Consider the following 143,693-nt stretch of genomic DNA (forward strand, 5'->3'; position numbering starts at 1 on the left):
TATTTTCATTTACTTGCTATTACTTATGGGAGGAGGATGAAGAAAAAAAGAATGAAAAAGGGGGGCAACGGGGGATAAGAGAGGACGTTCTTTTTCTTGACTGGGTCCCAAGGAGGAGCTCCAAAAATGAAGCTGAGCACAGGGCTGAGGGGCCCCACTAACTCTAAATCCACCACTAGCTGTCACGTCACCTGGGCTGGGGATACTGTCAGGGCCGGTGTAACCACTAGGCAAACTAGACAACCGCCTAGGGCGCCAAGATTTGGGGGTGCCAAAAAGCGGTGCCCCCAAATTTTTTTTTTATACTACAGTGGAGTCACATCTTACATGGGGGTCAGATTCTAAAGTCACCACGTAAGAGGAAAATCACGTATAGTGAAAATTACCATAAAGTACAGTATACACTAGAGGGGTCCTCAACCTACGCAAGTTGATCGGCACGCAAGCCGATTTTTTTTTTTTTAGTGGTAGGCTGCGGGTCCCGGCTGCCGCTGAGCCTGCTGCCGACCTGGGGTTCTGTTCACTCAGCTGGCAGCGGGCTGAGCAGGGCCAGCAGTGGGCCGGCTCCTGCCAGCTGGGTTCCCAGCCGCCAGCCCCACTCAGCCTGCTGGGGTCCCAGCCAGCTCCGCTCAGCCTCCTGCCGGCCTGGGTGAATGGTCTGGGGTTCCGTTCACCCAGGGTTCCGTCCGCCAGCCTGAGGTTCCGTTCACCCAGGCCAGCAGGAGGCTGCGCGGAGCCGGTGGCTGGGACCCCAGCTGGCAGCAGGCTGAGGTCCCAGCCGCCGGCCACACTCAGCCCGCTGCCCGTCTGGGGTTCTGACTGCCAGCCCGTTGCCAGTCGGGGTCCCGGCCACCGGCCCTGCTCAGCCTACTGCTGGCCTGGGGTTCCGTTCACCCAGGCCGGCAGGAGGCTGAATGGATCCGGCGGCCGGGACCCCGGCTGGCAGCAGGCTGAGCAGGCTGAGCGGGGCCGGCGGCTGGGACCCCAGCTGGCAGGAGCCAGTGGATGGAACCCCAGACTGGCAGGGGGCTGAGCTGCTCAGCCCGCTGCCGGTCTGGGGTCCCGGCCGCCGGCCCTGCTCAGCCCACTGACAATCTGGGGTTCCGGCTGCCGGCCCCTTGCCAGTCAGGGTCTCGGCCACCGGCCCTGCTCAGCTTCCTGCCAGCCTGGGTGAACGGCAGGAGGCTGAGCGGAGTCGCTGGCTGGGACCCCGGCTGGCAGCTGGGTGAACGGAACCCCAGGCCAGCAGCAGGCTCAGTGGTGGCCGGGACCTGCAGCCTGCCATTAAAAAAAAAAATCAGCTCGCGTGCCACCTTTGGCACGCATGCCATAGATTGAGGACCCCTGTTCTAGTGTAGACAGTGTATACTATATATACTGTAGTTTATGGTAATTTTCACTATACGCGCTGACCTTAGAACCTAACCCCCGTGTAAGATGTGACTCCACTGTATTCATTTTTGAAAATTTATAATAAGCGATGCTCTGGAGAGGAGGGGGGGGGGGGGCACAAGGTGGAAGTTTCGCCTAGGGTGCAAAATATCCTTGCACCGGCCCTGGATACTGTGTCAGCTGATCCCCATAGTCTCCAGCCTACCTGGGCAGTACAGCAGACATGGCCCTGCCCACTAGCTCCTCTCCACTCCCTAGCCCCCCCACGGTCCGTCCCCCCCCCCCCCTAAGGCTTAGCCCTCTTACTTTTAAAAATGATTGCTTGCCCCTTCCCCCCCTCAGGCTTTTCTGGCAGCTCTGTTGCCAGGTATCCAGTTTTAGACTGGAAACTCCAGTAGAAAACGGGACCTGAGCGTCCGGTTAGCAGTGCTGACTGGAAACTAAATGTCCGGTTATAGGAGTAACCACATTAGCCTCCGCTCCTCCCACTCTCAACACCTGCCTAAGAGGGCTGGAAGAGAACCTGTCCTGCTGCTGTGGGAGAAGGGGCAGCTCAGTGCAGAGAGAGACAAAGAGAATGGGTTAGAACCAGGTAGGTACCCGCTCCATGTGGGCAGGGGTGTGGGGGGGATCCTGTTTTCCCCCTCCCCAGCCCTGCTGTGCTTGCAGTTTACCCCTGACCCCTCCCCTTGCTCCTGCCCCACTGTCCTTTTACCCCCGGCCCCTTTTACAATTATTCCCCAGGGGGGCCCACAAATATGTTTGACGCCGGACCCACAAAAAGTTAATCCGGCCCTGCCTGGAGGGGGTGTATCTCCACGCACTGCCCCCGCCCCGAGCACCGACTCCACAGCTCCCATTGGCCAGGAACTGCAGCCAATGGGAGTTGCGGGGGCGTGCCTGCGGGCAGCAGCACACAGAGACCCCCCAGGCCCTCGCCTAGGTGCCATTGCCAGAGGGATGCATGGGTCGCTTTCAGGAGCTGCCCAATATTAAGTGCCTCACCCTCTCCCGCACCCCAACCCCAGGAAAGAGCAAGCTCCCCGCACCCAAACTCCCTCCCAGAGCCTGTACCCTCTATCCCCTCGCACACCCAAACTCCCTCCAAAAGCCTGCATCCTCCACCCCCTCGCACATCCAAACTCCCTCCCAGAGCTGGAACCCCTCACCGCCTCCCATACCCCAACCCCCTGCTCTCGCACAGAGCCCGCACCCCAAACCACCTCCCTCACCCAAACTCCCTCCCAGAGCCTGCACCCTACACTCACTCCTGCACCCCAATCCTCTTCCCCAGCCCAGAGCCCGCACCCAGTACCCAAACTCCCTCCAAAAGTCTTAGGCAACTGTGATCATTGTTGTAACCAAGGTCTGTAGTGACAACAAATCTTGTATAAAGGGGGTCAAATAAGGTGTCTAAGGTTATGGTTTGCTGGTTATGATTATGCTATCTGAATGCATGTATCATTTTTGTATATAAAGTTATAAGCATTGGCTCTATACTGTCTGTATTTCAAACTTATGCTGTGCTTCTGGGTGACACCCCAGACAATTTGGTGTCAGCAATGCCTAGCCTGCTTGATGGCCCATTAAGGACCATCAGCTATACAACTGACCTTGTGAGAGAAGGCAAATACACCTTGTGACTCAGCAAGGCATGCAGGGACATGCCTATGGCCAGAACTCTGAGGTTTTTTCATGTCATGTGCTGGATAGCTTGTCTTTGGAACAAAGAAAGAAAGGCCACATGGCAAGAGACTATAAAAGGCTGCTGCAGCTCCTCCATCTGGTCTTCAATCCTGCTTCTTGCCTCTGGAGGGACTTTGCTACAAGCTGAAGCTCTGAACAAAGACTGAATGACCCATCCCAGCTGTGGATGTACTCCAGAGACTTGATTTGAGCCTGCAGTTTATTCCATCACTGTTACAAGCCTGAACCAAGAACTTTGCCATTACTGTATGTAATTGATTCCATTTAACCAATTCTAGCTCTCATCTATATCTTTTTCCTTTTATGAATAACCCTTTAGTTTTTAGATTCTAAAGGATTGGCAACAGCATGATTTGTGAGTAAGATCTGATCTGTATATTGACCTGGGTCTGGGGCTTGGTCCTTTGGGTTCGGGAGAACCTTTTTCCTTTTACTGGGGTACTTTTTCATAACCATTCATCCCCATAATGAATGTCACTGGTGGTGATACTGGGAAACTGCAGTGTCTAAGGGAATTGCTTGTGTGACTTGTGGTTAGCCAGTGGGGTAGAACTGAAGTCTTCTCTGTTTGGCTGGTTTGGTTTGCCTTGGTGTGCAAAGGAACCCCAGCCTTGGGCTGTAACTGCCCTGCTCTGAGCAATTTGTCCTGAATTGACACTCTCAGAAGTGTCCCACCAAAGGCAGCATTGTTACAGGCACCACCAAAAATTATACAGTACAGAGAGGGGCAGGAATCAGGCACTGGAGGGGTTGTGTGGGGAGCAGCGAGGGGCAGGAAGTAGGCGCTGGAGGGATTGTGTGGGGAACAGGCAGGGGCAGGAAGGAGGTGCTATAGGGGTTGCGTGGGGAGGGGCAGGAAGCAGGCACTGGAGGGGTTGTGTGGGGAGCAGAGAAGGGCAGGAAGTAGGCGCTGGAGGGGTTGTGTGGGGAGGGGCAGGAAGCAGGCACTGGAGGGGTTGTGTGGGGAGCAGAGAAGGGCAGAAAGTAGGCGCTGGAGGGGTTGCGCGGGGAGCTGGGTGGGGGTGGGAAGCCGGCACTGGAGGGGTTGTGCAGGGAGCCGCGTGGGGGTGGGAAGCCGGCGCTGGAGGGGTTGTGCGGGGAGCCGGGTCAGGGTGGGAGACCAACGCTGGAGATTCTCTGTGGGGCTGCAGTGTGAGCTGAGAGCAAGGCAGGGATGGGAGCAGCTGCGTGCAGAGCAGAGACAGAGCCGAGAGGGCCTGTAGCCAGACAGCTGAGTGAGAGGGGCTTGCAGGGGACTCTCCACAACACAGAGCCAGCAGCTGGCCTTGGAACCCCAGGATCCAGAAGGAAGCTAAAGCTCTAGGGGTCAGCCTAGCAAGGGGGCAGTCTCCTTTGCCTGGGGCTGAATCAATGGAATGTAGCCAGGGATGACTGCAGACCTTTTGGGACAATTGGTCTATAACTTTTGCCTGCTTAGGAATTTACTATGGAAAGTAGGTCAAGTTATTTTCAATAAAGAATGTTCTAAATAGCGTGATACAGCATGGCCAGAGGACAGTAGGAGAGTGATAGAAAGGAGAGATATGTAAGCCCCAGGATGATAAGAGCCTTATTCCCTGTAGAGGGAAGAGAGGCTGCTACAGTTTAATTAAAGCACCTGAAGCCAATTAAGGCAAATAGAGCACCTGAAGCCAGTCACCTGATAAAAAAACCCCTGCTTCAATCAGACAGTTGGAGAAGTTGAAGCAGAGTGGTTTGGTGCTGGAGCAGAGAGCAGTTTGAAGGGAAGCAGAGGAGAGTTTGGAAAAGTGCTGTGGCAGGCCAGAAGACCAAGACCTTAGGTAAAGGGAAACCTGGCTTGTACAGAGTGTAAGGGGACTGTTGCCCCCTTACTAACACTCAGTGGGGGTGTTCTGGTTGGCTACCTCCCAGCACTAAAAGGGGAAGGGTCGATGGCAAATCAGGGGCCTGAGACTGACAGTCCCCAGGTACAATGGGGAGAGGCCAATGCTCCAGATCAGCCTGATTGACAGGGCAGGCAGGCTAATCAGGGAGCCAGGAGGCCAGAGGGGGTCCTGTCCTCCATGTGAACTGGAATGGCCTGAGTCAGACAGAGTGGGGCCGAGCTAAGGAGAGAGCAGGGGCCCGAGCTAAGCTGCTGGAAGCAGAGCTGCAGCCCCAAAGCCAGAGCACAGCCCAGAGAGAGCAGACCTGCCCTGGGAGCAGAGCTGTAGCAACCAGAGTCAGAGGGGCCAGACAAGCAGCCAGGAAGCAGGTCAGAGCTGGGAGCAGAGTCACAGAAGCAGCCTGCAGAGCCAACCTGTCCTGGGGGCAGAGCTGCAGTAACCAGAGCCAGAGGGCCCAGACAAGCAGCCAGGAAGCAGGTCAGAGCTGGGAGCAGAGTCACAGAAGCAGCCTGCAGAGCAGAGCTGTCCTGGGGGCAGAGCTGCAGCAACCAGAGCCAGAGAGGCCAGAGAAGCAGCCCAGGGAGCTGAAGGCAGAGCAGCAGCAGCAGCCGTGCTGAGGCAGAGTGGAGCTGGAGCCAGGGCTGGAGCAGTCCGGAGCTGGGGCTGCGGCAGTCCGGAGCCGTGTGCAGTCCGAGTGCGGTGAGCAGCTGGGGAGAGTGAGGGGGACCCTGGGCAGTGGGCCCAGCACAGGGAGATGCCTCAGCCAAGAGGCCTTGCAGGCCAGACTTGCAGGGGGATCATAACCCCGACCGGGCGGGGGCGACACTGGGAAGAAGGGTCCTGCCACCTAGTGCCTGAGAGCGTGTGGCCACCACCAGAGCAAGTGTCCAACCCACAGCGTCCCTGCAGCACAGACAGGGCCTGAGAAGCAGGCCTGGGACCTACAAGGAACAGACTGAACTGCCCTGACGTTCCAGAGACACTGTTTGTAATGTTCCCTGCCACAGAGCAGGGTGATGTGTTTTCCTCTAACCTTTCCCATTTTTCCTTATTCTTTTTTAAAATTAATTGTTAATTAAACAACTTGTATTTGCTTTAAATTGTATGAAATGATCAGTGGGTCAGGGAGGTGCCCAGTGCAGAGAGAGTACCCCGGAGTGGGGACACCCTAGCCCCTGTCCTGGGTGACCACAGCAGGGTTGGGGGTCGAGCCCCCCAGGAATCCTGGGCCCAGCCTTGTCGGGGTTTACGAGGACACTGCCAGACAGGAGAGTGGAAGGGGAGTCCTCAAGGGCAGGGAGGCCTCTGGGTAAAGGAAGTGGGAGCGAGGACTCGGATCCTTTCGCTAGCCCACTTCACTGGGGTAGTGCAGAAGCCAGGCAAGTTCCCCACAATAGCGGGATCATTCCCCCGTTTACAAGAGCAGAGGGACTACACAGACACAAAGGATTGGGAGAAACCTTGCCCAAGCAGAGAGAGGGCAGGAAGTCCCACAAGCTGAAGGGCTGGAGAGGGAAGTAGCCCAGGGGAAGGAGTTGCTAGTTCAAGTGGTTAGCCATTATCCCTAGGGCCCCTGGGCTAGGACCTGGAGTAGAGGGTGGGCCTGGGTCCTCCCTCTCCACTCCCCTTCTCTGGGATACTAGTGGGACAGTTAATACCCCAGATCAGGGGTGAGAAATGGTGCCCTGAACACCCCCACAAGCAGAGAAAGCATGGGACCCATCATAGTAGTGCCGACAATTTGCCACAACAAGTGCAAGAGAACCAGACAGAGACTGCATTAGTCTGATGCAAAAGGCCATGTTGATATAAGCCAAGGACAGAAAAAGTTATGCTTGTTAAAAACACCAAAATTGGTGTGTCTGATATTAGGCCTAATTGGTGGACAAAATAACGAGGGGATGGGCTGTTCCACCTGCCACTCCCTTCGGGGCAAAAACCAGAGAGAGGTTACTGGAGCGAGCTTCCCCATTGTGGCAGCCACCCCCTCCATCTCCTGGGCCTGGCCCTTCTTTGTGCTAATCCTGAGAGGTGTCCTGACCAGGCCAGAGAGGGACCCAGATGACATCACCACCTCCACCAGCTGTGGCTGAATCCCAGCTGCCACCTGGATTAAGTGGGATCAGACTGTAATAGCAGTGCCAGCCACTCTCAGCTAACTGCTTCTCTCTTCCCCAAAAGGACAGTTCCTACCATCTTGGATCCCATCTAAGAGGCACTCCAACAAGGAGCTTTTCCTTCTAAAGCTCTCTCCAGCTAAAGGGAAAGGGACAAGGCCAATTGTTACAATGAAAGCCTGACTTAATACTCTACATTGCAAATGCTTTGCCTGGTTCTACTTCTGTCCTTTCTCTGTAAGAAGAGGTTTAAAGGCTGTGCAGTGGAGTGTTTGCCATGGCACTGAGCAGGCTGAGGGCTCTGTATCCCAACTCAGACCTGGTTTAACGCTGGAGAGGGACTGATGTGCAGTAACACCTTTGGCCCATATATTCCATCTCAATTATACACCAGGCCTAGTAGTCTAATGGTTGCTCTGGCTGGAGCAGCCGCTAGCACCAACTGTGCAGGAAGTGCTGTTGTAACTAGAGGAGCCCCGACGAGAAATGCCATGGGCTGATCCTGGGGGAGGCATCTGCAAGTTCCCTGATTGCCTATCCTAAAGGATGAGACTGGAGAGGGCACCCCAGGCACAAGAGGGCCTGAACCCTCAGCTGGGTGTCCCCAGGGCCAAGCCACGAATTCTACTGTTTTATCTTGAATTGTAACAGCTGAAGCCATGGCACCCAGGGTGTTTTCAACCCTTCCCTTTCCTGCCAGCCCTAGTAAAATACCCACTCCCCTCAGTCATGGCTCTGGGTGTTTACTGGGCCTAGCAGCTGAAGCACCTTCAGTGCATGCCTCCGAGTCATGGTGCCCATGGCACTGCCAAGTGCCTTACGGGTCTGATCCCAGAGCTCTGAGCAGCTGTGCCAGTTACAGTCCTGACAAGGGTGAGTGGGAGAACAGCTCTGCAGGGAAGAGAAGGGAGGGATGGAGCCAGCCCCTGCCAGCCTGTCCATGCTAACCCATTTCAGACCGGCAGGAACCAGCTGGAGGCTGTTTGGTGCTCATGATAAAATCAGATATGTATGCCAATGAGGCCTCATCAGCTCCTCTCCAGTGGACCCACTCTGAGCAGAGGTTGAGCATGCAATGAGTCATGGAAGTGGAACCCTGCTGTCCTCAGGTCAGAGCTCAGGCTCACAGGCAGGGGAAGCCTGCAGTGCTACCTGTCTTGCTCTATGACAGTAAGTCTCCAGAGCCACCAAGCCTGCTCCTCTCCCTAGGGCCTAAAGCCACAGTGCAATGTGTAGCTGCTGGTGACTCCTTCCCTGCCTGTAAGGGGGACACTGCATGGCCGAGTGGGGACTGACCCACACGGAGAGGCCTGAGCTTGAGATGCAAAGGTCAAGGAACCCGAGCCTGGACAAGATGTGCCCCATTCAAGGCCATGCCTGGTGTGTGGAGGCAGAGGAGGGGGGCTCTGTGGGGAAGCAGCTGTTCTGCCCTGCCACCTACAGGCACCAGAATAACGAGGGGATGCAACTCCCATCACATATTGCCATGTGAGGAGGCCTAAGTCCACCAACTTGCAACCCTGATGTTCAGAGTTAACCCTGCAGCTCTAGTACATTTCTCTCTCAACACCTTTTGCCAGTCCTACTGCTGAGCATTGCCTGCACCAGTGACACTGAGTGCTCTTGAACTGGAATGGGGCTCCTGGGACTTCCATGTGTAGCCAGGAGAAGGCAGCTGGCCTTACCTCAATGTGGGTGTACACAGCTGCAGCATCCCTCTGCAGGGAGCTCCGGATGTCAGGGAGGCTGTTGGGGATACTGCTGGAACAGTTTTCCTTGTCCCTTGTGTTTGGCTCACTCCAAATTGCATCCACGTTCCCTGTTGCATCCATGTTCTTTCTGGTGAGGTTTCTGGATACTTCCTAGGAAATTGAGAGAGAGAAAGAGAGAGCTGTGATTTTACTGCCACCGGCACTTTCCAAATTCAGGCCCTTGGTCACAACATGCTTGGAGCTTGCATTATTGCTAGCCTGAATGGCACACCTTGACAGTTAGAAATGCCTTCACTAGACAGAGATCTGCTGCCTAATTATTCTTCCGGACCCCTTTCTGGGGTGAGAAGAGGGGACTTCCTATTGTTCTTAATTAGCGGCCACATAGAGAGAACAAGAAGCCCTAGACAAAACAAGCCACTTTCATCTCTAGTCTCTCTGAGAGACCACTCCCTTGGGCAGCGGGTACCATAGGCTGGGGAGGCTATGCCTCCCCAAACAGCCAGGCGTGGTCCCACCCATTCTCCGCCCCCAGGGCTCCTGCTTTCGCTCTGCGGCCTGGCTCCAGGGGCTGGTAGGGCCACCCTGCCTAGGTTCCCTCCCAGTGCTCCAGGACTGGGGGTGCTAGCCTGGGGCAAGGTCCAGTGACCACAGTGGGAGAAGCGGGTGGAAGGGGCGGGGCTAGGGGCTAGCCTCCCCCAGCCAGTGGTTCACGCACCACCCATGACCACTCCCCTTTCTGGAACTTTTAATACAGCACAGACACATCTAGTGCTAAAGCATATCATTATAGGCAGGCCCCTGACCCATCCTGCAGCACCACCGGGCCGGGTGATGCTCTACAGAGAGAGACTGAGACTTGCCCTCAAAGTGCCCTTTGACTTAGTGCAGTGGTTTTCAACCTTTTTTCATTTCCGGACCCCTAAGAAATTTTGAATGGAGGTGCTTTGGAAATCTTAGACATAGTCTGTGGACCTGCAGGGGTCTGTGGACCTCAGGTGGAAAACCATTGTTTTAGGGGAAAAGGCCCTGGGCTGGGAGCCAGGAGGCCATAAGTTCTAAAGTCTGTTCTTCCAGTGTGCACATCGCTACCCACTTCAAGCCCTTACTACCAAGCATGGCCATAGACCAGGGGTAGGCAACCTTTCAGAAGTGGTGTGCCTAGTCTTCATTTATTCACTTTAATTTAAGGTTTCGCGTGCCGGTAATACATTTTAACGTTTTTTAGAAGGTCTCGCTCTATAAGTCTATATTATATAACTAAACTATTATATGTAAAGTAAACAAGGTTTTCAAAATGTTTAAGAAGCTTAATTTAAAATTATATTAAAATGCTGATCTTACACCGCCAGCCTGCTCAGCCCACTGCCAGCCTGGGGTTCTGTTCACCTAGGCCAGCAGCGGGCTGAGCGGGGCCTGCGGCCGGGACGCCAGCTGGCAAGGGGCTGGCAGCTGGGCCCCCAGACCTGGGGGGGAGGTTCAGGGGTCAGGGCAGAGGGCTGGGTATGTGTGGGGGGGTGCAGAGCAGAAGGCTGGGTGTGGGGGGGAGTTCCGAGGTCAGGGCAGAGGGCTGGGGTGCTTGGCTCATGGGGATGCTCCCAGCCCCCTGCCCTGAGCGGCTTATGGCAGGGGGCTGGAAGGGATATGCCCTGTTCCACCTGCTTCCCCATGGTCCCATCCCTACCTCTTCTCTGCCTCCTCTACAGAGGGCAGGGGGGCTGAGTGGGGCTGGGGGTCGGGACCACGGCAGGCAGCACATGCCACTCAAAATCGGCTTGTGTGCCGTAGGTTGCCAACCCCTGCCATAGACTCCAGGTCAGTGGCAAGTATTATTTCCCCTATTGACTGAGCACAAGGTTGCTGCAGGGAGCAGAATCCCATTCTCTAATATGGCAGACCAAGTCTCATTCGCTTAGGTACAATGTCTTGCAGAATGAACATGCCAGATCTAAGATAGCTATCCTGACTGTAACCACAGCTCTAACCACTGGACAACACTCCCTCTCCCCAAGTCAGAACACAACCCAGAACTCCTGATCTCTAACATCCCACTGCTATCTAGCAGACAGCTGTGTCACGATTGTGTCACGTCCTCCGCTAGTGGCTAGGCCACACACAGGATAACACACTCCTTTGGCTCAAATGGCACAGGTCTGTGTTGAGGAGCTGAAGGTCCCTGGCCTGAGCCCTGTTGCCCCATGGTGGGGTCCCTGTGGTTACATGTGATAGAAGTTCTGGTTTCTGGATTCAATGCCACTTTCATCTCCCTGCATTGTACAGTCTATGGGTAAAATCCTGCATTCATACCGTAAGTCCCTACTCAGGCAAAACGCTCACTGAAATCAATGGAGGTTCTGTAAACCCTGCCTGGCATTTTGCCCTGTGCACACTGACAACAGTGGCTTCCTGCTGACACTTTGCACACACTGATGTGCATGTGTACAACCAATGTTTCCTTAGGTTAACTTTGGAGTTTGACACAGCACTGCCTCTCAGGTCCGGTGCCAGGCAGACATGGAGCTCCCAGCTCTGACGATGCTGGATACACAGCAGTCCTTCCACTGCTCTGAAGCCCCTTATGAGTACTGCTATTTTTGATCTCTGTGTGAGTTCCTTCAAATTGCCAAGTTTGTTGACTAAAACTCCAAGATTGTACTAGATTGCCTTGATGCTATGACTGTCATGCACCTGCTCTGCCTCTTCCATGCCTCTGTCACCATACATGCTCCCATACTCAGAAGGACCTGGGGCACAGATCCTGCCAAAGAACTGAACTGCTTCATTGTCTAATTACATTTTATCAGCTATGAAACTGGCAGAAAACAGGACACATCATCCTCCACTGCCCAGAACACAGACTGGTGGATCTTGGGCCCTAGTTCCTGGATCACTGGTAACTCGCTCCCAGGGCGGGTCATTCAGCAGGAATTTTTGATGTGCACAGAACACAGACAGGATTGGTTCCCATATGGCTACAGAACTGCAGTAAAGTGGAACAATTTTCAGCTTGTGTGATTGAAGGATATCTGGATGCATGTTATAATACTGTCCTCCATAAATGAGGAAAAGTTGAGGTGCCTTTATTATTCTTTTGTTCCATTCTTTGTTTCTATGGGGAATTTGCCAATGCACTATCACTGTCTTCCTTTTAAACAAATAAAACTTAAAAAAATAAAAAGCAATAGCTGTTGAAAATAGCAATTCCAGTCCTAATAACCACTGGGAAGCATTTCTTGCTCAATTTATTCTACTTTTTCTACAGCAAGTTACAGTGGATCTGTATATTTGATTTGGGAGAAATGAAGTAACAGCTGCCCAAATTGAGCTTGAGCACTCCTGAATTTTGAGGGTGTTCAAATCTGGAAGGCAGGTGCTAGATTCCCTCTCTGAATATTAGCTAAATCTGGAAAAGAAAGGTCAATTTCTGCTTCCATGGCTCAGAAATGGAAATCCTCCTACGTGCCTGGTACTGTATCTAAAGCTGTCCAGGTCCAGAGCCTCCCCTCCCTTACTTTTTATTTTAAATTCTAGTGGTATCCACGTACCTCCCTTGCTAGGCTTCAGATAGAGAGGTGCACTGTCCATTTAGTCCACCCAATTTTTTCTTTGTGGGAGAGCCCAGGGCTGGGGTAGCAGGAGGTGCGGGTGGGGGCCAGAGCTGGGGCAGCAGGGGGTGTGGGCGGGGTAGAGTCCAGGGCTGGGGCAACACAAGGGTGTGGGGGGAGCCCAGGGCTGGGGTGGGGGGCAGCAAAAAAACCTAGAGCTGGCTCTGTCCCTACCACTCACAGCAAGCTGCAGGTTTCAGTTCCATACTCCTTCTCCCTCCCTTTCCTGTTACTAGCGGCCAAGGGAATGCTGGGAAATGCAGTTCTTTCCCTGCTCCAGGACTGGCTCTATAGGCAGGGAGCTAACCAAGGAACTACAGCTCCCAGGGCCCCCTGTTGATTCTCAGCTCCCATGCTGGATTCTTGCGCCCCTGCAAATGTGCCGCCCCAAGCAACTGCTTGCTTTGCTGGTGCCTAGAGCCGTCCCTGGGCAGAAGGATCTATAATGACCACCCAGTCTCACCTCCCGCTGTGACAAAGTGGGAATTTTCTGTAATATGTTTAATGAATGATGTGTATGGTGTGACCTACTTGATATGCACGTGCGACTTGACTAGGGATTGCTAGTGGGTGCAAAAGGGTTACATGCTCCCTGGGCAGAGCAGGAGACATGAAGTGTGCATGTCTCAGATCTGTCAGGGATGGTATAAATGGGTCAAGAAAGGTTTGGCTGAAACAGACCAAAATCAATGGAGGATCCAGAAAGACAACGGGACTGTACAACTGACCCCTGCCAATTGGAAACTGGCAGCTGAATCATGTGAACTCATGTGAACATTAGTAGGAGCACTGCCAGCTGATCGAGGGAAGTGATTATTCCCCTCTGTTCAGCACTGGTGAGGCCACATCTGGAGTATTGTGTCCAGTTTTGGTCCCCCCACTACAGAAGGGATGTGGACAAATTGGAGAGAGCCCACCAGAGGGCAACGAAAATGATCATGACTTACAAGGAGAGGCTGAGGGAACTGGGCTTGTTTAGTCCTCACAAGAGAAGAGTGAGGGGGGGATTTGATAGCAGCTTTCAACTATCTGAAGAGGGATTCCAAAGAGGAGGAAGCTTGGCTGTTCTCAGTGGTGGAAGATGACAGAACAAGAAGCAATGGTCTCAAGTTGCAATGGGGGAGGTCTAGGTTGGATATTAGGAAACACTATTTCACTAGGAGGGTGGTGAAGCACTGGAATGAGTCACCTAGGCAGGTGGAAGAATCTCCATCTTTAAAGGTTTTTAAGGCCTGGCTTGACAAAGCCCTGGCTGGGATGAGTTAGTTGGTGTTGGTCCTGCTTTGAGCAGGCGGTTGGACTAGATGACCTCCTGAGGTCTTTTCCAACCCTAATATTCTATGATTCTATGAACTCAGCATGAGTCTGCAGGAGGATGAGACTGGACCAAAGGGTGTCAGATATCTGGGATAAACATTGGCTTTTGGAGAGACTCAGCAGCTCTCACTTAGGACTGACAAAGAAACAGACGGAGAGGGACAGACATGGATTCCACAGCAGCCTAGCTGAGTAGAGCACTAGCTTGAGCAGGATGGACTGTGTCTTAATGGTTGCGTCTCTCTGCTAACACGAGGACTTTCTGAGGTTATATCCAGTTGACTAATAAAAATGACTCTGTGTTTGAAAAGGCTTCCGGGTGTCACCGCAAATACTTGCTGAGGTGCATGGGTCCCTGAACAGTTTACACATCTCTGACCAGGAGTGTAGCTCAGTGGGACTCGCTGGGCAGCACTCCTAGTGTGAAACGAGTGCTTGAGCCCAGAGGCTCAGTCCTGCCATGGTTGAGGCTGCGTGGCCTGTGTCTAAGGAAGAGTTGGACCCCTTGTGGGGGTCTGGTACACTGAACGGGTTCCTCCAGGGACTGTTAAGGTGAGGCATAGCACAGATCCTGTGGATCCAGGACACCCACACATAACCCATGCCAGAGTATCTCATCCAATGATTCATGCACCGAGCCCAAAAGCTAGTGATTAAACTAGTCTGGGTCAGAGTTGTAGAAAGAGCCATCCAAACTTGATTTAAATCACCATCAAGTGATGAACAAGCCCCAGACTGGTAATCCATTGCCATGGTTAATTATCCCCCCTGTTAAAAAGTTTACACCTTATTTCCTTTTTGAAATTGGCTGGCTTCAGTGTCCAGCCATTGGAATTTATTATGCCTTTGGCTGCTAGAATAAAAAGCCTTCTGATATCAGGTATCTCCTCTGTGTGTTGATACTTACAGATCATAAACAAGTCACCTCTTGACCTTCTCTTTGTTACTTCTTTAGTAAGAGCTCCTCACAGCAGGACTGAAAGGCCGGTTCCAGTCCTGGATTCATTTTTGGAGCCCTTCTTTGAACTTTCAATTTTTCAAAATCCTTTTTGAAGTGTGGACCCCAGAAATGGACACAGGATCCAGAAATGGTCTCACACCTCCACATTTATTTAATGTAACCTTCTTGCTCTTACTTGCTAGCTGTTTGCTTATATGTCTAAGTACCATGTTAGCCTTTCTTGCTGCAACATCACCCTGGGAGCCTGCATTCAGTTGGTTATTTAATTATTAGATTTATCAAACTGCTGAAGGGAGCCTGTCCATGCTACGTCCTAGCTGTCAAATCCCACTCCCCCCTGCAATTTCTCACCTTTGCAATCCCTGCTCCTCATAAGTTTTCACATTCCTGGGATAGATGGTGGGCCTTGCAAAGCATCTTGTAGATCCAAACTGCGGCTACTTCAGATCGGGGAGGTGTGGGCCTTCCCAGAGAACACACTGCCAGAATCCCACTTGTCCCTACCAACAGGACTCCAGCTCAAGCACTTCTGCTGGTCCCAGCTGTGGCCATACAGCTCAGAGTGAGGTGGTTCTCAACTAGGCAACCTTTTTAGGCACTGTGAGTTCATGTTCAGCTGATTTCCATCATGCCCCCTATGTCCTTCCCAGGACACAGTCCCTCGTTCTGTAGGTATGGCCTGAATTCTTTGTCTCTGGATGTATGTATGACCTTGCATTTGGCTGTATTAAAACACGTTTGACTGCACACACCCAACAAAGCAATCCAGTTCACTGTGTATCTGTGACTTGGACTCATCATTATTCACCAACTCCAACAAGCTTTCTGTCAGCAGCAAATCTTACCAGCAGCAATTTAATGCTTTCTTGTTTATATAGTGAGTTTTTCAGCAGAATGTTGTGTGGTACTAAGTCAAATGCCCAATAGAAGCCAAACTATATTATGTCAGCAGAGTTTCCATTTTTAAACAAGACCTGTGATCTTGTCAAAGCATGATATCAAGTTTATTTGACAAGACCCATTTGATTGGTATTAATGGTAAAGAGCTAAAAGGTGGAAATGTAAAGACCTGTATCAGCTGTTCCATTATTTTGCCCAGGATAAATGTCATACTGGTTGGTATGAGTGACATTAACAGACTGGGGTGTGCGTGCCCTTGGAGAAGGCATTCAGCTGGAAAGTACTGCAATGACAGGGATGCATTTTGGATGGTGTGGGCAGCTGGCTTGTGGTGTGTGCACAATGGTATCATGCAGCTATTAGGGGGACCTGGAGGGGGCAAGGGATGTACATTGGCATGGAGGGGCAGTGTACACCAGGGGATCAGCAGCACAGTAAGCAGACATGATAACAATTACAGAGGCAACTCTCTACAGGACCAGCCTTTGGTCAGTGACATACAGCAGGTACCAAGGTATACCTAACTCTCAGTACACGGAACAGTAATAACTATAAATACTTTTCAAATTGCTATATAAATGCTAACACTGCAGTGGCTTCTAGGGCTTCTGGGGCAGGAAAGTCCTTAGATGCCTTTTCAAAACTTATGAGCAAAGCTCTCAGTTCCTTATCTGGGGTTTTCCTTTAAAAGGATATTCCCCTCTGCAAGCATAGCTGTTCGAGGTCTTTTGTCTGAAACCCATCATATGACATATAAATTCTCAATATCAAGTTTAAACTTTTAACAGCACTGGGTTATGATTGATAAAGCCAACTGACCCATGGCATGTAAATCCCGCCACGACTACTCCAGTGTTAGGCTGTCTGCAGTGGCTCATGAACGTGGGTGCCAACGTCAGGGCAGACTGTCACAAACCAGGGCACAAACCCCAAAGTGGTTGTGTGTTCTATACTTATATTTCACCAACCGAGTATCAAGTGTGAACTCAAGTACTGTAATAGCCTTAACATAGAGTCACAGACAGGACCCTCTTCTTTGTTACTTGTCTGTCCAAAATGGAACAAGTATCAGAGGGGTAGCCGTGTTAGTCTGAATCTGTAAAAAGCAACAGAGGGTCCTGTGGCACCTTTGAGACTAACAGAAGTATTGGGAGCATAAGCTTTCGTGGGTAAGAACCTCACTTCTTCAGATGCAAGTAATGGAAATCTCTAGAGGCAGGTATATATCAGTGTGGAGATAACGAGGTTAGTTCAATCAGGGAGGGTGAGGTGCTCTGCTAGCAGTTGAGGTGTGAACACCAAGGGAGGAGAAACTGTTTCTGTAGTTGGATAGCCATTCACAGTCTTTGTTTAATCCTGATCTGATGGTGTCAAATTTGCAAATGAACTGGATCTCAGCAGTTTCTCTTTGGAGTCTGGTCCTGAAGTTTTTTTGCTGTAAGATGGCAACCTTTACATCTGCTATTGTGTGGCCAGGGAGGTTGAAGTGTTCTCCTACAGGTTTTTGTATATTGCCATTCCTGATATCTGACTTGTGTCCATTTATCCTCTTGCGTAGTGACTGTCCAGTTTGGCCAATGTACATAGCAGAGGGGCATTGCTGGCATATGATGGCATATATAACATTAGTGGACGTGCAGGTGAATGAGCCGGTGATGTTGTAGCTGATCTGGTTAGGTCCAGTGATGGTGTTGCTGGTGTAGATATGTGGGCAGAGTAGGCATCGAGGTTTGTTGCATGGGTTGGTTCCTGAGTTAGAGTTGTTATGGTGCGGTGCGTGGTTGCTGGTGAGAATATGCTTAAGGTTGGCAGGTTGTCTGTGGGCGAGGACTGGCCTGCCTCCCAAGGTCTGTGAAAGTGAGGGATCATTGTCCAGGATGGGTTGTAGATCACTGATGATGCGTTGGAGAGGTTTAAGCTGAGGACTGTAGGTGATGGCCAGTGGAGTTCTGTTGGTTTCTCTTCTGGGCCTGTCTTGTAGCAGGAGGCTTCTGGGTACACGTCTGGCTCTGTTGATTTGTTTCTTTATTTCCTTGTGTGGGTATCGTAGTTTTGAGAATGCTTGGTGAAGATCTTGTAGGTGTTGGTCTCTGTCTGAGGGGTTGGAGCAGATGCGATTGTACCTCAGTGCTTGGCTGTAGACGATGGATCGTGTGGTGTGACCGGGGTGGAAGCTGGAGGCATGAAGGTAGGCGTAGCGGTCGGTTGGTTTTCGGTATAGGGTGGTGTTAATGTGGCCATCGCTTATTTGTACGGTGGTGTCCAGGAAGTGGACCTCCTGTGTAGATTGGTCCAGGCTGAGGTTGATGGTGGGGTGGAAGCTGTTGAAAGCATGGTGGAATTCTTCCAGGGCCTCCTTCCCATGGGTCCAGATGATGAAGATGTCATCAATATAGCGTAGGTAGAGAAGGGGCATGACTGGACAGGAGCTGAGGAAGCGTTGTTCCAGGTCAGCCATAAAAATGTTGGCATATTGTGGGGCCATGCGGGTGCCCATAGCGGTGCCACTGGTCTGGAGGTATATATTGTCACCAAATTTGAAATAATTGTGCGTGAGGATAAAGTCACAGAGCTCAGCAATAAGTTGTGCTGTGTCATCATCAGGGATACTGTTCCTGACAGCTTGTATTCCATCTGTATGTGGGATGTTAGTGTAGAGAGCCTCTACATCCATGGTGGCTAGGATGGTGTTTTCTGGGAGGTCACCAATGCATTGTAGTTTCCTCAGGAAATCTGTGGTGTCACGGAGATAGCTGGGAGTGCTGGTGGCGTAGGGTCTGAGTAGGGAGTCCATGTATCCAGACAGTCCTTCAGTGAGAGTGCCAATGCCCGAGATGATGGGGCGTCCAGGATTTCCAGGTTTGTGGATCTTAGGTAGTAGATAGAATAACCCCGGTCGGGGCTCTAAGGGTATGTTGATTTGTTCCTGTGTTAGTGTAGGGAGTGTCCTGAGTAGATGGTGTAGTTTCTTAGTGTATTCCTCAGTGGGATCTGAGGAAAGCGGCCTGTAGAACTGGGTATTGGAGAGTTGTCTGGCAGCCTCCTTCTGGTAGTCAGACCTGTTCATGACGACAACAGCACCTCCTTTATCAGCCTCTTTGATGATAATGTCAGGGTGGTTTCTGAGGCTGTGGATGGCATTGCGTTCTGCACGACTTAGGTTATGAGGCAAGCGATGTTGTTTTTCCACAATTTCTGCCTGTGCACGTCGGCGGAAGCATTCTATGTATAGGTCCAGACTGTCATTTCGACCCTCAGGAGGAGTCCATGTGGAGTTCTTCTTCCTGTGTTGTTGGTGGGAGGGTATCTGTGTATCAGTGCGCTGTTCAGTGTTATCATGAAAGTATTCTTTGAGTCGGAGGCGGTGAAAGTAGGCTTCCAGATCACCACAGAACTGTATCATGTTCGTGGGGGTGCTGGGGCAAAAGGAGAGTCCCCGAGATAGGACAGACTCTTCTGCTGGGTTGAGTGTGTAGCTGGATAAATTGACGATATTGCTGGGTGAGTTAGGGGTACCCCTGTTGTGGCCCCATGTGGCAGGTAGGATTTTAGAGATTTCCATTACTTGCATCTGAAGAAGTGAGGTTCTTACCCACGAAAGCTTATGCTCCCAATACTTCTGTTAGTCTCAAAGGTGCCACAGGACCCTCTGTTGCTTTTTACAAAATGGAACACTCATCCTTGACTGGAGTTCCTAACTGCTATCGAAACACAATCAATAAACCCAGATAATACCTTGCTGTTCTATAGTGCTTTTCATCCAGAAAGATCCTACAGCATTTTACAACCTATGGGCTCAATTCTGCCACCTTTGTTCACCTTGGGTACAACCTTATTACACACACAGGCCCAGTTAAAGCAATGGGAAAGCCAGTAGAATAAGGTATTATTCAGGATGGGTAAGAGTGGCAGTGTCAAGGCTGCTTCCCCACTCTGAACTTTAGGGTACAAAGGTGGGGGCCTGCATGAAACTTCTAAGCTTAACTACCAGCTTAGATCTGGTCCGCTGCCACCACTCCCAAAGTGCTAATTCCCTTCCTGGGTAGCCTTGAGAGACTCTTCACCGATTCCCTGGTGAATACAGATCCAAACCCGTTGGATCTTAAAACAAGGAGAAATTAACCATCCCCCTCCTTTCTCCCACCAACTGCTGGTGGATCAAGATCCAAACCCCTTGGATCTAAAAACAAGGAAAAATCAATCAGGTTCTTAAAAAGAAGGCTTTTAATTAAAGAAAAAGGTAAAAATCATCTCTGTAAAATCAGGATGGAAAATAACTTTACAGGGTAATCAAACTTAAAGAGCCCAGAGGAATCCCCTCTAGCCTTCGGTTCAAAGTTACAGCAAACAGATAAACACTCTAGCAAAAAGGTACATTTACAAGTTGAGAAAACAAAGATAAAAACTAACATGCCTTGCCTGGCTGTTTACTTACAAGTTTGAAATATGAGAGACTTGTTCAGAAAGATTTGGAGAGCCTGGATTGATGTCTGGTCCCTCTCAATCCCAAGAGCGAATAACCACCAAAACAAAGAGCACAAACAAAAGCCTTCCCCCCACCAAGATTTGAAAGTATCTTGTCCCCTTATTGGTCCTTTGGGTCAGGTGTCAGCCAGGTTACCTGAGCTTCTTAACCCTTTACAGGTAAAAGGATTTTGGAGTCTCTGGCCAGGGGGGATTCCCTGTATAGTTATGACAGGCAGAATACCCTTAGTGCCTTTTTTTACATGCCAGTTGCAGAATCAGACAGAATGTGGGCCTAACTACACACACACACACACTCCTAGAATGAAGGTTGCTAGTGTGTATTTTCTATTATCAATGTAATCATAAAACTCCAGGAACTTGCCAAGAAATCTCAAGGCTGGAAGGGACCTCGGGTCACATGTCCTCCACCAAAATTTAACACCCACAGACTCTTCACCACCAAAACAAATTTCCTTCCCCTTCCCACTTACAGCCATCTACAATTAACATATCTAACTCCTCTAAGACCACACCCAACTGCACAGGACTAACTCTGACTTCATGGAAGCTGAGACATTTTGCAGTCAGACACACTCTCACTGTTGCAACCTAAAGAGTCAGCCATTGCTAAGTCCATGACACCATAACTGAGTGGGCTGGATCAGGAAGTTCAGGCTCTGTGTGTGTAGGTTCTGCAAAGATTTTTTTGGGGTTCCTCCCTCCAGAGAAGATCATCCTGTAAACTACCATCCAGGGTAAGCAATGTCCAAGTTAAGTCCAAAGTAGACTGTGAAGCACTACAAAGGGATCTCATAAAACTGGGTGACTGGGCAACAAAATGGCAGATGAAATTCAATGTTGCTAAACACAAAGTAATGCACATTGGAAAACATAATCCCAACTATATATACAAAATGATGGGGTGTAAATTAGCTGTAACCACTCAAGAACAAGATCTTGGAGTCATTGTGGATAGTTCTCTGAAAACATTCACTCAATGTGCAGCGGCAGTCAAAAAAGTGAACAGAATATTGGGAATCATTAAGAAAGGGATAAATAATAAGACAGAAAATATTATATTGCTGCTATATAAATCCAAGCTATGCTCACCTCTTGAATACTGCATGCAGATGTGGTTGACCCATCTCAAAATAGATATATTGGAATTCAAAAAGGTATAGAAAAGGGCAACAAAAATGATTAGGAGCATGGAACGGCTGCCATATGAGGAGAGATTAATAAGACTGGGACTTTTCAGCTTGGAAAAGAGACGACTAAGGGGGGATATGATAGAGGTCTATAAAATCATGACTGGTGTGGAGAAAGTAAACAAGGAAGTGTTATTTACTTCTTCTCATAACACAAGAACTAGGAGTCACCAAATGAAATTAATAGGCAGCAGATTTAAAACAAAGAAAAGGCAGTATTTCTTCACACAACGCACAGTCAACCTGTGGAACTCTTTGCCAGAGGCTAGGACTATAACAGGGTTCAAAAAAGAACTAGATAAATTCATGGAGGATAGATCCATCAATGGCTATTAGCCAGGATGGGCAGGGATGGTGTCCCTAGCTTCTGGTTGCCAGAAGCTGGGAATGGGCAACAGGGGATGGATCACTTGATGATTACCTGTTCTGTTCATTCCCTCTGGGGCACCTGGCATAGGGCCTCTGTCGGAAGACAGGATACTGGGCTAGATGGACCTTTGGTCTGACCCAGTATGGCCGTTCTTATGTTCTTCGAAGAGACCCGAGATTCAAATTCTGTTAAATTCTTCTGAATTTCAGTTAGTGACATGGCCAGTACAATTTCTTCTCCTGCAAAAGAGCAGCCTGAAACCACTGCCACTACTTGCTTATTTTGAGAAATTGTGTTAAATGATATACCACAGGTCACTGCAACACACAGAGTGATCAAACAAGCCACCAGCTGGAACCGCCTCTTTCTATACCAACAATAGGGCAGCCAGTCAAGACAAATAAGGTACTTAATTAAAAGTGTGGTGCCACCTATTGTTGGAAAAGAAGTTTGCAAGTAATTAATAGTTAACTTTATCATTACAAAAAAAGCTTTAACCTCTCATTTATTTACATTTTCCTGCACAGCCTCTGCTGTACTTCCCTCTGAAGCCATCAGTTCATGAGACCAGTACCTTGGTACACACATTCATTAGTATATGAGAGCTTCAAAAGGAAATATTTGTGTTTTCCTTGTTAAAAGATTACCTCACTCTCTGACCTGGACTTCTGTATAGTTCTGCTGTAACCTGTTTAAAAGCTACTGCATCCGACCAAGAAGTGGATGTGCTTCAGTGATGAGTTGTCTTCCCTGTATGTGCTGTGCAAATTTCTCCACTCTGATTCACAGTGCAGATATCTATTGTGTATGTTGCACTGGTTGTATTGACGTCAGTGAAAATTCCAGGTACAGAATGAGTGCAGAGCAGAAAATAGGCATATGCATTGTGGTCAGAGAAGAGAATTTTTCCCATAGTGTGCACAGCAGTTTGTACATTTGCCAAGTACTTTGGGGTCTTTGGATGAAAGGTGCTATGTACATTTCTGTTAGTATTATATGGGGAGATGATACTTTTTTTTTCAGTTGATTAACTATCCTGGTGTTTCTAACTGTATGATCTGGGGGGTGAGAAGGTGTAGGGAGTTGGGAATTCTGAGACAAATTCAGCAGGGTTGCATGGATGTAACAGAGAGGAATTTGGTCATATAATTTCCCCCAAACTAAATTAACTCCATACACCTCTTGGGCCAAATTCTGAATTCAGATTTACTCCAGGGGAAACTGACAGCAGAATCTGGCCTTTTGTATCTACTCATAGACTTAAAGGCAGAAAGGACCAATATGATGGTCTAGTCTGACCTCCTGTACAACGCAGGCTGCAGAATTTCAACCACCCACTCCCGCAACCAACCCCTAACCTACGTCTGAGCCACTGAAGTCCTCAAATCATGGTTTAAAGACTTCGAGGTGCAGAGAATCCTCCAGCAAGAGATCCGTGCCCCACGCTGCAGAGGAAGGTGAAAACCCCCCATGGCCTCTGCCAATCTGCCCTGGAGTAAAATTCCTTCCTGACCCCAAATATGGCGATCAGCTAAATCCTGAGCATGTGGGCAACACTCACCAGCCAGACACCCAGGAAAGAATTCTCTGTAGATCCCACCCTAAGGGAGTGATGGATTCCTCTCCTAGGGCAAAGTTCTGCTCCATCTATCCACATGTAGATCATGTTCCAATATTCTGTTCTCCCAGCAACAGATTCATAGATATCGGGAAAGCAGAACGTGGAGTGGTGATGTGAGAGCACAATTCTGCCCTTTCAGTCAAGCCATTTCTGCCTTTTTAAATACTGACTATTCAGCAGGAAACTCATATGACCCATCTAGAGAATAAGTCAAACCAGATTAAGAGGAAGGGATCTCAAATAGAAATAGAAACATCCATATCCCTTACCCTCCTTTGTAGATCACCATATGTGGTCAGTTCAGTAACCCAAGATATCATATTCACATGCACCATTTTCAAATGCCTCTTTTTTGACCTCTTGGTTGAGTTGTGCAGTGTTCTCCCAAAATGCTTTGCATGTGGAATTTTGGCTTTGTGAATCCACTGCATCTGGCTCATATTTGAAGTCTATTGGGATGGGTCTGCATTTAAAAGAATGTGGAATTAATCTCCCAGACACAGAGGGAGGGGAAAAGCTCCAGTATTTGAGCTGACAACCTGATGCTACAAAGCTAAATGCAGTTTAGCAAATTGCAAGGCACAATTTATTGGCCAAAACAATATTACACTGCATGAAAGAGAAAATGATTTACTGGGAAATCTACTTTAAAAAAAATTTAAATTAAAGATTTTAGCTTATCTTTTAAGATAAGAGTGAAAATCCTAGGTGGTGTACTCTGAATTCAAGACATAATGTACCTCCATTGCCATTATTTGACCCTCTCAGGCACTACTAATAGAGACTAGCATGCCCTACCAGATACCCCTTCCTTACCCCCAGCACATCTCAGCCACTTCCTGGATTTTGTGGGAAGCAAGAGTTCCTAATAAAAGGCAATTAGAAATAATAAAAATAAACCATTTTGGCAAAACACCATCCCAAGGAAACTACAAAACCAGAGAGGGCATGCCAGCTCAGTGACATCCTCCCAGAGCAGGATGATTCTCACGCTCTCAGATGGCCTGGATCAACAGTGTTAGAGCCACAGCACAGACCTTAATCCTTTGAGGTAAGAGTTGTAACCCAAAGGGTGACACACACTTTCCCAGTGGGTTACACAACCAGTTGTTAACCAGCAGAAGACTGTTGTGAATCAGGATTCTATTCCTGGGTTTGGAGGGGTGTGGGGGCTAGTGGTTACTGACAACACTGCCAAGTGGATGGATTAGGTACATTGATTCTAAGAGGCCATGTGGCTGGTGGGATGAGCTTTAGACCTGTCACATTAAAGACTTGGGTTCTACTGCCAGCTCTGCTGGGAGTAACCTTGTGTAGCCCCATCTGTCAACTCGAGAGAATGATGCTTGCTTCTTAGGGTAGCACAGAATTACAAACACCAGATAGCAGAAGCACTTAGAGCAGAGCCTCTCTTGGCTCCTCCGATCCCAGCACATCTTTCCTTAGGCCCAGGGCTGCTGTTTAGCCTGTGTACCATCCACTGCCAAGGAGGCGGCCCTATGGGGAAGGAAATGAGAGCATGCTCACTGAAGATGGCATGTTCCAAGATTTCAGCAGCAAGTTTCTAACAAGCTCTACTGAGCATATACAAATGTTGATTTTTCAGAGGCTTTTAACTCTGCCAAGTGTGAGTGGATTTTCCTGAGGACAGCAAAAGGCATCTCTCTGATCCAGGGTTATGTCCCTGTCAAATTTCCTGTGACAAAGTGTAAAGACATTAGAGCTCTTCAAAGAAACAGTTGTAAGAATTTATGTTGGGCAAAATTACCAATTTTTCTCTTTCTTGGAAACAGCTGAACCATTTTTGCTGAACCTTACTAAGAGAATTGAGGCTGAAGCAAAGAGTAAGTATCGAAAATTTTACCCCCAATAGTTGAAATCTGCAAAAGTAACAAGCTACTGAAAAGAGGGGCTTACAATGGAAAATGTTAAGCAGTCTTAACTATAGGTTAAGCTGTCCAGAAGTAAGGTGAAGATTTAATCACAGGTATTTTTAGTAAAAATCATGGACAGTGTGAAGGGTTTGGTCACAGAGACCCCCTTGGGACTGTCACCTGACGTGCTGGAATTACCTCTGAGCCCACTTTCCCTGCCAGCTTGGGACTTCCAGAACCCCGCCTTGTTGAGCCAGACATGCTAGCCTGCTGCAACACAGACCCAGGGTCTGGGCCATGCCCCCAAAGCTGCAGACTTAACTGAAAACGGTTTAGCAGGTTACCTGCCTCCAGCACCCAGACACCCAGTTCCCAATGGGATCCAAACCCAAAATAAATCTGTTTTACTCTGTATAAAGCTTATACAGGGTAAACTCATAAATTGTCCGCCCTCTATAACATTGATAGAGAGATATGCACAACTGTTTGCTCCCCCAGGTATTAATCACTTATTCTGGGTTTACTAATATATAAAAGTGATTTTATTAAGTATAAAAAGTAGGATTTAAGTGGTTTCCAGTAATAACAGAAAATAACATAGTCACCAAGCAAAATAAAGCAAAAACACGCAAGTCTAAGCCTAATACATAAAGAAACTGATTAATCAGTTAAAGAAACAGGTAATATCTCACCCTCAGAGATGTTCCAATAAGCTTCTTTCACAGACTAAACTCCTTCCTAGTCTAGGCCCAATCCTTTCCCCTAGTACAGTTCTTGTTAGTTCCAGCAGTTATCTTAGGTGGAAAACAGGGGCTTTCTCATGACTGGCAGCCCCCTCTGTCCTGCTCCTTTTATAGTTTTGGCACAAGGCGGGAATCTTTTGTCTCTCTGGGTCCCCACTCCTCTTTCTAAATGGAAAAGTACCAGATTTAAGATGGATTTCATTATCAGGTGACATGGTCACGTGTCCCTGTGAGACCTCATTCTTCATTACCCACGGAATGGCCCACACTACACAGGAAGGCTTGCAGGTAAATAAACCATTTACAACCAATTGTCCTAGTCAATGGGAGCCATCAAGATTCTAAACCACCATTAATGGCCCACACTTTGCATAATTACAATAGGACCTCAGAGTTATACTTCATATTTCTAACTTCAGATACAAGAATGATATATGCACGCAAATAGGATGAACGCACTCAGTAGATTATAAGCTTTGTAATGATACCTTACAAGAGACCTTTTGCATAAAGCATATTCCAGTTACATTATATTCACATTCATAAGCATATTTTCATAAAGCATATGGAGTGCAACGTCACGTCCTCCTCCTGAACTTACAGCCAGAGACTTGGACACCGTCCATGGTGGAGGCAGTACATTTAAAATTCCAGTTCAGCTCTGGTCAGACCCCCATCCAGCACTATTAAACACTATAATGCTATTCATAGGGGTTCTTGCAAAGTTCTGGGTTCCTGGTCCCCAGGTACCCAAAAACTTGTTGGGGTGTAGCATTGCTAACAGAATGCAGATAGCAATATCTGTTAAAGTGTAGGTTTCTTGGCATTTAGCCACCAATGCCATGAGGCGGTGTGCCTCAGTTTCCCCTTCCACACAGCAGTGTATGCCTGTTATGCTTTTGCTGCTGTGCCAAGCTTCCAGCCTGTTTACAAGTATAAGATGAAAAACAACCCGCTTGTGGGACTGTCTTGTTACCATCCCTAGCATGAACAAAAGTTTTTTCCAGAGATCTGGTATGTTACACATCTTCAAAGGGTTTACCATTAGTATTAACTCCTTTGTCTTGACCCATAGGTGAAGTAGCCAAAGAGACAAAATAACCAGCAAATCTATGGCGGACACGCTCTGTTCACACAGTTTAGCTCGTTCAGTGTCCATTGCATTTTCCAATCCCTTTGTGTACCATAGTAGGGGTTTTGACACAGAGTCTCCTGTCTCTTTGGTGAAGGCTCTCAATTCAGGTATGTGTTTGGGGTTTTGGGAAGGAAAGGGTGCACTGAAACCATGCCTGCCCTTGGCCCTTCCATCTGGAATCTCTTTCTGTTGGGCCCCACCAGCTTGTGAAGCTTCCCAAATGCAAAGTTTTTCCTTCTCCTGCCTTGAAGAGAAAATGTTAGTTTCTACAAGCATAGCAGGAACATCTTTTAATGCAGTGCTTTGGATTGGTAAGATCCCCTCAGTCACCCCATTCTCTGTTCCCAAAAGGTCAGCTGGGTGGACTCTTTCCTCCAGGAGATTTGACCATCATTCTTCCCTTAATACCTGATCCACAGGTGAGGAGTCTGGCATTTCAGATGCCTCCCTACAAAAGGTGGACAGACCCTCCTGTCCACCCTCACCTTCCATATGGACTTCCCTCTCTGGGTTCCCCGCAAGGCAGACACCCCTGTGTCCTCCAAAAGAGAAGGTGACCCTGATCCAGCTGTGGGCTCAAAACTACCAGCTATGACAGACCCTTCACTGGCCAGCAAAATCCCCCCCTCCGCCCTTTCACTCAGGTTCGGCTTGCTTCCAGCTACAGAGCCCTTGGGGTCTGTTCCCACTGCAGTGGTTGTCAGGACCCCAACTTCATTTCCGGGATACATGTCCCTGTGCACCCTAAGGCAGGGCCTGTCCCGTGCTGACCTGCAACTTCCTGGCAGTCAGCAGCTGGGAAGGCCCCCCTGTTACCAGGTGGAACATCCCTCTCCCCAAGGGAGATGATCACGGGACAGGAGCTGGCTCTATCCACCCCCTCCCGCAGGGACCAGTCTTGAGCCCCAGGTCTCAACCATCCCTGTCCCCAACGGTACATTTTCCCCTGCTACAGAGGAATTAGACACTCTCCCATTTCCCCAGCAGCCCCTGTGACTTCACCCTCCCCTCTGGGGCTTTTAGCACAAGATTCCTTCTTGCTGCCAACAACCTTGGGACAGATTCTGCCACATCAAAACAATCATTCCCCAGTAGAAACAGTGCAAAATTATGTGTCACCGCTGCAACAGTTAGTTCAGCCTGCAAATCACCAGTTTCCTTGTGTACCTTAGCTAAAGATGCAAGGACTTTGTAACCTTCCACCAATTCTAATTCTGCCATTTTTCTTGGTAACAAATCCTTCTCATGGATCAGGTCCCTCCTGACCACAGAAATCTCTGCACCGGTATCCCTCCAACCTTGGAGCACTTTGCCATTAAGCTTAACAGCATGCATATGCTCACTGCTTGTTTGTGTAGAAGCAACCTTTACAAATCCTGTGTGGAAAGTGGCAGTAACCTGGGATAACCCTGTGCTCTGAAAAGCAGCAGCTTCATGTGTTATCTGGAGCCTGTTCCCACTCAGCCCAGGACATTTATTCCTCAGGTGCTTAGTGGAATTACAATGATAGCATCTTCTGGGCTCCTCTGCTTGTATAAGAGACTTGGGACGAGTAACAGGGAAATGGGGAGGTGAACGCCCAGCCTCCTTTTTCCCAGGAGTAAAATGGTGATTCTGTTTTCCACCAACCCTGTACCACTCTGCCAGTGGTTTATGTTTAATTGCAGCTGATTTACCCACTGCATCCATCTTTTTGTCCCACAAATCCTGTTTTATATCGTCACTGAACATATTCAGGAACTGTTCCTGAACAACCAAATCACACATTTCTTCAAAGCTTGTAATGCCTTTTCCCCTCACCCACTTGTCTAACAAATCTCTCATTTCATTTACATAAGCCACATTACTCAATCCAGTTCCCCTTTTAAGGGTCCTGAATTTAACCCTGTAGCTTTCAGGTATAATCTGAAACTGTTTCAAAACCAGTTCCTTAAATATACCATAGTTTGAAGCATCAGTAATAGGCATCTTATTGAATATGTCCAGAGCTCTCCCACTCAATTTTGCAACGAAAGTAGTCATCTTTTGATCCTCAGGAATTGCATGGAGAGTGCACAGTCTCTCAAAGGTGATGAAATACTCGGCAATATCACTGGATTCATCATATGGTGGACATAACCGCTCCCATTTATGGATTTTGGGTGAAGTGGAGCCAGCTGCTGAAGGGTTCTGTCTCTTCCACTCCATTACAGCCAGTTCATGCTTCTGGGTCTCAATTTGGGTTTGTCTCTTAACTCCAGGGCCTGCTGCCTCTCTCGTTCCTTCTCCTCCTGAGCAGCTTGCTGTGCTAACCTTTGGGCTTCCATGGCTCTTTCGTGAGCAGCTTTTTCCTGGGAAAATTGCACATTAATCTCCATTTCTCTTAATTCCATCTGTCTTTTATGTTAATTTTCCTTCTCAGCAATCTGCAACCTGTGCAGTTCTAGCTTCTTCTGAGCCTTACTGTCACTCATTTTGCTGATTTTCCTGCCTCTATTTCCCTTACCCAAAATAAACAAACAGAAAATAATAAACCAGTAGCCACTTTGTCTGTTCTCCAGCCACCACACTTAAAACTCACTTAAAATCACTACCAGTGTCTCAAAGCAATCAGCTGTGCACAGATTCTGTTCAACTACGCCACAGTGACTGGTTCAGTCACAGAGACCCTCTTGGGACTGTCACCTGATGTGCTGGAATTACCTCTGAGCCCGTTCTCCCTGCCAGCTTGGGACTTCCAGAACCCTGCCTTGTCGAGCCAAACACGCTAGCCTACTGCAACACAGTCCCAGGTCCAGGCCATGCCCCCTGTCATAAATATAAAGGGAAGGGTAACAACCTTTATGTATGCAGTAACATAAATCCCTCCTGGCCAGAAGTACAGAATCACTTACCTGTAAGGGGTTAATCAGTTCAATTAACCTAGTTGGCACCTGACCAGGACTAATGGGCAAAGAAGATACTTTCAAATCTGGGGCAGGGCGGGGGGGGAAGGTTTTGTTTGTACTCTCTTTGTTGGTTCCCTCTCGGGACAAAGAGAGAGACCAAGCAGGTAACCCAGCTCCTAAAAAGATCCTGAACTGATACATCTAAAAATTACAGAAATTGAAAGTAATAGCAAGGAAATGTGTTAGATTATCTTTTGTTTTAGCTTATGAACTTTCCCTATGGTAAGAGGGAGGTTTATTCCTGTTTTTGTCATTTTGAAGTTGAGCCTAGAGGGGAATCCTGTGTTTTAAATCTTTTTATTTACCCTGTAAAGTTATCTTCCATCCTGATTTTGCAGGTGTGATTCTTTTACTTTTTTTTTTTAATGAAATTCTTCTTTTAAGAACCTGACTGATTTTCAGTGTCCTAAAAACCAAGGATTTGGTCTGTGCCCACTTTGTTAACCTATCCATTGGTATATTATTCTCAAGCCCCCCCAGGAAAGGGGGTGAGGCGGCTTGGGGGATATTTTGGAGGAAATAGGGCTCCAAGTGGTCCCTCCCTGAATGTTTGTTTAAATCACTTGGTGGTGGCAATAATACCGTCCAAGGACAAGGAAAGGAATTTGTGCTTTGGGAAAGTTTTTAACCTAAGCTGATGGAATATAAGCTTAGGCGGTCTTTCATCCGGGTCCCCACATCTGTACCCCAAAGTTCAGAGTGGGGAGGGAACCCTGACACTCCCAAAGCTGCAGATTTAACTGAAAACAGCTTAGCAGGTTATCTGCCTCCAGCACCCAGACACCCAGTTCCCAATGGGATCCAAACCCCAAATAAATCTGTTTTACTCTGTATAAAGCTAATACAGGGTAAACTCATAAATTGTCTGCCCTCTATAACATGGATAGAGAGATATGCACAGCTGTTTTCACTTAAAGCCTGCAACTTTGGAGGCTCACTCACTCTCCCTCACTCAGTCTCCCCCACCCTCACTCACTTTCACCAGGCTGGGGCAGTGGGTTGGGAGGAAGGGGGTGAGGGGTCCGGCTGGGGGTGTAGGCTCTGGGGTGAGGCCAGGGATGAGGGGTTTGGGGTGCAGGAGGGGGTACGGGCTCTGGCTGAGGGGGTGGGGCTGGGGATGAGGGATTTGGGGTGCAGAAGGGGGCTTAGGGCTAGGGCTGTTGGAGGGGTGAAGGTGCAGGCTCCGGGAGGGAGTTTGGGTGTGAGAAGGGACTCCAGGCTGGGGCAGGGAGTTGGGATGCGGATGGGGGTGCGGGGTCCCAGCGGCACTTACTGTGGCTCTCAGAAAGCGGCCACCAGGTCCCTGCAGCCCCTAGGCACATGGGTGGCCAGGGAGGCTCCGTGTACTGCACTCACGCCCACAGGCACCACCCCCGCAACTCCCATTGGTCGCGGACCACGGTTCCCAACCAATGGGAGCTGCGGAGCCAGCACTCAGGGCGGTAGTAGCGTGTGGAGCCTCCCTGGCCGCCCATGCATCTAGGAGCTGCAGGGAATTGGCAGCCACTTCCAGGAGCCGCGCAGAGCTAGGGCAGGCAGGGAGCCTGCCTTAGCCCCAAGCCACTGCTGTGCTGCCATCCGGACTTTTAACAGCCTGGTCAGTGGTGTCAACCGGAGTCACCAGGGTCCCTTTTCGACCAGGAGTTCTGGTTGAAAACCGGATGCTTGGCAACCTTAGAAGCAGCTCACACTGGCTCCAGTTTAGTCCAGTAACAAAAAGGTTAATGATCTAAACATTAAACACTATGTACAGGACATGAGTCACAGGGTTCAAAAATACAGCATTGCCCTCCCACCCCACATCCTCTTCTGAGAGACCCTTCTCATTGACCTGCCTTGACTGAGTTGCAAGATGTCATATATGTTTGTGTGTGGCTAAAATGTGATCTTCCGACACACTTATGGATTACTACAAACAGGCTCAGCATGGCCAATCCCCAGTATTCTAAAACCATGAGTCAGGCCCCAAGAAATCATGAAGCTCTTCAAAAGTAAAACATTTTACGTTCTTATTGTTTAATCTTTAAAATTGTAGGTTACCCACTTAGGTCACATTTCCAAGCTTTTCTTCATAACCATGGGATCTTACTCTTCTTTGAAATGAAAGCTGAGAGTCTCACAAAAATCACACGACTCCAGGAACTGGGGTTTTAAGAAGAGTATGAAATATCTCAAGACTTGTGAGAATTGGCAACACTGGCCAGGTAAAATTTTCAAAAGCACCTACATGATTTAGGAACTGTAGCAGGGTGGTGGTGCAAAAGCACCTAATCAGCCCCTGCCCAGTCAGCTCCAATCAAGGGAAACAGATTGGGGCTGATGGAAAAGGCCTGATGCCAGCCTAAGGATTGACAACACCTGCTGGCCTGACAAGCCAGGGGCGATAAAGACTGGGAGGGAGCCAGAAAGCAGGGGGCAGCCAGGAAGAAGTCAGTCAGGGAGGGAACTGGAAGCCTCCAAGCTGAAGGCTGACTCTGCCTGTAAAGGAGGTGACTAATCCTGTAAAGCTTGTATATAGATGAACAGGGGTGGTGGGACAACCTTAAGTGAATAAAGACAAGGGTGTTGCACAACCCTGAAGCCCCTCTGAGCCTTACTGGGGACAGCAAGTGGGCCCCAGGAAGAGGGGCAGGTCGTGAACCCTGTTACAGGAACCTAAGTCCCATTTTCAAAAGTGTCTCAGGCACTTAGGAATCTAAGCCTCAATGAAAGAAAATGGAACTTGGGCAACTACAGGCCACATGTTCAAAGGCCTTTTGGCATCTAAAGATACAGCTAGGCATCAAGTAGGATTTCCAAAAATGCCTAGGCACCTATCTGCATTTTTAAGTGCCTAAAGATCTTTGAATATCTAAATCACTTCTGAAATGTTATCCCTTGATCTCTTTTCTCCAAATGTCCAGTCATAGGTCATGATGACAGTGGCCACATAGTTAAATGAAATGGTGGCTAATTACCAGTTCTCCCACAAGGAATGGAACACCATGATTTGGCTCCAGATGCCAAACGATTAGGTGCCATTTAATTTTGCATGACGTCAGCTCTAACAAAACAACCCAAAGAAAAAGAAATGGATCTCATCTTACCTCCTCAAGTTTCTCCACTCGGCCCACCAATTTTGTTGTGACTGAGTGTAACTTTAGAAGGTCTAAGCCATAGAAAGCACTTTCTAGCATCTCTATGATGGAGGATAGCTGTAAAACAAAAGTGACATAATGTTAACAAGATGGGACTTGCATCGTCCCCCACTTTTCTCTGCTATACAATATCAGCTTGGCTTTAAGACAAGATTTTCTATTTATATCTGCAGCCTGGAGAATTTTGGAATCAAGAGACAACATGCAGAGCTAAGTAGAGCATTTTAGGAATTTATATGGATACAAATAGCACCTGCATTTACACTAGCTAGTGTTAAAATTAGCATGTACTGTAAGGATTTATACTGCTCACCAGCTAGGAAAAAATGTCCACAAACAGGAAGGTATTACACAGTTAGGCGCTTTATAGTATGGATGGTTACATCCTCTTCTAGCATCCACGTTGGCCACTGCTCAAGGAAGAACACAGGACAAGTTGGGCCATTGTTCAGTTCTAGTGCAGCAAGTCTTTAAATAGATATGTGGGGAAACGACAGCTACAATAATGGGATATAAACAATAAAACAACATTGGCTGCGATTTTTCATAGATTCAAGGACTGGAAGGGACCTCGAGAAGTCATCAAGTCCAGTCCCCTGCTCTCATGGCAGGACCAAATACTGTCTAGACCATCCCTGATAGACATTTATCTAACCTACTCTTAAATATCTCCAGAGATGGAGATTCCACAACCTCCCTAGGCAATTTATTCCAGTGTTTAACCACCCTGACAGTTAGGAACTTTTTCCTAATGTCCAATCTAAACATTCCTTGCTGCAGTTTAAGCCCATTACTTCTTGTTCTATCCTTAGAGGCTAAGATGAACAAGTTTTCTCCCTCCTCCTTATGACACCCTTTTAGATTGACTCTTTGGATTTGTGTGGTTGATACCAGTCAAACACAGAGCTGAGGGTGAGAGTTTGCTTGCTCTCCCCTGCATCCTTAAGCATTCAGCCATAAAACTGTTCTGCTATGAAACACCAGTAATCAAATCTGTCCTCAGACCCTGAAGCACAGATTGCTTACTCAAAGAATCAGCATGGAGACATTCCACTCTCAACAACCTTGTCTCCCCAACAAGCTGGCCAAACACAGCCACTTGGTTATGGGGCTGTTCAACTTTTATTCCATCTGAGACCTTCTTAAAGCTATCCACCCTGGATCTTTCAAAAGGAGTCAGTGGATCCATTCACAACAGAAAATTTCTGGCTGTTAGGAAAAAATGGTTACTCACCTTTCTGTAACTGTTGTTCTTCGAGATGTGTTGCTCCAGTTAGGTATGCGCATGTGCCGTGTACATGGATGTTGGAAACATTTTCCCTAGCAGATACCCGTCGGGCTGGCTATGGAGCCCCCTGGAGTGGCGCCAATATGATGCTCTGTATATGATCCTGCCGGCCCGACCCCCCTTCAGTTCCTTCTTGCTGGCTACTCCGGCAAGGGGAAGGTGGGAGGGAATGGAATAGACATGAGCAGCACATCTCGAAGAACAACAGTTACAGAAAAGGACCCCCATTTTTTCTTCTTCAAGTGCTTGCTCATATCAATTCCAGTTAGGTGACTCCCAAGCCTTACCTTGGAGGTGGGATTGGAGTCAAGGTATTGCAGACTGAAGAATCGCCCTGCTGAAGGCCGCATCATCACGAGATTAGTGGACGATGGTGTAGTGCGATGTGAAGGTGTGCACCAAGGCCCATGTGGCAGCCCTGCAGATTTCCTGGAGGGGTACGTGTGCCAGGAAGGCTGCTGACGAGGCCTGAGCCCTCGTGGAATGAGCCATAACAGCAGGCGACATTTGCTAGGTTATAATAAGTGCGGATACACGCAGTGATCCGTAAAGATATTCGCTGGGAGGAAACCGGTGCACCTGTCATTCGTTCCGCGAAGGCGACAAACAACTGGGTTGTCTTGTGGAATGGCTTTGTCCAGTCTATGTAGAAGGTGAGCGCTCTTCTGACATCCAGTGAATGCAGCTGCTGTTCTCGAAGATCAGCATGTGGTTTTGGATAGAAAACCAGCAGGAAAATGTCCTGGCTGACATGGAAACAGGATACAACTTTTGGTAGGAAAGCTGGATGAGGCCTCAAATGAACTTTATCCTTATGGAAAATGGTATATGGCAGTCACACGTGAGAACCCGTAGCTCGGAAACCCGTTGTGCTGAGGTAATGGTCACTAGGAAGAGATGGAGAGGTAGAGATGTGAGCAGGAAGCCAGCGGCTTGAAAGGGGGACCCATAAGACGGAAAAGGACCAAATTAAGGTCCCAGGCCGACACAGGCGGTTTTATCGGGGGATGAACTTTTTCCAGGCCTTTCGGGAAGTGTCCCACGATGGGGCGTGCGAACACGGAACGCCCGGCCACACCCGGGTGAAATGCTGAGATAGCCGCGAGGTGAACCTTAAGCAAGTCGAAAGCTAGGTGTTGGTCCTTCAAGTGCACCAGGTAGTCCAGGATGCACGGGATTGAAGCTTGGAGCAGGAGCACCTGCCGTTGAGCACACCAGATGGAAAACCTTTTCCATTTTGCTTCGTACGTAATTCTGGTAGAAGGTTTACGGCTTTCCGGGAGCACCTGTCTTATCAAGTCTGAAAAGGCACACTCAGCCTGGTTCAACCACGGATCCTCCAAACCATGAGGTGGAGTGACTGAAGATCTGGGTGTAGGAGACGACCGTGGTTCTGTGAGATGAGGTCAGGGGTGAGAGGTAGACGCAGCGGGGCCCGGATGGACAGATCCAAAAGAGTCGGGTACCTGGTGAGGCCAAGCTGGGGCCACCAGTATGACGTCCGCCTTGTCCCTGCAGACCTTGAGGAGTACCTTGTGGACTAGAGGAAATGGCAGGAAGGCATAAAGCAATTGGCTGGACCACGGGATCAAGAAGGCATCCGCAATCAAGCCCGGACTGTGACCCCGGAAGGAGCAGAAGGCTGGGCATTTCCTGTTGGTCCACGAAGCAAACAGATTGATTCGGGGAAACCCCAGGCTGCGGAAAACGGAGCGGATAATGTCTGGACGAATCGACCATTCGTGCATAAGAAAACGTCTGCTCAAGCTGTCTGCCAGTTCGTTCTGAACACCCGGCAGGTATGAAGCTTGAAGAAGGATGGAGTGGGTTAAACAGAATTCCCACAGTAGAAGGGCTTCCTGGCAAAGGGGAGACGACCAGGCTCTGCTTTGTTTCTTCAGATAAAACATGGCCATGGTGTTGTCTGTCAATACTGCTACACAATGGCCCTGTAGGCAGGACAGGAACGCTTGGCATGCGAGGTGGATAGTCCTGAGTTCCTTGATATTGATATGCAGGGTTAGTTCTTTTACCTGCCATAAACCCCGCGTTGTCAGGCTCCCGAGGTGTGCCCCCCATCCCAGCGCCGATGCATCCGTTACCAGGGTCAGAGTGGGCTGAGGAGGGAGGAATGGAACCCCAGCTCCCACCATGTGGGGGTCCAGCCACCAGCGCAGGGAATTGAGAGTATGGCTTGGGACTATGAGCACCATGTCCAGGTTGTTGCAGCCCGGGCAATACACGGATGCCAACCACGTCTGTGGGGGCCTGAGCCTCAGTCTGGCATGCTGCACCACAGAAGTGTAGGATGCCATGTGACCCAGCAGCTTGAGACACTGCCTTGCTGTAGTAGTGGGAAACCTGCAAAGGTTGGTGATTATGTTCGCAAGAGCCAGACGTCAGGCCTCTGGGAGAAATGCTCTCACTTGGTTTGCATCCAGGACTGCCCCGATAAACTCTATTGTTCGGGTTGGGGTGAGAACAGACTTGCTGACATTCAAAATGATGCCCAAGTAGTCGAACGTATCTGTGACCATCTGCACCTGAGACTGAACTTGCTGGCGAGATCGACCCCATATGAGCCAGTCGTCTAGGTACGGGTAGATGTGTATGTGATGTCGGTGAAGATGCCACAACTGCTATGCCCATTTGGTGAAGACGCGGGGGGCTGTGCACAGGCTGAGCGGGAGGGCTGTGAACTGATAGTGCATCTTGTTCACCATGAAGCGGAGAAAACGTCTGTGGGATGGGGTGATTGAAATGTGAAAGTAAGCGTCTTTCATATCGAGGGCGGCATACCAGTCTCCCGGATCCAGTGAGGGAATGATCATGGCCAAGGAGACCATGCGGAACTTCAAGTTGACAATATGTCTGTTGAGCTCCCTGAGGTCCAGAATGGGCCTTAGGCCTCCTTTTGGCTTGGGGACAAGGAAGTAATGTGAGTAGAAACCCTTGCCCCTGAGCTCCCGAGGCACCTCCTCCACCACTACTAAAGCGAGGAGTGACTGCACCTCTTGAATAAGAAGTTGCTCGTGAGAGGGGTCCCTGAAGAGGGACGGGCAAGGGGGGTGGCAGGGTGGAGTGGAACAGAAGTGGATAGAATATCCCACCTCTACCATGCGGAGGACACATTGGTCTGATGTAATAAGGGACCATGCGTGGTAGAAGCACGATAAACGGTTCAGAAAGGGAGGAGAGCTGACTGGGTTGTGGACTGGTAATCCGTCCTTGTGCGCATCTTCAAAATGGGCACTTAGAGCCCGGTGGGGGGGCTTGGACTGCCCCTGGCCCTGCCCAGGAGGCGGGCGTGATGGCCTACGCCGAGAGTATCTGTTCCTTCTGCGGGAGACGTCCTGCCTGGGTCTGGCAGGGAAGGAGTGCTGTTGGGTGGGCTGAAGCTTGAACGGCCTTCTTTGAGTTGCCAAGATATGCATGCCTAAAGATTTAATGGTGTTTCACAAATCTTTCAAGGTATGCAGTCTCGAATCAGTCTGTTTGGCAAATAAGCCTTCACCATCGAATGGAAGATCCTGGATCGTCTGTTGTACTTCAGGTGGAAGACCTGATGACTGGAGCCAGGCATTTCATCGCATGGCGATGCCAGACGCCAGAGTACATGCTGCCGCATCTGCGGCATCGAGGGAGCCTTGGAGAGATGCGTGGGCCACTAGTCTGCCCTCCTCAGCAATGGCCCCCAGCTCCATCCGTGACTCAGATGGGAGGAGCTCCTGGAACTTTAGGATCACAGACCACGAGTTGTAGTGGTATTTGCTGAGGATTGTGAGTTGATCACCAGTAGAATAAACCTGCCTCCCAAAGATATCCAGTCGTTTCACATCCTTTGATCTAGGGGCGGGCCCCTGTTGACCTGCCTCTCTTTTTCATTTACCGCATCCACCACGAGGGAACATGGGGAAGGATGGGTAAAGAGGTATTCATACCCCTTGGTGGGGACAAAGTACTTTCTTTCAACTCCCTTGGCTGTGGAGGGAATGGAGGCTGGAGTTTGCCAAATTGTTTTGGCATTGGATTGAATCATTTTGTTCATCAGCAAAGCCAGCCTGGAGGGCCCTTCTTCCACAACCTCCTCCACTTGGAGGTTCATGTTCAGGGCCACTCGCTGGAGAAGCTCCTGTAGAGCCCTGAAGTCCATAGAAGGTGGGCCAGATGTGGACGTGCCCACCACAGCCTCGTCAGGGGAAAACGAGGAAGATGCTACTGGGAGAGCCAGGTCCAAAATAGCCCCCTGGTCTGTTGGGTCCGGGTCTGCCTGAGTACCAGGGATAGCCTCCATGACAGGTGGGGCTGGTTCCAGAGTTTGTGCTGGGTCTGGAGACTTGACGAGTCTCGTTGCTGCGATGGGGAGCAGTGCGCAGAGTGATGTAAGTCCAAGCAGAGCCGCGAGATCTCAGAGCGCCATCTGGACCTCAAGCAGGACCACAACCTGTCAGCCAATGACCACCTTAAGCGGGAACCGCTCTGAGGGTCGGGGCTGCGAGACCAGTACCACGAGTCGGACCGGCGCCATGAGTCAGACCGGCATGTAGGGTACGCATGGTGCCGGGACTCGGAACGGTGCCGGGACTCGGAGTAGCGCGATGATGCTGGTCTGGGGGCAGATGGTCCAAACATTGCTGGTTTGCCCCTCGATAGTAGCAGAGCTCAAGCCAGGGGAGGCCTCGAGATCGGAGACACAGGCACAGTCATTTCAATGAGCCCTCTAGCGGCCTCGAAGGTACCCGGAGTGGAAGGCAGCGTGACCTCCTCCGCTTGCAGGGGGCCCCGTGGTGCAGGACTACTCCGTGTAGGCTGAGACCTAGTGGAGGATTTGCCAGTCTTAGGGGCCTGGTCTGCGCCCTGCCCTGTCGGGGCCGCGGTGTCCGCTTCAGGCCTCTGAGGAGGTCCTCCCATGGCCTGCTTTTTACCGGAGTGGGAGCGGTGCCAGGGGGAACGCTTCTGGGCTCCGGGAGATCATCGGCCCCTAGGAGGGCATGCCAAGTCCTCTTGCGGTGCTGTAGACGGCACCACTGGGAGGGCGCTCTGCACTGAGGCACTTGGGCCCGCATCTTGAGAGGGACAGAGGGCAGACGCCATAAGGAGTTGCTTGAGGCAGACATCCCCCTCCTTTCTTGTGCGAGGTTTAAATGCCTTGCAAATTTTACACTTGTCAACCTGGTGGACCTCTCCCAGACACCGAAGACAGGAGTCGTGGGGATTGCCCGTGGGCATAGGCTTGCCGCAGGAGCTGCAGGGTTTGAAGCCCTGGGACGGCACGCCCCGGAGCCCCGCGGGGCACTCGTTGAAGGGGAAGAGCCCCCCGCCCCCAACTGCTCTACTACACTTAACACTAGAGATAACTACTAACAATTAACTAACAAAGGTAACCATATACAGAGATAAGAGATAGCTAGGGAGTAGTGGAGCACTTGATCACAAGAGACCACTATTCCAACAACTGTCACAGGCGGTAAGAAGGGTATGAAGGGGGGGTCAGGCCGGCAGAGTCATATATGGAGCACCATATCGGCACCACTCTAGGGGCCTCCGCAGCCAGCCCGACGGGTAGCTGCTAGGGAAAAAGTTTCCGACATCAGTGCACGCAGCGTGCGCACACACCTAACTGGAATTGATATGAGCAAGCACTCAAAGAAGAACTGAAGCTTTCTTGATTAAATCACTTTCACACCCTTCCGTTACAGCAAACTGCTTGCAAAAACTGCCATAAGGATTTTTTTCCTTAGGAACTTCTTTGAGCAACAATTCACCTCTCACAGAAATTCTGCTATTACCCTCTTCACCTGCTTTCCTGAGCAACCACAGACTTTTTCTGGGTCTCACATTCAGAATCATTTCTGGCCCTTCAGTACAATTTTTACACAATCTCCTTTCCGGCAAGCTCAGACTCATTCGACAAAAGGTTAGAGGTACTCTTTTTCCCTCTGCAACTTTCCTCACAGTCACTGGCAACACGCAAGTTGTCAGGCCCAACACATACAAGTTTAGGAATTATTTCCTCCTGGCTGAAAGTTTTCACACCGTCAGTAGGTAACACAATCAAATAACCTTTATGCTCTCCTTGTGCCCTGACTAGGATATCAATCTGATCAGAAAGAGTTGGTACATCCTTTCTCACCAACACACTAGCGACACGCAAAGCAACAGTACCTGTAACACTGACCCAGGAACCTATCCTTGTAACAAAGCCCGATGCCAACTCTGTCCACATATCTATTCAAGTGACATCATCATAGGACCTAATCACATCAGCCATACCATCAGGGGCTCGTTCACCTGCACATCTACCAATTTGATATATGCCATCATGTGCCAGCAATGCCCCTCTGCCATGTACATTGGCCAAACTGGACAGTCTCTACGCAAAAGAATTAATGGACACAAATCTGACATCAGGAATCATAATACTCAAAAACCAGTGGGAGAACACTTTAACCTGTCTGGTCATTCTATGACAGACCTGCAGGTGGCTATTTTACAACAGAAAAACTTCAAAAACAGACTCCAACGAGAGACTGCTGAGCTGGAATTGATATGCAAACTAGATACAATCAACTCAGGATTGAATAAGGACTGGGATTGGTTGAGCCATTACAAACATTGAATCTATCTCCCCTTGTAAGTATTCTCACACTTCTTATCAAACTGTGTGTACTGGGCTAGCTTGATTATCACTTCAAAAGTTTTTTTCTCTTACTTAATTGGCCTCTCAGAGTTGGTAAGACAACTCCCACCTGTTCATGCTCTCTGTATGTATCCCCTCAATATATGTTTCACTCTACATGCATCCGAAGAAGTGGGCTGTAGTCCACGAAAGCTTATGCTCTAATAAATTTGTTAGTCTCTAAGGTGCCACAAGTACTCCTGTTCTTCTTACAGTAACAGTAACTCTTCTAGACCTGCTGCTCACAAACTGGGAAGAATTAGTAGGGGAAGCAAAAGTGGATGGGAACCTGGAAGGCAGTGACCATGAGATGGTTGAGTTCAGGATCCTGACACAAGGAAGAAAGGAAAGCAGCAGAATATGGACCCTGGACTTCAGAAAAGCAGACTTTGACTCCCTCAGGGAACTGATGGGCAGGATACCCTGGGAGAATAACATGAGGGGGAAAGGAGTCCAAGAGAGCTGGCTGTATTTTAAAAGAATCCTTATTGAGGGTGACGGAAAAAAACATCCCAATGTGTAGAAAGAATAGTAAGTATGGCAGGCGACCAGCTTGGCTTAACAGTGGAAATCCTTGCTGATCTTAAACGCAAAAAAGAAACTTACAAGAAGTGGAAGATTGGACAAATGACCAGGGAGGAGTATAAAAATATTGCTCAGGCATGCAGGAGTGAAATCGGGAAGGCCAAACCACACTTGCAGTTGCAGCTAGCAAGAGATGTCAAGAGTAGCAAGAAGGGTTTCTTCAGGTATGTCAGCAAGAAGAAGAAAGTCAAGGAAAGTATGGGCCCCTTACTGAATGAGGGAGGCAACCTAGTGACAGAGGATGTGGAAAAAGCTAATGTACTCAAGCTTTTTTTGCCTCTGTCTTCACAAACAAGGTCAGCTCCAAAACTGCTGCACTGGGCAGCACGGCATGGGGAGGAGGTGACCAGCCCTCTGTGGAGAAAGAAGTGGTTCGGGACTATTTAGAAAAACTGGACGAGCACAAGTCCATGGGGCCAGATGTGCTGCATCTGAGGGTGCTAAAGGAGTTGGCGGATGTGATTGCAGAGCCATTGGCCATTATCTTTGAAAACTCATGGTGATCGGGGGAGGTCCCGGATGACTGGAAAAAGGCTAATGTAGTGCCCATCTTTAAAAAAGGGAAGGAGGAGGATCTGGGGAACTACAGGCCAGTTAGCCTCACCTCAGTCCCTGGAAAAATCATGGAGCAGATCATCAAGGAATCAATTCTGAAGCATGTAGAGGAGGGGAAGTGATCAGGAACAGTCAGCATGGATTCACCAAGGGCAAGTCATGCCTGACTAACCTAATTGCCTTCTATGAGGAGATAACTGGGTCTGTGGATGAGGGGAAAGCAGTGGATGTGTTATTCCTTGACTTTAGCAAAGCTTTTGATACAGTCTCCCACAGTATTCTTGCCAGCAAGTTAAAGAAGTATGGCCTGGATGAATGGACTATAAGGTGGATAGAAAGCTGGCTAGATCATTGGGTTCAACGGGTAGTGATCAATGGTTCCATGTCTAGTTGGCAGCCGGTATCAAGCAGAGTGCCCCAAGGGTCGGTCCTGGGGCTGGTTTTGTTCAATATCTTCATTAATGATCTGGAGGATGGCGTGGACTGCACTCTCAGCAAGTTTGCAGATGACACTCAACTGGGAGGAGTGGTAGATATGCTGGAGGGTAGGAATAGGATACAGAGGAACCTAGACAAATTAGAAGATTGGGCCAAAAGAAACCTCATGAGGTTCAACAAGGACAAGTGCAGAGTCTTGCACTTAGGATGGAAGAATCCTATGCACTGCTACAGACTAGAGACCGAATGGTTAGGCAGGAGTTCTGCAGAAAAGGACCTAGGGGTTACAGGGTACGAGAAGCTGGATATGAGTCAACCGTGTGCCCTTGTTGCCAAGAAGGCTAACGGCATTTGGGGCTGTATAAGTAGGGGCATTGCCAGCAGATCGAGGGACGTGATCATTCCCCTCTATTCGACATTGGTGAGGCCTCATCTGGAGTATTGTGTCCAGTTTTGGGCCCCATACTACAAAAAGGATGTGGAAAAATTGGAAAGAGTCCAGCAGAGGGCAACAAAAATGATTAGGGGGCTGGAGCACATGATTTATGAGGAGAAGCTGAGGGAACTGGGATTATTTAGTCTGCAGAAGAGAAGAATGGGGGGTGGATTTGATAGCTGCTTTTAACTACCTGAAAGGGGGTTCCAAAGAGTATGGAGCTCAGCTGTTCTTACTGGTAGCAGATGACAGAACAAGGAGTAATGGTCTAAAGTTGCAGTGTGGGAGGTTTAGGTTGGATATTAGGAAAAACTTTTTCACTAGAAGGGTGGTGAAGCACTGGAATGGGTTATCTAGGGAGGTGGTGGAATCTCCTTCCTTAGAGGTTTTTAAGGTCAGGCTTGACAAAGCCCTCGCTGGGATGATTTAGTTGGGAATTGGTCCTGCTTTGAGGAGGGGGTTGGACTAGATGACCTACTGAGGTCCCTTCCAACCCTGATATTCTATGATTCTATGTGATCATGTCACCTGAACTGGAATCCATCTTTAACCTGGTACTTTTCCATTGAAGAGGAGGGGGTGGGAACCCAGAGAGGGACAAAGGATTCCTGCCTTCTGCAAAAGATATATAAATGGGTGGAACAGAACAAGGTGGGCAGCCATCATGAGGAATCCCCTAGCTACCACCTGAGCTGGAACAAGGGCTGTACCAGGGGAAAGGACTGTGCCCAGACTAGGAAGGCGTCCAGTCTGTGAAAGAAACTTATTGAAACATCTCTCAGGGTGAGATTTTATCTGTACTCAATTGTATTAGTGTATTAGGCTTAGATTTGCATGTTTTATTTTATTTTGCTTGGTAATTCACTTTGTTCTGTCTGTTACTACTTGGAGCCACTTAAATCCTACTTTCTGTATTTAATAAAATCACTTTTTACTTATTAATTAACCCCGAGTATGTATGAATACCTGGGGGGGGCAAACAGCCATGTATATCTCTCTATCAGTGTTATAGAGGGCGAACAATTTATGAGTTTACTCTGTATAAGCTTTATACAGGGTAAAACGGATTTATTTGGGTTTAGACCCTATTGGGAGTTGGGCATCTGAGTCTTAAAGACAAGAACACTTCTGTAAGCTGCTTTCAGGTAAACCTGCAGCTTTGGGGCAAGTAATTCAGACCCTGGGTCTGTGATGGAGCAGACGGGCGTGTCTGGCTCAGCAAGACAGGGTGCTGGGGTCCCGAGCTGGCAGGGAAAGCAGGGGCAGAAGTAGTCTTGGCACATCAGCTGCCAGTTCCCAAGGGGGGTTCTGTGATCCAACATGTCACACTGTGCTTGATCTAATTCCAGATTCACTTCTGAGACATTAGACAGACATTCAGAAACTTCATTCACAGACAAACAGCTATTTGCCACCTTGCCCAGGTTTCAATCATCCTCTCCTTGGCCATAGCAAAACTGGTTAAACAGACAACTGTTCAGAGTAATACGACATACCAACGTTGTTATAAATTGGACTTTTAAGACGATACAGTTTCTGCTGTTCTTCCATTGCTTTTTTGACTTGGAGCTTAAGTCTGGCAATTTCTTGTTGCATCTGGCGATCCCTCTCCTCAGCAACCAGCAGTTCCATACGCCCCCATACACTTTTTTTTCCAACTGGGCCAAGGCTTTCTTTTCTCTCATTCGAATTTCTGCCAATTTTTGATTATGTTCAAATTGCAGGCTGTCTCTCAGGGCCTGAAATATCATTGTTTCTGCTGATGCTTTTTGGCTCATGGTCACTGATTTTTAACCCAACAAACTCTCATTCCTAAAATTCAAATTTGGATAGCGTGGGGTTCTGATCCAAAGCTTAATTGAGCTGGTTCTGTGGATCATGTGACTATGCCACTGTAACGAAGCGGCCTCTGGAGGGACACTACTGAGAGTATCAATTTGGGACAAATTGCTTAGAGGAGGGCAGTTGCAGCCTAAGGCTGGGGTTTCTTCACTACTAAGGCACACCAAACCAGCCAGAGAGGACTTTGGTTTTACCCCACTGGCTAACCAGAAGTCATACAAGCAATTCCCTCGGACAATCCAGTTTCTCAGTATCACCACCAGCGCCGCTCCTTATGGGGATGAATGGTTATGAAAACCAATACCCCAGTAAAAGAAAAAAGGTTCTCCCGATCCCAAAGGACCAAGCCCCAGACCCAGGTCAACATACCAGTTAGATCTTACCCACAAATCACACTGTTGCCAATCCTTTAGAATCTAAAATGATTCTGCCATGCTATTCTCTTCCCCAGAGAGGAGTAGCAGTTTCACTCCCCCTCCCAGGGCTGTATAAATAGGGACACTGCCAGCAGATCGAGGGACGTGATCATTCCCCTCTATTCGGTATTGGAGTACTGTGTCCAGTTTTGGGCCCCACACTACAAGAAGGATGTGGAAAAATTAGAAAGAGTCCAGCGGAGAGCAACAAAAATGATTAGGGGGCTGGAGCACATGACTTATGAGGAGAGGCTGAGGGAACTGGGCTTGTTTAGTCTGCAGAAGAGAAGAATGAGGGGGGATTTTGATAGCTGCTTTCAACTACCTGAAAGGTGGTTCCAAAGAGGATGGAGCTCAGCTCTTCTCAGTGGTGGCAGATGTCAGAACAAGGAGTAATGGTCTCAAGTTGCAGTGGGGGAGGTTTAGGTTGGATATTAGGAAAAAAAATTTCACTAGGAGGGTGATGAAGCACTGGAATGGGTTACCTAGAGAGGTGGTGGAATCTCCTTCCTTAGAGGTTTTTAAGGCTTGACAAAGCCCTGGCTGGGATGATTTAGTTGGGAATTGGTCCTGCTTTGAGCAGGGGATTGGACTAGATGACCTCCTGCGGTCCCTTCCAACCCTGATATTCTATGATTCTACATAGCCCATATTCATAACTTCAAATACAAAAATGATACACCCATACAGACAGCATAATCATAACCAGCAAATCATAACCTTGTTACAGACACCTCACACAACAACCTTTGTATAATATTTGCTGCAAATATATAACAGTGGTTGCAACAATGATCTATACGGTCACAGTTTATGTCAATAACATCACAGCAGGCATGTGAGAGAAGTCAGGACACGGGGTTGGAGGGATCAGGTGTGTGAGAGATGTCGGGACGGGGGGCTGGAGGGAGCAGGTGCATGAGAGAGACATCAGGACATGGAGTGGAGGGAGCAGGCATGTGTGGGATGTCACAGCGCATATTTGGAGGGAGCAGGCACGTGAGACACATCGGGGAGCGAGGCTGGAGGGAGAAAGTGTGTGAGAGTGTTGGGGCACAGGGCTGGAGGGAGCATGTGCATGCAAGAGACCTCGGGGTGTGGGGCAGGAGGAACTGGCATGTGAGAGATGTCAGGGCGTGGAGCTGGAGGGAGTAGGCACGTGAGAGACGTCGGGGCTCAGGGACGGAGGGAGCAGGTGTGTGAGAGATGCCAGCGCACGGCGCCAGAGAGAGTTGGCGCATGTGAGAAACATTGGGGCAAGGGGCCGGAGGGAGCAGGCGCATCAGAAACATCGGGGCTTAGGGCTCTCACAAAACTAAGTGATTGGGCAACAAAATGGCAAATGAAATTTAATGTGGATAAATGTAAAGTAATGCACATTGGAAAAAATAACCCCAACTATATATACAATATGATGGGGGTTAATTTAGCTATAACAAATCAGGAAAAAGATCTTGGCGCCATCGTGGATAGTTCTCTGAAGATGTCCACGCAGTGTGCAGAGGCGGTCAAAAAAGTAAACAGGATGTTAGGAATCATTAAAAAGGGGATAGAGAATAAGACAGAGAATATATTATTGCCCTTATATAAATCGATGGTATGCCCACATCTTGAATATTGCGTACAGATGTGGTCTCCTCATCTCAAAAAAGATATACTGGCACTAGAAAAGGTTCAGAGAAGGGCAACTAAAATGATTAGGGGTTTGGAATGGGTCCCATATGAGGAGAGATTAAAGAGGCTAGGACTTTTCAGCTTGGAAAAGAGGAGACTAAGGGGGATATGATAGAGGTATATAAAATCATGAGTGATGTGGAGAAAGTAGATAAGGAAAAGTTATTTTCTTATTCCCATAATACAAGAACTAGAGGTCACCAAATGAAATTAATAGGCAGCAGGTTTAAAACAAATAAAAGGTAAGTTCTTCTTCACAAAGCACACAGTCAACTTGTGGAACTCTTTACCTGAGAAGGTCGTGAAGGCTAGGACTATAACAGGGTTTAAAAGAGAACTGGATAAATTCATGGAGGTTAAGTCCATTAATGGCTATTAGCCAGGATGAGTAAGGAATGGTGTCCCTAGACTCTGTTTGTCAGAGGGTGGAGATGGATGGCAGGAGAGAGATCACTTGATCATTACCTGTTAGGTTCACTCCTTCTGGGGCACCTGGCATTGGCCACTGTTGGGAGACAGGATACTGGGCTAGATGGACCTTTGGTCTGACCCAGTACGGCTGTTCTTATGGAGGGAGCAGGCGTGTGAGAGACATCGGGACATGGAGCTAGAGGGAGTAGGCATGTGAGAGATGTTGGGGTGTGGGGCCGGAGGGAGCAGGTGTGAGAAACATTGGGCACAGGGCTGGAGGAAGCAGGAATGTGAGAGACGTCGGGGGTCTGGGCTGGAAGGACCAGGCATGGGAGAGACATTGGGGCGCGGAGCTGGAGGTATCAGTTGTGTGAGAGATGTCTGGGCCCAGATCTGGAGCAGGAGGCTCGTGAGAGACGTCAGGGCTTGGGGCCGAAGGGAGCAGATGCATGTGAGACGTCATGGCACGGGGCTGGAGGGAGCAGGCTCACGAAAGACATCAGGACGCAGGGCTGGAGGGAGCAGGCACGTTAGAGATGTCGAGACGCGGAGCTGGAGGGAGCAGGTGCATAAGAGATGTCGGGGCACTGGGCTGGAGGAGCAGGTGCATAGGGACCTCGGGTTGTGGAGCTGGAGGGAGCAGGCATGTGAGAGACGTCAGAGCATGGGGCCGGAGGGAGCAGGTAGGTGTGTGTGAGACACAATATAGGTCAATATACCAATTAGATCTTACCCACAAATCACGCTGTTGCCAATCCTTTAGAATCTAAAATCTAAAGGTTTATTCATAAAAAGAAAGAAATATAGATGAGAGTTAAAATTGGTTAAATGAAATCAATTACATACAGTAATGGCAAAGTTCTTGGTTCAGGCTTGTTGCAGTGATGGAATAAACTGCTGGCTTAAGTTAAGTCTCTGGAGTACATCCACAGCTTGAATGGGTCATTCAGTCCATTGTTCAGAGCTTCAGTTTGTAGCAAAGTTCCTCCAGAGATAAGAAGCAGGACTGAAGACAAAGTGGAGAAGATGCAGCTGCCTTTTATAGTCTCTTGCCATGCGGCCTGTGCTTCCTTTGTTTCAAACACAAGCTGCCCAGCGCATGGCTTTGATGCCTTAGAGTTCTCTCCACAGGCATGTCCCTGCATGCCTTGCTGAGTCATAAGGTGTATCTGCCTTCTCTCAAGTGGTCAGTTATATACCTGATGGACCTTAATGGGCCATTAAGCAGGCTAGGCAGTGCTGATGCCAAACTGTCTGGGCTGTCACCCAGAAGCATAGCACAAGTTTGAAATATAGACAATCGTATCTGGCAAATTATAATATTTTTGCAGATATCTTACATGGCATATCTGGTTGATTACTTTGTGGTTGTTACCCCAGGAGCCAACATTTGAAACAAGTATAATGCCAATACTTATAACTTTAAATACAAAAAGGATACATGCATACAGATAGCATAATCATAACCAGCAAATCATAACCTTTTCATAGACACCTTACTTGACTCTTTTGTACAAGATTGGTGCAATTATAGGACCTTGATCTATATGGATACAGTTCATGTCTATAACGTCATAGAGGGGCCGGAGGAAGCTGGTGCATTAGAAATGTTGGGATGCGGAACTGGAGGGAGCAGGCACATGCGAGACATCGGGGCGCAGGGTCCGATGGAGCAGGCATGTGAAAGATGTCGGGGTGCAGGGCTGGAGGAAGTAGGTGCATGAGAGACCTCGGGGCTCGGGCTTGGAGGGAACAGGCATGTGAGAGACATCGGAGCGCGGGCCTGAAGGGAGCAAGTGCGTGAGAAACATCGGGGCATGAGGCCAAAGGCAGCTGGCATGGGAAAGACATCAGGACGTGGCGCTAGAGGGAGTAGGTGCGTGAGAGACGTTGGGGTGTGGGGCCGGAGGGAGCAGGCATGAGGGAGACATTGGGCACCGGGCTGGAGGAAGCAGGCACGTGAGAGACGTCAGGATGCGGGGACAGAGGGATCAGGTGTGTGAGAGATGTCGTGGCGAGGATCCGGAGCAGCAGGCACGTGTAAGATGTCACAGGGAGAATTTGGAGGAGCAGGCACATGAGAGACGTCGGAGCCCCGGAGCCGGAGGGAGCAGGCACGTGAGACACATTGGGGCATGGGGCCAGAGGGAGCAGACCTGTGGGATATTGGGGCACGGGGCAGGAGGGAGCAGGTGCATGAGAGACCTCGGTGCTCGGGGCCGGAGGGAGCAGGTGTGTGAGTGACATCAGAGCGCAGGGCTGGAGGGAGCAGGCGCATGATAGATGTCAGGGTATGAGGCTAGAGGGAGCAGGCGTGTGAGAGACGTCGGGGTGTGGGGCTAGAGGGAGCAGGCGTGAGTGAGATATTGGGCACAGGGCTGGAGGGAGCAGGCATATGAGAGATGTCAGGGCATGGAGCTATAGGATGCAAGCACGGGAGAGGTGTCAGGGCCCAGATCCAGAGCAGCAGGTTCGTGAGAGGCATCAGGGCTCGGGCCCAGAGGGATCAGCTGCTTGAAAGACCTCAGGGCGTGAGGCACAGGAAGCAGGTGTGTGAAAGATGTCGGGACGCGGGGCTGGAGGAATCAGGTGCATGAGAGACGTTGGGGTGTGAGGTCTGAGGGAGCAGGCTGTGACGTTATTGACATGAACTAGGACTGTATAAATCATTGTTGCAACCAAGATCCTATAGTTGCACCAAATCTTGTACAAAGGAAGTCAAGGTGTCTTTGAAAAGGTTGTAATTTGCTGGTTATGATTATGCTGCCTGTATGTGTGTATCATTTTTGTATTTGAAATTATGAATATTAGCTATGTACTTGTATCTCAATGTGTTTGATTCTAAGCAGCACCAGTGAAGCATTTGACAAGCTTCTTGAGAAGGGACTCTTCAGATGAAGTGCCCAATCAAGAAACACTTAACTGACAATGAATCTTGGAAGACTCCAATACACATATGAGGAGCCTCCCTGGGAACCTGCAAGGTAGCATATGAGCAATGGCTGCTCTACCTGTAAAGAGCCTCAGTTCTTGCCCATGTGACTCCAAACTCCACCTTGCTGCTGTGATTTTCCGAAGTAAGAACAAAGGGGTCCTTCCACATGGCAGAGGATATAAAAGGCGCTGGAAACCCCTCAATTTTGTCTTCAATCCTGTGTCTTACCTCTGGAGGAACTTTGCTACAAACTGAAGCTCTGAACAAAGGACTGAATGATCGATCCCAGCTGTGGCTGTACTCGAGACTTGATTTGAACCTCCAGTTTATTCCATCACTGCTACAAGCCTGAACCAAGAACTTTGGTTAAATGGAATCAATTACATATGGTAATGGCAATTTGAACTCTCATCTATATTTCTTTCTTTTTATGAATAAACCTTTAGATTTTAGATTCTAAAGGTTTGGCAACAGCGTGATTTGTATCTAACTTGTATATTGACCTGGGTCTGGGGCTTGGTCCTTTGGGATCAGGAGAACCTCTTTTCTTTTTACCGGGGTATTGGTTTTCATAACCATTTATCCCCATAAGGAGTGGCGCTGGTGGTGATACTGGGAAACTGGAGTGTCTGAGGGAATTGCTAGACTGATGGTTAGCCAGTGGGGTGAGACCGAATTCCTCTCTGTTTGGCTGGTTTGGTGTCCCTTCATAGTAAAGGAAACCCAGCCTTGGGCTGCAACTGCCCTGTTCTAAGCAATTTGTCCTGAATTGATACTCTCAGTTGTGTCCCGCCAGAGGCAGCATCGTTACAACTGCTTCCGCCAGCCCTGTGCCCAATGTCTCTCACATGCCTGCTCCCTCCGGCCCCATGTCCTGACATTTCTCATGCACCTGCTCCTTCCAGCTCTGCACCTCGATGTCTCTCACAGGCCTCCTCCCTTCAGCCCGCACCCCAAAATCTCTCACAGGCCTGCTCCCTCATGCTCTGTGTACTGACATCTCTCATGTGCCCTCATTCCTCCAGCCCCGCGTCCCAGTGTCTCTCACACATCTGCTTCCTCCGCCCCACGCCCCGACATTTGTTACGCGCCTGCTCCCTCCAGCCCCAAGCTCCAATGTCTCTCATATGCCTGCTCCCTCCAGCTCTGCGACCCGACTTCTCTCATGCAGCTGCTCCCTCCAAATCTGTGCTGTGACATCTCTCACGCTCCTGCTACCTCCAGCCCTGCGCCCCAACGTCTTTCACACGCCTGCTCCCTCCAGCCACGCGCCGCGACATCTCACATGCGCCTGCTCCCTTTGGCCCTGAGTCCTGACGACTCTCATGAACCTGCTGCTCCGGATCTGGGCTTGTCTCTCACGTGCTTACTTCCTAAAGCTCCGTGCCCTGATATCTCTAACACACCTGATCCCTCCAGTTCTGTTCCCCAAAGTCTCTCACACACCTACTCCCTCCAGCCCAGACCCCCGAAGTCTCTCACATGCCTCCTTCCTCCAGCCCTGTGCCCAATGTTTCTCTCACACCTGCTCCCTCTGGCCCCACACTCCGATGTCTCTCACACGCCTACTCCCTCTAGCTCCACGTCCCGACATCTCACACGCCTGCTCCCTCCGGCCCCGTGCCCCGACATTTCTGGCATGCCTGCTCCCTACGGCCCTGTGCCCTGATGTTTCTGATGAGCCTTCTCCCTCCAGCCCCGTGTTCCAATGTCTCTCCCATGCCTGCTCCCTCCGGCCCCACACCCTGACGACTCTCATGCACCTGCTCCCTCCAGACCAGTGCTCTGACATCTCTCATGCACCTGCTCCTTCCAAATCTGCGCCATGACATCTCACATGTGCCTGCTCCCTCCAGCCCTGAGCCCTGACGTCTCTCACGAACCTGCTGTTCCAGATCTGGGCCCCGACGTCTCTAATGTACTCACTTCCTTCAGCTCCGTGCCCTGACATCTCATGCAACTGATCCCTCCAGCTCCGCGCCCCGACGTCTCTCACACATCTGCTCCTTCCGGACCCGCGCCCAAAAGTCTCTCACACGGCTGCTCCCTCCAGCCCAGACCCTCAAAGTCTCTCACATCCCTGCTTCCTACAGTCCTGTGCCCAATGACTCTCTCACGCCTGCTCCCTCTGGCCATGCACTCTGACGTCTCTCACGCGCCTACTCACTGTAGCTCTGCATCCTGACGTCTCTCAGATGCCTGTTCCCTCCAGCCCTGCGCCCTGATGTGTCTCACGTGCCTGCTCCTTCCAGTTCCACGACCCGTCTCTCAAGTGCCTGCTCCCTCTGGCCTTGCGCCTCGACGTCTCTCATGCGCCTGCTCCCTCCAGCCCTGAGTCTCGAAGTCTCTCACGTGCCTCCTCCCTCCAGCTCCACCTCCCAACCTCTCTAACACATTTTCTCCCTCCAGCTCCGCACCCCGACATCTCTCACACGCCCGCTCCCTCAAGCCCCATGCCGCGACCTCTCTCACATGCTTCCTCCCTCCAGCCCTGTGCCCCCGATGTCTCTCACGCGCCTTCTCCCTCTGGCCCCGTGCCCCGACCTCTCTCACATGCCTCCTCCCTCCAGCTCCGCATCCCAACAGCTCTCACACACTGGCTCCCTCCAGCTCTGGGTTCCGAAGTCTCTTACCTGATCCCTCCAGCCCTGCCTCCATACGTCTCTCACAGGGGCCTGCTCTCTCAGGCCCTCGGCCCCGACGTCTTTCGCACACCTCTGCTCCCTCCGGCCCCATGCCCTGATGTCTCTCATGCGCCTTCTCCATCCGGCTGCATGCCCCGATGTCTCTCACAGGCCTGATCCCTCCAGCCCTGTGTCCAGACGTCTCTCGCAGGTGCACGCTCCTTTGGGCCCTCAGGGACCCAACGTGTCTCACGTGCTGGCCCCCTCCGGCCCTGTGCCCCAATGTCTCTCAAACACGTCAGCTTCCTCCGGCCCAATGCCCCGACATCTCTCACGCGTGCCTGCTCCCCCCAGCCCCACACCCTGACCTCTCTCACATGCCTGCTCCTTCCAGTTCCGCACCCCAACGTCTCTCATGCACCTGCTCCCTCAAGCTCCAGGCCCCAATGTCTCTCACATGCCTGCTCCCTCCGGCCCCTCACCCCAATGTCTCTCACATACCTGCTCCCTCTGGCCCCTAGCCCTAACGTCTCTCACGCGCCTGCTCCCGCTAACTCCACGCCCTGACATCTCTCAAGTGCCTGCTCCCTCCGGCCCCTAGCCCTGATGTCTCTCACATGCCTGCTCCCTCTATCCCTGCACCCCAATGTCTCTCACACACCTGCTCCCTCCGGTCCCACGCCCCGACTTCCCTCACACGCCTTCTCCCTCCGGCACTGCATCCAGACATCTCTCACAGGTGCGTGCACCTCTGGGCCCTCAGACATGACATCTCTCACATACCTGCTCCCTCCAGCTCCACATCCCGATGTCTCTCACATGCCTGATCCCTCCAGCCCTGCTTCCTGACATCTCTCACAGTGGCCTGCTCCCTCGGGCCCTCAGCCCCAATGTCTCTCACACACGTCTACTCCCTCTGGCCCCGTGCCCTGACATCTCTCACGCATCTGCTCCCTCCAGCCCCGTGCCCAGTCTCTCACACAGGGCTGCTCCCCCCAGCCCTGCGCCCTGACCTCTCTCACACGCCTGCTGCTTCTAGCTCTGTGCTCCAATGTCTCTCACACACCTGTTCCCTCCAGCCCCACACCCTGATGTCTCTCACGTGCCTGCTCCCTTCAGTCTTGCGCCCCAACGTCTTTCAGTCTTTCACATGCCTGATCCGTCCGGCCCTGTGTCCCAACATCTCTCAGGCGCCTGATCCCTTTGGCTGCACGTCCCGACGTCTCTCACATGCCCGCTCCCTCTGGCACTGCCTCCCGACGTGTCTCACATGCCTACTCCCTCCGGCTCCACGTTCCGACATCTATCACGCACTTGATCCCTCCGGCCCCGAGACTCGATGTCTCTCATGTGCCTGCTCCCTCCAGCCCCGTGCCCCAACATCTCTCACACACCTGCTCCCTCCAGCCCCGTGCCCCGATGTTTCTCACGCATCTCCTCCCTCCAGCTCCGCATCCCGACGTGTTTCATGCCCCTTCTCCCTCCAGCCCTGTGTCCCAACGTCTCTCACGCACCTGCTCCCTCCAGCCCCGTGCCCCGACATCAGAAAAACACCTACTCCCTCCAGCCCTGAGCTCTGATGTCTCTCACACACATGCTTCCTCCGGCCCTGCATCCTGAAGTCTCTCATGCACCTGCTCCCTCCAGCCCCATGCCCTGACGTCTCTCACACGCCTCCTCCCTCCAGCCATGGGTAGATGTGCCCCCCTCAGCATTGGCTCAGGGTGAAATGAACTCGTATTTTCAATACATGTCTTAATGGACAAGTATCCACATAATAAATATACACCTGGAACCACAGCTACAGTCTAGGTGCAGTTAGAGAGTGCAGAAGCCACAATGGTTTATAGGAACTTCCTCTTTGATTCCAATTCCCACTGATCCACACTCCTCAGACTTTGCTTTGAGTTTTGAATTGAAATGGTCCTAAAAACCCACAGTAAAACTCAGCAACAACTGCTGTGTTTCACCCATTTCAGGTAGGAATCATACACTGCCCAAAGTCCCTCAAAAGATTCATGCACTACAGCAATTTTTTGGCATAATTTAGACTGAGTTTTGAGTTTATAACAAAAACGCCAAGTTTATAACAAAAACGCCATGAGTTTTGCATGGTCTGGGGATCTGTAATACAAGATTCTAACAGTTTTGTTCTCATCCTGGCCGGGGGATGTTTACATCCCTCTGCAAAACTGCTCCCTTTGAAATGGGAAAAAATCATAAAAACATCTGTTCCTGGGAGGAAGGTCTTCTGGTTAAAGCTCCGACAACGATTCATTCCATGACCTTGGGCGAATCACTTGGCTGTGCCTCAATTTCCTCCCCTGGGAAACATGATTTCAAATCTTATTGTGTGGAGACTCACTATGTCACTGTGAGGTGATGAGAGCAGTAGGTTTATAGTATTTTTCCGTTGCTACAGAAATGCAAAATTTTAACCTCTTAGGTTCTGAAAAAAGTTTTCTCCCCATCCCCCTGTACTTTGGGAGTCAAGTGCTCAGCAGACACCCTTGAACACAGCATTTAATACAGGCAGCACTCTGCAAGCTTCTCTCAGGTACAGCTGAGCGGCACCCAATGTCCTTCCTGTCCAGGCTCTGTGGCCTCTCTGCTAAGCCTGCCAGCAGGGGAGACTTTCAGCTAAATGACATGGCAGCTTTTTGTAACACAGTCTGCTTTGTGAATATGCATTTACTCTCCACTAGGAACTGGACTGAGACCATCAACAGAGTTTACATAAGCCACCAAACAGCCGTCAGATAGTCACATTGTTGATAGAGGCTGGATATGCACCACTGACCTAGCAAAGAAAAGTTGTAGAGTCCATTAAAAGTCCTCCAAGCCATCCAGTCATGCACGACCATACATCTGAGAGCAAAGAATGCAGGCCATAACTACAAGAGGAGGGCCTGTATCCTGGCAAGCAGTGACTGGGAAGATTTAGGAGTCATAGTGGATGAGGAACTAAAAATGAGTGGCGCTGTGGCAAAAACGGCTAATGTGATGCTTGGATGTATAAACAGGAGAGTAGCAGTAGGGAGGTGGTTTTACCTCTGCATACGGCTTAGGTGAGACCAATACTGGATTATGCATCCAGTTCTGGTGTCCAAATCTTAAAAAGGATGTTGAAAAATTGGAAAAGGTGCAAAAAAGAACCACTAAAATTATTCGAGGGCTGGAGAAAATGCCTGATAATGAAAGACTTAAAAAGCTCCATCTTTTCAGCTTAATAAAAAAATCAAGAAGTGACTTGATTATGGTGTACCAATACCTTCACAGGGAGAAAATACTGGATAGTAAAGGTCTCTTTAATCTAGCAGAGAAAGGCAGAACAAGAACCAATGGCTGGAAGCTGAAGTCAGACCAATCCCAATGAGAATAAGGCCCACATTTCTAACAGGGAGGGAAATTAGCCATTAGAACAAACTCTCCAGGGAAGTGGGGGATTCGCCAATCCAACTTTTCTGGAAGATATAAGTTATTGGACTCAGTATCAGGGTAACTGGGTAAAATGTAAAATGTGATATACAGGAGGTCAGTCTAGGTGATTCCTTCTGGACTTAAAATCTATGACTCAATGATTCATTTCCCATGGCAAAAGTTTAAAAATCGGAAGTGCAGGTCTTCCCCCGCCAGGCTTTACAGTGCATGGCTTCCGCACTGTGGCTATATATTGCTGGCCTGTCTGGCACCAGGAAGCATCGCCCATTGTGAGAGCGAGCCTGTTCTCACAGCTTCTGCAGCTTGATTTCTTCAGCCAAAAAAAAAAAAAAATGTTTGGCTAACCCTGTTGATGGATCTTTCTAAACTGAGCTGGCGGGGCTCAGCCCATTCCTAGATGACAAGTATCCACGCCACAACCGGTTGTAAATACCTCCTTGGGGAGAGTCTCAGCAGAGGCCAAGGACTGAACTAGCCATGGAGAATGAACTTCTCCTAGAGGCAGGCCCTCGTTGCTGGGCTTGGGACAGGCTGCTGTATGTGGATGCTGTGCAGGAAGCTCACACTGCTGTTAAACATGTCTGTGGATAAAGAGAACTTCAATGTCTGGGTCTGTCACTTGAGTCTCAAATTAATTCACAATAAACAAAGAGACCCAGTGTGAGTTTGCCTTTTATCATCATAATGATTTCATACTTCTCACTTTGTCTGAGCTGTGACTGCAAACACGGTAATGGAGCCATTACAGTGAACTGAATCACCGTGCAAAACCAAACATAGTACTGTGCAAAAAGCTGGATAACATATAGCTTATCCATGCACTGAGTACTGTTAACTATGCACTGACACTATCCATAGTAACAGCTCCTTGGAGAGGGGTCCCCGTGGCCTATGTAAGCAAAGTTGTAGGTCCAGTGACATTGGACATTGGCTGCAAAGTCTCACAGATTCATAGACTTTAAGGCCAGAAGGGACCAACGTGATCATCTAGTCTGACCTCCTGCACATCGCAGGCCACAGAAACCCCCCTTTCCCTCCTGTAATAGACCCCTAACCTCTGGCTGAGTTACTGAAGTCCTCAAAATCGTGGAATAAAAATCAATGACACTTTTTTTAAATAAAAAAAATCGGATTTTTTTGATTTAAATCTGATTTTTTTGATAAAATGCTTTTTGAGGAAAAAAACTGTCTTTAGATAGTTTTAATTAAGATCCATAATGAGATATCTGAGCTATAATGTAACAGGGATTATAAATTCTAATTCTATAGTATGAGACAGTATATTCATGTAATGTTTAAGAAAAGTTTTGTAAATGAGTTCCAATAGTTCATGGATTAGGGACCCAATCTTAAGGGGGTTCCAGGGGCTTCTGTATAGATTATTTAGGTTAATCTTTCTATCTACCCAATGGGACTCAGTGCTCAGTCTAGAACAGGGGCGGGCAAACTTTTGGGCCTGAGGGCCACATCGGGTTTCGGAATCTCCCTCCTGCTTCTTGCCCCCAGATGGCCCCCCTCTGGACTCCTGCCCCATCTAACCCCCCCGGTTCCCTGATAGCCGCCCCAGGACCACTGCCCCATCCACACACACACACACCCCGCTCCCTGTCCCCTGACCGGCCCCGGAACCCTCACCGCTGACTGCCCCCTGCTGCCCCCATCCAACCCCTCCTGTCATTCCTGAGTGCCCCCCTCGCCCCGGAACCTCTGCCCCATCCACCCACCCCTTCTCCCTGACCACCCCCGGAACTCCTGCCCCTGACTGCCCCATCCAACCCCCCATGCTTCCTGACTGCCATCCGAGACACCTGCACCCATTCAACCCCACCGTTCCCCACCCTCTGACCGCCCCGACCTCTATCCACACTCCCGCCCCCTGACCACCACCCCAAACTCCCCTGCCCTCTATCCAACCCCCCCTGCTTCTTGCCCCCTTACCACGCTGCCTGGAGCACTAGTGGCTGGCGGCGCAGCTGTGGCTGGAGCCAGCCTTGCCACTGCGCAGCACAGAGCACCGGGTCAGGCTGCGGCTCTGCAGCTGCGCTGCCCAGCCACCCAGAGCATTGTGCCGGCAGTGCGGTGCGCTGAGCCTGCAGGGGAAGGGGAACAGCAGGGAAGGGGCCGGGGACTAGCCTCCCGGGCCGGGAGCTCAGGGGCCAGGCAGGAGGGTCCTGCAGGCTGCCGTAGTTTGCCCACCTCTGGTCTAGAAGATACCATCAGAGATGCTCAGTTTTGCAGTTCTCAAAGTGTGGATTTGTGTCTCCAGAGATAACATGCTTGTTAACAGCAAAAATCTTTTTAAATAAATAATATATAGAGGTGAGAAATAATGGACCTCAACCCTATTGTCCATCTGCAAATTTGTGTACACAGGGTTAATCACTTACCTCTCTCTAAAAGTGCAACATTTCAAAAAGTTCAATGAATAGAACATTGTCGAGGGTGGAATAGATCTGGACAAGGAGAAGAAATCTGGAGATAAGTGTGAGAAGGGAGGGGCAAGCAGTTGAAACAAAAGTGAAACTGTTTGAGCAGCATATTCCAGAAGTCTTGAGGTCTTTCTGAGTGTAGCCTTCATTGATTTGAGATCTACCACACCATTCTCTCACTAGGAGGGAAAACCTATAATGGCAACAGGCCATAAAAGAAACCCAGTTTGGGAATATTTTAATGAAGTTCCTCTACCTGTGGGTAAGACAGGCATGCGTACAAAATGCAAACAGTGCAACAAAGAAATGCAAGGCCTGGTTGCCCGAATGAAACAACATCAAGAGAAGTATTCCTTCTCAGGAGGAAGCTGCGTTGAAGATGATGAAAGGAACATGTCTGAACATGCAGGATCTTCAGGTTGGTAAACTTTTTTATTTCATACTTCTTTCTTAAGGACTGCCTGTCTTCCTTCTGGACTATTCTTGAATTCTCATGTTTGAGCAAAAAATATAGTTGTTACTCTATAGTACTATCATTTTAGATGCAGTTGTGATAAAAAATAAATAGCTGAAGTAGACAGATCTTCCTTTTACAATTTCACCTTTAAAATACACCTCTACCCCGATATAACACAAATTTGGATATAATGCGGTAAAGCAGTGCTCCGAGGGGGCTGGGCTGCGCACTTCGACGGATCAAAGCAAGTTCGATATAACGTGGTTTCACCTATAACACGGTAAGATTTTTTGGCTCCCGAGGACAGCGTTATATCGGGGTAGAGGTGTAGTAGTGAGTGTCAGTGAATGCAAAGAATAATACTAAATGAGCAGTATGGTAATAATAATTAAATAACAGCATTGACTTATTTTGTTTAGCAGAATCCATCCTCAACATACAGGATTCTGAAGACTATCCACCTTCAAGATCACCATCATTTTCTATAGTTTCAGAGTTATCTGCCAATGATAGTGTTTCAGTCACATCATGTATGTCACATAGCCTGTAGCAAAAAGGAAAAAAAATCTCCATCATCCAGAAACAACCATAGATAAATTTGTGATAAGAACCAGTAGATTACAAAAAGAGGTAATTGATGAAAAAGTTGCCCGGTTTGTTTATGCAACAAACTCTCCTTTCCATATGATTGAGAAGTTGAACCCACACTTCATTAACATGGTTCAGTCATTAAGACCAGGATACAGTCCACCCAACAGAGCAGATGTCGCAGGCAAATTGCTGGATAAAGTGTATGAAAGAGAAATTGAGCAGTGTGCGAAAGGTCTAGAGGGTGAAATTGTTAACTTGAGTCTTGATGGGTCGAGCAATGTCCACAATGATCCTGTTGTATGTGCTTGTGTGACAACAGAAGAAGGGAATGTCTTCCTTACAGAAACAATTAATACATCAGGAAATGCACACACAGCAGAATGCTTACAAGTACCAGCAGTAAAAGCTATAACAAACTGTGAAAAAAAATTCAAATGTCTAGTATGCAGGTTAGTCACAGACAATGCTGCAAATGTATCCAAGATGAGAAGAAATTTAGAAGAGAGTCCCAAGCTAATAACATACGGTTGCAGTGTTCATTTGATGCATCTCCTAGCCAAAGACTTCACTGTTCCAGAAATAAAGGCTAACGTTGTTGAAATTGCAAAATACTTCCGTAACAACCACTTTGCAGCAGCTGCTCTGAAAAAAGTGGGAGGAACCAAGCCAACTCTCCCACAAGACGTGCGATGGAACTCAGTAGTGGACTATTTTGAGCACTATATCAAGAACTGGCCTAATCTGATAACAGTTTGTGAACAAAATAATGAAAAAATAAATGACACTGTCACAGCCAAAGTTCTCAACATTGGGCTTAAGAGAAATGTTGAACACATGCTGAGTATCCTGAAGCCTATTTCTGTAGCCTTGAACAAAATGCAGGGAAATAGCTGTTTTATTGCTGACGCTGTTGAAATTTGGAAGGAACTGAGTGAGATCTTAAAAAAGAGAAATATGCAATGACAGAGTTAAATTACAAGCTTTAAAAAAACGAATGGGACAAGCACTATCTCCAGCTCATTTTCTTGCAAATATTCTCAATACTCGGTACCAGGGTCAAACCTTAACTGCTGAAGAAGAGGAGTTGGCTATGACATGGACATCCAGCAATCATCCCTCCATAATGCCAACTGTAATAAACTTCAGAGCTAAGAATGAACCATTAGTGAAATATATGTTTGCTGATGATGTTTTAAAAAAAGTCACACCAGTTAACTGGTGGAAGTCACTTAAGCACTTGGATTCAAAGACTGTTGAAATGATGATCTCACTTTTAACAGCAGTAGCTTCTTCTGCTGGTGTAGAAAGAATATTTTCTTCCTTTGGACTAATTCATTCCAAACTGAGAAATCGTTTGGGACCTGAAAAAGCAGGAAAGCTTGTTTTTCTTTTCCAGATTAAGAACAAACAGGAAAATGAAGGTGAAGACGACTAAGTTAGCTGCAGAATCCAATATTTTAAGTTTCTCGTGTTGACCTGGCTGACATAGTCGATTTAATTTTTTTAATATTTCATTTAACTATTTTAGGTAAAAATAATTTTAACAAAAGCAAACCTGATTTTAAAAAACTTGAATGTTTAACTAAATTCAAAAATTCATATGCTTGTTTTGTTAAAATATTATGTTTGCTGTTGAAGAAAAATATCCAGAATACATAACGTTATTGTTTTAAATCAAATCCACCCTGGTTTAAAGGCTTCAAGTTACAGAGAATCCACCATTTACTCTAGTTTATACCTGCAAATGACCCATGCCCCACGCTGCAGAGGAAGGTGAAAACCCCCAGGGTCTCTGCCAATCTGACCCAAGGGAAAATTCCTTCCTGACCCCAAATATGGCAATTAGTTAGATCCTGAGCATGTGGGCAAAACTCACCTGGCAGACACCCAGGAAAGAATTCTCTGTAGTAACTCAATGCCCCATCTCCAGCCATTGGAGATATTTGCTACTAGCAGTCACAGATCAGCTACATGCCATTGTAGGCAGTCTCATTATTACCATCCCCTCCAGACACTTCACAAACTCAGTCTTGAAGCCAGTTAGATTTTTTGCCGCCACTGGGAGACTGTTCCAGAACCACATTCCTCTGATGGGTAGAAAGCTTCATGTTATTTCAAGCCTAAACTTCTTGATGGCCAGTTTATATCCATTTGTTCTTGTGTCAACACTGGACTTAACTTAAATAACTCCTCTCCCTCCCTGGTATTTATCCCTCTGATGTATATATAGAGAGCAATCATAGCTCCCCTCAGCCTTCGTTTGGTTAGGCTAATCAAGCCAAGTTCTTTGAGTCTCCTCTCATAAGATAGGTTTTCAATTTCTCAAATCATCCTAGTAGCCCTTCTCTGCACCTGTCCCAGTCTGATTTCATCTTTCTTAAACATATGAAACCAGAATTGCACCCAGTATACCAGATGAGGTTTCACCAATGCCTTGTTCAATGGTAAGAACACTTCCCAATCTCAACTGGAAATCTCTCTCTTGATACATCCTAGGACGACGGCATTAGCCTTTTTCATGGCCGCATCACATTGGCAGTTCATAGGCAACCTGTGAGTAACCAATACCCCCAGATCATTCTCCTCCTCTGTCACTTCCAACTGTTAAGTCCCCAGACTTGTTCATAACTATTCACTATGTCATTTGGAAAGGAAAGGGTTAATATGTTGCTGTAGAATCACAAAAATTTGAAATGGGAAAGACCTATTGACCTGTTAAGTCACCTAGCCTGTCCCCTACTGGTCGGCAAGATTGTTCACTGCAATATCAATCTTATATTTACATTGTAGTAACCTTCGTCCCAAAGGAACCCAAAATGCCTTACAGACTGATCTGCCAGGGTCACACTAGCCTCCAATCGAGTGAAATGGACTAGCAGTTTAACAAAATGAAGTAACCCCATTCAGCATTTTATGACAAGTGACAAATATGCATGCCATCCTTGGCTCAGCTCATTCTGTGTTCTCTGAATCCACAGAGCAGCAAATGAGAATTTCACATTGCAAGAGCTATAGCAAACAAAGAAAACAACCTGACTTAAGGATTGAGTGTCAACTTTAGGAGTAAATCCACTGTGGTGTGTTCATTTAAATCACTCATTTATGGCTCACTTAAGCTAGATTTGTGTATAAAACATGCAGATACACAAGCAGCCAAAAGATAACATTTGTAAAAAAGTATTAGATAATTAAAGTGCAATAAGATCAGAAAAAGAGTTTTAAATGACACTACTGATGTTATTATGAGTTGGCAAAGTTTATAACCGGTTCTTTTTAACTGGATTTTATTTCAGACTGGAATAGGCAACATCTGCTGTGGATACTCTGTGCTTTTCAGGGCAACATTCTCCTCTCCAATCCACTTGTTAATATCTTTTCAACATTGTAGATTTCAGATCTATTGCATATTCTGTACTCTTCTGCATGCATGGGTGGTGCGTGAGCCCCCTGTTCAGGGAGGGTAGCCCCCAGCTCTGCCCCTTCGGCCCAAGGACCCTCCCCTACCCCATCCCTTCTGCCCCCTCCTCCCCCGGCAGAGCCCCAAGTGCCCTGAGCCCCAAGTGCCCTGAGCCCCAAGCCACCGCCGGCTGGCCCATGCACCAACCAGCCCGCCAGCCCACCCAACCCCTAGCCCCAGCCAGCTTTGGGGGAGAGGCTGAGCAAGGGCGGGGAAGAGGAGCAGTGTGGGTGGGGCCATGGGGGAAGTGCGGGAATGGGGTCTCAGGGCAGAGCATGGGTGGGGCCACACCTGGCTGTTTGGGGAGGCTTAGCCTCCCCTGGCTTAAGATACCCACTGCTCATGTCTGCATGTGCGACTTCCACTGATGTCAGCAGTAGTTCTACACCAGTGGTTCTCAAACTTTTGTACTGGTGACTCCTTTCACACAGCAAGTCTCTGAGTGCGACCCCCCTTATAAATTAAAAACACTTTTTAATATATTTAACACCATTATAAATGCTTGAGGCAAAGTAGGGTTTGGGGTGGAGGCTGACAGCTCGCGACCCCCCATGTAATAATGTCGCGACCCCCTGAGGGGTCCTGACCCCCAGTTTGAGAACCCCTGCTCTACACTGAATAAGTGCAAATCACTACTGTGTGGATAGGAGCTATGCTGTACATAGTGTTCAGGAAAATATTGCCTTTCTTTCGTCTGTAGATATTTTAACACTTGCTAGCTGGTGGCAACAATTTCCCTAGCGTAGATGAGGCTTCCTGCACATTATCACAGCCAAAACTTGGCACCAAAGTGTTAGCAGCAGCTTTGCCAGCTGAGGTAATCAATCTAGGTTTGTACACCTTATAACGGATCTTCTTCCGGGGCTGAACCTACAAAGGGCAAGCAAAGCCTGTTTCAGTTGCACAACGTCTTTTGCAAATTTGCACTCCCATTGAAAAGGAACTATATTGATACCTTTAAGTCACTGCTCTCTGCTTCCCGCAACTTCTTCAACCTGAAGTCCCCCTCACAAGGGTTCAGAGCAGAAGGTGGAGCCACGCAGGCACACTTGCAATCAGGTCCTGAAGTGATGGTTTCTACGGTGTAAAAATCCTCTGCTTTGGAAGCACCTTCATTAATCCTTTGGCAGGCGCCTCGGCCCAGAGGTCTGACCAGACACTTACACTGACAGTTGGAGCCTTCAGACACTGCTTTCACCTTGTCATAGTCACCTAGCAACTAATCACAAAAAAAATCACAATGCATCAGTTTGCTCCTAACATAAGATTTTACTTTTGGTTTGCTTTGTAAAGTTTTTGAGAAAGGCTCAGATACTCTGAACCTTGCAGAAATAGGTCACTGCTGCTTACACAAATTGCTGACTAACATTTCTTCGAGAGTGCTTGGTTTTTTGCTACTTAGCTATTTGGGAAAGAGGGATTTCTGATGGGGTATTTCCTTTCACCATTGGAAAAGAAACTGCTCAAGCCCAAACAGTCCTTATCTACAAAGGGTTTGGCAAAATTAAAATTTAAACAAAGGGACAGAGCCACCACAATTTATATTATTAAATACACTGATTCTATCAGAGTTAATCCACTGAATTCTTTGCAACTACATACAAGGTGCTCTATGTGGGTGGGTTTTAGGAATTAAGGGAGTCAATGCGTGGTCTGGAATAATGCATAAAAGTAACCCATATACTTCCTGGTAATATATAATTTCTAATAGTCTCCTACAATTCCACGGGTTTCCTTTATAAAGATTCACAGAAATCAGTCATGAAATTGAAATATAAAAATAACCTGACAGTATGTTTTCAATATTCTTCTGTGTTAGACATTTCCAAGGATAGATAATACTGCACAGTACATCTGCCAAATCTAACAGAGAACACACCCTGAACTTTGCTGCTTTGCACTATTCTTGAGACAAGGTGGGGGAGGGAATATCTTTGATTGGACCAACTTCTGTTGGTGAGAGAGACAAGCTTTGAAGCTTATAGTGAACTCTTCCTCCGGTCTGATTTGCGAATAAAACACGCAGACACAGGAGCAGCCAGGAGATCTGGTCTGAAGAAGACCTCTGTGTAAGCTGGAAAGTTTGCCTCTCTCACCAACAGAATACAAGATATGACCTCACCCACCTTCTCTGTCTAATATCCTAGGTCCAACAGGCTACAACACCACATACATGGAATATTCTTGATTTTCAATCATTTCTCTATGATACAGAGAAGCTGTGAATTGATTCTCCAGTTCCCTATACAGCAGTTCATCTGTATCCAGGGAACAATTATTCTGCTGCAGTTGCAAATAAGCAAAAGGATAAATGGAATTAACTATGCAGATTGGCAATTAATTATATGCAGCAACAATCAGAATAATAAACCTCTCCTACTCTCAGCTCCAATAACTAATCCAGTTCCCAAAACGGGAGAGCAAGACAGTTCGGATTCGTAAAGCCACAGGAATTTGGCTCTTCCTTAGCCACTCGCTGCCTTGCCGCCTCACGCCTGACCGGGAGCCTCACCTTAGAGCAAGCGGGGCTGGAAGGGTTAAAGCCCCAGCATCCTTTAGGGAAACTTGGCACCAGAGGGCCAAGTCCCAGCGCCTTTGTGCAGAGCCGGGAGAGTGACACACCCGCATGCAGCTCCCTGGCGAGGGATCCCCAAGCCCGGTTGGTGCCAGGGCAGCTCGGCTCTGCACACTGTGGGGGAAGGTTACCTGAGATAAGATGTTCTCCTGGTTGTCCGCCTCGTTTTGCAGGGGCTCCTCCTCTGGGACCCCCTCCGGCTGCTTGGTGCGGGCCGAGCCGGGCCGGGCGGGGGTCGCAGTCTGGGGGGCGCCCCTGCCCGCAGCCACGAGCGCAGCGCAGCAGCACAGCAGCACCAGGGGCTGAGCCATGGGGGCAGCGGGCAGGGCGGCCTCAGCGGAGATCTCGTCTCCGAGCACTCCCTCAGGCTAGGTGCGCGGCAAGGGCCGCTGCCGGCGCGCGCCGCGCATGCCCCCCGGGGAGGGCGTAGGGCTCCGCTTGCGCAGCCGGGTGCGCTTCCCTGGTGAGTGTCGGCAGAGCGCGCCGGGCTGGCGGCTGGCTGAGCTCGGCTACAGGGCAGGGGGCGGGAGGAGGAGCCTGGCTATTGTGTCTCCGCTCGGCCGGAGTAGGGACAGAGGAGGAGCAGACCGGGCTAGCGGTTGGCACCGGCGCCTGGAAGCTGGGGGTCCCGCGCCCGCCCCAAGGGTCTGAACCCCTCCGCCCTATGGCTGCCCGTTCACCCCGGGCAGGTGCCGTGCACCGGGGCTGGCAGGTTGGGGCAGCGTTCAGAGGGCGCTCGGCAGAGCCCAGGGCAGTGAGCCCATCCCCACTGGGGTGCCATCTCCCCAGAGCCCTGTATCAAAGGGATGGGGGCGCCGTGGGCACGAGGGCATTGCCATTCCTCCCCTGCGCTGAGGGGCTGGGGCTGCCACCCCACCCCAATCCCATCGATGCTCTGTTCAGCCAGGGACCCCTCCCCAGCCACCCACAAGACAGTGGCAGCTGGTCCCCACACTAGCTGTGTCAGCCAGCCTAGCACTGAGCACTGTGACAGTCACCAGGCAGGCCACAGCTGAGGAGAGGGACTATATGGGTTAACGCAAGAGTGGGTGCGAGAGGCTGTGCCCGAGGCCCTAACCTCAGGCTTGGCACATGGCTCCCCTGCACAGACAGAGACAACGGGCGGGCTCCAAGGGAAGGGAACGGACAGGGGAGCTCTCACCCATCCCTCTGGCAGAGACTTGGGAGGCACAACAGCATCCATGCAGGAGGGGGAGCCCCAGAGAACCTCTGTGGCACAGTATGGGTCCTGGTGCAGGAGCTTAGGGGTGACAGGCACTGTGCTGGCTGCCAGCAGAGCGCATTCACACAGCTTAGGGTTCCGGGTGCGATTTCCCCCATCTCCAGGGAAGGTGAGGGAGGCAGCTAGAAGGGCTGCTTAGGGCTGGAGGGAAGCAAGGACTGCTGGGTGGGTGAGATGCTGGATGGGCACTGTATGCGTAATGGGGGAACCAGGGTTTCTGGATGGCCGATGGAGGTAGCCAAGTGGTTGCTGGGGGTTACCTGACTGGGGCTGGAGCTGTGTGTAAGAGCTGGGGTAGGTGGGCACTGGTGTGGCTGTGGGTAGCTAGGAAGTGTCTGTGTAACACAGACAGACCCCAGTCATCAGCAGGCGGGATCGAACCAGTGACCTTTGGAGCTAAATGCATGAGCTAAAAGCCACATGGCCCTTAGCTAAGGCTATAGAGCAGACTCATTAATCTCTAAGGCTAGGTCTACACTACCCGCCTGAATCGGCGGGTAGAAATCGATCTCTCGGGGATCGAATTATCGCGTCTCGTCGGGACGCGACAATCGATCCCCGAATCGACGCTCTTACTCCACCAGCGGAGGTGGGAGTAAGCGCCGTCGACGGGGAGCCGCGGAGGTCGATTTTGCCGCTGTCCTCACAGCGGGGTAAGTCGGCTCCGATAGGTCAAATTCAGCTACGCTATTCGCGTAGCTGAATTTGCGTATCTTAAATCGACCCACCCCCCCGTAGTGAAGACCTGCCCTAAGTGGTCTCAGTACCACTAGAGGGGACAGAGCAGCATACCCAGAAGGTGTGTGGGTTACATCTGTCAGGGGGTTAGTGCTGTGCTTGTCCCTGCCCAACTGAGGGGTAGCTGGTGGGGAGGTTTCTGGGTGTAGCTCTGGAGAGGTGCTGGTGAGGTTAATGCTGGCTTAGTGGGGAGGGTTCTGGGGAAACTGGGCAGCAGCGTGTCAGGAGATAATAGTATTAGAACTAACAGCACATAAAGGCCACTTGGATCCAGGCCCCTTGTGCCAGGTGCTGCCCAGATGCAAGATGAGAGGTGATCTCTGCCCCCTTATGCTCACAGCCTGAATAGCCGAGGCAGACAATAAGTTGGGGTGGGGAAGGTTACAGCCCATGCAGAGCAAACCAGCATCCTGTTGTGCCTGGGTTTTTTGGAGGGGATGTTTGTTTTTCATGTATGTTAATCAGTTGGGAAGGGTCAGAGACAAAGGAGGAAGGTGGGCCCGGCCTTAGGGGTGGGCCACCCAGGCAACCACCTAGAGGTGCCATGGTCAAGGGGACAGAGGTGTGTGCTGCTGGTGTAGTCAGAAACTGCTCACACCTTGCAGGGGAGTGCTACGTGGGGGGATGCCTAGATTTCTCCCTGATTCCTCCCAGCAGAGGAATGTGGGGGAGGGCACGCCAGCAAGCAATGACACACAGGTACTGCTCACCTCCTCCCAACCTTCCTCTGCAGCCCCCTAGGGGGCTGTGAGTGGGGGAGCGAGGAGCAACATCAAGTGCTCCATATATCCAGGTCACTTTCCCCACCTGGGCTGTTCTGTGAGGTGTGAGCATCAGGAACTGCTGTTCTCCTGTCCTTCCCTTAGGCAGACCAGGTGGCGAAAGTGACCTGGATGCAGAGAGTGCTGATGTTCCTTGCTCCCTCTCAGAGCCCCCTAGCCATGCACAGAGGAGCAGCATTCAAGGGGGGAGCAGCCAGTCCGCTCTGTGCATCCAGGTCCGTTTCCCATGTGATCGCAGGAAGGGGATGCAGGGATTAAGGGTGAAGGGGGTGAAGAGCCCATGGGGGCCAAGGACAATGGGAGGCATCCACAAGGGCCAGGGACAATGTGGGAGGCACAGCACTCATGGGGGCCAAAGGCACCAAAATACAAGTTCACCGAGGGCACCATTGTCCCTAAGGCTGGCCCTGGAGGGAGGGGACCGGGCAGAGGGAGCAGGAGGGAGGGAAGAATGTGGAGCAGCTGCAGCAGTTGGAGGCAGCAGCCAATCTGCAGAGGGGAGCAAATGTCCAAAGTGATCACTGCAGGCAGCACCCTTTACTAGTGCGCTATGGATGGTCCCTGCTGCCCTCACTGCCAGCTGAGTCTCTCCCCCGAACATGTGGGGCTGGCTGGCAGTGGGAGCACTCAGAAGAGGGAGAGAGAGCCAGTCTCCTGCCTGCAGAGCAGGTCTCAACAGCCCCAGAGACTGGGAGAATCAACTGCAAGCGATCCTGTGGGCAGGCATGACAGACGGTGAGTGTCACACAGGAGGCTGGACATGTGGTGTAAGCCCCACTGTGTGATATTTCTTGCAGTTTTATCATGTCTTCTGGTTTATTATGGCTTTTTTAAGCCCCAGCTCCTGGAGTCATGGGAATACACTTGAATCCCAGCTTTCATTTTAAAAAGTCCATTTCTAGCCTTCTTGGTTGCACCATAATGCCTCAAAACACAGCCCCTAAAGGCTATGACACCAGAAGGCAAATAAACAGAACCTAGATGTTTTTTAAACTTCCTGTTTTTTAAGCCAATCTTGCGTTTTCTGGAACCTGGCTCATGGCGTTTGAATGCTTCAGTTGGGCAACACTGCAACCCTAAAAGACATGCATTTGCAATTCAGTATGGTTTCAGAAAAGGGCAGTGCCATTTTTGAGTTGCATATGCAAAGGCATCACATCATAGAAGGGGGATTTACTCACCTTTTCTCTCTGTGCAGCTACACCTGGACTAGGGTATTTAATGTTGGGCTCCAACAGAAAGAGCTGACAAGTGGGAAGCAGTTCAGAGGAAAGCAACTACAGCCACAGTGTGATAGAGGGACTGAGTGATGAGGACAGATTAAAATATGTGTAGTATGGCTAAGTGAAGACTTCAGTGGAGTGTGTATGGAGGGTGACGGAAATGAAAGCACTCTGCAGATAGTTGGAGAGTGAAAGCACCAGCTAGGCTGAAGAGCTATGGAGGGTGAAATATGAGGGCAGTGGTTAAAGATCAGAATAAATGGGGGATTTTCCCAGTGCGGGAGGCTCTATGTCATCATGGGCACTAGCACATGGCGAAGTGACCCTCTGTCATATTGTGTGATAGGACACAACACAGGAAGGAGAACTGGGCCAATGGAGTAACAGTATCTGAAAAGAGACCATGTCCCCAAACATGCCCATAGTTAGCCTAGCAAAAGTGTGCATGGCACGCACAGAGCAGGGAATACTGGCCCTTCAGAGCTGAGAAGGGAAGTCTCTGAAGCTGTTCTGCCTTGTTCCAGAAGTCGTACTGCAAAGACAGACCCATGGGACAAAAGACTCAACCCTTGGGAGAGAGGAAGTGATCCCAGCATGACGGTTTGGTCTGAGACAGAGCTCAAACTCAGATTCTAGGGTCAGGAACCTAGGCCTTGAAGGCAGGTGGGGCAAGGCTCCCCTCTCTGGGGCAAGGACTTCTGGGAAGCGTAGTCCCCAGGGGAGTCGGGGCATGGAAAATGTAGGCCTCTACATTGCAAGATTTGCTGGGAACAAGAGCAAGACATAAGCAGTGTCCTCCCTTGTCAGGGGAAGTGTGGAGGGAGCCAGAGCTGTTGGTGGTCTCTTCCAGAGCCAGACAGAGCCCTACCTGCTTCACTGGCCTGAAATTTTGGGCAGCCAGAATCCAGACAGCCAGTGGGAATGCAAGGTGGGCGAAACCTCAGAAAAGGCAATTCTGGGTTCTGTAAAAACTCCATGGGTTAGCCTTCTGCAGCCACTGGCCTGAAAGCAAGACCATCTTTTCTGCTTCCCCTCTAGATGCCCTCATACCCTGCCACGGAGTGGCAAGAGAGGATGCTGTTGGGAAGGCCTGAGTCCCAGAAAACTCCTCTGTCAAGCACCAATGCAGCCTGTTGCTCCCACTGCAGTTCCCCAAGCAGCCCATGAAGAGGCAGAAAGGGGGGTTCAGGGAGAGCTGAGCTCAAGCGAGGGAGAAGGGAAGAAACTCTTCCTCTGCTTTTAGTGGAGGTCAGGACCTGTGATCTCCAGCATTCCCACTTATTTTAATCACAGCTGAGCCAGTCTAAGCACTAATGGCAGGCCCTGAGAGCAGCTCTCGGTTGCTGGGCTGATATCCAGCACAATTGTGCGAAGGGACATGCTTCTCTGAAGTATCCAGCTCTGCACATCCGGCTTGCTGGGCTGTTGTCAAGGTACAAGCCTCTCCAAGTTTACTGGCTCAAGGCTCGGGCTCTGTGAAGTCACTGACTTAGCACCTTCCTCTGGCTTGCTGGCCTGCTGTCCGGGGACGTCACTAGCTCAGTGATTTCACCACTCTGGGCTGATGTCAAAGCTGGCTTCTGTGCAGGTCACCAGCTCACTCCTGTCAGTGTGAACCTTTCTTGGCTTATGTCAAGGCACAGGCTCTGTACGGTCACAGGCTCAGCTCTGCGAGCTGGCTGGTCTGATATCAAGGGATAAGTTTGTTGTATCAGCACCTGTAGTTTGTCGTGCTTACATGAAGGCCCCGATTATTAGGGCATCAGGCCAGCCAGAGGACTTCCTGTGGTTAATGATTCAATGTCTCTGGCTTGCTGCTCTCAGGCCTTTGTAGAGCTGCTGACTGAGCACATCAAGTTCTCTGGCCACTGTGAGATCCCTGGACAAGCACCTAGGCTTGGATGTCATTGGTTCCTCACTCCTTGGTGGCCTATTAGCTAGGCGGCCATCCCCATTTAACAGATGGGGATCTGAGGCACAAGTGACGAGTGCAAGGATGCGCAGGGGTCTGTGGCTGACCCTGGGATTGAACCAGGTCTCCTGAGTCCCAGTACACTGCCCTATCTCACCAGGCTGTGGGGAAGACACAAAGCCATTAACGGCTGTGAGGGGCTCAGCTGCTGCATGACCCCCTGGTGTAGAGAGAGGGTCTGGGCACAGGCCTTGTGTATGGTGCTGGCTCAGGAGTGATGATCCTGTTTTAACCAATAAAGAGGAACAAGCTATAACTAAAGCCCTTGACTGGCCATGTGAATCCTAGTGCTTTGATTTAAAACAAACCCAAGACCCACAAAACACCAGTTAGAGGAAGGAAACTTTATGAAAGACAAGGTGGGGCCAGCAGGGGCCCAGGGTATCCTGGAACTGGGTGCAGTGCAGCCACTACAGTTAATCCCTTGCTGTGTAGCTGAGGGTAAGCATTGTTCTTGCTGAACTAGTCAATATTTCCTCATGAGTTAAAAATATAAACCACAGTCAGAGAATGAACTCCCACCTTCCTGGTATATTGCACAGACTCCTCCTGGATCCTCACACCCCATGCAATCCAATGGGGGGATAACAAGTTTTTAACATTGTAGGAAAAAAGATAACAGGGCCCTAATACTTCTGCCTGCATTGACCTGATTGCCTTCTTGGTTTCCCACTTCCCCAGTTTTTGCAGAGGGGCAATGCCATTAAGGAAATAGAAGCTATGCTAGGATCCAAACACTTCCCACCATATTGGAAGTAATGTCCTGTTGGACCCTAACAACACACCATTGTGTGCCATTCATCACTAGGGACCCATACATGCTCTACCACACTGCTTGATGGACCCAACAGACCTGTGCTTTAGGGTTGGAGCTGATGCCATCTTAGGCCAGGTCTACACTACCCCCCTAATTCGAACTAAGGTACGCAACTTCAGCTACGTGAATAACGTAGCTGAAGTTCGAAGTACCTTAGTTCGAATTAGTTCGAACTTACCTTGGTCCACACGCGGCAGGCAGGCTCCCCCGTCGACTCCGCGGTACTCCTCTCGGCGAGCTGGAGTACCGCAGTCGACGGCGAGCACTTCCGGGTTCGACTTATCGCGTCCAGACTAGACGCGATAAGTCGAACCCAGAAGTTCGATTTCCAGCCGTCGAACTAGCGGGTAAGTGTAGCCAAGGCCTAAGGGTTGTGCTATAGTTAGCATTAGGGGGCTGGAGCTAAGATGTAGTTCAGGTATGAGTGACAGGGTGAGATTAATGGATTAGTTTGGATCAGAGGTGAGGGTCCGTGTGAATGGTTAGGGTTATCAGGTTAGTGGTTCAGTATAGGGCAGGGTGAGCATTACATACAGAAAAGTTATTTATAAGAGATCATAGCAATAGGAGGCCCAATATCCTGTAAAAAAACAACAAGAAGTCTGGTGGCACCTTAAAGACTAACATTTATTTGGGCATAAGCTTTCGTGGGTAAAAACCTCACTTCTTCAGATGCATCAATATCCTGTGATAGCTCCCACAGACATGAGAGGATATCCCCATTCACCCCCTCCTCTGAAGCTGGGGCCAGGGTCAGCTCTAGGCACCAGCAAACCAAGCACGTGCTTGGGGTGGCACATTTTCAAGAGCGGCATTCTGGCCATCTTTTTTTTTTCTTCTTTGGGGAGCAAAAGCCTAGAACCGGCTCGGGCAGCAGCAGCACGTCGTGCGTGGAGGGTGCCACTGGGTTCGCAGCACGGGGGAGCAGCGCCCGCACCTTGTGGCTGGGCTGGGCAGGCTCCTAGCGGGGGACACTTTGGCTGGGAGCCACCCCTCGGGGCACACGGAGCCGCCTTCAAATGCCGCAGGGCAGCCGCCCCCCAGTGCCGCAGCCAGGGCTGGGTGAAGCAGCCCGAGCCACTCAGGGACTGCGGCAGGACGGCCAGAAGCAGCAGCGGGGCCATAATGGGCAGGGCGCTGCCATGCGGGGCCCGGGGCCCGCTCTCTGGGGCTCCACTCCCTCTGGGGCTACCCTGCTCTGGCTCCTCAGCCCCCTGCTGGGGCGGTCCCCCGTCTCTACCCTCCCGGGTCCTGGCCAGTCCTGGAGGCGGGATCCCTGGCTGGAGGGACCCTGGGCTGAGGCGCGGCCCGGGAGCCCCGCTGCTTACCCCAACCCTGCCAGCGCCGGACCGGCTGGAGGCGAGGGGGGAGCAGGCGGGGTCAGCTCTGGTGGGGGGGGAGCCCAGGGTTGGGGCGGCAGGGGGTGCGGGTGGGATGGGGGAGAGAGCCCAGCGCTGGGGCAGCAGGGGGTGGAGGAGGGGGAGGGGGAGGGCACTGGTGGGGAGGTGAGAGCCCAGGGCTGGGGTGGGGGGCGGCCAAAAAAATTTTTTGGTTGCGGCGGCAAAAAACCTAGAGCCGGTCCTGGCTGGGGCACACCTTTCCCCAAACTGGGCTGTATAGGAGTTCTACAGCAGCCCCAGCTGGCAATAGGGGAGCACATTTTCAGGTCCTGGCTGTCACAGCCCATTGAACACAGGCCAAGGATTGAGACTCCCGCTCTCCCCAAACTGCTGCTTTGCAGCCTGGTCTCTTGGAGATTCCCAAGATGAGAGCACAGTGCCACCCGGTGGCAGCTACATGACTATTTTACTCACTACTGCCTGGAACCTGATTTTCTGACTTTCTCCTAAGAGCATATGCTGTGATATCTGAGTGCCTGGCTGTAGATAGCAGATTTCTTGGTGTGTTTGGAATGCTTACTGGATCTATGAAGGTAGGTGTGGTGGTCCGTGGATTTCTTGTATGTAGTTGTCTGTATGGTTCCATTGTTGAAGCTGATTGTAGTGTCCAGGAAGTTAATGTTGGTGTAGGAGTGGTCTGAGTTTAATGGACGGGTGGTGGTTGTTGAAGTTGTGGTGGAAATCTGTGAGGGAGTTTGGATCATCTGGACAGAGGATGAAAATATCATCAGTGTAGCTCAAGTATATCATTGGTTTCATGTTGCATTTGTCCAGAAATTCTTCTTCAAAGTGGCCCATGAAGAAGTTGGCACAGTGGGGAATCTTCCTAGTGCCATGGCTGTTCCCATGGTTTCGACAAAGTGTTTATTGAATGTAAAATTGTTGTGGGTGAGGATGAATTTGGCAATTGTTTGGGGTGGATATCTGAGGTGAGTGTCCATTATCTGGTAAATATTTGAGGCAAGCAGCTATGCCATCATTGTGAGGGATGTTGGCGTATAAAAAAGTGACATCCATGGTGGCAAAGATGGTATAGGGAGGTTGCTAATGTTGCAGAGTTTCCAGAGGAAGTCGGTTATGTCCTGGAGGAAGCTGCCCCTTTGTGTGGTGAGTGTTTTGAGGATGGTTTGTATGAGTCCCAATATTCCTTTGGTAAGAGTGCCGTGGACATATGATGGATCTGCCTGGGTTCCCTTGTTTGGGAAGCATGTAAAAGGTCCATGGGGTGGGTTCATGGGGGACAAGGTTGTAGAGTTTCTCTTGGAGTTGTTTGGGGAAGGATTTGATGAAATCCTTAAATTCCTGGGTGAATTGTGGTCTTCTTTGAGTTCTTTATAGTAGGTGGGGTCAGAAAGGTGTTGATTTGCCTTGTTGCCATAGTCTTCATGGTTAAGGACTACAGAGGTGCCCACTTTGTCTGTTGGTTTGATCACTATTTGGTGGTTGGATTTCAGGGACTGTATAACTGTCCTCTCTGCAGTGGAGCGATTATAGTGGATGTGAAGTTTGTTAAGGATTTCAGTCATTTTTTTCCTGAAGCAATTGATGTAACGATCAAGAGTGTGATTTCATCCACTCTGTGGGGTGTTCAGTCAGATAATTATTTTTTCTTATGACTGTCGGTCAGGACATGGTAGGTGTGGGTGATGTCAACATTGTTATGAAAGAATTCTTTGAGGCAGAGCCAGCGGAAGAATTCTTCTAATTTTCCACATGTTAGTATGGATTCAGGTTCTGTGGTGGAGCAGAAGTTCAGTCCTTTGGAGAGTTACAGATAATTTAGCTCTGGTTAGGGGTAGTCTTGATAAATTGATGAGGTCGGGTTGTTGTATAGTGCCTATGTGGTAGGTCCTGGCACTATGGTTTCTCCTGGACGTGGTGTTTTGTGGGTTGTGGAATTGTTGTAGTTGGTTCCACTTTTTGTTTTTGGGTTTGATGGCTGTCATCAGGTTTTTTGAATGGTTGTTTTGGGTTTCTTGCATGATTTCCAGGTAAGTTTCTTCCAGTGTGTGGGAGCTTGCATTGATTTCTTGTCTGACATGATTCCTTCTGGAGTGTCTGAGGTGCAGCAAGTTGTTCCTCATTTTTTCTCAAGCCTTGTGCAGAGCTGTTCAGCATATTTGGACTTGTATGTAGTGGTCAAAGGGTTATAGATGACAGAAAAATAATAGACAAAAACACCATATCACCTGTGGGTGAGCCCTTCTCACAAAGCGATCACTCTACAGTCCTCATCCTCAAAGGATACCTGCATGCCTTCAAAAGATGAGCCTGGGAGCATAAATTCATAACTTTGCTAGACACTAAAAATCTTGGCCTGAACAGAGACACTGGGTTTATGACTTATTATAACAAGCCATAATCCACGTAAACCACCTCTCCAGCTTTTTTCCCCCGTTCCCCCTAAGACTGCAGAGGTGTCACTGGGTCACTCCACCTTGAATGGTCTCTTGAAATATATGTTAACTAGGTTTACTAAACAGTCTGTTCCACTTTGTATGTAGCAGTGACAGTGAGTACATTTCCCAGCCCTGCAGAAGAGCTCTGTGGGGCTCAAAGGCTTGTCTCTCTCACCAGCAGAAGATGGTCTGATAAAAAATATTGCCTCCCCCACCTTGTCTTGCTACTCTGGTTATGGCCATTGTCCGAGGCACCTATAGATGCACTGGAGAAAAATATGTGGCTGGACGGGCAATGGGCCAGTGGAGCTAACGGCCCTTCGCAGTCTGTAGCTGCTGCTTTTGTGATCCAGCATCTGTCTCTGGGATCCTGGCTGGCATACTCTAGTTACCCTTTCCTTCATCACACGTGCTGGGGACTGAGCCGCTAGCTGCAGGCCTTCTTTGGAGGATGCCTCTCCAGAGCAAAGCACATGGTGTTTACAAAGAGACCGATTCCCCTGGGCCCGAGTGTCTCCCACAAGAGGTCATTAGAATCTGAGCTGAATGTGAACTCCTACCTCTCCCGCCCTTCAGCCCGGCGGCTTTTTCCCAATGGCCCCTCACCCACACAGACCCATTCAGCTAGACACACCCTGCATCTGCCTTGCAGGGCAGGGGTAGAGAGAGGACATTGGCCTGGTGTAAAGAACAGGAGCATCTGTAGGTCCCTGCTTCACTTGGCATGGCTCAGTGCACAGGGGCTGTGAGCTGTCTTTGTGCTCTGGGCCCAGCAAGGGATGTATGTCCCAAAGGAGCTGGGATTGTCGGAACCTAGGGATGCTCCTGCCATGGGCCCTCTCTCCCGAGTCCTGGCACGCTCACTGGGTTGGTGGGGTTGCCACACCCACCCAGGGGCATTCTCACGGGGCCAAGGCTGGGCCTTGCCCTCTAGTTTGTCAGCTGGCTGCTTCCTATGGATCATTTCTGCTTCAGCTCCTTCCCAAGCCAGCTTCCCATGCAGTAATCTGTGCTGTGCAGCTCCTTCCCAGAGCCTCATGCCTACTATGGCTCTGGCCCAGCCTCCACCTCCTAGGTGATTAGCCATCTCCAGGCAGCAGCAGAGCCAGGGAACAGGCATGCTGGGGTTGGGGAAGGAGCAATAGTGACTTGATGAGCCCTGCTGCAGGGCAGGGGCAGGTTGGGCTGTGGGGCCAGGCAGAGCTGCTCCTATCCTGCTGGCAGGAAGACAAAGGGGCTGCCAGCCTCCCAGCAGCTGCAGGTGCTTTGGGTGTTTCCTTGCTGTGTCCTGCGGTCTGGGGGGGAGGGCGTTGGCTCTTCCCTGCAGGCCAATGAGAGGGAAGGAGTGAACCATGCAAAAGAGGCGTGAGCCTGCCTTCAGAAAACTCCCTGCTCCAGTGCTGCATCTGTGCCCTGAGCTGTGAGCCTGATCCTGTCCAGTTCCCTGCTCTGCTAGGAAACAGCCTCCCTCTGCTAGCTCCAGATCAGGTAAGTACCTGTGCTGTCCCTGCACCCTCAGGCCTGGTTAGTTGTGGCCTTAGCCCAGGAGCAGGGCATAGCAGCACCTTGCCTACTGGGCACTGTGCCTGCGTGTTTCCCTCCCTGCTCTGTAAGCTCCTAACTCCCATTCCCCTGTCCCTTTGGCTCCATCACTGGTCGCCTCTGTCGGGGTCTGTTCCTGTCAGTGGTTCAGGCTTTGCTTTCACAACCGTGAACTTAGAATGAGTAACTAGCAAAGCTGTGGGCTTTACACATGGCAAGAGCAGGCTTTTGCACTGCCTTGGGACTTTGCTTTCTATTCTGGGATGGGGCCTGGCAGTGCTCTCCCCTCCGCCCCAGCTCCAGAGTTCCCTGTTGTGTGGGAGGGTTCCTGGCATATTCCTAGAATCCACGTTTCACATTAAAGGAACGGATTGTGGTTTGTGCAAAAGGGCTTTGATCTGCTTTTACCATAGCAAAGGCCGTCTAGACAATGTGAACTAGGGCTGGCTGGAAAACAGGAATTCCATTTCACAAATCCATAGCAGGATGAAACAGAGACCTTTCACATTTTTTTGTGATTAAACAAGAAAACTCCAGACCCTCCTACCTTGTTATAGCTGGTAGCCTAGTGATGAGGGCATTCACCAGGTATAGAGAAGACCCAGGTTCTAGCTTCCTATCAGGCCTGCCTGATTTAAATGTGGGTCTCTCACATTCTTGATGAGTACCTAATTACCAAGCTATAGAGTCCGTCTTTCTTGCTGGTCCAATGAATAGTTAATTATTTATACAAAGTGGAACAGCTCCAGCAGGAGAGAGCACAAGAGCCTAAAATAACTACTAGCCCTGGGTTTAGGGTTGCCAACTTTCTAATCTCAGAGGCCCTGCCCCCACTCACTCCATCCTCCCTCCCTCTATCACTCGCTCTTCACCACCCTCACTCACTTGCTGGGGCAGTGGGGTTGGAGTGCAGGAGGGGGGTGAGGGCTCTGGCTGGGGGTGCGGGCTCTGAGGTGGGGCTGGGGCAGAGGGGTTTGGGGTGCGGGAGAGGACTCCAGGCTGGGGCAGAGGTTTAGGGTGTGGGCTCTGGCTGGGGGTGCAGGCTCTGGGGAGGAGCTAGGGATGAGGGGTATGGGCTGCAGGAGGGGGCTCCGGGCTGTGGTAGGGGGTTAGGGTGTAAGGGGGGTGAGGGCTCTGGCTGGGGATGTGGGGTACAGGGGGGCTCTCAGGCAGGACTGGCTCTAGGTTTTTTGCTACCCAAAGCAAAAAAATTTTGGCTGCCCCCCACCCCAGCCCTGGGCTCTCACCTCCCCCCCACCAGTGCCCTCCCCCACCCGCACCCCCTGCCGCCCCAGCCCTGGGCTCTCCACCCCACCCGCACCCCCTGCTGCCCCAGCCCTGGGATCCCCCCACCACTGCTGACTCCGCCAACTCCCCCCTCACCTCCAGCCGGTCCGGCACTGGCAGGGTTGGGGTAAGCAGCGAGGCTCCCGGGCCGCGCCTCAGCCCAGGGTCCCTCCAGCCAGGGATCCCGCCTCCAGGACCGGCCAGGATCCAGGAGGGCAGAGCCAGAGGACCGCCCTAGCAGGGGGCTGAGGAGCCAGAGCAGGGTAGCCCCAGAGGAAGCGGAGGCCCGGAGACTGGGACGCGGGTCCCACTGCTGCTGCTGCTTCTGGCCACCCTGCCACAGTCCCTGGGAAGCTCGGACCGCTTCGCCCAGCCCCAGCTGCGGCATCTGCAGGTGGCTCCGTGTGCCCTGAGGGGTGGCCTCCAGCCCGAGTGTCCCCCGCTAGGAGCCTGCCCAGCCCAGCCACAAGGTGCGGGTGCTGCTCTGCCGTGGCGCAAACAGCAGCGGCCCCAGGGCACGACGCACTGCTGCTGCCAGGGCCGGCTCTAGGCTTTTGCCGCCCAAAGAAGAAAAAAAAAAAAGATGGCCAGAATGCTGCCCTTGAAAATGTGCCGCCCCAAGCACATGCTTGGTTTGCTGGTGCCTAGAGCCGATCCTGCTCTCAGGGCTGATGCAGAGGGTTGGGGTGCAGGAGGGGGTTCGGGGTGCAGGGTTCTGGTGGCGCTTACCGTGGCTCCCAGGAAGCAGCCGCCAGGTCCCTGCAGCCCCTAGGCGCATCGACAGCCAGAAAGGCTCTGCATGCTGGCCCCTGCAGCTCCCATTCATCACAGTTCCTGGCCAGTGGGAGCTGCGGAGCCGGCACTTGGGGCAGGGGCAGCGCATGGAGCCTTCCTGTCTGCCCATGTGCTTAGTGGCTAAACTACATCTCCCAAGATGCACTGTGGGGGCTTAGCCACAGGGGGAAATGTAGTCCAGCCTCGGATCAACTCCCAAATGGTGAACAGCGGCACAAGGGACCTGGACCCACAACAGTTCCCATGAGGCACTGCAGTGTCTCAGTTGGAAACAGAGATTAACATTGATAGGAAATTAAACAAAATATTTGGTGTTGATTTTCCTGACAGAAGATCCCGCTGGGGACGGTGCAGTCATGGCAAACCCCTTTCTGATGGCAGAAGGCCTTGCCCCAACTCTTGCGGCTCTTCTGCCATCAGGGAGGAATTGGCTCCCCTGCAGCACATGCCTGGGCAAAGGGAGAGGGGGTGAGGAGCCTCTGGAGCCTCCCCCACACCTTGGCAAGAGAGGGGACCCCATGCAGCCCCCCCCCAGGCCTGGGAGACTGGTGTGAAGTGCCCCAAGAGGAGCAAAGGGGAGGCTGGGGGTTGGCTACTTCTGGGGCAAGAGCTCCTGCAGGAGGGGCCAGAAATCCCTGATCCAATATATCTGGAACATTGGCAACACTGTCTTTCACATGCACTGGGGCTAGGCAGGGGGCATTCAGCAACCAAAGGACAGACCACAAATCACCCTGTAGTCCTCTTGAAAACAGATCTGGTGGTTTTTTGGTGTCCAGACCATCAATTTTGATCTCTTGACATTGGCAATACTGAGACTGTCTTTGTAGACATTTTTTGACCAATTTTTTTTGACCAAACCAAAGGAAACCATCCCAAAACTTCCATCTCCAGTGGCTCCAAGTCATGGCCTCTCCACACACTCATTAACCCATGCAGCACACACCAGTGTATGGGAGAGGAGAATTGGACCCTTTCGTGTTCTGTCTGCAGGGCTGTCCCTCTGTCTCTTGGAATAACCAATGCTGCTGTGGGTCAGGGCTGGGCTGCCCTGCTGCGGTGCCTAGGGCTGGAAATGCAGGAGGTCATGCAGGAGTCCACAGGCAGAGCTGTTTGTGCAGAAAGCAGAAATAGTTGCGTGTGTGTGGGTGGACTGGGTGGGGGTGGTCCAGAGCTGGACTGGAAGAGAGTGTCTTGTTTACACAGGGAGCATTTTATTGATACCTCGGTAAGAATCCAAGACAACGGAACTCAGAGAGCCCATTGCTCAAGTGTCTGCAAGAAACTCAACCCCCTGCTACGATCACCTCCAGCTTACAAGAGCCAGCCTGCTAGGGAGTCCAAGGGAACGCCTCAGCTCAGTGTAAAATAAATACTTCTTAACAAAAGATCAAATAGCCTCTGTGTACACTGAAGTGTCTTTAGTATTCCAGAACCAGGAGTGAGGTATGTTGGCAGAACTGGGGGTGGGGGAGGCTCCAACAAGGCCTGATAAAGTCAAGATAGAGAGTCAGTGGCACCGGTGAGATCCATGACTGGGGCTCCTAGGGGTACCACAGTACAATAAATACCAATAATAGTAATAGGTCAGCAGGTGAGAGGTGGAAGGGAAGACTGGCATAGCTGGAGGGCTGCCAGTCAGGGCTGAGGTGCATTGGCAAAGTTTTATATGGGGCAGCCAGGGCTGGCATAGCTGGGTTGCTGCAGACTGAGAGGAAGGTGCATAGGGAGGTGCTTTTACAGCACCTGTCTGTGCTGTGCTTGACTAGCCAGTGGAGCTGAACTGAATTTGCAGCTGCTCTGCGCCCCACGGGTGGGTGCCTGCGGATTGACAGTGGTACAGTGACTCACTGGCTGTACGTTAGCTCACAGAACTGCATCATTTAACCTGCCTGAAAATGCCCTATTGTCTTCCTAACATACACTGTTGATCTAAGAAGATCAGTGCTCATGATTTACCTGGCTCCCCTTCAGGCTGGCAATGAAACCACTAGACTAGAAAGACTCTAGTCAACATTTCAGTCCTTCCTTGATTAAACCTTCCCCTCCCACCTCCCAGGCCTTGTTCCCTGTGACAGGTAAAACACACAGTACACACATCCTCATGCCTTCCCCACTGCTCTAAAAACAATCTGTAACAAGCATCAGTCTCTAACAACAAATTATAGCTGAGGTGCCAGCTTCCCTGCTTGTCCAGATCTGGCTAACACCTGGCCTAGAGGAGATGGGTCACTTGGAAGGGTTAGGACTTCTCTCCACAGGATTTCCTCTCAGCACTAACAGTGGGCACTGTTGCTACCAGGGCCACAAATCTATACTGCTGGGTTTGGAAGCACCTGGGGCTGCTGCCTGTTCCTTCAGCACTGAGCGGCCATACAGGTCCCAGAATTCAGTTACAGCCAGGAACAAAGGCTGGCTTTCTCCAATGTCTCTCTCACACAGCTTTGTCAGGACCAAGTCTCCTAGTTTAACTTCCACTCAGGTTCAGGCTGCATGCTGACGGTGGACGAAGCCAGCCAAAACCTCTTAGATTTGGCCCCTCTCAGCCTCATATTCTTTAAGTGGGGCCACTGAGGTCAAAGATTTACTGCTAAGGTTGCCAGTTTTTTGATCTGCTGACCCCCAAGTAGAGCTGGTCAGAAAAGGGGTTTTTCCCAGGGAAGATAAAAATGAACATGCTGATATAGATATATAAAGGTCAACATTTTCCATGGAAAATTCAACTTTTCAGTAAAAAAAATCAAACACTTTACATTTATGGCCAAAATCTTTTGATTAAAATTTCAATTCAAAAATACCACTGCCACAGTGCCTCATGGGCATTGTAGTTTGGATGCCTCACACCCCCATTCTCCTCTATGGGCTGGGCTCCCTGGCCAGATTACATCTCTCATCATGCACCACGTTCTCCCCTCTTACTGAGTTGCCACTGTGTGTCGAGGGAGATGTAATCTGGCTGGGGAATCTGTCTCATAAAGCAAATTGGGGATATAAGGCAGCCAAATTAAAACTCCCAGGAAGCACAGCAGTGGCATTTCCAAATTGAAAATTTCCAGTTTTCAACTAAAAACCAAAAATTTGCTGATGTTTGGATGTCCAGTTTTTCGACAAAAAGTCAAAATTTTCCATGAGAAGCAGATACATAGTGACAAGTTGCATTTAATTGAAACTTTTCCATCAAAATACAGTTTTGATGGAAAACTTTCAACCAGCCCTACCCATACAGAAGCTTCTGAGCTCAGTTTATTTCAATGAATAAAGTGAGCTATGCTAACATGGGCGCTTCCTGTTGAAGAATTTTCCTAGCAAGCTGTATTATTCTCTGCACCAGGGTCAAATTCAGAATATAGAGAAAAAATGGAGCTAACCAGCCATGCCCATTGTCCCTCTGGGCACCACATTTTAGAAGAAATGTGGATAAGTTGGAGAGAGACCAGGGGAGAGGAACAAAAATGATCAAATGTTTAGAAAACCTGACCTTTGAGGAAAGTTTTTTAAAAGGGCATGTTTAGAAGACTGAGGGGGGATCTGATAGCAGCCATCAAATATGTTAAGGACTGTTTTAAAGAGGATTGTCATCAATTGTTCTCCATGTTCACTGAAGGTTGGACAAAAAGTAGTGGGATTAATCTGCAACAGGGAGATTTACATTAGATATTAGAAAAAAAATCTTTCTTTCAATAAGGGCAGTTAAGCTCTGGAACAGGCTTTCAAGGGAGGTTGTGGAATCCCTGTCACTGGAGGTTTTTAATAACAGGCTGGACAAACCCCTGTCAGGGCAGGTCAAGGGTTACTTGGTCCTGCCTTAGTGCAGGGGGCTGGACTTGATGTCTTGAAGTCCTTCCAGCTCTACATTTCATTTATTCTGTGGGCCTTTTGTAGCTCATTGCCTCCGCCCTTCCCCCCTTCAGATATTTACATGGTGAGCTTGCCAGGCCAGGGGCTGTGTCAGTGTGTTTATATACCTAGCACCATGGAGCCGTGGCCTGTACTGGGGCTTTTGAGCACTACCTTCAGACACACAGATAACTACAGAGAGAGACGGGGTGGGATGGGGAAAATATCTTGTATTAGATCAACTTCTGCTGGTGAGAGAGACAAGCTTTTGAGCCACACAAAGCTCTTCCTCAGGTCTGATTTGTGTATAAAACATGCAGTCACAAGAGCAGCCACAAGAGCAGCCAAGAGTTGGTGATTTAGTTGGGGATTGGTCCTGCTTTGAGCAGGGGGTTGGACTAGATGACCTCCTGAGGTCTCTTCCAACCCTAATATTCTATGATAAGAGGTCTGGTCTGAGGAAAAGCTCTGTGTAAGCTGGAAAGCTTGTCTCTCACCAACAGAGGTAGGTCCAATCAAAGATACTACCTCACCCACCTTGTCTCACTAATATCCTGGGACTGACAGGCTACAACAACACTGCATAGCTATTGATAGTAATAGGGAGGAGGAAAAGGCCCTGCCCACCACAGGAGAACACTTGCTTTTTTCTTTAGCAAACAAGGAGAAAGGAATAATCTTGCTAAGTTCTTAGATACCCAGGGGACAGGTGCCTTAGAAATACCCACAGCAGGGAGCTAAGCAGGCAGAGTGGGCTGAGCTGGTGGCTGAACTGTGCTGCCTATGTGCTGGAGAAGCCTATGGCAATCCAATAAGGGTGCTGTATGCTGCTGCTGCCCTTGAGCCTCTGCACAGTGGAGCTTCCATTACAAACAAACTGGCAATGCCTTCTAGGCAATATAATACCCAGCAACAGTTTAATAGCTACAGGGAGGCTTTCACAGCAAAGAGGAGGGTCCCAGGGCTGTGGGCACCAGGGTGGAATGTCTGCTTGGCAGAGTGCATGTAGAGCAAAGACAGGCAAAGCTCTCCTCGATTGAAAGCCAGCCTGTTGGCCCCACTGCACCACGGCTGTAAGGTCGGTGCTGGGGGACATGCTTATGGCGATCACACCACAGGCATGTCATGGGGTTTGTGCATTTAAACATCTCAACATTCCTGTTGCACAAGGTCCTCCTCACCCAGAGTGGCTCAGTGACACTGGGGCACTGGGGGCAGTACCAACATTCACTGGGCCAAGGGGGGACGCCATAGGGCTAGCAATCCCAAATCAGTCCATCTTTGGGAGATGCCCCCTGTCAGGGGATTAAAGATGGCCTGCAACACTGGCCTGTTGGGTGAGTCTTCTAATGGCTTTCTGACTTGGCAAATTGAGGGTGGTGAGAATAGCTGCTTCAGCGTGGTGAGGGTGAAGCCAGCCAGGTCAGGAAAGTGCTTCAGCTCCTGTGGTGGGAGATGGCGACATTCTCTCATGGCAAAGTGCTCCTTTGCCTGCAGTGCTCTTCCTGTTTCAGGTCCTGTGATAAATGAAGGGAGGGTAGCTTCCTTTAATGGACCCAGCCAGCCAATTAGCTATAAAATCCTTCTTGGTAGCTGTTCTCTACTTGCTTTTCCTGTTAAAGGGTTAAAAAGTCTGACTGCATGCATAGGTATAAGGAAGTGAGTGGGCACCTGACCAAAAGAGCCAATGGGAAAGCTAAAACTTTTTAAAATTGAAACAAGATTCCACTTTTGTCTGTGTGTGGTTGTTCTCCCGGAGAGCCGGGACAGGGCTGGACTATGCTGTAAGAGCTTGCGCTAGGTATGGAAAATCATTAAATCAGACCTAGAAACTACTCATTTGAAACCCCAGATATGTAAGTAGATCAGGAAATGTCTAGGAAGATGTGAATAGGTTTATCTCTTTTATTTCTTCTCTGTGCTAACCCCCAAATGCTTTTGTTTTGCTTGTAACCATTAAGCTGGACCTCAAGAAAAACATTTTTGATGCTTAATTATTATATTTGCTCTTTTTAAAATCTAGCAATAGGCTAAGTTCCAGATGTATTTTCTTTCTTTTTGTTTTTAATAAAATTTACCTTTTTTAAGAACGGGATTAGGATTTTTGTGTCCTAAGAGGTTTGTGCATATGCTGTTTAATTAGCTGGTGGCAACAGCTGATTTCCTTTGTTTTCTTTCTTAGCAATTCCCGGGCGGGGAGAGGCTTGAGGGTACCCCACAAGGAGGAATTCCCAAGTGCGCCTTCCTGGGTCTAAAGGGGTTTTGGGTGGTGGCAGCATCTACCCATCCAAGGTCAGAGAGAAGCTGTAATCTTGGGAGTTTAATACAAACCTGGAGTGGCCAGTATTAATTTTTAGAATCCTTGCAGGCCCCCACCTGCCAGAGTGGGAAATCAGCCTTGACAGGTCCCTTCCATGGTGCTGTGCTGTTATCTGGGACTTCCCAGCCTAGGAGGGGAGCAGCTCTCGGCATCATACATCGGTCTATGGCAGAGGGAGACCCATCCAAGCGCTGGGAGCTGGAGAGACAGGAAGTCAAGCGGGCTGAAGCCCGGCTCAGCCATGGGCTGCAGGACTTAGAGGAAGCACGATTCTACCAAATGAATTCAATGATCAAAGAGCAGAGGCAGATCCAGAAGGAGCTACAGAAACTGCAACAAGATGAGGCTCCTTTCCCATCTCCTCCAAATAAAGCCCCCAGCCCAGCACCAGTAACAAAGAAACCCTCCAAAATTAGACATGCAGTAAGAAGAGATCCTGCTCAGCAATCCAAGCAGTGGGGGAAGTGCAAGTGAAGGAGAGAATCTGTGGCCTGGTCCACACTAACCCCCCACTTCGGACTAAGGTACGCAAATTCAGCTACGTTAATAACGTAGCTGAATTCGAAGTACCTTAGTCCGAACTTACCGCGGGTCCAGACACGGCAGGGAGGCTCCCCCGTCGATGCCGCATACTCCTCTCGCCGAGCTGGAGTACCGGCGTCGACGGCGAGCACTTCCGGGATGGATCCGGGATCGATTTATCACGTCTAAACCAGACGCGATAAATCGATCCCAGAACATCGATTGCCTGCCGCCGGACCCGGAGGTAAGTGTAGACGTACCCTGTGAGGCAACCTGCAGAAAGGGCCAGTTAAAGAGCCACTGGACTGGGATATTTGGTATTGGTGTCTGTGCTACGTAACTGTACTGCACTTGCCTGTCTTCCACGCCGGAACTTGCTCGTGTCAATATCAGTTCCATTCATAGGTTAGGTGTATGAGCAGCTCACGCAGCCTTTGCATTTCCACATCAGGGCATTTTTGCAGCATTCTAAGCTGCTGGGGGGTGTAAGTGGAAAGGGGAGGCAATGTTTCTGGAAGATCATAGAGTATCAGGGCTGGAAGGGCCTCAGGAGGTCATCTAGTCCAACCCCTTGCTCAAAGCTGGACCAATCCCCAGATGGATTTTTACCCCAGTTCCCTAAATGGCCCCCTCAAGGACTGAACTCACAACCTGGGTTTAGCAGGCCAATGCGCAAACTGAGCTATCCCTCCCTGATGTGGCTGTCAATTAGGTTTCGGGCATGTCGCCAGACCAAGTGAAACCAGGGGTGTGGGGGGTTGGTGGTAACAGTAAGTTTGCTCTACTTTTATACTGTAGTTAGATTTATTTGGGAAGTTTGTTCATGGCACCATTGGTGCCATACACGGTTGGCATAAGCGTCTGAGTTTAGTTATGAATTATCACTTGATTTCAAAATCGCTTCTGTGCCACCATAAATGTTCATGCTACTTTGCAAACATTGGCTAAGCCAGTGGCCAAAGGCACTGTCTGACTGCCCAGGCAAACAATCAGGCCCAAGAGGGAGAGCACTGGCAACGAGAATGGGGAGGACTGGGACTGTGTGAACGGCTGGGTTTTAAAGAGGAGAGAGCACCTGGCAGGGGAGAACTAGACGGCTGTGCCAAGTGGCTAGGGGCGGCATGGGAAAAAAACACACAGCTGAGGGTGGGAGACGCAGGTGAAAGCCCCAATGACGAGAGAGGATTGCACACAGCGTGTGGAGGTGGCCAAAGGGAAGGGTGAAATGGATGGTAAGATTTCCAGCCAGCCAGCCTGGCCCTCAGCAGTGCCTTGGTAGCTGTGCGTTTCTAGGGGTGGCTTTATGTGGGCTCCTGTGCTGCTCCCCAGCGTTCTCCATGATTAGTGATCAGTGTTTGCTCATGTCCTAGGCAATTCCCGGAAGAAGGCCCATGTGACTCTCGGGGACCTCTCCCAGGAGGTTGGTAAAAGGTCAGCTCTGCCCATGCTCCCAACTTCGTCAGGGCAGCAGCACAGCAAGAGACGAGTGGAGCAACTGAGGTAAGGATGTGTGTAATGTAGCCTTTCTCTGCAGCCTGGCAACCCGAGTCACTCGCCACACACAAATGTCCATTAAACCACAGTGCCCAACCAGGCTGGGGCAAGGACTGTACTGAGTGCTGCAGCCATCTCCTGCCCCTGGGTAGAGTAAACCTCGGGGTGGATGAGGGTGGGTGGCAAGAGGGAGTTAAATTACAGACATTGAGATATGAGGGTATGAAGTTCATAGAGTGATTGTGTTCGGGTGTGGAGAATAATGAGTGGATATGATGATGAGGATGGATTGACGGTTACAAACATGCTGAGCAGCCTATGGCTGGAGATGCTCATCACAAGACGGGGGATAGGGAACAGAGGGTAACTCCCAGAGTAGACAAGGTTATCCCAGGCTGAGTGTCTTGTCCTGGCTGAGGTTAGCCCCACATGAAACCTTCTGATGGCACCTACTGACTAACAGAACTGGTCAGAATTTGGAAAAACAAGTTCATGAAACATGTTGAAATGGTGACATTGTCCCTGTGTCACAGGGTGTGAAATGAAGCCATAGTTTGTTTGTTTTTTTTAATTTCATGACAATTTTCAAAAATCTTTGAAATTTTAAAACTTCAAAATTTTGGATTTTTGAAATTTCAAATTTGTCCCCCCCCCCTCATTGCCTTCGAGTGCAATAAATTTAATAATGTGGGAGGGGCAGGGTGGAGGCATAGCTGCTTGTCACTCATTCCTGTAGCGTTTTTCCTTTTTCCACTCACTAATTTCAAAACTTCCCTGATTTTGGCAAGGGACAGAACAGCAAAGGGCAAACTGAACTCCTGTCAAAGCTTGAGGGTGTTTTGAAGTTACAGAGAGGAAAAGAGGCAACAAAAGGTGACAAGAAACAAACCCTTGATGTTGTTTAATCTGTCACAGTTGGTGACCAGAGAAAGGGAAATGGAGGACTTCATACACCCCAGGTTTTCCACTTTTGGGGTTTTTTTTCTCATATTTGCCAGTGCAAAAAGTAATGAAGTGAAAAAGTGTTATTTTCTCACTTTCTTTTCATTTTTAACCTTTTCCTCCTTTGTTTCAGTGAAAAAACAGCAGGGAGAGAGTAAAATATACTAAGTGGGCATTTTACAATAATTCTGAAACAAAAAAATGTAGCAAATACCCAAAAATGTTTGTACTTTTTAAATACATTTTTCACTTCAATATTTTTTTCAAACAATGAAAAATGTTACTGTACACAAACTCTCTTTGCAAAAAATGTGTGTGCGTTGCGGATAAGTCCCCATTTTTTGAAAAAAAAAAAAAAAAAAATTTATTGGAAACATATGGCCTGTCTGGGCTGAAGGGAGCAATGCCCAGCCCATATATATGAGCATCTGGAATCTTGGCTGAAGGAGTCCTGTTGGGCTCAACTGGCAGAGCACCTGTTGAAGTCCTGGGAAGGTGGTTTGGCACAAGCCCGCCCACAGCTGAAGATCCCTCCCCCAGCCTAAGGGGAAGAGCTACTGGATCCAGGACTCTAGTGAATGCCAAGGACAACTAATGAAAAACAAGGATGGGAGTGAGGGTCACAGAATCATAAGCAGGGAGCCAGAGAGGGACAGTGAGCAGAGAACCTTGGACAGCGCCCACTGCTCCTCTAAGGCATCAAGGGAGCCAGCGGATGCAGCCCAGAGGAACTCTGCCCAAAGATGTTACCTGAGAGAGGAACGGAAACAGGCCCCACAGGTGCAGAGCACTTCCTCATCCAACAGCCTCCTCCTGGTGCAATGGACGGCAACCTTGGCCAGCACCAGGAGGTAGTTGGCGAGGTCTCGTGACTTTATGGGGCCACGGATGGGATGTGCATAGAGCAGGAGGTGCGGGGAGAAGTGCAGCCAGAGCCTGAGGAGAAGGTTCTAGAGGAGCAGGAAAAGGGGCTGCAGCGTGGCACACTCCAGGTAGGCATGCATCAGGGTCTCCCTCTCACTGCAGAAGGGGCAGGTGTCAGGGAGGGGCATGACCCACGCCAGGTACACACCTGTGCTTACGGCTCCGTGAAGGAGACTTACCTGGCAGAGCAGCTAACCAAGATGGGTGGGCAGAGCAGCTGGGCAGTGTCGTGGTCTCTGGGGTCAGGATGGCAAGCAAAGGGAGGTGATTAAGGGAGAGCTGCTGGTTAGTGACTGCACAGGTTTCCACCCCTCTCTCTTCCCTCCTTTATAGAGCACCGAGAAGTACTTTGCCCAAGATGGAGGGACCCAGACAGGCAGCCCAATCACCCTTGCAGCATCAGACATGCGACCATGATGTCCTGGATAATGCGGGGCAGGAGTCCTCTGGAAGGCATGGGTCAACTTCAACATGCACCCAGACCAAAGCTGCAAGCTCCATCACAGACATCAGCCTGTCAGACCTCCGGCATTCCATCGCTAGGCGGCTGAGCACCTCTGCCAATCCGGCAGAGCACGAAGAAACCAACAGCCAAGGAGAGCTGGGTACAGGCCCCACAGTGCTGCCCTGTGGACAGACAGAGGCCAGCGATGTGGATGGCAGTGACACCATGCCCAAGCCCACTAGCTGCACAGAGAGAAAGAAGCCTTCCCTTGGCCACGAGAAGCTAAGTTCTGATACAGATCCATATGCCTCAGACAGAAGCCACCTCAGACCCATGCACAGCAGGCCTGGGTTTCTGGAGTTGTATGCTGAAGCCAGGAAGGCCCGGTATATCCGGCACAAGGGCATTCCAGCCTCAGAGAAGGAACTCAGCCTGCAAGAGATCTTTGGGCATGAAAACAGCTTAGACTCCAGCCCCCCAGGAGCAGCACAACCCTGAATGATGGCTCCTTCCCCTAAGGGAGGCTTGTGAGGGTCAGCCACAGGAAAAGGTGGTCTGCCCTGCTGTCTGGAACAGCCAGCTAGCCGGGGTTATAAAGTCGTAGATTGTAAGTGTTAGGGGGCTTATTCCTTCACCCGCTCACTTCCCTGGTCCTTCTCGCATGAACAGAGAGCAACAATACCCAAAGTCCGAAGGTGCAAACAATTCAATGTTTATTGGGGTGAACTTCCAGAAAGCAATGATTCCAATTTCCTTCCTTAGTGTTCCCCATCCCAGCTCTGACACCACAGAGCCTTGACTGTGTCCCTGTTCCCATTCTCTGTTCCCATTCCCGCCCTTAGCAAAACATGTAACCCTTCTGTCCATCTAAGTTGGCAGCAACAAGGGCCAGGTTCTGTATCTAGGGGTTCCGTTTCAATAATGCAATGCAAAACCGGCTCAAGCCCCCACCCAGTGACCTGGGACAATTACATACCACCCCCTGGGTGCCTCTAAGAGGCAATACTTCCCCTCTCGCAAGCACGGAGTCTGAGTGTAACAGAAAGTGTTTAATAACATGAGGTAAACGACATCAGCATTAAATTGGAAAAAACACCACAAACAGGATTCATAACACAAACCATGAGCAAAAAAAAACCCACCCCAGCAAGTTGGGCTGTGTCCTTTCCCTTGGGTTCTTGAATCCAGCAACCCAAAAATCACCCAGAGTCCCTAAAGTCCAACATCCCTGAAGTCTCTTGGGTCCAGCAACCACCTAAAGTCCCAAAAGTCCAACAGACCCCAAAGTCTCTGTCCCTGGCCAGTGCAGCCCCGGAGTAAAAGGGCGGGGGGGGGGCCACGCAGGGTGTTAAGGGGCACCTTACGTGATCCGAGGCCAGCTGGCTGTCTCTCCATGGGGTTCTTCCACAGCCTTCACCACAAGCCAGTCCACTTCCTGCCATCCCACAAACTGCTCCGCTCCCCAACCTGTGAGCTGCTCCAGCCGTCCCCCGCAAACAGCTCCGCTCACCGTTCCTTGGGCTGCTCCAACCAGCCCCACAAATTGCTCTGCCAGCTGCTTAGCAATATAGCTTCAGGCTCCCTCACTAGTTAACACAGTACTCAGTGATCTCAGCTCCTAATAACTTTAGGTCTTTTGTGATGTCAGCACTTAGCAATTTCAGCTCATAGTAGGGGAGCCCCAGTGTTAGTACACTATTGGCCTAAAGTGAATTCAGCTCAGCAGCCTGTAACTAGACTCCTAATAGAATCAAAGTTAGCTCTGACATTCAGCAGTGGAGAGAGGAGGTAGTGCAATTAGTGTTTCAAACCCCCAGAGGGGGCCCATACCATCAGGTACAAATACCTGTCCCTATCCTCTCTTTCGATTCATTGGGTTTTGTAACCCATGCCCCTTGTCAAGGGAGTGCTACTTAGGTAATGGTGAAGGACTCACTCAGTCCTTCTGTCATACAACAGTTCCACTGGCCTTGATTCACAGAATCAGGGTAACAAAACTTTATTCTTCCTGCCCCAATAACAGAGAAAACTGGGGATCCCACACCAGCCAAAGTAACCACTTTGAGTTGCTGTTGTTTCATGCTAGGCGAGTGGGTGTGCCTATGCAAACAAGATCAGCCCCTGGAGTTCTTTTCCACACTCGCCATAATTCACCACCAGATGTCAGGGTAGAGCTCATCCTGACTCTGCTTACAAACATGATTCCAATTCCCCCCTTTTATTTCCTAATTGACTGCAGACTATGTAGTAAAACTTGAGTTCTGCTTAGCTATACCTTAATCAATCATTTTACTGAAATTTAACTAACCATTCCTAACATATTGTAACAAGATTATCTAACCAATTATCTCCCACCACCTTAATTGGTTTACACCCAACAAAATTAATTATACAGCAGACAGAAACAATCACAGAACCAGACAGAGATTATACAGATAAACAATAGGGAAATGGAGACTACAAAGAGAACAACAAAGAAATGAGGATTTCACACCCCAGCTATTGATAAGTGAGTTCTTGCCAAACAGGATGCTATCAAAATAAGTTTTCTTTAAATCTTCTAGGCTCTTCCCTTTCTCTGGAGGTGATAGATTGGATCACCTTTTTAACAGCCCAAAACTGCCTTATTTCAGTGTGAGTGGTGAGGACTGTGACCCTTCTCTTCCCAGTTTATGGTTGCCTCTGCTGCTTAGTTAAAGACCTTAGCCTAAGAACAAGGCCTTAGACTATCATAGTGAGAGAAGGCCTATAAACAGGCAGACTGATTTTGATTCTTGTTTTGTACTTCTATAACTAGCTAAGTGATAAGAATACACCTAAACTCTTAAAGTATAGGCCTTTGCAGACAGGCCTGAATATCTATAGCCACTAAGGCCATTAGGGCATCTAGTCTGACCTTTTTAAGACAGACCAGGGAATTTCACCCAGCTACTGCCCATAGCTTCTGCTTGAGCTACGGCCTAGCTTTTTGAAAGAGACACCACCTCCTGATGGAAAGATTTCATCTGAGGAAGAATCCACCACAGCCCTTGGGAAGGTGTTTTACCCTCACTGTAAATAAGTTGCCACTTTCTCCCAATCTGAGTTTATCTAGCTTCAACTTCCTGCTCTTGGCTCTCATTTTACCTGTGTCTGATAGAATGAAGAGCCCTCTTCTCTCAGAAATCATCTCCCCATGGAGGTACTGGTAGCCCATAATCAAGTGGTTTCTTAACCTTCTCTTTGATCAGCTAAAGAGATTGAGCTGAATTTCTCTCACTCACTCACAGGCAGGATTGCCAGACCTCAAATCAGTCTCGCGACTCTTCTCCGAACCCTTTCAGCATCCTTGTAGAAGTGTGGGCCCCAGAAGGGCCACAGTGTCTGGTAATGGTCTCACTGATGCAGTACACATGGTGTATGGCAATCCTGCAATGGCAGAGCAGGGGAGTTCAGACCACCTGGAATGAAGTGGAGCATCTCCTCACTGTTCCCAGTCACCCAAAACCACCCAGAGTATCATCCAAGGTCTGGGGCTCTGCAAGTCCCAGGCCACATTCCATGCCCTCCTGGGTGCAGTGTGCCCCATGCAGAGCTGCTCCTACTAGCCTGGGCCCAGGCACAGGGTTCTGCAGGGACTCTCTCTGCGGACAGCTGCAGGCATAGGCAGCAGTTGGAAGGAGCCTGTGGCCGTGTTTAAAAATCTTTCTGCGGCTGGGAGGTTAAGTGACATGCTGAAGGTTACCCAGAGGATCAGCCCAGCTCTCCTGAACCCCAAAGCTCTAACCACTAGGGAAGGCTTTCCCTCCACCCCTAATGATCTGATTCTGGTGTCCAGAGGCAGGACTTGGGCATGCTCTTCTGATGCAGCCATGTTTGTATCTTGTGACACTCTTTGGGGCAGGGATTGACTGTTTGTGGCCTGTTTGTACATTGCCTAGCCCAATGGGGTCCTTATCCATGACTAGGGCTTGTAGGTGCTATGATAATACAAATAATAAATGATAGAATAATTCCTGCCAGCTGAGAACAAGAGTATGGGACATTCCTTTTCCAATCTGTGCCTTGAGTTTTCGCCTCCCTCGGCCCATCCAGGAGACTCAAAATATTAGGCTGGTTGTGAATTTAATTGTCTTATATACAATTTAAGTACATTAAACCAATTAGTGTTGCCTCTTTGGTCCGAGGGGGTTCACAATATCTGGGGCCTTGCAGGGTTGTTCGCGTTAGGCTGAGGACTGGCTGCTACAAGTCAGGGCTATTCCTGGTGTCACAGAGTGGCCACACACTCCAGTGTCCCTGAACACAACAGCAGGCAGTTTCCTTGCTCACGAATCCTCACATCTGCCTCTCCAACGAGCTCTGCGCCCAAAATGCCCTGTGCCTCTGCTGCCTCTCAGGGTCATGCTGACAACTCCTTCTCCAGGCTTTCTGTCCCCAGCACACATCGCCTGCAACAGAGAGCCTAGCCCCTGCATCTGCACCCAGGGAAACCCCTATTAATCTATCTCTGTTATTTCTGGCCTGGCCACGTGGCTCAGTGTCTTACGCAGGCACCCTCATTGGCTGCGGCTGGTTTTACTACATAGACAGGCTTGGTTGCTCCATTTGCGGAACATAATGAGGTCTGTGATTGTCTTTGGGTCTGAGACCCACCTGATAGCAGTTGCTAGCATCTTCCAGCATAACAATATCCCTCTGAAAGGCCTTGGAGCATGGGAGCAAGCTGCTGCCTTACTAATGGATGGCCTGAATGTGTGGTGAACTCTGTTCTACTCGGCCTTTATAGTCTGTGATTGTTACTATGCTAGCTGTGACGAAGTGGGAATGTTGTTAATGTCTTCTCTGAATACTGTGTGTGCCTCGGTTTCCCCCTATGTGTTACTCAAATATTTAGGTGGTGGGAGAGAGTGTGTGATCATTGCAGCAGCCCAAGAAGGTGTGTGACTGTGACTGATACTCTGTAGCCTGGTAATTGAGGGCTGGGCCCCCTCCTCTGTAAGGATCAGCCGGAGGTGTTGAGGTGTTGCTGCAGACCAGGTGACCTGCTGGCCTGGAGAAAAAGACAAAGGAATGAGGAGGGGCAACAGGAATGTCTGGGGGCAGGCAACTGGAACTGGTCAGTTTCTTGTTTGGGACTCAGACTGGGGAATTCAGGACACCAGGTCCGGAATTCCCCCAAGATGGGCTTGGCTGAAAGTCACTGATTTCTGTGCTAACAAACTCTGCTCTATGCTGTGTGCTGTCAACTAATAAACCTTCCGTTTTACAACACTGGCTGAGAGTCACTGCTGACTGCAGAGTTGGGGTGCAGGGCCCCTTCGGCTTCCCCAGAAGCCTTGCCCAGGCAGACCCCACTGTGGGCAGTGCACACTGTAATCTCACACCCATGTAATCTAACACCCATCAAAAGTGATCACTTTGGCAAAGCAGCTCCATTATGCTGTGCACCTAGGCAGAATATCGTGTCTATGCAAATATGGTCTGTTCCTGAAGCCTTTTACCCCAGTGTGTCACTAGATGTCAGGGGAGAGCTCATTCAGACCCTGCTTACACTGATTCTGTTTTTTCAGTGCCCTTGGGGCGGGGCGGGGCGTCACATGTTCCAGGTTTTCTCCACAACTGGGAGAGTGAGAAACTTGCTTTTTACAGACATCATCTTCCTTTCCAAACGCAAGCAGATGGACATCATACCAAAAGGACTAAAGGTAAAAAATCCATTACAATCTACATATCACACAGACTATGCTGAGAGACTGTGTCACACACTCTCAAAGAAACTGCGAAACCACCTGATCAGCATCCTATACAGCAAACAGGGAAAGATTAAGAATGAGCTCTCAGAACTAGATACTCTCATAAGAAACCAACCTTCCACACAAACTTCCTCATGGATAGACTTTACAAAAACTAGACAAGCCATTTACAAGACAAACTTTGCCTCTCTACAAAGGAAAAAGGACACTAAACTATCTAAACTGCTACATGCCACAAGCAGCCACAACAGTAGTTCCCTTAATCCACCCAGCAATATTGTTAATCTTTCCAGCTACACTCTTAGCCCAGCAGAAGAGTCTGTCCTGTCTCGGGGCCTCTCCTTTTGTCCCTCCAGACTCATGAATATGATATAGTTCTGCTGTGACCTAGAATCCTACTTTCGACGTCTCCGACTCAAAGAATATTTCCAACATACCTCTGAACAGCATACTAACCCACAGAATCCCCCCTACCAGCACTACAAAAAAAAAAGGATTCTGCGTGGACTCCTCCGGACGGTCGAAACAACAGACTGGATTTCTACATAGAGTGCTTCCATCAACGTGCAAAGGCTGAAATTGTGGAAAATCAACATCACTTGCCACATAACCTCAGCAATGCTGAACACAACGCCATCTACAGCCTCAGAAACAACCCTGACATCATAATCAAAAAGGCTGACAAAGGAGGTGCTGTCGTCATCATGAATAAATTGGAATATGACCAAGAAGCTGCTAGACAGCTCTCTAACACCACATTCTACAGGCCATTACCCTCTGATCCCACTGAGGATTACCTAAAGAAACTACACCATCTGCTAAAAAAACTCCCTGACAAAGCACAGGAACAAATCTGTACAGACACATGCCTAGAATCCCGACCAGGGGTATTCTATTTGCTACCCAAGATCCATAAACCTGGATATCCTGGACACCCCATCATCTCAGGCATTGGCACCCTAACATCAGGCTTGTCTGGTTATGTAGACTCTCTCCTCAGACCCTACGCTACCAGCACTCCCAGCTATCTTCGAGACACCACTGACTTCCTGAGGAAACTACAATCCATCGGTGATCTTCCAGAAAACACCATCCTGGCCACTATGGACGTAGAAGCCCTCTACACCAATATTCCACACAAAGATGGACTACAAGCTATCAGGAACAGTATCCCTGATAATGTCACAGCTAACCTGGTGGCTGAACTTTGTGATTTTGTCCTCACCCACAACTATTTCACATTTGGGGACAATATATACCTTCAAGTCAGCAGCAATGCTATGGGTACCCACATGGCCCCACAATATGCCAACATTTTTATGGCTGACTTAGAACAACGCTTCCTTAGCTCTCGTCCCCTAACGCCCCTACTCTACTTGCGCTACATTGATGACATCATCATCTGGACCCATGGAAAAGAAGCCCTTGAGGAATTTCACCATGATTTCAATAATTTCCATCCCACCATCAACCTCAGCCTAGATCACTCCACACAAGCGGTCCATTTCCTGGACACTACTGTGCTAATAAGCGATGGTCACATAAATACCACCCTATACCGGAAACCTACTGACCGCTACACTTACCTACATGCCTCCAGCTTCCATCCAGGACACACCACATGATCCATTGTCTACAGCCAAGCTCTAAGATATAACCGCATTTGCTCCAATCCCTCAGATAGAGACAAGCACCTACAAGATCTCTATCAAGCATTCTTAAAACTACAATACCCACCTGCTGAAGTGAAAAAACAGATTGACAGAGCCAGACGAGTACCCAGAAGTCACCTCCTACAAGACAGGCCCAACAAAGAAAATAACAGAACACCACTAGCTGTCACCTTCAGCCCCCAACTAAAACCTCTCCAGCGCATCATCAGAGATCTACAACCTATCCTGAAAGATGATCCTTTACTCTCACAGATCTTGGGAGACAGACCTGTCCTCGCTTACAGACAACTCCCCAACCTAAAGCAAATACTCACCAGCAAACACACATCACTGAACAAAACCACTAACCCAGGAACCTATCCTTGTAACAAACCCCGATGCCAACTCTGTCCACATATCTATTCAAGTGACATCATCATAGGACCTAATCACATCAGCCATACCATCAGGGGCTCGTTCACCTGCACATCTACCAATGTGATATATGCCATCATGTGCCAGCAATGCCCCTCTGCCATGTACATTGGCCAAACCGGACAGTCTCTACGCAAAAGAATTAATGGACACAAATCTGACATCAGGAATCAAAATACTCAAAAACCAGTGGGAGAACACTTTAACCTGTCTGGTCATTCAGTGACAGACCTGCGGGTGGCTATATTACAACAGAAAAACTTCAAAAACAGACTCCAAAGAGAGACTGCAGAGCTAGAATTGATATGCAAACTAGACACAATCAACTCCGGTTTGAATAAGAACTGGGAATGGCTGAGCCATTACAAACGTTGACTCTATCTCCCCTTGTAAGTACTCTCACACTTCTTATCACACTGTCTGTACTCGGCTAGCTTGATTATCACTTCAAAAGTTTTTTTTTTTTTCTCTTAATTAATTGGCCTCTCAGAGTTGGTAAGACAACTCCCACCTGTTTATGCTCTCTGTATGTGTGTATATATATCTCCTCATTATATGTTCCATTCTATATGCATCCGAAGAAGTGGGCTGTAGTCCACGAAAGCTTATGCTCTAATACATTTGTTAGTCTCTAAGGTGCCACAAGTACTCCTGTTCTTCTTTTTGCGGATACAGACTAACACGGCTGTTACTCTGAAACTTGTCAAGTTGCTATAGTTGCACTAAATCTTGTACAAAGGAGGTCAAATAAGGTGTCTATGACAAGGTTATGATTTGCTCATTATGATTATGCTATCTGCATGCAGGTATCATTTTGTATTTAAAGTTGTAAGTATTGGCTCTATACTGTCCATATTTCAAACTTGTGATATGCTTTTTGGGCGACACCCCAGACAGTTTGGCATCAGCATTGCCTAGCTTGCTTGATGGCCCATTAAGGACCATCAGCTATACAACTGACCCATTGAGAGAAGGCAGATACTCCTTATGACTCAGCAAGGAATGCAGAGCCATGCCTATGGAGGGAACTCTAAGGCTTTCAAGCCATGTGCTGGGCAGCTTGTGTTTAGACCAAAGGAAGCACAGACCACATGGCAAGAGACTATAAAAGGCAGCTGCATCTTCTCCATTTTGTCTTCAATCCTGCTTCTTATCTCTGGAGGAACTTTGCTACAAACTGAAGCTCTGAACAAAGGACTGAATGACCCATCCCAGCCGTGGATGTAATCCTGAGACTTGATTTGAGCCTGCAGTTTATTCCATCACTGCTACAAGCCTGAACCAAGAACTTTGCCATTACTGTATGTAATTGATTCCATTTAACCAAATTTTAACTCATCTATATTTCTTTCTTTTTATGAATAAACCTTTAGATTTTAGATTCTAAAGGATTGGCAACAGCGTGATTTGTGGGTAAGATCTGACTGGTATATTGACCTGGGTCTGGGGCTTGGTCCTTTGGGATCAGGAGAACCTTTTTCCTTTTACTGAAGTATTGGTTTTCATAACCATTCATCCCCATAAGGAGTGGCCCTGGTGGTGATACTGGGAAACTGGTGTGTCTGCGGGAATTGCTTGTATGACTTCTGGTTAGCCAGTGGGGTAAAACCAAACTCCTCTCTGTTTGGCTGGTTTGGTTTGCCTCAGTAGTAAAGAAACCCCAGCCTTGGGCTATAACTGCCCTACTCTAAGCAATTTGTCATGAATAGATACTCTCAGTTGTATCCCACCAAGAAGCCGCTTCATTACAGGGGGTCAGGAGGCTGGGAAGCAGGTGCGGGGGAGGGGGTCAGGAGGCTGGGAAGCAGGTGCAGGGGGGTCAGGAGGTGGGAAATAGGAAGCAGGTGCAGAGGGAAGGAGGTTAGGAAGCTGGGAAGCAGGTACAGGGGTATGGGTTGTCAGGAGGCTGAGAAGTGGGTGCAGAGGGAACGGAGGTGAGGAGACTGGGAAGCAGGTGCCGAGGGATGGGGGATCAGGAAGCTGGGAAGCAGGTGTGGGGGAAAGTGGGTTAGACAGCTAGGAAGCAGGTGCAGAGAAAGTGGGGGTCAGGAGGCTCAGAAGCATGTGCAGAGGGAAGGGGGTCAGGAAGCAGGTGCAGGTGGAAAGGGGATCAGAAGGCTGGCACATGATGGCATTTTTTGTTTATTAACTACAAAAGGCAGATTTTAAGTGATTATAAGGGATAGCAAACATAACAAAGCAGATTACTAAGCAGATAAAACAAAATATGCAAACTAAGCTTGATTCACTAAAGAAACAGGTTACAAAATGTAATTTCTCACCCTAAATGTTGAATTAGGCAGGATGCACAGTTTCTGTAGCTTAGAGTTCCAGCTATCTCTTCTTATAGCCTGGACCTCTGTCTCAGCCTGGACCCACCCCTGCCTTTCCCCTCAGGTACTTTCAGAAGTCTTTCTTCTTGGATAGGCAATGGAGGAGAGTGCTCTTTGCCTTCCTCCCTAGTTGTGGGAAGAATCTTTTGTTTCCCAAACTTGGCCTCCCCCTCCTGTTAGTGGTAAATTACTAGAAGTCCAAGATAATGTTTAATGTCAGGTGACAGGATCACCTGACCTAGTAGTATCACAGCAACATCCCAAGACAACTCTCAGGAAGGAGAGAGATTAGTATCTTCCCTGTCTTCTTGTTTCTTCCTAATGGCCCATCAAGGGTGATGGCTTGTTGTCTGTTGCTTGTTACACACCTAGTTGTAATTGTTACATAGTCCATATTCCTAACTTTAGATACAGAAATGATACATGCATACAAATTGGATAATCGCATTCAGTAACTTATCTTTCCAATGATACCTTACATGAGCCATCTTGCATAACATATATCTTAGTTATGCCATATTCATATCAATCATATTTCTATGAAGAATATGGGGTGTAACATCACATCTCTCCCCTTAGTTTACTGCCAGAGGGTTGATCACAGACCAATGCGGAGGCAGTGTGTCTAAAATCTTTTTTGGCTTTGGTTATACAACCTCCCACTGCTACCAAACACTGTAATGTTATCCATAGGCGTTTTTGCAAAGTTCTGGGTTTCTGTTCCCAGGTTGCCTGAAAACATTTTGGTGTGTAGCACTGTTAACATAATGCAGATGTCAATATCTTTTAAAGTGTAGATGTCTTGGCATTTAGCTACCAATGCCAGGAGGCAATGTGCCTCAGTTTCCCCTTCCACACAGCAGTCTAGATTGGTTATGATCTCTCTGCTGTGCCAAGATATAAGCCTGTTCACAGGTACTAGCTGAGAAGTAGTAGTCTTATAGGACTTTCTTGTTATCACTTCTAGCGTGTACCAAAGTTTCTTCCAAAAACCATGCAGGTTACATATTTTTAAAGCATTTACCATTAGTACAAAAAAAAAATTCTTTTTAACCCATAGAGTGCGTAGTAAGAGACATAAAATTACCAGGAAATCCATGACAGGGATACCCTTCCAAGTATGACTATCATACCATACCCTCTGTCTGAACAGACCAGTTTGTTCAGCATATGTTGTATGTCTTTGGAGTTTTGGCAAGGAAAGGGTGTATGGGGATCATGTATATTACTGGTCCACCCTCTGTGGATTTGCATTTCCTCTCCAGGGTTAAGCCCATGTGAAGCATTCATACTACCCCCTCCCCCCCAATTCCTTTGGTTTGTCCACCCCCATCACTCAGTGTTTGATACTTAGCTGTTGAGAGGGGTTTACCTGCCCAGGAAATGGCGGACTCCTCCCCTTGTCAGATGGTTAATTAGTATGTTCATTTACACCAGCATGCTTAGAACCCCCCCCCCCCCCACTACCACCACCTTAAAGGGACAGAGTTAGTTTTCACAAGTACAGCAGGAACGTTTTGCAAAAGTGGGACCTGGATTGGGGTACCCTCGGACACCCCTCTCTCCATTCCCCAGAGCTCAGCTGTATGGCTACTCCCCTCAGGGAGGTCAGATACACAGTACCCTCTTAAAACCTGAGCCACAGGTGAGGTGCCCCGGATCACAGATGCAGATCTAGCAAATTTCTCCTGGGCAACTCCTCCACATGTAATCAGTGAGGAGACATTCCTGTACCCCACATTTCTTAACTTCCTTCTCTGGGCCCCCGTCAAGGACACACACCCCTGGGCTCCCTAGAGTGGAATCTGTCCCCCATTCAGCTGTAGGCTCACAACTAACAGCCAGAACAGTCTTTTCACTGGCAAACACTGCACCCGTCTCCATCTTTGAATTGGGTTTGCCTCCAGCTACAGAGCCCATGGAATCCTTAACAACCACAGTGGTCTCTAGGACTTCATCACTTTTCTCTGGGCTTTCCTCTAGGACACATTTTTCTATGCATTTTAGAGGGGTCAGGAAGCTGGGAAGCAGGTGCAGGAGGAAAGAGGGTTAGGAGGCTGACATTTTTTATTTTAATTAAAACTGAAGATTCTCAACATCACGTAACTCCAGGAGCTGGGGCTTTAAGAAAAGCACCAAATATCACAATACTTGTGGACAACCATGTGTCCGCAGGGCAGGGGGAAATCCCAGTGGCTTGAGAGCTGGCCTCTGGCAGACCCAGGAGGAAGAGGTGATCTAGAAGCCTACTTTCGCTGTCTCCGACTCAAGGAATATTTTCAACATACCACTGAACAGAGCACTGACCTACAGGAACCCTTCTACCAATGCTACAAGAAGAAGAATTCTGCATGGACTCCTCCTGATGGTCTAAATGACAGACTGGACTTCTACACAGAGTGCTTCCGCAGACATTCACAGGCTGAAATAGTGAACAAACACCATCACTTGCCCCATAACCTCAGCTGTACAGAATGCAACACCATCCACAGCCTCAGAAACAACTCTGACATTATAATCAAAGGGGCTGACAAAGGAGGTGCTGTAGTCATCATGAACAGGTCAGATTATGAACAGGAGGCTGCCAAGCAACTCTCCAACACCACATTCTATAGGTCACTATCCTCCGATCCCACTGAGGAGTACCAAAAGAAACTACACCATCTGCTCAAGAAACTCCCTGCTACAGCATGGGAACAAATCAAAAGAGACACATCCTTAGAGCCCCGACCAGGTCTATTCTATCTGCTACCCAAGATCCATGAACCTGGAAATTGTGGATGCCCCATCATCTCAGGCATTGGCACTCTTACAGCAGGATTATCTGGCTATTTGGAGTTTCTCCTCAGACCCTATGCTACCAGCACTCCTAACTATCTTCGAGACACCACTGACTTCCTGAAGAAACTACAACGCACTGGTGATCTTCCTGAAAACACCATCCTGGTCACCAAGGATGTAGAAGCTCTTTACACTAATATTCCACATGAGGATGGACTACAAGCTGTCAGGAACAGTATCCCTGATGAAGCCCTGGCACACCTGGTGGCTGAGCTTTGTGACTTTGTCCTCACCCACAACCATTTCAGATTTGGGGACAACGTATACCTTCAAGTCAGTGGCACTGCTGTGGGTACCTGCATGGCCCCACAGTATGCCAACATTTTTATGGCTGACTTAGAACAACGCTTCCTCAGCTCTTGTCCCCTAGCGGCCCTCCTCTACTTGAGCTACTTTGATGACATCTTCATCATATGGACCCATAGGAAGGAGGCCCTTGAAGAATTCCACCTGGATTTCAACAATTTGCACCTCACCATCAATCTCAGCCTGGACCAATCCACACAAGAGATCCACTTCCTGGACACTATAGTGCAAATAAGTGATGGTCATATAAACACCACCCTATATCGGAAGCCTACTGACCGCTATACTTACCTACATGCCTCCAGCTTCCATCCAGGACACATCACACATTGTCTACAGCCACGCCCTAAGATACAACCGCATTTGCTCTAATCCCTCAGACAGAGACAAACACCTACAAGATCTCTATCAAGCATTTTTAAAATTACAGTACCCAACTGGGGAAGTGAGGAAACAGATTGACAGAGCGAGACGGGTACCCAGAAGTCACCTACTATAGGACAGGCCCAACAAGGAAAATAACAGAACACCACTGGCCATCATGTACAGCCCCCAGCTAAAACCTCTCCAGCGCATCATCAATGATCTACAACCTATCCTGGAAAACAATCCCTCACTCTCACAGACCTTGGGAGGCAGGCCAATCCTCACTTATAGACAGTCCCACAACCTGAAGCAAATACTCACCAGCAACTACACACCACACCACAGAAACACTAACCCAGGAAGCAATCCCCATAACAAACCCTGTTGCCTTTTCTGTCCCCATATCTACTCTAGCGACACCATCATAGGACCCAACCACACTAGCCACACCATCAGGCTCATTCACCTGCACATCTACTAATGTGATATATGCCATCATGTGCCAGCAATGCCCCTCTGCCATGTACATTGGCCAAACTGGACAGTCTCTACGTAAAAGGATAAATGGACACAAATCAGACATCAGGAATGGTAACGTACAAAAACCAGAAGAACACTTCAATCTCCCTAGACATTCAATAACAGATTTAAAAGTAGCCATTCTTCAACAAAAAAAACTTCAAAAACAGACTTCTAAGAGAAACTGCAGAGCTACAATTCATTTGCAAACTTAACACCATTCATTTGGTCTTGAATAGGGACTGGGAGTGGCTGGCTCACTACAAAAGCAATTTTCCCTCTCTTGGTATTGACACCTCCTCATTAATTATTGGGAGTGGACCACATCCACCCTGACTGAATTGGCCTTCAACACTGGTTCTCCGCTTGTAAGGTAACTCCCTTCTCTTCATTTGCCAATATATATTTATGCCTGTAAAATTATCTGTAATTTTCACTCCATGCATCTGAAGAAGTGAGTTTTTACCCACACAAGCTTATGCCCAAATAAATCTGTTAGCCTTTAAGGTGTTACTGGACTCCTCGTTATTTAGGAGGAAGAGAATTCAGTGAAACTCCTGGCTCCTGGAAGGAAGGATTGAGCAAAGACTGTTGTGTTTGAGAACATCTGCTCTCCTGGATCTTCCTCCAGGGGGGACTTGCTCACTGACAAGAGAATTCACATTCTCCCAAGGATCCTGGCCAGGTGGCTCCTTTCACCAGGCTCTGGTGCACTGTTGCCATGCGGAGGTGGTTGCCTATGGGCTTTTTAGCTAGCTAATGACACTCTTCTCATGAAGCCACTCCCTGGTGACTCTTAGGGATTAAGATTGAAACTCAGCTTCATGTACAAACCCAGTACAGCCACCCTGCCATAATTCACAAAAAATGGCTACTTACCTTTTTGTAACTGTTGTTCTTCAGGATGTGTTGCCCATATCTATTCCAGTTAGGTGTGTGCACGTGCTGCGTGCACGGATGTCGGAAACTTTTACCCTAGCAGCTACCCATCAGGCCGGCTGGGGAGCCCCCTGGAGTGGTGCTGAAATGGCGATCTATATAAGCCCCTGCTGGCCCAACCCCCCACACCCCTTCAGTTCCTTCTTGCCGGCTACTCCAACAGAGGGGAAGGTGGGGGGGAATGGAATAGATATGAGCAACACATCTCAAAGAACAACAGTTACAGAAAATTAAGTAACCGTTTTTTCTTCTTCGAGTGAATGCTCATATCAATTCCAGTTAGGTGACTCCCAAGCCTTACCTCGGAGGTGGGGTCGGAGTCAAGGAACTGCAGATTGAAGGATCGCTCTGCCAAAGACTGCATCATCCCGAGAGTGCTGGATGATGGCATAGTGGGACATGAAGGTATGAACCGAGGCCCACATGGCAGCCCTGCAGATTTCCTGGAGAGGAATGTGTGCCAGAAAGGCAGTTGATAATGCTTGAGCTCTTGTGGAGTGAGCCGTAACAGCCGGCAGAGGGACGTTTGCCAGGTTATAGCAAGCACGAATACACCCAATGATCCACGAAGATATTCATTGAGAGGAGACTGGGGTGCCTTTCATCCATTCCGCAACAGCAACGAACAACTGAGTTGTTTTACAAAAGGGCTTTGTCCAGTCTATATAGAAGGCAAGTGCCCTTCTAACATCGAGAGAATGGAGGCGTTATTCACGTAGGTCAGTATGCGGTTTCGGGTAGAAAACTGGTAGGAAGATATCCTGGCTCACGTGGAAGCGGGACACCACCTTTGGTAGAAAGGCCGGATGAGGTCTTAGTTGGACTTTATCTTTATGAAGAATGGTATAGTGCAGCTCACACGTGAGAGCCCGTAGTTTGGAGACCCGACATGCGGAAGTGATGGCCACTAGGAAGGCGACCTTCCAGGAGAGAGAGAGAGAGAGAGAAAGAAGAGAGCAGGTGGCCAGCAGCTCGAAAGGAGGGCCCATAAGGCAGGAGAGGACCAAGTTAAGGTCCCATGCAAGCACGGGTGCCTTCGTTGGAGGATGGATCTTCTCCAGGCCTTCGAGGAAACGCCGCACGACTGGATGTGCAGACACCGAGCGCCCCGCCGCGCCTGGGTGAAACACTGAAATGGCCACAAGGTGGACCTTAAGGGATCCAAAGGCTAAGTGCTGGTCCTTTAAGGACATCAGGTGGTCCAAGATGCACAAAATGGAGGCTTGGGGCGGCGGCACCTGTCACTGAGTGCACCATCTGGAAAACTTCTTCCACTTAGCCTCGTAGGTAAGCCTAGTCAACGGCTTGCGACTTTCCAGAAGCACCCACCTTACCGAAGCCGAACAGGCGCGTTCAGCATGGTTCAGCCACAGATCCTCCAGGCTGTGAGGTGGAGCGACCTAAGGTCTGGGTATAGGAGATGACTGTGGTCCTGGGAGATGAGGTCGGGGTCAAGAGGAAGGCGTAGAGGGGCCTGGATTGACAGGTCCAGCAGAGTCAGGTACCAACACTGACGCGGCCAGGCAGGGGCTATCAGTATAACATCTGCCTTGTCCCGGCGGACCTCGAGGAGCACCTTGTGAACCAGTGGGAATGGTGGGAAGGCATACAGCAACTGGCCCAACCACGTGATCTGAAAGGCATCCGCTAATGAGCCCAGGCTGTGACTCCGGAAGGAGCAGAAAACTGGACACTTTCTGTTGGTCTGCGAAGAGAACAAGTCAATTCGGGGAAACCCCCAGGTGCGGAAAATGGAATGAATGATATCCAGGCGTATGGACCATTCGTGAGTCAGAAAACGCCTGCTCAAAGTATCCGCCAGAACGTTTTGGACACCCGGCAGGCAAGAGGCCTGAAGGTTGATGGAGTGGGCTAAGCAGAAGTCCCACAGAAAGAGGGCTTCTTGGCAGAGCGGCGATGACCGGGTTCCTTCCGCCTTGCTTGTTCAGGTAGAACATGGCCGTGGTGTTGTCCATTAGGACTGCTACGCAGTGGCCCTGCAAGTGGGGAAGAAAGGCTTGGCACACAAGGCGGATCGCCCTGAGCTCTCTGATGTTGATGTGCAGTGACAGCTCGCTCTCGTGCCATAAGCCCTGCGTTGATAGGCTGCCGAGGTGGGTTCCCCATCCCAGGGCAGATGCGTCTGTAACCAGAGTTAAAGTGGGTTGGGAGGGATGGAACGGGACCCCGGCACCCACCATCTGAGGACCCAGCCACCACTGCAGGGAGTCGAGTGTGCACTTTGGGACCATGAGGACCATCTCTAGGCTGTCGCGTCCCGGTCGATAGGCAGACGCCAACCACGTCTGAAGCGGCCTGAGTCTTAGCCTGGTATGTTGCACCATGTATGTACAGGACACCATGTGACCCAGCAGCCTGAGGCACTGCCTTGCTGTGATGGTGAGAAACTTGCAGAGGCTGGTAATTATGCCTGCTATAGCCAGGCGCCGTGCTTCCGGACGGAAAGCCCTCGCTTGGTTTACGTCCAGGACTGCTCCCATAAACTCTATTGTTTGAGTAAGGGCGAGGACGGACTTGCTGAGGTTTACCATGATACCCAAGCAAGTGAACGTTTCCATGAGTAGGTATACCTGCGACTGGACGTGATGGTGAGACCGGCCCCGTATAAGCCAGTCGTCTAGGTGCGGGAAGACATGTACGTGGTGTCGGTGAAGAAAGGCAGCCATGACCGCCATGCACTTGGTAAAGACGCAGGGGGCTGTGCAAAAGCCAAACAGAAGGGCTGTGAACTGATAATGCATCTTGCCCACCACGAAATGGAGGAAACATCTGTGAGGCGGAGTAATCGAAACATGGAAGTACGCATCTTTCATATCGAGGGCAGCATACCAGTCTCCCGAATCCAGTGAAGGGATGATAGTGGCTAAGGAGACCATATGGAACTTCAGGTTGATGATGTACTTGTTGAGCTCCCTGAGGTCCACAATAGTTCTTAGGCCTCCCTTTGCCTTGGGGACAAGGAAGTAGCAGGAGTAGAAACCCTTGCCCCTGAACTCCTAAGGAACTTCCTCCACTGCCCCTAGGGCAAGGAGGGATTGAACCTCCTGGATGAGGAGTTGCTCATGAGAAGGGTCCCTGAAGAGGGAAGGGGGGTGGGAGGGCGGGATGGAATGGAAATGGATAGAATATCCCGTCTGCATTGTGCAGAGGACCCAACGGTCTGAGGTAATATGGAACCAGGCATGGTAGAAACGGGATAGACGATTTAGAAAGGGATAACTGTGTCCGGGGTAAGAACTGGTAGTCCTTCCTCTGGTGCACCTTCAAAATGGACGCTTAGGGCCCGGGGGTGGCTTAGACTGTCCTTGACCTTGTCCAGAGAGGGGTGAGACGGTCTACATCGAGAGTATTTACCTCTGCGACAAGAAGAGTCCTGCCTTGGTCTAGGAGAGAAAGGATGTTCCTGGGTGGTCTGTGGCCTAAAGGGCTTCCTCTGGTTAGCCAGGGTATGCATACCTAAGGACTTAATGGTGTTTCTTGTGTCCTTTAGGCGGGAGTCAGTTTGATCCGCAAACAAGCCCTGGCCATCGAAAGGGAGGTCCTGGATGGTATGCTGAACCTCAGGCGGGAGGCCGGAGGACTGGAGCCAGGCACTCCACCGCCTAAGGATTCCCGACGCCAGAGAGCACACAGCTGCGTCTTCAGCATCACGGGAACCCTGGAGGGAGGTCCTAGCAACCAATTTACCCTCCTCAGCAATGGCCCCCAGTTCTGTACGAGCCTCTGCTGGGAGAAGATCTTGGAATTTGAGGACCACAGACCAAGAGTTAAAATTGTACCCACTGAGGATTGATAGCTGGTTAGTGATCCGCAGCGAGAGACCCCCCCCAGTAGAAAGGTTTATTCTCCCAAAAAGGTCCAGCCGTTTTGCGTCTTTTGATTTTGGAGCAGGCCCTTGCTGGCCCTGTCTCTCCCTGGCATTAGCGCGTCTACCACAAGTGAACATGGGACAAGGTGGGTAAAAAACTATTCATAACCCCTGGTGGGGACAAAGTACAACCTCCTTAGCTGTGGGGTGAATGGAGACTGGGGTTTGCCAGAGAGTCTTTGCATTGTTTTGGATGGTTTTATTCATGGGAAGGGCCACCCTGGAGGGCCATTCTGGGCCTAGAATGTCCACCATGGGGTCCTCACCCTCCACAACCTCCTCAATTTTGAGGTTCATATTGAGGGCCACATGCCTCAGCAATTCTTGGAGGACCCTAAAGTCCATCGGGGGTGGCCCAGACGTGGACGTGCCAGCCACAGCCTCATCTGAGGAGGATGAGGACGACTCCACGGGGAGGGCCGGTGCAAATGTAGCATGCTGGTCGGATGTGGGTGGCTCCTCCTAGGGAGCTGGGGTAGCCTCTATCGCGGGCGCTGGCTCCACAGTTTGGTCTGTGTCAGGAGGAGGACGGCTAAGGGTTGCCTCAGGAGGCCTGGCGCTCGAGCAAGATGGCGGTCGGGCAACTGGGGGAGCGCCCTGGGCTTGATGGTATGCCCAGGGTGTCCAAAATTGCCACTGGGGTTGCCAGTGGGTTGCTGGTGGAACTTGGCCGAGGCTCCCTGGGCCAGAATGAGGGATGTCCGAGACCCCCTGAGGCTCTCTCCGACCTGCCAGAAGGGGATTGGGACCGCGACGGCCAAGGAGGAGCGGTGCGGGAGTGGATCAAAGCAGGCACTGAGTCTCTTGGAAGGCGCAGGTCACGCGGGGATCGGTACTGTGAGGCTGATCGCGACTGGTGCCGAGCTGGCGAGTGATGCCGCAACGTTGACCGGTGCTGCGATGGTGAGCGGTGCCGAGCTGGAGAGTGGTGCCGCGATGCTGATTGGTAGTGGACCGCGGACCAGTATCACGGCTATCGTTGATGCGGGGATCAGGAACCCGCACCTCGTCGGTCCGAGCCATACCGCGAGGTCACCGATCGTGACCTGAACCTCGAGCGGGACCATGTTTGCGCAGTCGAAAGCGACCTCGAGCGAGAACGGCTCCATGGTTCAAGACCGCGGGACCAGCGCCACGAGTCAGACCGGTGCCGTGAGTCAGATCAAGACCTGGGGCGGTGCCGGGACTCAGAACAGCACCGGGACTCTGAGCTGGTCTGAGGGCTGACAGCCCGAACATCGCTGGCTTGCCCTTGGATGGCACCGGGACTGGAGCCGCCGTCTTGATGAGACCTCTCGCTGCCTCGAAGGTGTCCGGCGTGGACAGTGCTACTTGCACCATCCTGTGTGGAGGAGTGGCCTGAAGAGATCTAGGCATGGTGGCCTGTTTAGAGGTCTGGCCAGGGTCTTGCACCGTCAGGACCGTGGTAACTGTCTCGATCCTAAGAGGGGGTCCTCCCACAGCTTGCTTCTTGGCAGCAACCGGGGAATGGGAACGGTGCCGAGGTGGGCGTTTTTGGGACCCAGGAGATCGCTGGTCCCGAGATGAGCGCTGGATCTTCTGCAGTGCCGAAGACGGTACCACTGGAGGGGCGCTCCGCACCGAGGCACTCGGGCCCGTGTCTTGAGAGGGCCGCAGAGCCGACTCCATGAGGAGTTGCCTAAGACGAAACTCCCTCTCTTTATGCGTGCGAGGTTTGAACGCTTTACAAATTCTGCTCTTGTCTGCTTGATGGCCCTCCCCCAGACACCTGAGATAGGAATCATGGGGGTTGCCTGTAGGCATGGGCCTGTTTCAAGGCTTGAAGCCCTGAGATGGCATGCCCCAGGGCCCAGCAGGGCAGTCGTTGATGAGACTGCCCTCAACAGCTAAATTACACTTAATACTATAGAAAAACAATTAACACTTACTAACTACTAATTATTTACAATGAAGATAAGAGAATGCTAGGGATAAGTGGAACACTTGATAAGACAAGAGACCACTGTTCCAACAACCATCACAGGCATTAAGAAGGAACTGAAGGGGGGTCGGGCCAACAGGGGCTTATATAGATTGCCATTTCGGTACCACTCCAGGGGGCTCCCCAGCCGGCCCGACAGGTAGCTGCTAGGGTAAAAGTTTCTGACATCTGTGCACACAGCGTGCGCGCACACCTAACTGGAATTGATATGGGCAATCACTCGAAGAAGAACTGGCTGGTGTATCTGCCTCCAAATTGGAGCCTCAGGCCTATGGCCATGGTAGATTTGAAGTACAGTAGATTCTACCTACTAGCAAACCTGATAATAGCAATGTCCAGTTAATGGTAGCATATTGCCAGGAACCATTCCCCGCCCATTAACACCCGTGCTGGCAAAAAGCAGGCTGTTTATGCGCAACTTTGTAGGAGAGGGGTCCTAGCTGTAATCAGTTTATAGGTCTGGGCGTGTGCAGCTGAGCCCTTCTGCTGTGTGCCATGGCTTCCCAACCAGTGGGCCTGTCTCTTGCTGATGAATTTGAGTCCTGGATGCCCTACCAAATTAATGGCTGTTATCAGCTCCCCCACAGCAAAGAGCAGCCCCTGCCAGTGCCACTCTGCACCTGCCCGAGGCTTGCAGTTTGGGGGGGCAATGCTGCCCCCCAAATTACACCCATGTTTAAAAGTGGGAGGGCATGGTCCCTGGCCCCTTCAGTTCTGGTGCTAGTGACCGCCCCACTTCTACAATGGTTCTGGCGCTCTTGCCCCTAAATCTGCCCCTCCCTGGCTCCGGGCCCAGTGCTTGGGGGATAAAGGGACTGGGCTGGCTGGAGGAGGGGAGATGGAACCACAGCACCCCCCTGACCACTGGACCCTGGCCAGCCACCCACTTGTAAGGCCAGCCCTGCCCCCATTTCCCCACCCCCGAAAGTGATGATACTCCCCATACCATGCAACCCTCTTAAGGTGGTTTGTGAGATTTTGCAACTGTATTCAAATTTTAGTCCTGGAAGCATGAATAGGGGTCAATGTTATGGATCTGTCTAGGTGCCAGTTAGAGTTTTAAAGCTGAAATCTAACAAATCAGATGTGCCAATCTGATATGTGTTGTACGCAACATTAGTAAGGACTCTAATAGGATTACCCCTTTTTACGGAATTCAGGGAGTGGATTTACTAATTCTATGCTTGTTTCTTTTCAAATCAACTTTTACCTTGAACAGTATTTTTTGAATCAGGACACTTGGTTATTTTTAACCAATCAACAATGTTTTAATTCACTCATGTAAGCAGAGTCAGGATGAGCTCTACCCTGACATCTGGTGGTGAATTATGGCGACCGTGGAAAAGAACTCCAGAGGCTGATCTTGTTTGCATAGGCACACCACTCGCCTGGCATGAAACAACAGCAACTCAAAGTGGTTACTTTGGCTGGTGTGGGATCCCCAGTTTCTCTGTTATTGGGGCAGGAAGAATAAAGTTTTGTTACCCTGATTCTGTGAATCAAGGCCAGTGGAACTGTTGTATGACAGAAGGACTGAGTGAGTCCTTCACCATTACCTAAGTAGCACTCTCTTGACAAGGGTTACAAAACCCAGTGAATGGAGAGAGGATGGGGACAGGTATTTGTACCTGATGTTATGGGCCCTCTCTGAGGGGTTGAAACACCAATTGCAGTACCTCCTCTCTCCACTGTTGAATATCAGAGCTATCTTTGATTCCATTAGGAGTCTAGTTACAGGCTGCTGAGCTGAATTCATTTTGGGCCAATGGTGCACTAGCACTGGGGCTCCCCTACTATGAGCTGAAATTGCTAAGAACTGAAATCACAAAAGAGCTGAAGTTATTAAGAGCTGAGATCACTGAGGCTGTGTTAACTAGTGGGGGAGTCTGAAGCTATATTGCTAAGCAGCTGGCAGAGCAGCTAGCAGAGTGGAGCCTTGCGGGGACGGTTGGAGTGGAGCTGAGTGACTCACAGGTCGGTGAGCGGAGCGGAGCAGCTGGAGGAGCAGCTAGCAGTGCAGAGCGGAGCCTTGTGGGAGCGGCCCAAGGGATAGCTGAAGTGGAGCAGAGCTGAGCGGCTCACAGGTCGGTGAGCAGAGTGGAGCAGCTGCCAGAGCAGTTCGTGGGACGGCGGGAGCAGCTCACGAGGCAGCTGGTGGAGTGGAGCGGCTCGTGGTGAAGGCTGCGGCAGAACCCCGTCTGCCTCGGATCACGTAAGGTGCCCCTTAACACCCTGCGTGCTCCCCTCCCCCCCGAACTCTGGGGCTGCACTGACCAGAAACATAGACTTTGTGGGGTTGTTGGACTTTTGGGACTTTGGTGATCCTTGGATTGCTGGTTTCAAGAACCCAAGGGAAAGGACACGGCCCAACTTGCTGGGGTGGGTTTTTTTTGCTCATGGTTTGGGTTATGAATCCTGTTTGTGGTGTTTTTCCAATTTAATGCTGATGTCGTTTACCTCATGTTATTAAACATTTTCTGTTACACTCAGACTCCGTGCTTGCGAGAGGGGAAGTATTGCCTCTTAGAGGCACCCAGGGGGTGGTATGTAATTGTCCCAGGTCACTGGGTGGGGGCTCGAGCCAGTTTTGCATTTGCGTTATTGAAACGGAACCCCTAGATACAGAACCCGGCCCTTGTTGCTGCCAACTTAGATGGGCAGAAGGGTTACACTCAGAACCACATCAGCATACAATCAACAGTTTGTTGATCTAATGTAGACACAATGAATGTTCTAGGCATGTACTAAATAACACCACTACAGCTTTGCAAACAACTGTCATACACTAGGGCTGAGGCTCAGTAGTTATATCAAAAACCAATGCAAATCACAAAGATTTCTTATAATATTGGCTTATGAACATCAATCATCAGTTCTTTAGTACCCAACTTTTATCACGCTTTCAGTATCTCGTCAATGAATAAGGATGCACTTGTCTTTAAGGCACTTTTAAGAGCATGGTCCATGATATTTGAATGGTTTGGTTCTGAAAAAAGGACAAGTTGAGAATATCAAAAGCAATTGCTTAAAATTATTGTTTTAAATCTCTCTTAGGCCAGTTTTCTTGGACTTATAAAGGAGGACATGAATATCACATTAGTAAGTTAACATCCAAAGTATTTTGACTTGAGGTCTCACTAGAGAGTATAAACTCAATAAACTAACCTTCAGCTGTTTCTGTTAAAGAACAGAAGGGAAATGAAATCTCACCACTTCTACGTACCCTCTTAACCCTGGAATAAGAGAGAGTCCTTGCCACAGGGCCGGTCTTGGCATTGTTCACACTTCTGGCTTCTTCATGAGTTCAGTCACTTCCTCTTAGTCCTGTGATCCTGGATGGGAGGAGAGTCTCTCTGGAAACTCTGTGGTCACCATGGTGAGCTCAGATTTACATACCCTGTTTGATTTCAGAGTAGCGGCCCTGTTCGGGGCTCCTAGAAGGAGGGCAAATCTCCTATTTCTACTGGCCATGGGCTAGATTGCTCTCAAGCTTTCAGCTTAGTTTCTCTGCTGCTCCTATTGGTACCAGTAGATGGTGCTAGTGTATAACAAATGTCTTCAATGAGCCCTTTAGCGGGAGGTTTAATTAATTTCATGGTTCATATTTCAGTATTAGCCCACATTATTGATTGGAACGCCCACTTTTTAAGCAACTTCTCTTAATATTCCAAAGTTATACCCTAGTTAGGTATTTATATCTTTCAACATTACTTTTTCCTTCATGTGCTGTACAATTCCTATCACTTCTAAAATGCAACAGTCATTTACAAAGAAAACAAACAAAATCTCTTACACTTCTTATAAGCCTAGTGGGCCTGATCTATACATTCTTTGGTTATATTTAGTACTTTTCACTTCACATCTGTAACAGGACAGATTATTCACAAGGAGAGATTTTATCTGAGTCACAAGGCACATAAATGTACAATTTCTAAGATGGGATAATATCATACAATACACTCCCATTCTTTGAGATGTGTTCCACATGTCCATTCCAAGACACACCCACCGATCCCGCTCTTGGAGTAGTTGGTAAAAAAAACTGAGGAGCGCCGGCTCAGTTGGGCCCTCCAGACCAGTGCTATGAATGCATGGCACCAGGAGGTGCCAGAGCCAACCCGACAGATACCACTTGGGGAAAATTTTCCAACAGCTATGCTTGGGGTGCGCACACACCTAAATCAGAATGGACACATGAACAACAGTTCTCAAAGAATAACAGTTACAGGAAGGTGAGTAATCATTTTTTCCTGATACAGGGGAACTGTAATGCTCTCTGAGGCCTCAGGTCAGAGAGTTTTTTCAAGACGCTTAGGGCTTTTTCTATATTTTCTACCAGTTCTGGGCTCCTGTTCTTAGATCATTTGCCTGAGAATGGACCAGGGCGTCAGGTGTCCTGGACGCTGTTAATGCTGATAGCCTTGTGAAACTTGTCATCACATGACACCATTTCATAGCAACATTCTGAATGGATACAGCATACAATTGTGGGCTCCAAGATCTCCATCTCTCGCATCTCTAAGGGCAGATCTACACTACAGCGGGGATCAATGCTCTGAGATCGATCCACTGGCAGTCGATTTAGCGGGTCTAGTAAAGACCTGCCAAATCGACTGCAGATCGCTCTCCAGTCAACCCCTGTACTCTACTGCCGCCAAGAAGAGTAAGGTAAGTTGACGGGAGATTTTCTCCCATCAACCCCCAGCAGTGTAGACCCTGAGGTAACTACATAAAGTATATCAACTCCAGCTACATTATTCACGTAGTTGGAGTTGCGTAGCATAGGCGACTTACCACGGTAGTGTAGACATAGCCTAAGATGTAGGACACCGGGCTTGGGCTGCAAACAAGCGGCCCCTGCCTAGAAATCCAGGAGTCTCTAATAATTCAGAGTGAGTGCACAGTTGCAGTAACCATATTACAAAGTCCATGCCCTATCATGGACAGCATGATCTGCTATAGGGACCTGGAGGCACAGAACTAACATGACATGTTAACATTGGCTATGTCTACAATGCCACTTGCCACATTTGACATTGTGGGTTTTTGCCCCACCTCCCCATCAGCCACACTCAAAGCTTTTAGCTGCATGTGTTGAACCCGAGCTGGCATGTATGTCTGGTGATACGGGTCAGAACACGTGCTGAGCTGTGACCACCCGTTACCTGCCCAATTTGAAGGCAGCAGTTAGCAGAGGTGCAGGCACCTGGTCTTGGGCCTAGATCGTCCGCCGCTGCCATTCCCATGATTCCCTGTTCCTGTAGCCTTCTGCCTATTCACTTCCCACTCACCCTCTTTGCACCAGAAGCTACCTACCGGTTCATATACCTTTGCCTGGCATTTAACCCTTCATTTCCCACATGGCCTGCTCCATTTTCTAAATCCAGCCCAGCCCCACCATGCTACCTATGATGCTATCCATCCCCCAGCGTTAACCTTTGGTGTGAGTACACCCCAGCCCATGCACTCAGCAGGCATTCCAGAGCTCTCCACCTCCATGAGAAAATCTTGCAGAGGGGGCTGAGCAGGGCATCTGTCAGCTGTTGTGGAATCCAGGGGAGTGGATTGAGCCCAGGAGATCCCTGTACCACCAAGCCAAGGATGTGCATGGATGTCTGGTGACATGCATTCTACATGCCCCTCCCATGATGCACACAAGAGGGTGCTTCCACCACCCACAGCACTAGGAGAACCAGATCAACCAGTGCTGCGGGTTGGGCTAGAGGAGGTCCTTGAGCCATTTGCTGAGGACCTGTTCAGGGCTGGCCCTAGGGAGCAGAGCAGGGCACAGGGGACTGATCCACAGCCCAGTAAGAGCCACCTGCCATGTTTATTATTATCACATGGGAAAGCTTATTTTTCTGAGGGAGAGATTTCCGGGTTCTGAGCAGTACAGAATTACTGTACAGTAATTATGGTGGAGACTGCTTGAGCTGTGTTTAGGGTGGTACGTCCCACATTCCCACAGGGCACAATCTTCCCTCCCACCGCCAGAGACCCCTCCCCTGACAGGTGTGATCCAAGATGGATGCCAAGTGGCGAAAATACATGTAAACACACCACTGGGATTCTTTCGAACTACCTTTGCAATTATAGCTTGAAAAACAATTCAAGGCATAGGGGCCTAGCAGGTCTGAGTGCATATCTTTGCAGTGACAGTTCTTCAGTAACTGATGTAATGATATGGATTCATACTTGGACTAGGAAATCATTCTCCCATCCAGCATGGATTATGAATTCACTGGGATACAGCAAGAGGTCAAGTCCTTTGTGGTGATTAATTTTTGTTCTCTTGGCCTGCCCTTTCTTGTGACAATTCCTGGGCTGTGTGTGGGGGGGGGAGGAGACGACACCTTGAACCTATGCATCCTAGATCTGCATCCAGTTGATTTTAATGCTAATTTTCTTGCACTCTTGGCAGCTGCTAATAGAAGATTGCTCATGCAGCAAGAATGCTGGATGGTCTGTCAGAGTTGTGGGTGGCATGAATTTTCTTGCATATCCCTAGTCACTCACTAAACCTCTCCACTTGCTGATATGCTGTTCAGTCACAGGGTGTCTAAATATCTCCTTTGCCTAGGTAGATAGGATCCCACCAATGGCCTGGAAAGCTACTTCTTTCCTCCATGCTGGAATTTCCAAAATATTTACATCTTCCAGGGCATCCCTGGCCTGAAACAAAGTGAGAGTCAATTAGGGTAGCCAACCCTCCAGGACTGTCCTGACAGCTCCAGGAATTAAAGAATACACTTTAATGAAAGATTATGTCATGTGATGAAACCTCCAGGAATACAGCCAACCAAAATTGGCAACCCTAGGAGCCAGTACTGCTAACAGGCCTCTCCCCACCCACCACAGCCTGGCCCAGTGTTTTAAAAAAAATTCTTTAAATTAATAGTTGGCTTTATAGCCTTGCTTGGCATTCAGTTAATACACCATTAATCCCATGGTGTGTCTGGACTGTGTCACTGCTGGAATCTGGCATTCTGAGCAGAATTCATAAAGGAGTCATCTGCGCATTCCACACTGATTAACGTTACAAACTGTGTGCTGATGTGGAAAGCAAAGGGGGACGGATTCTTTCATTTTTTCCCTCATGACAATACAATTACTAAGCCCTTCTTTTCATTGCCTTGGCAGGCACTTCTCCAATAGATGGGCCAATCCCCTGGCCAGGATTCTGCCTATCAGGACTGTCAAGCAGCGGGGTAAGCAAAAGAGGACCATAGACAAGGTGTTCGGAGTAGTGCATGCAGCAGTGAGGACCGCCTCAAGTGCACGAGGGCAAGGGAGGAGATACTCCTGGAGAAGTGTCTTGTGGAAGAGCAGAGGAACAGGAACCAGGCTCAATGGATTGTTCATGGAGTGGCTGCCAATATGTGGGCTAGCAGGGGGTACATCTTCCAGCTCCAAAGCATGTCCTATGACAGCTGCAACATCAATGCCAGTGCCAGCTGCAGTCAGGGCCACCCAGAGGATTCAGGGGGCCTGGGGCAAAGCAATTTCAGGGGCCCCTTCCATTAAAAAAAAAGTTGCAATACTATAGAATACTATATTCTCGTGGGGGCCCCTGCGGGGCCCGGGGCAAATTGCCCCACCTGCCCCCCCCCCACTCCCCGGGCGGCCCTGGCTGCAGTGTGTGTGTGATTCTGCAGGTGCAGAATTCTGTGATTCTGCGTCCAGCAGCTCTTTCCCAGCGGGAGGGAGACTAGGCGTGGGGGACTTGCGCCACATGTGGCCGGGGCGGCGGGAGGCGCGTCCTGCCGGGAAGGAGCCGCAGCCATGAGCGGGAGGGAGAGGCGCGGGGCTCCCCGGCAGCAGTGGGGATTCAGCCCGCGCTGCCGACCCAGCCCCCGCCCGCTACGCACTGCCCCCGCTCGGACCCACTGCGCGCCGCATATGCCCGTGGCGGGCTGGAGGGGGCAGGAGGCTCCGCGGGGGGGGGCAGGAGGCTCCGGGGGGGGGGGGGATGTTACAGGTATGTTAGCAACAAGAAGGTGGTCAGGAAAAGTGTGGGACCCTTACTGTATGGGGGAGGCAACCTAGTGACACATGATGTGGAAAAAGCTGAAGTACTCAATGCTTTTTTTGCCTCAGTCTTCACAGACAAGGTCAGCTCCCAGACTGCTACACTGGGCAACACAGTATGGAGAGGAGGTGAGCAGCTCTGTGGTGAAAGAACAGGCTAAAGACTATTTAGAAAAGCTGGACATGCACAAGTCCATGGGTCCAGATCTAATGCATCCAAGGGTGCTGAGGGAGTTGGCTGACGTGATTGCAGAGCCATTGGCCATTATCTTTGAAAATTCGTGATCGGGGGTGTTCCTAGACAATTGGAAAAAGGCAAATATATTTTAAAAAGGGAAGAAAGAGAACCTGGGGAACTACAGCCTCACTTCAGTCCCAGTGACGTAGCCAGGTGGAACCAACACGGGAGGCGATCACAAAAAAAGGCGCCACCCGCTGCGGTGCTTTTACTCACCCAGTGGCGCTTTTACTGATGGGGCGGCGCTCTGGGTCTTCGGCGGCACTTCGGCGGTGGGTCCTTCACTCACTCCGCAGGTCTTCGGCAGCATTTCAGCGGCAGGTCTTTCGGTGCCGCTGAACACACCCGGAGCGAGTGAAGGACCCCCCGCTGAAGTGCTGCCGAAGACCTGGAGCGCCACCAGGTGAGTAAAAATTAAAAAGGCGCCAAGAAATTGAAAAGGCGCCACTTGTGCTCAATGGGAGAGCGACCACTGCCCCGTTCCCCCCCCCAGCTATGCTACTGTTCAGTCCCTGACAAAATCATGGAACAGGTCCTCAAGGAATCCATTTTGAAGCACTTGGAGGAGAGGAAGTGATCAGGAACAATCAACATGGATTCACCAAGGGCAAGTCATCATGCCTGACCAACCTGATTGCCTTCTATGATGAGATAATTGGCTCTGTGGATATGGGGAAAGCAATGGATGTGATATATCTTGACTTTAGCAAAGCTTATGATACGGTCTCCCACAGTATTCTTGCCAGCAAGTTAAAGAAGTATGGATCGGATGAATGGATATAAGGTGGCTAGAAAGCTGGCTAGATTGTCAGGCTCAATGTGTAGTGATCAACGGCTCGATGTCTAGTTGGCAGCCGGCATCAAGCGCAGTGCCCAAGGGTCAGTCCTGGGGCTGGTTTTGTTCAACATCTTTATTAATGATCTGGATGATGGGATGAATTGCACCCTCAGCAAGTTTGCAGATGACACTAAGCTGGGGGGAGAGGTAGATACGCTGGAGGGTAGGGATAGGGTCCAGAGTGACCTAGACAAATTGAAGGATTGGGCCAAAAGAAATCTGATGAGGTTCAACGAGAACAAGTGCAGAGTCCTGCACTTAGGATGGAAGAATCCCATGTACTGCTACAGACTAGGGACCGAATGGCTAGGCAGCACTTCTGCAGAAAATGACCTAGGGTTTACAGTGGACGAGAAGCTGGATATGAGTCAACAGTGTGCCCTTGTTGCCAAATGGCATATTGCGCTGTATTAGTAGGAGCATTGCCAGCAGATCGAGGGAAGTGATTATTCTCCTCTATTTGGCACTGGTGAGTCCACACCTGGAGTACTGTGTCCAGTTTTGGTCCCTCCACTACAGAAGGGATGTGCACAAATTGGAGAGAGTCCAGCAGAGGGCAACAAAAATGATTAGGGGGCTAGGGCACATGACTTATGAGGAGAGGCCAAGGGAACTAGGCTTATTTAGTCTGCAGAAGAGAAGAGTGAGGGGGGATTTGATAGCAGCCTTCAACTACCTGAAGGGGGGTTCCAAAGAGGATGGAGCTAGGCTGTTCTCAGTGGTGGCAGATGACAGAACAAGAAGCAATGTCTCAAGTTGCAGTGGGGGAGGTCTAGGTTGGAAATTAGGAAACACTATTTCACTAGGATGGTGGAGAAGCACTGGAATGGGTTACCTAGGGAGGTGATGGAATCTCTATCCTTAAGAGGTTTTTAAGACCCAATGTGAGAAAGCCCTAGCTGGGATTATTTAGTTGGTGTTGGTCCTGCTTTGAACAGGGGACTGGACTAGATGACCTCCTGAGGTCTCTTCCAACCCTCATATTCTATGATTCTACATGTTACAATATGCCTTGAATATATTGTTAGCAGCCATTAGTTACCTTTACAGCCCTTTAATCAGGAAGTGCTCATTCCATTCCCTTATCAAGGATACAAAACAAGGTTAAAAGTTGCCCTTGTTTTCCCCACCTGTGTTTACCAAGAACAGATGAACCCTCTGTAGTTTAGAAACACATTCTCTAAGGAATCTTCGTTAGTCCAGGAATAAGAACTGCAGTATTTAAACAAAATCATCAAAGTACTGCAGGCAGTCTGCAAAAGTTTCTTAGAATTACATCTGGATGGAATGTCTCTGTCCCGCTCTCTAAGTACAAAGTGTTTACGAAATGCTAACAAACAAGGCAGCCTCCTGTTTGCTGGTGCGTGTGGCCCATTGTGTTCTATGAGTTAATTATGTTTAGAGAGGAACATAAAAACAAAATGTAGGTTTCCCCCATGTAACCCTATGTGAGTTAATAGCACTTCCATTTATCCTAACACCCTGGTATATGAAACTTTTGGGTGTCCCCCAGGTCAGTTGGATAAACAAGAGTTACAGAAAGGTGAGTAACCATTTTTTTTTCAAGTGCTTGCATATGTCTAGTTCGATTTAAGTGACTTGCAAGCAGTTGTATTGGAGGTGGGCTCGGAGTTCATGGGCAAGCCGACTGTAGCACCGCTCTGCCGAATTGCGCATCATCTCTTGCTTATGTGTGCATATGGCATAGTGTGTTGAAAATGTATATACTGAGCACCAGGTTGCCCCTCTACAGGTATCTTGAATAGGGACCTGAGCCAGAAAGGCTGCTGATGAGGTTTGGAACCTCCTTGAATGAGCGGTGAGATGCGGCGGAGGGGGAACAGCCACGAGGTTGTAACACACTCTGATACAAGATGTTATCCACGATGAAATTCTCTGAGCTATCGCTGTGAAGAGCTGCGGAGACTTACAGAACGGTTTGGTCCTTTCACCATAGAATGCCAGGACTCATCTAACGTCCAAGGAGTGCAGGCATTCTTCCTCTCCATTTGCATGTGGCTTAGGGTAAAAACCTGGTAGAAAAATGGGTTAGTTGCAGTGAAACTGGGACACCACCTTGGGAAGGAAACTCAGGTGTAGGCATAACTGAACATTGTCCTTAAAGAAAATTGTATAACGAGGTTCCACAGTGAGGGCTTGGATCTCCAACACTCTCCTGGCCAATGTGATTGCCACTAGGAAAGCTACCTTCCAGGAAAGATGCAGCAGTGAGCACGTTGCTAGTGGCTCAAAGGGCAGTCCCATCAATTTTGAAAGGACAAGATTCAGATCCCATGGGGGGTATGAGTTTCCTTATCTGCAGGAATATCCTCTCCAGGCCTTTAAGGAAGCGGATTACAGTCTCATGTGAGAAGACCGATCTATTGCCTAATTTCAGGTGGAACGCCAAGATGGCTGCCAGGTGAACTTTATTCGAGGAGAGGGCCAGGCCCTGCTCTTTCAGAGATAGGAGGTAGTCCAAGATGAGCTGTAACAAAGCCTCCAAAGGAGGCACTCCGCATTGGGAAGACCAGAGGGAGAAACAACGCCATTTAGCTCAGTAAGTTGCCCTCGTGGAGGGTTTTCTGCTGCCCAGGAGGATTTTATAGACCTGCTCAGAACACGCTCACTCATCAGGATTTAGCCATGAAGATTCCATGCTTTCAGATGCAAGGAACCACGGTTCAGGTTGAGCAGACACCTGTGGTCCTGGGACATCAGGTCTGGGTGAAGCAGGAGTATGACCAGGGTCTCCACTGATAGTTGAACAAGTGTGTTGTACCAGTGCTGTCTGGACCACACTGGAGCTATTAGGATGACTCGGGCCCAGTCCTGCCTGATCTTTGTCAGCACCTTGTGAATCAGTGGGATGGGTAGAAAGTCATAAAACAGATGGGACAACAATGTTAGCAGGAAGGCATCCGTGATGGACTCTGGGCTGCGGCCCATCAGTAGGGTGACCATACTTCCCAAAGGGAAAACAGGACACGGTGTGGGGGTAGCCCGAGCTCCCCCACCCCCAGCTGGCTTGAACCACTCGCCCGAGCCCCCCTCCATACATGGGACTGACCCGAACTACTCACCCAAGCCCAGCCCCCCTCCCTGTGCGAGGCTAGGGCTGGAGTTGCCATTCGCCTGAGCCCTGCCTCCCCACCCCTTGTGGAGCTGGTGTTGCCACTTGCCCTCCCCCACATTCCTCCGCACCTCAAGTTGGTAAGAGCAATTAGGACAAATGCCCACTTTTGCCAAAGAAGTCGGGACAGCCAGGATATGGCTTAAAAAAGGGACTGTCCTGGCCAAAATGGAATGTTTGGTCACCCTACCCCCTACACTTCCTGTTGGAGCGAGTGGCAAACAGATCTATCTGGGGAACACCCCATCTATGGAAGATGTCTAATGCGATATCTGGGTGAAGGGACCACTTGAGGTTTGTGAAGAAGAACCTGCTGAGGTGATCTGTGAGCTGGTTCTGTACTCTCGGTAGATAAGCTTTTAGCTCGATCACGAGTGATGCAGAATTCCTATAGCTGAATTGCCTCCTGGCAAAGAGGGGAAGAACAGGCCCCACCTTGTCTGTTGATATAATACATGGCTGATGTATTGTCCATGAGAACTGAGACCTGCAGACAGGGCAGCGTGCAGATCCGCTTGGCTTCTACGCAGAGGCGTGGCCAGAGAAGGGACATGTTTTGCTGCTTGTGTAGAAAGAATAGTAAATATGGCAGGCGACCAGCTTGGCTAAACAGTGAAATCCTTGCTGATCTTAAACGCAAAAAAGAAGCTTACAAGAAGTGGAAGATTGGACAAATGACCAGGGAGGAGTATAAAAATATTGCTCAGGCATGCAGGAGTGAAATCAGGAAGGCCAAATCACACTTGGAGTTGCAGCTAGCAAGAGATGTTAAGAGTAATAAGAAGGGTTTCTTCAGGTATGTTAGCAACAAGAAGAAAGTCAAGGAAAGTGTGGGCCCCTTACTGAATGAGGGAGGCAACCTAGTGACCGAGGATGTGGAAAAAGCTAATGTACTCAATGCTTTTTTTGCCTCTCTCTTCACAAACAAGGTCAGCTCCCAGACTGCTGCACTGGGCAGCACAATATGGGGAGAAGGTGACCAGCCCTCTGTGGAGAAAGAAGTGGTTCGGGACTATTTAGAAAAACTGGACGTGCACAAGTCCATGGGGCCGGATGCACTGCATCAAGGGTGCTAAAGGAGTTGGCGGATGAGATTGCAGAGCCATTAGCCATTATTTTTGAAAACTCATGGCGAGCGGGGGAGGTCCCAGATGACTGGAAAAAGGCTAATGTAGTGCCCATCTTTAAAAAAGTGAAGGAGGAGGATCCGGGGAACTACAGGCCAGTCAGCCTCACCTCAGTCCCTGGAAAAATCATGGAGCAGGTCCTCAAGGAATCAATTATGAAGCACGTAGAGGAGAGGAAAGTGATCAGGAACAGTCAGCATGGATTCACCAAGGGGAAGTCATGCCTGACTAACCTAATTGCCTTCTATGATGAGATAACTAGCTCTGTGGTTGAGGGGAAAGCAGTGGATGTGTTATTCCTTGACTTTAGCAAAGCTTTTGATACTGTCTCCCACAGTATTCTTGCCACCAAGTTAAAGAAGTATGGGCTGGATGAATGGACTGTAAGGTGGATAGAAAGCTGGCTAGATCGTTGGGCTCAACGGGTAGTGATCAATGGCTCCATGTCTAGTTGGCAGCCGGTTTCAAGCGGAGTGCCCCAAGGGTCAGTCCTGGGGCCGGTTTTGTTTAATATCTTTATTAATGATCTGGAGGATGGTGTGGACTGCACTCTCAGCAAGTTTGCAGATGACACTAAACTAGGAGGCGTGGTAGATACACTAGAGGGTAGGGATCGGATACAGAGGGACCTAGACAAATTAGAGGATTGGGCAGAAAAAAACCTGATGAGGTTCAACAAGGACAAGTGCAGAGTCCTGCACTTAGGACGGAAGAATCCCATGCACTGCTACAGACTAGGGACTGAATGGCTAGGTAGCAGTTCTGCAGAAAAGGACCTAGGGGGTCACAGTGGACGAGAAGCTGGATATGAGTCAACAGTGTGCTCTTGTTGCCAAGAAGGCTAACGGCATTTTGGGCTGTATAAGTAGGGGCATTGCCAGCAGATCGAGGAACGTGATCATTCCCCTTTATTCGACATTGGTGAGGCCTCATCTGGAATACTGTGTCCAGTTTTGGGCCCCACACTACAAGAAGGATGTGGAAAAATTGGAAAGAGTCCAGTGGAGGGCAACAAAAATGATTAGGGGTCTGGAGCACATGACTTATGAGGAGAGGCTGAGGGAACTGGGATTGTCTAGTCTCCAGAAGAGAAGACTGAGGGGGGATTTGATAGCAGCCTTCAACTACCTGAAGGGGGGTTCCAAAGAGGATGGAGCTTGGCTGTTCTCAGTGGTGGCAGATGACAGAACAAGGAGCAATGGTCTCAAGTTGCAGTGGGGCAGGTCCAGGTTGGATATTAGGAAACACTATTTCACTAGGAGGGTGGTGAAGCACTGGAATGCGTTACCTAGGGAGGTAGTGGAGTCTCCTTCCTTGGAGGTTTTTAAGGCCCGACTTGACAAAGCCCTGGCTGGGATGATTTAGTTGGGAATTGGTCCTGCTTTGAGCAGGGGGTTGGACTAGATGACCTCTTGAGGCCCCTTCCAACCCTGATATTCTATGATTCTATGATTCTTCTGGGAGCCGCTTGAGGTAAGTGCCTCCCCCTTCCCCCTCCCCCCTAAAGCCTTCCCCCTGCGGCCTAACCTCCTGCCTCAGCCCTGATTCCCCTCGGTCCCATGCAAAGTTGGAGCCCTCCAGCTGAATATGCTTTCCTGCCAAGTAGGTCCAACTTTTTTGTTCGCCCTTGGTGCATGACCTGTCTGGCCCTGCCAGTCCCTCTCATTGGCAGCCACCACCATGAGAGATCCAGGCACAGGATGAGAAAATAAAAATTCACAGCCTTGAGCCAGCACAAAGTATTTCCGCTCGTTCTCTTGGCTGTGGGTGGGAGGAAGGTTGGTATCTGCCACAGGATCTTGATGGGCTTCATAACTGCCTCATGAAGTGGCAGAGCGACTTTTGCAGGCACTGCCATTGTCAAAATGTCCAAGAAGCCTTCGGATGGCTCCTCGACTACCTCCGCCTGCAAACCAGATTGGATGCCACCTGCTTTAGCAAGTCCTGGTGGGCCCTTAAATCGTCGGGGGGGGGGGGGCGGAGGGGAATTAACCCTTCAATATTAGCTCGTCCTCCATGAAGAGGAGGAAGAGGCATGAAAAGCTATCCCCTCTTCAAGTGCCTCCTCTATCTGGGACACCTGAGCATGCTGGTCGGTACCGATTTCAGTTCAAGGTTGCGCACCGGTGGGTCAGTACCAAGGACGGCTCCTGCAATGGTATCGATAGTCAGTTCTGGAGTTTCTCGGCAGATTGCTGGTGATGCCCCACTTTCCATCCAGACTGAGTAGGAACACTGTGAGCTGGTGCACTGACCCAGGGCTCCCATGGGTACCAGAATGGCCATTGCATGGGTTCAGCCCCCAGGGACCCATGGGCCAACTGTTGTGTACCGCCATAGCAGCTGTAGCTCCCGCAGCCACCGATGGGTGCAGGGAACGGTGTATGTAATGCCGACAATCCTGTCGGTGCTCAGAACAGGATCCCGAATCTGACCCCGAAGAGGAAGAGACGGAGAAAGAGTGGGGAGACCATGAAAGTACCAACCCTCCTGGTGCCAGTGATCGGAGCTGCAGTGATGTTGGCGGGGACGGGATCAGAAGAGGCTTCCTCCTAGGAAGGGGCCTTGGCACTGGTCTACAAAGAGTGGAGCCCTTCCTATTTCTGGACAATGCTGGGGGTGCCGATTCTTGGGTGCCAGGTGAGCCCAGTACGGGCAAAGTCAAGAGGTCTTTGGCTGCTGCACACATCCCAGGCGTCAAAGGGCCCATAGACTGATTGATGCGTTGATGGCTAGATGCTGGTCCTTTTGCAGAGTGTGTGGCATCGGCATGACCGCTGGTGCTGGTTGCTGCTGCGGAGCAGAGACGAAGAGTGGCCCATCATGGGTCTCACTCTATCCCGATCTCCCTTGTTGCTGCCTTTTAGTGCCGGCTGGTGGCGCTTATCATGGTGTCTATGGTGCCTCTTTGGCACTGGCGAAGAGGAATGGTGCCGCTGGCCCCTAGCAGTTGGAGGTGCACTCTGCACCGATTCCAATGTACTCGGCCCCAAGTCAAACCTTGGCTCCAAGGTGGGTGGGTCTCAGCACGGTCTACATTAGAACTTTTGAGTCTCGCTACCTGGTCCTTTTGTATGAGGGGTTTGGAATTCCCGACAGATTTGACAGCGGTCCTTCCTGTGGCCTTCTCCCAAGCACTTGAGGCAACTCAAGTGTGGGGGTCACCGGTGGGCATAGGCTTCCCACAGGTGGAGCACACCTTAAACCCCAGAGACCGAGGCATGCCCCAATACCAAGGTCAGGAGCTCCTCTGCGGACACAGAGAGGCGTCCTGTTAACCTAAAAACTCACTAAAACTTACTCAAACTACTCTAACTAATGACTATTTACAGACGAATTATTGAGAACAACCACTACAGCTCTTTACCAAGGCAAAGAGGGGAGTTCTAACAGCCATGACAGATGGTAAGAAGGAACTGAGGAGCGTGGGCTCAGCAGGGTCTTTTATATCGGTGCTATGAGCGTGCGGCTCCAGGCGGGCACCAGAGCTGACCTGATGGATTCCACTATGGGAAAAATTTCCAACAGCTGTACTCAGGGCATGCACACACCTAAATCAGAATGGACACGTGCAAGCACTCGAAGAAGAACACAGCTCTGCTATTTGGCCAAGAAGACTAGTGACCCATGTCATGCCCAGGGGCCCAGAAGCAGTATCAGCAGGGCACAGCAGCAGTGAGCAGCACCTCCCACTGGAACTAGGTAGTGGTCCCAGGGCCAGCAAGGGCCAGCAAGACCTCCATCAGCCATCTCCTTGCTACAGCTGCCGGGGTAGAGCTCTAGCCTCCTAGTTCCCCAGAGATCCTCAGCAGCCTAGCTGGACAAGCATTGAATCTCCTGCCCTGGTGACATGAGATCTTGCATTCAGACACAACTAACTAACCCAAACACCTCTGGCCCCAGATCGCATCTGTAGCAGCTAATAGTCTCTCCAGTGCTGTCTGCACAGGCTCGAGGGTTTTAGGAGATTTTAACCTGCCCCCATGGCATCCTGCTGGTCCTTAGTTTGACTCACCATACCCTGCCTCCCATCCATTCCCTCACACACATCACTAAGTAATTAAATAGCTGTGTGTAAAAGTGGTTATGTATGCAGGTGGGTATGCAGATATGTATTTGCAAAGAGCATCTCCCTCAGAAGATGAATACCCTGGAAATATGCCAGCCCCAAATTCATCCTCCTGTCCACCTCTCTGCTGGGTCATTGCTGAAATGCACATCTACTTGTCATGAGCATACTGTATTTGCGCTCAGCTATGCCGGTCAGCTCTTAGCAGCCCTGACTGCGTGGGGCATAAGAGCATCCTGCTGATCATACAACACCAGCCGTATAGGTTTGCTTGGCCTCTCAGAGCTCCTTACATATGATGAGGATGTCCTGATTTGCAGCCTTTATTTTTTAGCTTGGGAGCCGAGGTGAGGTGCATGGAAGTCTAGACTGGCTAGAGACCACACTGGTTTTCTGTAAGCCAGTGGCTAGGGAGGGGTCTAGAAACAAGGTGTTCTTTGTGCCCTCTCTAGGTGAGCCAGAGGAAGAGACTTCATTTGCATAGATAACACCCACTGTACCAGGGTGACCATCTTGGGCAGTTTTGGGTTAATTGAGGTAATTCACTAAGTCTTGGATGCAGGAGTAATGAAATGTTGTTATCCTGAGCAGCAGAACTATACTGAAAATGCCACCACATCCTGCTTCGACTATAGAGTTTCTAAAGAAGATGTCAGCCTTTCGGGAGAAGGCTATATCCTACATGGCAGGTTGGCTGGGGTAGTACTGTAGAAAATTAATGACAGAGAGCTGACCTGGTCATTGCTGCTCCTGGAGTTCCGGCAGCAGCTGGGATTCCTATATTGTCTTCCATCCACATACATGAATTTCCTTGACTCCATTGCTGCTATTTCCATGGCCTATAGATTAAAAAGTATTGGGGCCAGGCCAGAGCACTGGGGGATGCCTGAGTTAAAGAGTTCTTGGTTTACTGATCTGGCCATTAAGGTGTACCTTAAAGCGGCGGTCACCAGTCATTGCCACCAAGAGGTGGATGGTGGGAGCTAGCGGACAGGAGCGGCTAGCAAGGAAGTTTTGCAAGGGAGTTCTTCAGGTGAAGGAGGGGCAATTACGTGACCCTGTGGGTAAGTTTGTTGTCGGTAGCGTGTTTGTGGTATGCTTGCTGCTTGACTGAAATATACCGTGTGATCTGTTGGTTTGGGGGACAGTGTACTAACCAGGTGTGTGCTGAGCCTAGCGCCTGCTAGGCAAAACTGACAGCTTCTTAATGAGGCTTTGATCTCTAAGCCCTTTAGCACCCAACAACCCTTAACCAGGGGGCAGAGCTACTCAGGAAGACCAGGGCTTTAAAAAGTGCGCCCCTAAGCAACCAGGAGCAGCTAACGGACGTTTTGCGAGGGAGTTTGGAGGGGGGAGCTAGATACACAACATTCTTTAAATTTAATGCCAAAAATGCCCCCTGATAAAAACAAAATAGCAATAAAGGAACAAGCTTCAGGAGTAAAAAGATAATGCAGGCAGAAGTCCAGCAACAGAATGGGTCTATCCAGTTTATTGCACCCAATGCAGCATGTATGATTACATGCTCTATGGGCACATGACATGTGTGTGCATTCGGTGCAAGGAGCTCCTGGCCCTCAGAGACAGTGTACGGGCTTTGGAGATCAGAGTGACTGAACTGAAGGAGCTCAGGGAGACAGAGAGTTACATAGATGAGACTGTCCAGGACACAGTAGAACGGTCCCACCCCCAGTCTGACAGCCTCTGTGCTGTTGAGGAGGATGAAAGTCTCAGGGAAGGAGAACATCCAACTGGAGCAGAGGGAAATGGTCCCATAGTTGGTTGGGACCCTCCTTCCAGATGATGTTGTGGTATCCTCTCGCACTGAGGATCTCTCTCCGGGGGAGGAAACTCCAGTTATTAGGAAGAGACAGGTAATAGTTATGGGGGATTCAATCATTAGAAACATAGATAACTGGGTTTGCAATGACCGGGAGAACCGCATGGTGATTTGCCTACCTGGTGCAGATCTTTCAAGACATCTAGATAGATGTATGTGCAGTGCAGGTGAGGAGCCGGTGGTCGTGGTACATGTAGGTACCAATGACATAGGGAAGGATAGAAGAGAGGTCCTGGAGGCCAAATTTAGGCTGCTAGGAAGGAGATTAAAGTCCAAGATCTCCATGGTAGCATTCTCTCAATGCTTCCAGTTCCAAGTGCAGGGCTAGTTAGACAGGCAGAACTGCAGAGTCTCAATGCATTGATGAGACGATGGTGTAGGGAGGAGGGGTTTAGATTTATTAGGAACTGGGGAAACTTTTGGGAAAGGGGGCGCCTATACAGGAAGGATGGGCTCCACCTAAACCAAATGGAACCAGATTGCTAGGAGCTTAAAATTGAAAAGTTCGTAGAGCAGTTTTTAAACTAAGGGATGGGAGAAAGCAGACAGGCGCAGAGGAGCATATGGTTCAGACAGACATTCCTTAGGGGAGGATGTATTAATGGAGATTCTCTTTGTCCTAGTAAGGAGGAGAGGATGGGAGATAATAAAACAGTAGGATATGATGAGAAAGAATTAAACAAAAAAAAAAAAGTCCCATTCAATTACATCATGTAAGGCAGCCAGCTAAAAAGTGACAAGTTTTTAAAGTGCTTATATACCAATGCTAGAAGTCTAAATAATAAGATGAGTGAACTAGAGTATCTCGTATTAAATGAGGATATTGACATAATAAACATCACAGAAACTTGGTGAAATGAGGATAAATCAATGGGACACAGTAATACCGGGGTACAAAATATATCGGAAGGACAGAACAGGTGGTGCTGGTGGGCAGGGCCGTCCCTAGGGCGGTGCGGGGTCTAGAGTTGAAGTGATGAATCGGTCACTTCTGGGACCGACACGTCACTTCCGGGACCAACCACGCCTGGCACTGGCCAATTGCACCGGTGGCCCGTGAGGCCCCCAAAGCGCAGGGCCCAGATTGGTAGCCCTGATTCACCGTACCCAAAGGACGGCTCTGCTGGTGAGGGAGTAGTACTACATATGAAAGAAAGCATAGAATCAAATGAGGTAACAATCTTAAATGAACCAAACTGTACCACGGAATCTCCACGGATAGTAATTTCATGCTCTAAGAATATAGCAGTAGGGATATATTACCGACCACCTGACCAGGATGGTGCTAGTGACTGTGAAATGCTCATGGAGATTAGACAGGCTATTAAAATAAAAAAACTCAATAATAATGGGGGATTTCAACATGTCACCTCAGGATGGGATGCAGAGATAAAGTTTCTTGACACCTTAAATGACTGCTTCTTGGAGCAGCTAGTCCTGGAACCTACAAGAGGAGAGGCAATTCTTGATTTAGTCCTAAGTGGAACACAGGATCTGATCCAAGAGGTGAATATAGCTGGACCCCTTGGTAATAGTGACCATAATATAATTCATTCCCTGTGGTTGGGAAAAACACAACAGCCCAACACTGTAGCATTTAATTTCAGAAAGGGAAACTACCCAAAAATGAGGAGGTTAAACAGAAATTAAAAGATACAGTGCCAAAAGTGAAATCCCTGCAAGCTGCATGGAAACTTTTTAAAGACATCATAATAGAGGCTCAACTTAAATGTATACCCCAAATTAAAAAACATAGTAAGAGAACCAGAAAAAGAACCAAAAAAAGAGCCACTGTGGCTAAACAACAAAGACAGAGACAAACACCTACAAGATCTTTATCAAGCATTCTTAAAACTACAATACCCACCTAGGGAAATGAGGAAACAGATTGACAGAGCGAGACAGGTACCCAGAAATCACCTACCACAGGATAGGCCCAACAAGGGAAATAACAGAACACCACTGGCCATCATGTACAGCCCCCAGCAGCTAAAACCTCTCCAGCACATTATCAACGATCTGTGGTATCAGTATGAAATACAATATAAAAGTGGAATATAGCATCATTAATTTTTTTGGGGTGGGGGATAGCTCAGTGGTTTGAGCATTGGCCTGCTAAACCCAGGGTTGTGAGTTCAATCCTTGAGGGGGCCATTTAGGGAACTGGGGCAAAAATCTGTCTGGGGATTGGTCCTGCTTTGAGAAGGGGTTGGACTAGATGACCTCCTGAGGTCCCTTCCAACTCTGATATTCTATGATTCTATACTGTGATCTACAACCTATCCTGGAAAACGATCCCTCACTCTCACAGACCTTAGGAGGCAGGCCAGTCCTCGCTTATAGACAACCTCCCAACCTGAAGCAAATACTCACCAGCAACTACACACCACACCACAGAATCACTAACCCAGGAACCAATCCCTGTAGCAAACCTCGTTGCCTATTCTGTCCCCATATCTACTCTAGTGACACCATCAGAGGACCCAACTACATCAGCCACACATCAAGGGCTCATTCACCTGCACGTCTACTAATGTATATTTGCCATCATGTGCCAGCAGTGCCCCTCTGCCATGTACATTGGCCAAACTGGACAGTCCCTACGTAAAAGAATAAAGGGACACAAATTGGACATCAGGAATGGTAACATACAAAAGCCAGTAGGTGAACACTTCAATCTCCCTGGACATTCTATAACAGATTTAAAAGTAACTATTCTTGAACAAAAAAACTTCAGAAACAGACTTCAAAGAGAAAATGCGGAACTAAAATTCATTTGCAAACTTAACATCATTAATTTGGGCTTGAATAGGCCCTGGGAGTGGCTGGCTCATTACAAAAGCAGCTTTGCCGCTCCTGGAATTGACACCTCCTCATCTATTATTGGGAGTGTACTACATCCACCCTGATTGAATTGGCCCTGTCAACACTGGTTCTCCATTTGTGAGGTACTCCCTTCTCTACATGTGTCATTATATAATGCCTGCATCTGTAACTTTCACTCCACGCATCTGAAGAAGTGAGGTTTTTTACCCACGAAAGCTTATGCCCAAATAAATCTGTTAGTCTTTAAGGTGCCACCAGACTCCTTGTTGTTTTTGTGGATACAGACTAACACGGCTACCCCCTGATACAGAACTACTAACTGTAGTCTGTAACCTATCACTTAAATCATCTTCTTTATTAAATGGAGGATAGCTAATGTGACACCAATTTTTAAAAAGGTGGTGGTCCAGAGGTGATCGCAGCAATTACAGGCCAGTAAGCCTGACTTCAGTACTGGGCAAACTGGTTGAAACTATAGTAAAGAACAAAATCGTCAGACACATAAATGAACATATTTTGTTGGGGACATCAACATGGTTTTTGTAAAGCGAAATCATGCCTCACCAATCTACTGGAATTCTTTGAGGGGGTCAACAAGCACGTGGACAAGGGGAATCCAGTGGATATAGCGTACTTAGATTTTCAGAAAGCCTCTGACAAGCTCCCTCACCAAAGGCTCTTAAGCAAAGTAAGCTGTCTTGAGATAAGAGGAAAGATTCTCTCATGGCTTGATAACTGGTTAAAAGATAGAAAACAAAGGGTAGGAATAAGTGGTCAGTTTTCTGAACGGAGAGAGGTAAATAGCGGTGTCCCCTGGGGGTCTGTACTGGGACCAGTCATATTCAACATATTCATAAATGATCTGGAAAAAGGGGTAAAAAGTGAAGTGGTGAAATTTGCAGATGACACAAAACTATTCAAGATAGTTAAATTCCAGGCAGACTGCGAAGAGCTACAAGATGATCTCTCAAAACTGGGTGACTGGGCAACAAAATGGCAGATGAAATTCAATGTTGATAAATGCAAAGTAATGCACATTAGAAAACATAATACCAACTATACATAGAAAATGATGGAGTCTAAATTAGCTGTTACCACTCAAGAAAGAGATCTTGGAGTCATTGTGGATAGTTCTCTGAAAACATCCACTCAATGTGCAGCGGCAGTCAAAAAGTGAACAGAATGCTGGGAATAATTAAGAAAGGGATAGACAATAGGACAGAAAATATCATGTTGCCTCTATATAAATCCATTGTATATCCACATCTTGAATACTACATGCAAATATGGTTGCCCCATCTCAAAATAGATATACTGGAATTCGAAAAGGTTCAGAAAAGGCCAACAAAAATTATTAGGGGGATGGAATGGCTTCCGTATGAGGAGAGATTAATAAGACTGGGACTTTTCAGCTTGGAAAAAAGACGACTAAGGGGGGATACGATTAAGGTCTATAAAATCATGAGTGGTGTGGAGAAAGTAAATAAGGAAGTATTATTTACTCCTTTACATACCATGAGAACTGGGGTCACCAAATGATATAAATAGGCAGCAGATTTAAAACAAACAAAAGGAAGTGTCTCTTCACACAATACACAGTCAACCTATGGAATTCTTTGCCAGGGGATGTTGTGAAGGCCAAGACTATAACAGGGTTAAAAAAAAAGAACTAGATAAATTCATGGAGGGTAGGTCTATCAATGGTTATTAGCCAGGATGGGCAGGGATGGTGTCCCTAGCCTGTTTGCCAGAAGCTGGGAATGGGCGACAGGGGATGCATCGCTTGATGATTACCTGTTTTGTTCATTCCTTCTGGGGCACCTGGCATCGGCTACTGTTGGAAGACAGGATACTGGGCTAGATGGACCTTTGGTCTGACCCAGTATGGCCATTCTTATGTTCGCTGGCAATGAATGATGCGAGAGATCTTGAGGAGGAGGCCCGGTCTCCAGACAGTGTTGTATGCCAAGGACAGATCAACAAGGGCGATTCCTGTCTTCAACTTACTTTGGAATCCTGCCTCAATGTGGCTGGTAAGTGAAGCTACTTGGTCATAGCAGTTCCTCTTCCTCCACTAGGAGAATGTCTTCAGTAATATTTTTTTTGGAGATATCCCATCTCCTAGAACTGGAAGGGACCTTGAAAGGTCATCGAGTCCAGCCCCCTGCCTTCACTAGCAGGACCAAGTACTGATTTTGCCCCAGATCCCTAAGTGGCCCCCTCAATGATTGAACTTACAACCCTGGGTTTAGCAGGCCAATGCTCAAACCACTGAGCTATCCCTCCCCCCTATCAGACCGATAGTAGAGCAGCACCCATTCCATGAGCTTGCTGGTGGTTGAGAGGAGAGAGATGGGGCGGTAGCTGGTTGCATCCTCTGGGGGTTTCCCAGGTTTCAGTAGGGCAACCACTGTTGCCTGTCGCCAGCTTATTGGCATTTCTGCGGTTCTATGCAAGACGACAACCTTCAGATGGTGCTTCTAAGAGTTGTCTTTTGTGCTCTGTGTTTTGTGCAAATTCACCAACATACCAATGTCATCAATTGGCCACTGGACGTCATACTACCGACCTCCCAGTGAACATAGCAACGAGTATACTTCCTCCTAGATTGTGACCCTGGCCAACAAAGGGTGACACATGCTCTCAATCAAACGGACAGACAGAATTTTTGCCCTACCCTCCCATCGTTTACTTACCTAGGTGGTGGGGTCAGAGTTAAGGAAATGCTGATTAAAGCACCACTCTACTGAAAGCCGTGTCGTCCCTGGCGTGCCGTATGATGGCTTTGTAAGAGGTGAAGGTATGCACCGAGGACCAAATCGCTGCCCTGCAGATTTCCTGGATCGAGACCTGGGCCAGGAACACTGCTGACAAGGCCTGGGCCCTAGTGGAGTGTGGCATGAGAGCTGGGGTCAGCACTCTGGCCAGCTCATAGCAAGTGCGGATGCAGGACGTGATCCAGGAGGATATTCTTTGGGAAGAGACCAGGAGGCCCTTCATCTGGTCCACCACTGCTAGAAATAGCTGGTTCGAGTTTCTGAATGGCTTAGTGCGCTCGATGTAGAAAGCTAGGGCTCTTCGGACATCAAGGGAACGTAGCCGCTGCTCCCGGGTACTAGCATGAGGCTTCAGGTAAAAGATGAGTAGGAAAATGTCCTGGTTGGTGTGTAAGTGCGACACCACCTTGGGGAGAAAGGCTGGGTGTGGTCTGAGTTGCACCTTATCCTTGTGGAAAAGAGTGTAGGGCAGTTCCAATGTGAGGGCCTTTATTTTAGAGACCCGTCTTGCAGACGTAATGGTGACCAGGAAACCCATTTTCCAGGACAGATACAGGAGGGAGCAAGTGGCCAACGGTTCAAAAAGGGCCTCATGAACCTTGAAAGGATCAGATTAAGGTCCCACGTAGTGACAGGCTGACGGATCTGAGTATATAAATGGTCCAAGCCTTTGAGAAAGCGACCAACCATAGGGTTGGCAAAGACCGAGTGGCCAGAAGCACCCGGGTGGAAGGCCGAGATGGCAGTGAGGTGAACCCTTACAGAGGACACCACCAGGCCTTGCTGTTTCAGGTGCAGGAGGTGCTCCAAGATGAGAGGTACCTACGCCTGGAGGGGGGTTTGTGCGGCGCTGGTCACACCAACACACAAATCTTTTCTACTTTTACCAGGCTCTAGTAGAGGGCTTCCTGTTGCCTAGGAGGACCTCTCTTACTTGTTCCGAGCACAGAAGCTCCATGGGGTTCAGCCATGAAGCTTCCATGCTGTGAGGTGGAGGGACCATAGGTCAGGATGACAGAGGCAATCATGGTCCTGATCCATGGTAAGTTGGGAAGGAGAGGCAACGTGACCGGTACTTCCACCAACTGCTCCAGCAGCGTGGTGTACCAGTGCTGGCGAGGCCATGCTGGAGCTATCAGAATTACCTTTGCCCTTGCCCTGCAGACCTTGAGCAGGACTTTGTGCATGAGAGGGAATGGAGGAAAGGCATAGAGCAGGCAACCTCTCCAGGGTAGCAAGAATGCATCTGTGAGGGAGCCTGGGCTACCACCCTAGAAGAAGCAGAATGATAGGCACTTCCTGTTGCATCAGGTCAACGTAGGGAAACCCCACTTTTGGAAGATGGGGGTGTATGACATCCGGTCGGATAGACCACTCAAGAGTGTGGAAGGACCTGCTGAGACGGTCTGCCAGCGTGTTCTGAATTCCTGGCAGAAAGGACACTTGCAGGTGAATGGAGTGGGCTACGCAGAATTCCCATAGTCGAAGGGCCTCCTGGCATAGAGGGGAAGAACTGGCTCCCCCTTGCCCATTGATGTAAAACATGGTGGTGGTGTTGTCTGTTAGAACAGCTATGCACTGCCTTGCAGTCAGGCCCGGTAAGCAAGGTGCACCGCCATCAGCTTCCTGATGCTGATACGGAGGTAGAACTTGTTCTGTGACCACAGGCCCTGTGTCTGACAGTCCCCCAGACGTGTCCCCCAACCCATAGCCGACGCATACATAACCAGGGACAAGGAAGGCTGGAGGCTGTGGAAGGGGACTCCTCCGCACACCGCTTGGGGGTTGAGCCACCAGCAAAGGGACGTGAGGACCTGCCCCAGCACCGTGACCACTGAATTCAAGTTGTTGCACCCTAGGCGGTAGGCCAAGGCAAGCCACACCTGCAACAGTCTGAGCCGGAGCCTGGCGTGCCGGGTCACGTAAATGCAAGATGCCATGAGGCCGAGGAGACTCATGCACACTCTTGCTGTTGAGGTTGGGAATTGCTGAAGGCTTTGAATGATGTCCATGATGGCTCGGAATCAGGACTCCAGTAGGAGAGCCCATGCCTGAAGGGAGTCTGCCCAAATGAATTCTAGTCTCTGGGTCGGTTCCAGGGTTGACTTCCCCATGCTGAGGAGGAGACCCAGCCACTTGAATGTACACCTGACCAAGCAAAGTTGGGACTGCACGTGCGCTCTGGTGTGGCCCCTGAGCAACCAATCGTCGAGGTAGGGGTATACTTGCACCTGCTGTCAATGGAGGAAGGCAGCCATGACCAACATGCACTTGGTGAACCCTCAGGGGGCTGTTAAGAGGCCAAATGAAAGGGCCATGAACTGATAACGTTCATGGTTGACCAAGAAGCGCAGGTAGCATCTGTGCGCAGGACAAATCGCTATGTGAAAGTACGCATCCTTCACGTCAAGGGCAGCATACCAGACTCACGGATCCAGGGAGGGGATAATAGTGCCTAGGGAGACCACGCGGAACTTCAACTTTACCATGAATTTTTTGAACCCATGCAGGTCCAGGATAGGTCTGAAAACCGCCCTTGGCCTTGGGGATTAGGAAGTACCAGTAGTAGAATCCCTTGCCTCTTAGCTCCTGAGGAACCTCCTCCACCACTCCCATGGCGAGAAGCGCTCACACCTCCTGGATAAGGAGTTGCTCGTGAGAGGGGTTCCTAAAAAGGGACAGGGAAAGGGGGTGAGAGGACAGGTAGGAGCAGAACTGGAGACAGTATCCCGCTTCCACCGTGCAGAGAACCCAGCGGTTCAAGGTTATTTGGGACCATGCACAGCAGAATGGGACAAATGATTCAAAAAAAGGGCAGGGAAGGATCTGAGGGTAAGTCTGGTGCGCCGTCCTTGGGTGTCCCTTCTAAAGGCCTGTTTGAAACCTGACGATGGTTTAGTCGGGCCCTGACCTTGTCCAGACGGGGAGGTTGGAAGGCTTCCTTCTGCCATTCCTTCTCCTCTGCCTGTAAAAGTCCTGCCTCGGCCGAGGAGGGCAGGACCACTGTTGCAACTGCTGGGGCTTGAAGTGCTTCCTTTGGGTTGCCGGGGAATGCATACGCAAGGACTTCATAGTCACCCGTGAGTCCTTTAGGCTATGCAGCCTCGAGTCAGTCTGTTCCATGAACAGGCCTGCCCCATCAAAGGGCAGGTCTTGCATTGTCTGTTGAACCTCAGGCGGTAGGCCCATGGCTTGTAATCAAGAGGTGCGCCTCAGGGCAATTCCTGAGGACAAGCTATGCGTCGCCGAGTCCGCAGTGTCCAGTGAGACCTGTAAAGTGCTCTGTGCTACTGCCTTGCCCTCCTCTACTATAGCCCCAAACTCCTCTCTGGACTCAGGTGGCACAAGCTCTTTGAACTTGACCTTCGAGTTCCAGGAGCTGGAAGTTATATCGGCTCAGGATCGCCTGCTGCTTGGCAATCCTGAGCTGGAGCCCCGCCCTGTGAAATACACCTTAATGCCAAATAAGTCCAGTCACTTGGCATCTTTGGATTTGGGCACTGGGGCCTGCTGCCCCTGCCTCTCTTTCTTATTCATGGCCGCAACCACCAGAGAGCAGTGCTGTAGGTGCGTGAAGAGGTATTCGTGCCCTTTCAAAGGCACAAAGTACTTCCTCTCCACACCTTTAGCAGACTCCAGCCTCCATCTCCCCTCAGCCAGATAGTCTTGGCATTGGCCTGAATAGTTTTGATGAGGGGAAGGGCCACACTCAACGGACCTTCTGGAGTCAAAATATCTACCACCAGATCCTCTGACTCCACCACCTCCTTGGCCTGCAGGCCCATGTTGCACACCTCCCTGCACTGAAGACACTGGTGGGCACGGCTGTCTATGGGACGTGGCCCGGAGACGCAAGTGCCTGCAATGGCCTCGTTTGGGGAGGAGGACGAAGAGGCCAAGGTGGGAACAGGATCCTCCCAACCCTCCTGCTCATCAGGAGCCTGATGACCTGCTTTGCAGTCAGCCTCTGATTCAGGAACCGGAGTTGGAATTGGTTCTGAGGGGGGTGGGGGCACGGCGCCTCCTCAGCACCACGGGGGGGGGGGGGGCGACTGCCTGAGGCCTCTGGCACCCTCGGTTCAGTGGTGGCCAACCGCATGCCTTTAGACTGGGCACCCTGGGCCTGGGGGTATGCCTATGGGGTCCAGAATGGCTACTGAGCTGGTCCCTGCCACTACAATGGTGCCAGTCCCACTCTGAGACCTAGATCCTGCCTCCAAGCCCAAGGAACGGGATCGGGACTGCCGAGGGCCAGAGTGGCGCCGAGCAGAGCTGAGCCAGTGAGCAGTGCTGCGAAGCCATGCTGCAAAGCGGTGCCGTGACCTGGAGCTACGTGGGGTCGAGCGGCACAGAGACTGGTGCCGGTTTCGGTATCTGCTCCTCGAAGGCGACTGGCATGCGGATTGTGTCACGATCAGGAGTGCTGGGGCGATCTGGAGCAGCACCACAAGTTCGACCTGTGCTGAGAGTATGACTGGCGCTGCGATAGGGAGCGGTGCCGGGACTTCAAGTAGTGCCAGGACTCGACCAATGGTGCCGATGGCCGGATCATCACTCGTTTGCCTCGAGACAGTGACATATGCTGTGGTACCGGAGGCTTGGTGCGGATCGTAGGCAACCTCAGTGCTGTCATGGTGATGTGGTCCCTCGCAGCTGCAAAGGTATCCAGAGTGGACGGCAGCTGTACAGCCTCAAGGCTGTATGTTGGGGAGTCCAATAGCTCCGGACACGACAGTCCCGCTTGCGGGGCTGGTCGATGGTGCTGCTTCTACAGACTTTGGCCCTGGGTGCTCCTCTCTGGGACATGCCCCATTGGCCAGTTCCAAGAGGGTGGGTCTCTGGGACGGAGAGCCACTCCTCCCTTTTTTCCGGTGCCACTTCTGCGCCGGTGAGTGGGAGTGGTGCCGGGTTGGTCCCGCAGGTTTCAGCACCGCGGAGTGGCAGTGCGGCAGACTACCAAAGTACTTCTGTGGTGCCGCTTCCACCACTGCCGCTTGGGTGTGGTGCACCAAAGAACTTGGTGCCAGGTGCTGCTATGCCGAAGGAGGCTGAGGTCTAAGTGCTGCCTCCATAAGGAGCTGCTTAAGGCAAAAATCTTACTCCTTCTTGGTCCCAGGGCAAAACCCCTTTCAAATCCTGCACCTATTGGCTTGGTGAGCCTCCCCCAGACACTTCAGACAAGCGTCAGGGTGGTAGGGGGGGGTCATCCATTTGCATTGGCTTGGAGCAAGACTTGCTGGGCTTGAACCCTTGGGACTTGGGCATGAAAGCCCTCCCAAGAAAAAAAGTGGTCAGGACAGAGGGTGAACCCCCCAGCCCAACTGCTACTAACTACTACGAAAATAAACTACAAAAACTAAATAAAAATAACAACAACTAGAAAACAAGAGCTAGGGAGACATGGAGAACTTGCTAAGCAAGACACCTCAGTTCCAATGACCATTATGGGCAGTAAGAAGGAACTGACGGGGTGCTGGGTCGGCAGGGTCATATATTGAGCACCATGAAGGCACCACTGCAGTGGGCTCCACAGCCAACCCCATGGGTGCTGCTAGGGGAAAAACTTTCCAATGACTTTGCACGCAGCGTGCGCACACCTAATTGGAATTGATATGAGCAGTCATTCGAAGAAGATGGTGTTTTCTCTGACAGAGCAAGAAGCATGGGTTGGTAATACTGTGTAACTATCTTTCTTCCTCATCTATTGTCCTCCTCCCCAGCTTCACTCTCACTGGTCATCCTGGTTTACAGAGGAACTGCAGCCAAACAATTCAAGAAGGTTGATAAACTGAGGAAGGTTCACAGAAGAGTGACAAGAATGATTAAGGGATGGGAGGACCTGCTAAATAGATTGAGTTCCTTGAGTCTAACAGAGAATATTAAGGGGTGATAGAGCACTATTTAATAATGGACTCTTCAGTCTAGCTGACAAAAGTCTAACACAATCAAACAGCTGAAGTTGAAGCTAGACAAATTTAGACTGGAAATAAGTTGCAAATTTTTGATAGTGAGAGTAATTAACCATTGGAACAATTTACCACGGGTTGTGGTGGATTCTCCATCACTGACAATTTTTCAATCAGGATTGCATGTTTTTCTAAAAATCTGCTCTAGTTCAAACAAGAATTAGTGCAGGGAAGTTCTCTGGTTTGTGCCATACAGGAGGTCAGACTAGATAAGCACAATGGTCTCTTCTGACTTTGGAATCTAGGGAAGAGAGCTAGAGTGGCCCACGTACCAATCATTTCTCACCCTACAGCTCCTATTAAGTTTGGGCAACTGTGTTTCCTCCCATCAGTGGCCAGCAAGATTGACCAGCAGCCATCCTGAAACAATGTGTTTGACAATTGAACAAAGCATCAGAGAGAAAAGGGTTACACACCACTTTAGTCTCATCTAATCTTACAGCTCACTACAATGTAAGTTAGATGGACTTTTCTTTTATTACGGGAGAACAGAACCAGCTTATCTTCTTTTAGGAAGCCAAGGCGCTCCTGGGACCTGACCTCGTCTGAGTTTTGTCTCCCAAAGACACTCTCTCCTCTCCCAGGTGATCAGTTGTTTCTTTACATCCTCCCATTCTCCCTCCATGTACCTGGTTCAATTACCAGATTGCTCACGGTGTCTTTGTCACAGGGTCCAGGAGTGAGCTCTTCCTTCTACAGCAGGTTGGTTTTCCCCAATCACCCTGAGTCAGGCCATCTTGTAGAATATGGTAGTTGTTCCATTGCTTGGGTAGCTAGACCTATTCCATCTCAATGGCTTACAGTCAATGGACTTGTGATTGTGCACATCCATGAGGAAAGCATTGAGCTGTCTGCTCCTCTCTGCCAGGTGAACAGTAACTCAGCAATCCAGAACATAAACCACGTTGTGGGACACACATCAATGCTCACTACACAGCACCCACACATTTGTCACGATGATTTTGTAAATCTTGTGCCATGGCTGTGGGGGATGCCAAGATCAGGGTCTGTGCTACCCTCACTGCACCTAGAAAGACTCAGGCAGAATTGTTCAGGGTAGCAGTCAGCTAGCTTAATCCAGCCTGACTGTCCTTGGTGACTGGTCTCATGCCTTCCTGCTGGGAAGAAGTTTTATGTTACTTTGCAGAGAAACACATGCTAGGTCACCTTGGGTTGAGCTTTGACCAATGTTGGTGTCTGGGGAAATAGAATGTTGAGAATACTTGACTTCACAGCCAGTGTCCTTACTGGCTGGTGAAACCTCATGGGAAAAGACAGGCTGCATGGTAGGTGGTGA

At 49.5% G+C, this 143,693-nt stretch overlaps 2 protein-coding genes across 2 annotated transcripts; one reads left to right on the forward strand and one right to left on the reverse strand.

Annotated features, from left to right (window-relative positions):
- Positions 1-8,631: 8,631 nt before the first annotated feature.
- On the reverse strand, positions 8,632-66,393 carry OLFML2B (olfactomedin like 2B). Its single transcript, XM_034778975.1, has 4 exons — positions 66,026-66,393; positions 64,275-64,538; positions 33,011-33,118; positions 8,632-8,946 (listed from the first exon to the last, which is right to left on the reverse strand). The coding sequence occupies exons 1-4, from the start codon at positions 66,203-66,205 to the stop codon at positions 8,632-8,634; spliced, it is 867 nt and encodes a 288-aa protein (XP_034634866.1). The 5' UTR covers positions 66,206-66,393.
- A 20,021-nt stretch (positions 66,394-86,414) lies between these two features.
- Positions 86,415-91,244, forward strand: CCDC190 (coiled-coil domain containing 190). The gene is made up of 4 exons (XM_034778976.1): positions 86,415-86,672; positions 87,484-87,541; positions 88,142-88,271; positions 90,465-91,244. Exons 1-4 carry the CDS (start codon positions 86,415-86,417, stop codon positions 91,072-91,074), a joined length of 1,056 nt encoding a protein of 351 aa, XP_034634867.1. The 3' UTR covers positions 91,075-91,244.
- The last annotated feature ends 52,449 nt before the right edge of the window (positions 91,245-143,693 follow it).

The sequence above is a fragment of the Trachemys scripta genome, chromosome 8 (genome assembly GCF_013100865.1).
Source record: "Trachemys scripta elegans isolate TJP31775 chromosome 8, CAS_Tse_1.0, whole genome shotgun sequence".
NCBI lineage: Eukaryota > Metazoa > Chordata > Testudines > Emydidae > Trachemys > Trachemys scripta.

Bases quoted from the DNA above. Each gene is read 5' to 3' on its own strand.
- CCDC190 (XM_034778976.1), top strand. From the start codon at position 86,415: ATGGCAGAGGGAGACCCATCCAAGCGCTGGGAGCTGGAGAGACAGGAA. The intron at 87,542-88,141 runs GTAAGTTTGCTC...CTCATGTCCTAG, and splicing joins GTGGGGGGTTGGTGGTAACA to GCAATTCCCGGAAGAAGGCC. The intron at 88,272-90,464 runs GTAAGGATGTGT...CCTCCTTTATAG, and splicing joins AGACGAGTGGAGCAACTGAG to AGCACCGAGAAGTACTTTGC.
- OLFML2B (XM_034778975.1), bottom strand. From the start codon at position 66,205: ATGGCTCAGCCCCTGGTGCTGCTGTGCTGCTGCGCTGCGCTCGTGGCT. The intron at 33,119-64,274 runs GTATCAATATAG...TTTGTTTTACAG, and splicing joins CAGAGAGCAGTGACTTAAAG to CTATCCTCCATCATAGAGAT. The intron at 8,947-33,010 runs GTAAGATGAGAT...TCAATTTCCTAG, and splicing joins GAGTGGAGAAACTTGAGGAG to GAAGTATCCAGAAACCTCAC.